We start from the raw sequence: 144,179 nt of genomic DNA, 5'->3' as shown, positions 1-144,179 counted from the left end.
GTTTATATATTATGAGATATATTAATCAATGTTTACATGCATGAGATGTGTGTAGGGTATGAGTTTGTGGGATGTCAATAAAAAATTATCCAACACTTGGAATTGGACAAAAGAGATCTATTGTTAATATTGATGTTCTTCATTCCAGGGGTCAAGTTTGGATAGAAATCTCAGAATAACCAAAAATCTTCATAAAGATTATGAAATTACTGCCTCAACAACTGTATGGAAAACAAATCCTTATATTGAAAAGAAAACCCTGAACCAAAAGTTACAAATCACTTTCAGTTCTTTCTCTTCTTAACTATCAGAGGAAAAGGAAAGCATTAAGAGGGAAGGGGTGCGGGGGTGGGGGACACTGATGTGTGTTTCGATAACAGACTAACTCTCTGTGGAATTCTGTAGTTGTCACTTTATGTTATTTTCTTTTATTAAAGCTTTCTTTATTAAGGCCTGCTGGGACCAATATTGGTTGGACTGGCTGGTAACCTTCTCCAGGAAATGAAGCTGATTCTAAAGGGATGATGGTATAGTGGCGAGAGAAGTGAGAACAATAAGTACAGATATTGAGTGTACCAGGCTCAGGGTCTTTGACTGGAAGATAAAGTGAGCTTCAATTCTAATGACTCACAAGTTGACAGAAATCTATACTCCTTATTGTATAAAGATTATCCCCATGTTAAGAAAATGAGATATAGTTCTACTCATCTTAAAAATCAGTCATTTGAAATTTTTATGCTTAATTATTTGAGTAAATGTATCATAAAAGGCAAAATTTGGGAAATTTCCTATGAGTATGTAGGTCAAAAATTTTAATGCCAATAAAAAAAAAACACCACAAAGAATGTTTTACTAATTTTAATCAGAAATTGTTATAATTTTCTAAAGTCTTAAAGTTCCCAATGAGAGCACACCAAGTTGCTGGCCAAGATGATCCACACCAAAGAACTTAAAACAGTTTAAAGTCTTAAAGAGGATGCATTTTATCTATAAATTTGAGCAGCAGAGCTCCCCCCAAAATAATCTCAATTTGATTTGCAATCTATCAATCAAGTAGTTTCTTTCTTTCTTTTTTTTTTTTAAAGATTTTATTTGACAGAGAGAGACACAGCAAGAGAGGGAACACAAGCAGGGGGAGTGGGAGAGGGAGAAGCAAGCTTCCTGCCAAGCAGGGAGCCCGATGTGGGGCTCAATCCCAGGATCCTGGAATCATAGCCTGTGCCAAAGGCACTTAACAACTGAGCCACCCAGGTGCCACAGTCAAGTAGTTTCTAAGAGTGGCTTTACTCTGCAATGAACCAAATGACTCACTTTCACTATCATTTACTCTCCCCAAGCTCCAGTTTCTTTGTATATAAAGTAAGAACAGTGACAAAACCCAATATCCAAGGCTGTTACAAATATCTGATATATTAACCTTGCCCACAAAAGTGCTCAGTAAATGGCATTTCCTATGTAAATAAATACATGCAATTAATGTGGACATGCAATGATGACTCAAGTAGTAGAGTACCATATTTAAATTTTTATTTCATTAAGGTGACTAAGGCATCAGTTTGCATGATCAGGGTTGATATGCATGATAGTAGCCACAGAAATGTGTTAAGAAGACTATTGTAATGGTCCAGATAAAAGATTATGAAGCACTAATTTAAGAAAGTAAAGATTGAGAAAAAGAAAAAAATATACCTATGAGAGATATTAAGTATCTAAAATTGCCAAAGCTTGATCAGAGATGGTAGAACAAATGAAAGGAATAAAGAAGTCAAGCATATCCAGATTTTTGAAATGGAAAATGTTAATAGGGAAAATCTAAATACCTTAAAGGTTCTTAATGATCTGCTTCTTCCCTACTTCTCTGACCTCCTTTTACAGCATAAATAATAGAACAGAGAATTTTTAAAAATATAAACCAAAGCACATCACTAATCTACTTAAATCACACCAGTGAATCCCATTGCTTTTAAGATAAAGTCCAAAATTTCCATACGGTCTAAAATTGTCATGACTGAGTTCCTGTGCTTATATCTCTGAGATTATTTTATGCCTCACCCCTCCCCCCCTCAATTTCTATGTCTAAATCACACAGCTCTCTTTCCATTTGGAAAACACAGCAAGCACTTTCCCGACTCAGATTTTCCCATTTGCTGTCCATCTGCCTTGAAGCTACTCTTCACATGCCTGGACAATTCTCCATCTGGCCTCACCTTAAATATTATCTCCTCAGAAAGAACTTTCTTGGCTACCCAGTTTGTTTGTTTGTTTGTTTTTCAATTGAAAGCTAATTTTTTAATTATAGCATTGTATTTATTTTTCTGAAAGGCATTGCTTACAATATGTTAAGTACATTTATTTATTTGTTTATTATATAGCACTTCCAAAAATTTTCAAATGCATGAATGCAGGGACTACATCACTTTACTTTAGCCACTGTGTGCCTGTCAGTTATCATGGCACCAGGCATGTAGTATGCAGGTAATACATGTATCTCCATGAAAAGATGAATCTCCAGTAGGAAATACAGATATTTGTGGCTTGAAAAAATATCTAAATGGAAATATGGATTTGTAATCATTGCCATACAGAAAGTAATTAAAACCTTTGGATAGAATGTGACGACTAAAGGAAAACAAATAGAAGGAGATGTGAACTAGGATTAATCCTGGGGCGTGTCAATACTTTTATTAAAAGCTTTTTTTTTTTTTTCAGTTTATAAAAGTGATACATGTTTGTTGGAAAAATAATAAAGTCTCTACTATGCACTATCCCAACTGGTCTTATAGATAGCTACTGTCAATCATTTTGTAAATATCTCTGAATATGTATTTTAAGAATATGCAAACCTATAGTTTAAATAAGTAAATAGAGAAATTGACATTCACCAGAGTTTCAGGTAGATCATGATTTTTGTTCTGGAAAATATCTTTCACTTGACAACTCACTATGGAAAGTAAGACCCCCTAAGAGACTGAAAGAACTGAAGTATGAGCAAAATAAAGAAGGACTTTCAGTAAAGGAGAGGAATAATTTGTGTTTACCTCTGAGGAAATAAGAAGTTAAAAACTGAGGTGGGAACAGGATGTTGGCCAAAATTTTGGGGGCCCTGGATTTGCGTTTCTCTTCTACCTCCTTTCAAACTTCCATAGTTAAAAAAAAAAAAAGATTCTGGGGTGTGTGTGTGTGAGTTTGTACTTCAAATCTATATTCATGCTGGGGCAGAGATAGGGAAAAAAAAAAGCCTGAGAAATAGAAAATGTGGAGAGGACATTTGTGTCCCAGATAATGGAATTAGATCATGGCTGAATTTTATAAAATTTCCTAGTAATAGCTGGATAATTTACATATATTTTCTTTGTTTACTTTCATAGAAGCATACTTACTATCTGTTCTGCAACTTTTTTTATATTCTGTCACAAAATTCATTCCATGTTAGTAAAGGTAGATTTTATTAATCTTTTCTTACATACCTGAATCAAGTATTTTCAATATAGATTTGCCTCTTTTCTCAAAAAACTTGTGCTAATTATGGATTTCACCACAGTATCCCACGCAACATTACATCCAACCAAAGGACATTGTGTGTGTGTGTGTGTGTGTGTGTGAAAAGCATGTGGAGTGGCTCAGTCCTATGGTATATACTGGCCTTATGATAAGGCCACATACAACTGACCTGGCAGAAAGTTTGATTGGGCTGCTGAAGGCTTAGTTGCCAGTATAGGACCCAACTCAGCAAGTTTGTGGTGAAGTCCTACAGAGTGGAGTATATGTCTCAACCTATTAGTCAATATTTTGTGCCTTCTCCCCCATAACCAAGATGTAAGAACTAGGAAGCAAGTGGTGAAAGGAAGCAAGAGGTGAGAATGGCCTACCACAAGAATTTGTTCCCCTTTCCTCATGAGTTTTGGCTCAATGAATTTGGCGGTTCTTATGCCCAAGGAAGTAATGTTTCTATGAGGGAACATGGTCATGCTTTCCATAAATTGGAATTTGAGACCATCTTCAGATGATACAGTCTTTCACAAAACTGAACCATTAGGAAGAGAAGTATTTTATTGGCCAAGAGGGTTGATCCCAATTATTAAAGGTCAATGAGTTGCTGCTATAAATTTTTGCAAGAGGACTATGTCTGAAACTTAAGGAATTTATTTGGAGTACATCTTAATAGTCCCTTGCTAAATAGTTCTGGTCTTTGGAAATCTGCAGCAATTCAGTAGAGATAATCATCAAGGATTCAGATCTTATAAAAGTAAATATCTGAGTCACACAATCAGGTAGAGAATCCATTTAGATAAACTAGGGGCAGAAGATAAGATGACCTGGAATGAGTTGAAGTCAGCTATGTTATTTAATATAAATCTTGTGATCAACTATAGAAGCAGTTTCTGTAGTAGTTGTGTTTTATGGAATTAAATTGTTTATATTCTCCCTGTTTTATCCTTTGCTTTATTTAGGTTTTAGAATATGATTAAACTGGCAACACTTTACAGTGATATTGCAGTTAATGGGACTTCATGCATTCCCCATGTTAGGGACACAAAGTTTACTTGGATGAAGGACAAGAATGGAAGCTGAAGTATAAGACAGGAGTGATGATTGAGAGGCAAAAGGACTGAAATTTACTGAAGATCTTTTATTTTATTCTCCAGATCCATGGTCCATCTTTTCTGCCTTGTAATCTGTCCAGAGATGATAACAAATATGGATTACATCATAGGGATTGCCAGAGAGAGAGAGAGCGCTGCTAAGTGTTGAGGTGGTCAATTAGGATAATAAACTAAACTGAAAGTAACAGCTAAGTTTTTATTCATTTACTGAGACAGTTTAAGAAAAAGACCAGAAGGAAGTTGCTGGCTCCTCCAGAGTTCCATTTCTCCCCTACAGAATGGCACTGGGGTGAGGGTTAAGTGAATCAATGCAGACAGAGGGATCATTTCATTGCCAAGAGAACCTCCAACCCAAAAGGCTCCTGTCATTCTACAGACCTGGGGGAAGGGTAATTGTTAGGAGTGGAGAAGTACTGGGTACTGAGTAAGCACAGGTAGAAGTGTCTTAAGGCCTTTGCCTGCTTCAGAGGCCTCTAAATGCAGGCACCTGAGCTAGGAATGCAGATATACGTGAGAGCATGGCTAGCTGACCAGTGGGAGTTGGCAGGGAGGAATAAAATCTTTACTGTAATTCCTTCCAGAGATTGCAATGTAACTGGCTGTGTACAAAGTCTGATATGAGGTGGGTGGCTTCTCCCCATGAGAACCAGGAAAGACTTTATAAGTGCCCATAGTTGGGCCTGAAAGATCATACAAAAGATTTTGGCTTTCATCTGGACCTCTGAGATCTCACATTCTCTAGCTTCTCATTGGATTCACCTAATAGGGATCCCAAAAGAAGAGAAAGAAGAAGGAAGGAGGGTAAAGTTCAGGTATTTATTCCCTGGTAATCTCTTTCCCCACCATGAGGCACCTTAAGCCAACTGTGCCCCTGAACTGAAGGTCGCAGCTCCTTTGAGGGCAATGGAGCTCTCACAGCTAATTCTCTGTCCATCCAGGTTCTGGCAACTTAGAGCTTAGGTTTGGGACTAAATGAAATTTTACTAAACCTGGGGGTCTGTACCTGTGTCATGTGTTTTCCCTACACCTACACCTCATAAAGAAACCCTCTTTGTGGGGCTCCTGGGTGGCTCAGTTGGTTAGGCGTCTGCCTTCAGCTCAGGTCATGATCCCAGGGTCCTGGGATCGAGCCCCCATTGGGCTCTCCACTAAGCGGAAAGCCTGCTTCTCCCTCTCCCTCTGCTTGCCACTCTTCCTGTTTGTGCTCTCTCTGTGTCAAATAAATAAATAGAATCTTAAGAAAAAAAAAAAAAAGAAAGAAACCTTCTTTGTATTGTTACATTTTGAATGTTTTCATTACCTTGCCTGAGACACTTGCTCATGTATATTTCTTCAATTTTCAAAAATTCGACTGTCTTTTTTTCCCCATTTTTAAAAATAACTCTGTATTCATTGATTTATTACATAAATATTTATTCTGCACTTACTTTGGTCAGGCTTTGTTCTGGGCTCTGTAAGACTGTGTATGAACAATCCAGCAAACTTGAACTTACATTTAATGGGGGGAAGGAGACAGAAAGTAAATAAATAAATATATCATATGGAAGAAGAACATAAAGAAGACCAGAGGTAATGGTGATGGAGTTGCTGTTCTATATAGGTTAGGGAGCTATGCCTTAATCTATTATGCAGTATTTGAGCAGAGACTTGAAGGAAGTGAGGTAGTAAGAGCCTGGGAGGTAACTGGGAGAAAGTCCTTATAGGAAGAGCATCACAGCAAGTGAAATGGCTCTAAGGGGGAAAATGTGCTTGGCATGTCAGAGGAATAGCCAAGAAGCCAAAACACTGTAGTGAAACAAGCAAAGAAGAGTGGCTGAAAAGGCACCTAGAGTGGTGGCTATGGGCTGGACCATGGGACAGTTGTTCTCAACTTAGGTTGCACAAACTTAAACAACAAAACAAAACAAAACAAAACAATGAAAAAACCAAAATCAAACGAGCAAACAAACAAACAAAAAACCAATACCTAAGCCTCATCCCATACAAATTAAATCAGAATCTCTGGAATAAGGCTCCAAAATTCATATATATTTTGAAAGCTTGCCAAGAAATTTTAGTGTGTAGCCAGAATTGAGATCCACAGGTAACAAAATAAAAAGTATTGTATACCTTCAAAAAACTTTGGTTTTGGGGGCACCTGGGTGGCACAGTCTGTTAGGGGTCCGACTTTTGGTTTCCGCTTGGGTCATGGTCTCAGGGTCCTGAGATAGAGCCCCGAGTCAGGTTCTGTGCTTAGCACAGGGTCTGCTTAGAGTTTCCCTCTCCCTCTCCCTCTGCCACCGCCCCTGCTCTCTCTCTCTCTCTCAAGTAAATAAATAAATCTTTAAAAAAGAAAACTTTGGCTTTTACTCTCAGAAAGATAGGAAGTCACTGAAGGGTTTTGAGGAAAGGAGAGATGTGATCTGACTTCTGTTTCAGAGGACCTCCCTGTCTGCTGTGTTCAGGATAGATTGTGCTGGAAGGTTGATAGGAAGAAGCAAAACAAGAAAACCTACTAGGAGACAATTGCCACCCACATGCCCACAATGATGGTGAAAGTGAAAAGTGAAAGAGAGAAGTAGTGAGCTTCTGAGTGTATTTTAAAGGCAAATTGCCCTAATTTGCTGCTGAGTTTGTCTGTGAAACATCAGATAAAGAGAGGACACAAGAGTATCTGCAAGGCTTTTGATCAAGGCAAATAGGATAACAAAATTCCTAAAATTACTGAAATGAGGAACATGATCAGTGCAAATTTGGGGATTGAGTGGGATTTTATTTTCAATTTAATACATATTTTTTAGGCTTTTTAATTTACTTCTTTATTGAAACATCCATTTAAGTTGAGATGCCACTGAGCCTTCAAGTGAAGATTTCCAAGAGGTGATTTTATGTGTAAAAATGACATTGAGAACGGTTGACCACAGATGTAAGTCATGAAGTCTTCGGCATATAAGTAGTATGCTATTCCCTGAGCCATGACGGAATGATCTAGGAAGTGGGGGTCCACAAGAAAGCAGAGACACCTGAGGACTGAGCTCTAAGACACCCAAATGTGAGAAATCCTAGAGTTGAAGACAAGCCAGGAAAGAGAATGCAGGGTTTGGGGAGGTGGGTCAGGTCCCATGGGAAGAAGAGATCCTGCAGAAAGTGCTATCCTAGGCGTGAAGTGAGGAAAGTCTTTAAAGAAAGAAGAGTAAGTAACTATGTCAAAGGCTGTCTATAAGTTACAAACAATGAGGACTTCAAAGTCTCATTAGATTTAGCAAGATAGATGGCATTGGCCACCTTGGTGAGAGCTCAGTGGTGGTGTGCTATAGGCAAAAGAAATGACAGAAAAGAACTGGAGACTGCAAAATAGGCAACTGCACATTTATTCTAACGGCAGGAAGAGAAATGCCCTGACAATAGCACAAGAGCTGTGAGGTCATGGAAGAGATTTTTTTTTTTTTTTTTGACGTGACAGATGTTACAGCATGGTTGATGGAAAAGATATATTTAAAGACTTACTCCTTTGTCATCAATTCTGCAAATATTATTCTTAGTGTTTGTCTTTTGATATTGTTGCTGAGAGCACTGATATCTAAAGGGTAGGATAAGAAGAAGAATTCAACAAAATCTAAGAATTCATCAGCCACTACATAGAGTAAGGCAGGAGACAGCTCAAATCAAGCATCAGGAATGTATCATAGTTTAAAAAAAAGAAGAATGTAGAAGAGTTTAGGAAGTCAAGTCAAGGCCAAGGTATAGAAGCTACAAGAGATTTATATTAATTGCAGAGGGATTTCATGAGACTAAGTATTTGGTAGAATTCTTACATAAATCTCTTCTCCCAGGCCACTTGGACCTTCAGGGTAGGGTGTGTGTGTGTGTGTGTGTGTGTATGCGTGTGTGCATGTATACAAACTGAAGAGGAAACAGAAAAAGAACCTTAGTGCTTCAAACTGGAGATGTTTAATCTTTCTCTCTATAAGTGAGCCTTAATGCTCTTGGATCACTTGAAGAAGACACCAACATGTACATCTCTTTTAAGACAGACATGGTATATATTTTGAAGATCTGATATATAAAAGTAGTATATCTTTAAAACCATTCTGCATTTTGTCATCAGACAGACAACATGTAGATTTCTAAAAATAAAACAAAACCTAGGTTGGGCGCCTGGGTGGCTCAGTTGGTTAAGCGACTGCCTTCGGCTCAGGTCATGATCCTGGAGTCCCGGGATCGAGTCCCGCATCGGGCTCCCTGCTCAGTAGGGAGTCTGCTTCTCCCTCTGACCCTCCCCCCTCTCATGTGCTCTCTCTCTTTCTCTCATTCTCTCTGTCTCAAATAAATAAATAAATAAATAAATAAATCTTAAAAAAAAAAAAACAACCTAGGTTATGGAAGTCCTTAGCCAGAAGTTTGAAGGCATTTACATATGCATTTTAATATAGAAATGTAGTCACTTAAATGCATACTATATCCATCACAACTCAAAGCCCTCTTAAACTACATAATTGCAACAACTCTTCTATTGCCATCTGCCACGAAGACGGTATTCACTGAAAAAGAACCAGATGTGGGAAACAAATTAACACATGCACCATTGTCAAACGTTGCTGTTCTACAGTGTACAAGTGACATGGCAATTAATGCCTGTGAACAGCTGGTTTTAAAGAGTATGAAAAGTGATTACTTTGCCCCATAAATGGACAAATCCACAGATGTTTCAGGTTGTGCTCAGTTGTTGGCATTTGTAAGATACATTTTGGAAAACACTGTGAATGAAAGCATGCTGTTTTGTAAAACTTTGCTGGATGGCATAACAGAAGAAGAAAACTTTCCGAAATATTTCAAGTGATAGCACAGACTTTAGGGTAATTGAGATGCAGTGTGCAGTTCTTCATAGGGACTCCAGCAAATCAAAGATCAGGGGTAAAAAATAGCCTTTCTTTGCTAATGTCTTCTGGATATATTATGCTATCCACCACAATCATCTAAATGATCATGTCTTTGGAGAGATGAGAATAAATGCCATCACTTGTCGAATCTCTTCTACTTGCAGATCTTCAATGGCAATGATGGAAAAATTTTAAATCGGCTAATTAAAATGTGCTCAAGTGTTACCTTTCTTTCTTGATCAAAAATTAAACTTGGCAGACTAATTAATAATCCATTTAGCTTTACAAGGTCAGCTTCTCAGAATATCCTTTCTTTCTCACCTTTTGAATGATATAAACATTTTTGAGACAAAGAGAAATGCATCCTTAATCATTGCTGACAAAATTGGAAGCTGTCATAGAAGTTAGTCAGTAAAATTAGAAGGCAATATTAGGTTTATCTTCTGTAAAAAAGAAATATATATATATATATATATATATATATATATATATATAACCACCCACCAGATTTATCATTCAATAATCACTTATGAACCAAATTGGAAAATATTGTATGATAAGAAAATAGAGTTGAGTTTCTCAAAATAATTATTTTCTTTCCAGAATCACTTTATAAATATGAGGTTATTTTCCATATTTATCTTTAAATGTGAGTTCTTTATTGTTTATCAAAATAGAATCTCAGCCTTACTATTAACCCAGCATCACACAACCATTTGGTTATTGACTGTATTTCAAATGCATCAGAAAATATATTCAGATTATATATATAGTGCTAGTTTGGGAAAAAACAATTTGAGTCAACTGCTTCATATGTCAAAGAATTATTATAATTGTGGTAGTTTAGTGGCATAAGTTCCCACCCATGATTGTAAATTAAAGAAAGAAGAGTCTAGCATTAAAATCCAAGAGGAATGTGGGCTGTTTGCTAATTCACCAAAAACCACCAGAGTTCATAGATATAAAATCAGTCACTTTCAATCACATTCTTAGGTAATACAGATAGAGATAGTGATGCATTAAGAAGCCGATTTAAAAGTACCCAAAACAAACCAGAGTCCTATCTTTCTATTTTTCTCCCCCTTTGACAACACCTGCAAATTCCTAGCCACCCTGCAACTTCAGCTGCTTTCTCTTAGGATTCCAGTTTTTAAAAAAATCACAATGGGTCCCTTTGTATTTTATGTGTCCGAAGCAAAGAATAGACATCAATTGATTGAAAAAAAAAATGTGAAAGAAATGGATTAGTGGTCAAACACATCTAAATTTTTTCTTTGTATTAGTATGAAAAGAAGAACTAAAATATCTACATATCTAATACCTTTCCTTATGGACACAATAGAACAATAGAAAGAAGATTTACTCTTCTACTTTAAAGAACTAAAAAACAAAATTCATAAAATGATGGACACCAGACCACAGGCATAGCAGGATGATAATCTTGGAGAGAAGGAAAACAAAAAGAAGGGAGCTCTTTGATGACTCCAGGATACTATGTAGACAGCATAGTTAGAAATGTGAGTTGAGAGACACAGTTTAGATTTCAAGGAGGCCAAGGCAAGTAGAATTGCAAGATAGAGTGTCATAGAGGACAGAGCCGAAGATGGAGGGAAAGGGAGAGGGAGAGAGATGTAGAGAAATGCAGAAGTTTTCCCTTAAGGCTTCACCTGAGTATAATCCACACATGCTAGGAAAAGAACCCCTGGAAAAGAACTTACAGTACATTCTCAGAGTTTACACAGGGATAGAAACAGTTTATTCTCATTAGACAATAATTTATCTCACTAGAAAGATCTTCAAATGATGTGATATTTAGTAGAATCTTAGAAAGATGTTGTTTCAGTAATAAGGTCATATTAAAACAATAAGGTCATATTAAAACAATACTGTTCTAGATCCACCTAGCATAGCAAACTTCAAAAGGATCAAATTGCTTCCAACTAACTTAACTGCATGCAGAATAAGATTTTAAAATCCATAAAGGCATACAAAAATTATAGCACCCCATTCATGAAATTCATAACTGGCATAAGAAAGAAAGAAAGAAAGAAAGAAAGAAAGAAAGAAAGAAAGAAAGAAAGAAAGAAAGAAAGAAAGAAAGAAAGAAAGGAAGGAAGGAAGGAAGAAAGAAAGGAAGAAATAGAAAAAGAAAGAAAGAAAGAAATAGAAAAAGAAAGAAATAGAAAAAGAAAGAGAAAGGAAGAAAGAGTGGGAGGGAAGGAGGGAGGGAGGGAGGGATGAAGGAAGGAAGGAAGGAAGGAAGGAAGGAAGGAAGGAAGGAAGGAAGGAAGGAAGGAAGGAATTACCAGGCATACGAAGAGCTCAAGCAAATACAATTCATAATGAGAAGAAAAATTAACCAACAGAAACAGAACAGAAAAAGGAGAGAGACACAAATAGAATAGTAGACAAAGTAAGACCACTATTATAAATATGCTCCATATACGCAAAAAAATATAGTAGGAAGCATGAATATAAAAAGGAGAGGCATGTAAGATATAAAAATGGCCAAAATGAACTTCCAGTCATAAAAAATAATGTCTGAAATGAAAAGTGCTTTGGATAGGATTATAGTAGGTTATATTCAGCAAAGAAAAGATAAAGGAAGTTACATACACATGAATAGAAACTACACAAGATGAAAAACATACAGAAAACATAATTTACAAATGTACCATACTAATAATGTAAGATGTTAATAATAGGGAAAACTGGTTGTGGGGTATAGGAAAATTCTCTGTACTATCCTAACAACTTTTCTATAAATTGAAAATTATCCTAAACTGTATATTGCATTTAAAAAGTTGAATGGAGACTAGTGAGCTGAGGACAGAATCAAGCAGCCTATATTTATGGAATTAGAGTCCCAGCAGAGGAGAAAAGAGCTGGCAGAGGCAGGAAAAAATATTTGAAGAAATAATGGTCAAAATCTTTCTAAATTTGATGAAGCTACCAACCTACATATTCAAAAAGCTCACTGAAGCTCAAGTGAAGAAACAGGAAGGAAACCATTCCAAGATGCATCATAATCAATTGCTTAAATAGTCCATGATCCATGTGACAACAAGAATGTTGTTAAATCCTTTTCGTTTTCTGCACATCCATTCATACACTGACCTCTGACTTCCTCTCCAGAGTCATATTTTGCCACAACAACACACGCTATTGTCTAGATTTCTTGTACGACTAAAATTTTCAGGAAAACTTGACAGTTTCATGTGTCCACTTCTTCCTCATTAAATGCATTAAATGATTTTCCTGTTCTTACACAGTCCATGACCACATATTTGTTTCCAAACATTCTGTTCAAATGTCACCTCTTAAATATCTTCCCCTAGCTTCTTCTATGAGCTCTGTAGGTGCTCAGAAAATGCTTACTGAATGAATGAGAAGATGGATGGATAAATGGAGTTCTTTAAGCCTTAAAGCAAGGGGAAAAAACATGTTAAATGAGAGCAAGTTGGATTATAAATCTAAGCCAGTACATGGGTACAAGCTTCCCTGGAATTCCTTTGAGAAATGGGCACCATTGGACTAGTGGGTGATTATTGCAGCCTAACAGGAAAAGATGAATTCTTATGGGGAAAGCTTTCTCAGGCTTCTCCCATTCAGTTTCATTGCTCTTATAATGGGGTGAGAATGGAGACATTTTCTTACAGTTCCTTCAGTTTCTGCAGAAGAATCTATACACAAGCGTATGCTGATGTGTGCATTGTTTCAGCAGCCATGGAGACAATGATGTCAGGGTGCAGTCAGGTCTCATGATATGGTTTTGAAAATCTAGAGTTCATGGAATAACAGTAGTAACAAACCCTATTTGTTTTGTAGCCAAGCTTATTCTAGAGCCCAAGGCTAAGACTAGGTGACACAATGAGGTTACTTGTCTCAGCACAAAATTTAAGGAGGCACCCAAAATCTCAGTAATCATACTAATTTTTTTTCTTTTTTCTCAGTCCTTAATATATCTTAGAAAGATGCTTTCACTGGTTCTGGTTAAAAGTCATGATTTGACCAACCAAAAAAATAAAAAAAAGAAAAAAGAAGAAAAGTAAGAAAAGAAAACAAAGAAAAAACTATGCCAACAGCCTTTAGTTGAAGGCCCATTTATTTTTTTTAAAGATTTTATTTATTTATTTGAGACAGAGAGAGCACATGAGAGGGGGGAGGGTCAGAGGGAGAAGCAGGCTCTCTGCCGAGCAGGGAGCCCGATGCGGAACTCGATCCAGGGACTCCAAGATCATGACCTGAGCCGAAAGCAGTCGCTTAACCAACTGAGCCACCCAGGTGCCCCTTTGAAGGCCCATTTAAAATGTATACTTGTTACTTAGCAGGGAGAGTTACCACTTTCTTTAATGCGTCCCCCCCTGTGCAGCATCAAGTTGGAAACAAATGCCACATCAGACATCAGAGTCAAAGTTCATGGTAAGATTATAGTTGGATAGTCCCAGCAAAAACCTGAGAGGATACAGACTCTTGCCTGACTCTGAGTTTTCTTAAGGAAACCAATTGTCTCTCTGGATCTTAATCTTTTAAATGGTTAGAAGTAGTACTATGCAAACAAACAAGAAATACAAACAAAAACTCCCACCATATTAATCTTAGAGTGTTACCACACTGTGAAATAAAAATTAAAAAAACGATTTTGCCTGACCTTTATTTACTTCAAATGTAAGTGTTCTTAATTTCAAAGTTAAGATGGATTTTCCAGGAAAAAGTTTTGGCCTTAGCCAGCTCACTGATCTGAAAGCAAATACTTGGCAGAAATACATCTCTGCTTGGCTGAGTGTGCGCACCAGCGTCCGACAGTAAGAGTGAGGTGGCTTTAGTCCACTGTGCTGAACAGAACTGGAAGGAATACCGTAGTCGCAAACTTACAGCCCCCTTGACCAGATGGCACAGCTGTGGAGTGTGATCTATGTCAGACCAACAGAAGGGGCAACGGAATCAGAATTGAACTGATGGACTTCGAACAAAAACACCAGGAACTTTGCAATACACTCTAAGGCTACAGGCTGAGCACAGCTCAATCATGGCACTTCCTAAGAGCTGACTCTTCTATGCTGCTTTACCGTCTACAGAATATTTTCACAAACAACCCCTTTGAGCCTCCTAGCTCAAATAAAAGAACTGATGTAAATAATGTAAGCATTGATATCACATGCAACATGAAGAAACATGAGACTTGAAGTAGACTTGTTCAAGTTCAAAATAGTGAGTAAGATTTGGAGTAGCTCCTGACGCTATCTGGTCCAAAATTCAGGATTTTTAAAAAATATTACATCCTTTTTGGCATTACGCTGTCATATGCAGAGTGGAAAGAACATCAAATTCCTTTTTCCTTTTCTCACATCAGTATATGTTGAAAATGCCATGCCTTTATTTTCATAAACTTTAATTCTTTATTATTTTGAAACAAACTCAAAAGTACAAAAAATTGCAAGAAGAGCACAAATATTTGCCCTTCATTATTTGAAGGAGTTATTTACACGATGCCCTCCCAAATGTGTAGTTTTAAAACAAGAACACTGGGGCGCCTGGGTGGCTCAGTCGGTTAAGCATCTGCCTTCGGCTCAGGTCATGATCCCAGGGTCCTGGGATCAAGTCTCACATGGGGCTCCCTGCTCCTCAGGGAGTCTGCTTCTCCCTCTCCCTCTGCCTGCTTCCCCTGCTTGTGCTCTCTCTTCTCTGTCAAATAAATACATAAATAAGGGGCACCTGGGTGGCTCAGTCGTTACGTGTCTGCCTTTGGCTCAGGTCATGATCCTGGGGTCCTGGGATCGAGCCCCGCATCGAGCTCCCTGCTCAGCAGGAAGCCTGCTTCTCCCTCTCCCACTCCCCCTGCTTGTGTTCCCTCTCTCGCGGTCTCTGTCAAATAAATAAATAAATAAAATCTTTTTAAAAATTTAAAAAAATAAATAAATAAAACAAGAACATTTTTTCTACAGAGCACAACAGAATCATCGAAATAGAGAAATTAACATTGACACGTCACTACCATTTACTCAACAAAGTTGAATTCAAGCTGCCATCTAAGTTTTACCAAATGTTCCAGGAATGTTCTTAATGGCAAAATAATACAATTCAGAATTCTGTGGGGGTGTTTGTATTTAATCTTCCCCTTCAATATGAAACCTTTCCTCAATCTTTCATTGGCTTTTATCTTCATAGATACAGGCCAGAAATTTCATAGACCATACCACAATTTGAGTTTATCTGATGTTTACTTACAACTAGATTCAGGTTGTGCATTTTAGGAATACCACAGAAGTAGTATTGTGTTCCCATTGCACCTTATTAGATTGCCCAAGGTTTCAATTTGCCTTATTACTGGTAATGTTAATTTTGATCACATGGTGAAGGTGGTATCTATCGTGCTTCTCCACTACACAAACTTTCAATTTATTCATTCATTTTTTGTGTATCACTCTGAACCATGGTTACCTGTTTTATTCAGTGGGCTGCAATCCATTAACATCATTATTTATTTTGATATTCAGTTGTCCCAGAATTGGCCAATTGAAGTCCTTCAAGCTGCCTTCTACGTTCTTTTGGCATGTCCCTTCATTGTTTGAGACTTTTATTATTCCTCGTACATGATGTTCTAGGCTCATGTTGTCCTTTTCTGGCCTACCTCTGGAATGAGACTTTTCTGCAAGGATTCCTAGTTATTTTGGGGGAGAACAGAATTTAGAAACCAACACCTGGGTTCAAGATGTGCTTATTACTATTGGGATGTCCTTGCTTCCAGACTTTCCACATGGAAAAAAAACTAGAAAAAAAACCATACATAAAGACATACACATTTACACCTCTATTCCTATATTTATTTCTATATTGAAAATCACAGGTTCACACTAATGTCTTTAATTTCAATGTAATACTGCTGAGTTCATGTTAGGTTCCCCCCTTTCCATATTTGTAATTTCCGTCTGTGATGATGAGACATCCAGTTCTCATTATCCCTACCTGACATATTTATTTATGTGATCAATCCCCCTCTATGTAATTGATCTCCTCCCTCTATGCAATTGATACTGTCAGCCTCTTCATGCACAGATTCCTCTCTCATCCCACTTTGGCTCCAACACTTTGAACTAGGATGCACTGCTCCCCACCACATATGAATGCCCTTCTCACCACACTTTGCTCCAACTTCCTAGGTGGGATTTCCCTATCATATGGAAAATGTTCTCACTCCATCCTCATTACCCCACCTAGGGTCCAATACCTCCTGATGATATGGTCTCCCAGGTGGAAATACTCTCTCCCAGCTACAGTTATGATAGCCCTGTTGGACAGTCATACCACACAGATGCCCTTCTCAACCCCCTTGGGCTCGCACACCTATGAAGAGATAACCCTTCTGGAGACATCTTCTTCATACCATTCACAATCTGATCCTTCATGCCAAGCCTGGCATGGACTTCTATTGTTCTTAGCCCCATGGTTCAGGGGCTCATGAGAGCCCTCTGTGGCTAGTAGACTAAATTTTTCAAGATGAAGCAGAAAATGGAATGGGAAGAAGAAGAGTAAAGCATTGTATTAAAACACAGACAGGGGGCACCTGGATGGCTCAGCCGGTTAAGTGTCTGCCTTCGGCTCAGGTCATGATCCCAGCGTCCTGGGATCGAGCCCCGCATCGGGCTCCCTGCTCCATGGGAAGCCTGCTTCTCCCTCTCCCTCTCCCACTCTCCTTGCTTGTGTTCCCTCTCTCGCTGTCTCTCTCTCTGTGTCAAATCAATAAATAAAATCTTTAAAAAAAAAAAAAACAGACAGGATGACTTTCTCTTACCATTGCCCTCCTTGTTTTTCAATAGGCATTTTTATTCACAAAACTGATTTCCAAGTTCTTTCATCCTGATCAGAGGCCATAATCTCAGGTTGCTTACTGAGTCACATCAGGAAATGATGTAAATAAACGAAGTGCAGGAACCACACCTATAATAAATCAACAAAATAAGCACATGTAGAGGAATATTCTTTTAGAGGAATATATTTTAAAAGATGCCTTGGAAAGAATCCTTTTTTATGACACCAAATGATTAGAAACCATTTTCCATGATCTTAATTCACTTAAAGAATAATTGCCAATTGACAGTAATTAATTAGAAAACTTTTGTGTTAATTGGACAAAATTGTCTTTATAAATGAACAAAGCTGATTGGTTTTTTGCTCTATCCAAAAAAATTATGAAAAACAATAGGAAAAAAGCTTTCAAGTTGTAACACCAGCGGGGAATTATTTTGACAGCACATTTTATAAGGAAAAGTATGTTTGAAATATGCTGGCCTAGTTGTTCTTTTTCAGAACCTTATTTCTTTTTTATTTTTAGACTCTTTCCTTACTGCGTATGCTCTTGGCCTTTGAAATACACTATATTGCTTTCTAAAGTGTGTGTATATGTACCTTACTTTAAAGAAACTGAATATATGTGAGAAACAGATCTCAGAGTGAAGACCTAAAACTTTTTGGGTTGCAAAGTCTGAGGTACTGGTATGGTTTGTAGGGCCAGATTAACGAAGACCATTTGTGGGATGATGCATGGCAACTAAGTAGATCCCTATTACCAAGTCACCAAGACTAAGATGCCTAACCTGCTTCATTATCAGGTCACTCTTCATACTCCAGACAGCATACTAGAAAGGACAAGAAGGCCTAAAGTGTGACGTGTATGAAGACAACCTCAGCATCACCTGTCCGTACACAATTTTTTTCTCCCACATCAGCACCTTTTGATCAGGGCAAAGAAATCTGGAAGGAAGGAGGCTGAGATATTTAAAGTACTGTATAGCCAAGTCTTCTGAATAAAATAAAGGGCACAAACCACTATTGCTTTTATGATCAAACATAGAAAAGTGCATTTGTAGCAATGGTTACAAAGGAAATGCAAAATATTCATATGCACAACGCTAGAAAATGTTCCTAGTAATCAGGACAGACGAGTGCTGCATTCATGCCACTGCATATGATGCATGAGGTTTGCAGCAGAGGTGGCTGTAGCAAAACATGGCACCTAAAAATGATTGCAAGTGGTACAAACCCAATCCTGCAGTTCGGATCTCATACGGGAATCTTCACAGCACTCCATCTACATACAACTGTGAAAGATTTAGAAAGGCCTAGGGGTAGAGATTCCAAGTTAGGGACGTATCAGAAAGTTTCCACTTTATTCATGCTCTTGAGTTTGTTTACTGGTCACTTTTACTCCAATTATATCAGACTTAATTTGCTGTGGCCCAAGAAATACTTTTTTATATATGACCATCCAGATTTATTCAAAACATAAATTTATGAGTTTATAAAATTGCTATATATATTATATATATAATATATATGTGGTTCCCCTAAGTAACATATATGGTTATATAAATTGCTATAATATATTATATTTTATTTGGTTCTCCTAAGTGATGAGCTTCCTTTTGACATCTCATAGAAATCAGCATACTCTGATCCAAATTTTGACAGCAGTTATCTCCCACTATCTTCTTGATTTGAGTGCTATCTGGCCAGACTTCTCTAGACTTCAGCCAATCCTCTTGGCTTGCTTGACTTGAAAATCTGTCAGCTTCATCACAACTCAAAGCCTCCTGACCCATGCCTGGTCTTCCTCTCCATGCTTCCCTTGAGGGACGAAGGAGTAGAAACTTATAGTGCTGGCTATTCTTCTTATTAATGTCAAATGAGGCTAAGTAGGATTTTCCTTGTTTTCCAAAACTGAGACCCAATCAGAGGAGACTGTATAATAAAGAACCGAAATGAGACAAGCCCTTAGGGAATGCTGTAAATGTTATTAGAGAAAAGTATTCTCTTTTCCAAAGCCAAGGGATCGCTTCTCAAGAATGGGTGCCCAAAATAAAGGGAGAGAGTTTTGTTCCCCAATGGCTGTCTGCTTAGGCAGTGAACTTGCCACTGTACTACAGAGGCAGAAAGAGAATTAGGAAGAAATGGTGGAGCTAAGAAAGAGGAAGCTGAATGGAGCTCCTTGTCCTTCACCATTTGTCAGTGTCTGCTGTGAACAGACAGAAGGAACTTCATCAGTAAGAGGCTCTGGGGTAGATTGATGCTAGTGGGAAATGAGTGGCGTTGGAATAGGTCTAGCCAGAGCCTTATCTCTGATATCAAGAAATTGTGCTATTTAACACCTCTTTGGAAGGGAATCTTAACATCCAATAGGTGTCCTTCCAAAAAAGCCAGTATTTAAGTAACTGCTATATAAAAAGCAAGAGTAACCAGTTTCAGTTATCTAGAGAAACAACTATAATCAACCTAGCCAACTTGCCATCAATCCCAGTTAAGTCAAGGAACACTCCCATTTCCCCCTCTCTATTCCTCCTTTTAACTAGCCCTAGAAAATGAAAAGAAGGGAATGTGTAAATAGTGATCCTGTCAGATTTTCCCTCTTCCTGCTCCTCTTTCAAAACACTGAAGCCGTAAGAGACTTTGCCTGGGATGGTGAGAGGAAGAAGAAAAGTTTGAATCTAATTTAATATGAATGTTTATTAAATAATGGGACAGCACAATAAATACTGAAATGAAACTCTTCTAATTACTTAGAAATGACTAAGTTTATTGAAAATCCCAAGATATTAAAGGACTCACTGCATAGCAATATTTGGATAAATAAAATTGTTACTTGTTTATATCAAAAGTTGACATTTCCTAATAAACTGTTTTACTAGTTAAATAACCTTGACTATTCATTTATACTTTTTGAATTTTGGAGTTGAAAGCATGACTTTAAATTTAGACAGCTAAAGTTATAAACAATGGAAATCCATGAAGGATAGCAAAGAGCTGACAGTGTGTAAATGTTTTTCCTTCTGCTTTTAGTCAGTAAGAAGAAAAAGGGCTCTACTGCATGGATTTGAAGGTCAACGTTGTATGGTAAAAAGCTTTAACTGAATTTAGGATAGAAGGAGAATACTGAAAGAAGACCTATCTCAGGCATTAGGAGGTAGGAAATGACATTAAATGGCCAAAGCTGGATAAGACAGGTCACAAACAGGGAGTGGGATATGACAAACCTAAAGCCAAATGTCAAAAGAGAACAATTTTTAGAATTAAAAACAAACAAAAAACTAAAAAACAGAGGCACAAGGCCTGAGAGGTCCATAGACAATTATACTGAAATATTGTTGAGGCATGTTTTCATTTCACTAAATAAGTATCAATGAGTATCAAACCTGCTAATTAATGGGACTGTAAGAGTGAACATGAGTTCAGTCATTTCTTGTCCCCAAATTGCTTATAATCTAGAGAAACCAAAAGATCCTAATGTTTTCTCCCTCCTATTTCTTATCAATTAAAATGTTTTATAAGCTTTATATTACTAAAGTATTTCTGATTCTCTCAATGTGGTTTATTTTTAAAAATTTCATTTCAAATTGAGTTTTTAATCTTGTTAACAGTTAAATTCTCTCAAAATCTTGTCACTGGGGCAATGGTTTTTACAGGCAATCAATCTAAAGAGAATTAAGTCTAAAACTGACTTGGAAAGCTATAACTATATGTAGAGTCTACTGATTTTGTCTATCTGGACAACAGAATACTGGTTGCCACAACCAGGCAGAGTTGGCTTAGCAGGGTTGCTAAATATAAGTATTTGATAGTCATTCATTAACTTGGGGATTGTTCAATATGGATATATGTTGATAATTCTATCTGTCCAAACTCTATGGGTGGAAGAGGACTGTAACCATAACCCTTCAGTGAGGTTCTATTTCTGATTTCTCTTCTACAAAGTATATGGTGAGAGCTCTAATTGGGCAGGATGTCTAAGGGTTGCATTTCTTTAAAGCTTTGGTTGGGCTACGTTTTCTCTTAGAATTGCTCAAGTCTATTATGTCTTTTTTGGTTTCCATACTGTTTTATGTTGTCATGTATGGGACATATTACTACTTAAAGACAACTTTTGGTTTTTATATTTGCATTTGTTCACAATAACATCCTTGAAGTACAGAAGTTTTGCTTCGTATCATAAACTTCAAAATGTTAGTTGTTTTTTCTTTACTTATTATTGGAAATGACTACAGTTACTGTCCTCTAACACTAGTTTAGTTAAACATGCTATCTGTACTCTAATTGCTACAGATTTTCACCCTGCCACCATCACCATAAGATATCTCCTAGTGAAAAGATCTTTCACACAGTCATTTGCAACTTAGAGTTCCTTGCTGAAAACAGATTCTCCAGTGAATATGTGTATTACCATTGAATGACCTTCTTTACATACTTTGCAATTACAGTGTATACCTCTCAAATTCTCCTTCAGGATGGAGATATTCATTCCTCCAATAGACACGTGTATTGGCTGCAGATGGCTTATAATTGGTTCATTTTGGAAACTGCTCTCAGTCTGAGGAAGCTGCCTCTCCCAAGGTCATGGCCATTGCTGGTGTCAGTGACTGGTACATGCATGTCTCTGAAGTCTTGGCCTTGTAACTTTAACTTGGGACAGTTCTGAGGGAACAACTCATTCCATAGATGCCCACGGGGCTGGTTGAGTCTTCTGTTGCAACTGCATTACAGTTCAACTTCTTCCTCTGTCCTGTCCTGTTCCCTTCACTTTACTACAGTTGTTGTTCCAGTATGTCTTCCCCAGTACAACTTCTGCATACAAATTCCTATCTTAGATACTGCTTTTGAAGACCGTGACCTAAGCAATTGGTGTCAAGAGTGATTCTAAAGAGTGAACTATAAAATGGGATATTAGAGCTAGGTGACCCACTGGCCGGCCACCATGGTGAATCCTATTATTGATAGTAAAGGGGGTACTGATAAGCCCTGGTACGCTATAGCAATGCCATTATTAAACTTTAAACAGTACCGAACAAATGAAAATAAATACACTGAGTAATACAATATCTCAAGCAATTAAGAAATAAAAAAGAAGTAGTCATTATAATGTAGGAATTAGGTGTCTCTCGCGGGGTACCATCAATGCACTGGAAAAAGACAAAGACTCTGATTGATCACTGTTTTAAGGCAGTATATTAAAGTCACAATGCCTCCTTGGAAATACATAAAAAAATATTCATATTTTCTGGTGCTAGAGAGCAGAAGAAGTCTGGCTTCGATAGGGAAGAGTGGAATCCTGAGATTAAGGATGTTGATATCTGGGTCAATGGTCCCTAGAACCTTGACACTTCAGATAACCTTAAACTCTCAGGGCTTTCAGAAATGTCTCACTCCTCCCTGCTCAAAGACTACCATTGTATCTGTACTTAATGATGATGCAGACACCTCTGCTTGCAAGACAACACATTCCTTTCTCAGGCTATGCCTCCACTTCTGCTCCTTGCCAGATTAAGTTGGCTTGGGAAGTGCTGGGTCTGCTAAAGGAGAAAAAAATCACTAAGTGCCAAAGAAACTGCAGGACCTAGCCAAGATTACAGATAGGACCCTGGACAGTATAGATGGGATTAGATCTGAGGGTGCTAGATCAAGGATAACAGACTATATAGTTACATAAGTAAGAGTTTCCTCACATAGAAACACTCCCCTGTCACATAGAATTTAACCCTTTGACAAAAGACACTGGAAAATGGTGCCAATTACTATTGGGTGGCTTGTGAAAGGCTGGAAAAAGTGATTGCCCTCACTAAATAAAGAGAAATTGCAGAGATACCCTGGTAAACAGTGAAGAAAAGATCAAATGCTCACAAACATGGGCAATTAGAGTGCATATAATACATAAATCTGTGAAACCTTATGGGAACCCTGAGTGCAATTCATTTAGCAAAGTGGGAAGAAAAGTGTTAGTGAAGAGTACACCGGTATCGTAAATATCCATGATGGCTATCCCCTGTAGGCTAGGAATGATTTTAAAAGATGATATTATCTGATTGAAAGAAAGGTGATGGAATGCCACATTAATAGAGGCCAGGTGGCAAGGCTTAATTGTCAGGAGAAAGATGAGTGAAATTTTTGAAATATGTGTCAAAGTCAGAGAGGAAGCCAGGAATTGAACCAACCATCACTATGGTAACTGTTAATAGAACACAGGGCTTCTGGAAAAAAGCTATATGGTAGCCAGCAGTGACACTGCTGGATTTATAAAATAAAACAAAGTAAAACAAACATTATCCATACTGGTTGAAAAGGAAATCAAGAAAAACAGCCTCAATAAAAGTCATAATGTTTTGCCCAGTTTGTACACTCATCAGTTTATAGACCAAGAACTCACAGAGTGAATGGGAGGCTGGGTCTCCAGTACCCTGTAACATCATAGGAAATATGTAATGATTCTCTCAGTTCTTCCCCAAAGGAATCGGCGAATATTAACTCAATAATCATTTCCTGGGAGTATATGGCAGAGAGATAATAAATGGATAATTAACGAACCTGGCCCAGGTTCATTTCACTCTGGTTTCACTTGTTCCACAGACACACCAGTTAGTAATTTTCCAAGTCCTCAAACATATAATCAAAATGCACATCTTATTTGCTAGTTGGTATAATCCTTTGTTCTGGTTACTACTGCTATAATAAATTATCCCAAAGCTTAGTGGCTTAAAATAATCATTTTATTTCTCTCCTATTTTGTGGATCAGGAATTCAGGAAGAACTCAGTTGGGCAGTTTTTAACTCAGGACTTCTCGTGCTGGTGTGGTCAGATGCTGGCTGAGGTTGTAGTCATCTGAAGACTCAACTCGATTAGATATCTAAGATAACTCACTCACCTGGATACCATATGATACAGGCTATTGGTTAAGAGCTCAGGTGAGGGGCGCCTGGGTGGCTCAGTTGGTTAAGCGACTGCCTTCGGCTCAGGTCATGATCCCGGAGTCCCGGGATCGAGTCCCGCATCGGGCTCCCTGCTCAGCAGGGAGCCTGCTTCTCCCTCTGACCCTCCCCCCCTCATGTGCTCTCTCTCTCTCATTCTCTCTCTCAAATAAATAAATAAAATCTTTAAAAAAAAAAAAAGAGCTCAGGTGAGGATGTCATCTATAGTAGTACATGCTGACACTCTAGAGTATTTGGAATTCTTACATGATAGCTGTTTTTTCCCAAGGCAAGCATTTCATGGGAAATAGGTAGACAGTGCATGGCCTTTTCTGACATAGCCCTGAAAAGGATAAAGCATTACTTCCACTACATCATCTAGTGATCAGGGTTAAGTACAGGCAGCCTTTGCTTTGCATGGTTCTGATGTGCACAAATTTCAGTTACCAGAGTTTATTTAGATAAAATCAATCTCCCAAGAACATGGCTCAAGTTTCAGTTACCATGTTATATTAACTGTAATTCCGTAAAGCACAAACTTTGCTGCTAGCTCTTCAGTCCCCAAATCACTGTGTAAATAACAGATGCATATTATAACCAATGACCAATCAGCAAATGATCTTTGAGCATCAATTATTCAGTTCACATGCAGACATAAAAGCATGTCGTTGTGTTACCTCCTACTTTCCTAGTGATAAACTCATGGTATTTTTTTTTTTAAATGGATCATCGAGAGAGAGAGACTTAGGCAAAAAAGATGAAAGTGTTTGAAGTAATAGAAAGTAATAATGCTTGATGTGACATTTGAGTATACGTAAATAAAGTTAGAGAAGCGATACCTGACCATGAGAATGTTAACATTACTGTCATTAGAGAGACTCTAGATATACACCCAGAGAGGAATTTGATGAAGGAGAATTTATCAACAGAGTAAGGAAAGTGGGTGTGATGAAAAGATGAAGATGTCTCAGAGGAAGTGATGCTGGCAAAATCCTCACAATAAAGGAAAATTTCAAAATATTTTATTGAAATTGAAAGACCAAAGGATAAAATATTGGAAGCTGATGCAAACTTAGAAAGAAGCATGGCAATTCACCAAGGCACAGAGAAGATGCCCATTCCATATATTTAGTTATACACTAAGAAGAGAGCAAGTATTGTTCAAACTACTTCTAAGTTTTTTTAATCAATCTTTTCAGAGAATTGTAGATTCAGATGCAGTGCTATGAAATAATCAAGACGGGGCCCCTGGGTGGCTCAGTCGGTTAAGCTTCTGCCTTCTGCTCAGGTCACGATCCCAGAGTCCTGGGGTTGAGCGCCGCATCTGGCTCTCTGCTCAGTGGGGAGTCTGTTTCTCCATCTCCCCCTGTTCATGCTCTCACTCTCACTCTCACTCTCTCTCTCTCTCTCAAATAAATAAAATCTTAAAAAAAAGAAATAATCAGACAGATCCCATGTGCCCTTTATCCAATGGTAAACATCTTCCGAAACTATATAATACACTATCACAACCAGAATAATAAATTTAAAAAAATTTAATTCTCTGAAATATTTCCATTCAGCGGAGTATGTCATCTGATAGAATCCTACATTTTTTATGAAAAATCATTAGGAACTGCCAAGAAATTCACATCTAGAATATAAATAAGCAAGAACTTAAAGGTATTTGAAGCTATAAGATGTCTAGCATTAGAGAACATTATAGCCTTCATTAAAGGGTGGATTCTAATGAGGGGTTGAATGAATTGTGTCTCTCCCATCCCACACACCTCAACCATAATATGTCTGGAATTATTTTGTTTTTATCCTTCCTGTCATGTTTTACGAAAAAGAAAACATGGTAAGATAAAAATTGCATGGTACTGAGATTTCAGGACAGTTCTTTTAAACTTACTTTTTTGTTTATCTGTCCAGTTTAATAAAAGTGATTATATTTTACTTGTACAAGTGTTCTAAGATGGAAAGGTTTATGTTTCCCCTACTTTGCCTATATAATGTCTTTAACAAAGAAGCTCATTTTATTCACTTATATTAAGATACTGTGAGTAATTTTAAAAGTAGAAAAAGATTCACTTCACAGAGCAGATTTTATTAGCTCTTATTTTTCAGTATTTAGGAATAATTAATTGTATATGAATTTACATTATTATTTTGGAATTTTGAAGAGCACCACAAGTGATGATATTAGTTTTACAAATTTAAAAAAATGGAAATTGGAGCTGTAGAAGGACAGGAGAGATCTGAGTTCTGTGTTACCATCTGTGTGCTCCTCTCTATCCATGATGACTTACTGTCACCATTAGAATGTCAGTGCTCAGGAAAGCATAGGATACAAATTAATCACCATAAGAAGGTATTACTCAGGCAACTCGTCTTGAACAATATCAATATTGAGTTGAGTCTGCAAAAAAATGATGAAGACAAAGGGAAGAGACTCTACCAATATGCTTTTTACACCCTTAAAAGACCTACTGAAACTTTTACTTTCATTTATTTTCACCTTGCTGTGTGACTTTGGCCAATGTACTTAACACCTTTAGTCAGTAGTTTTCTCATCTGTAAAATAGAGGTAATAATAGTATTTACCTCAAATGTTATCTTGAGAATTAAAAGAAATATTGCTTGTGAAATGTTTAATACAAGGCTTGGCAAAAAGTGTTCTGGTAGTTATTGCAGCCTATGAATGAGCTCTGAGTTCAGCCAGCAGTCACTTAAAAAAAAAAAAAAAAGCAAACTATAATGTGATATGATAAGTATTACAAAAACCATTTGATGTAGTACACAGCCAGAAGCCACTTTACCTATTGACCATGATCTGCTTTCTGAGGCAGCCAAGTGAATAACCTCTCATCTTGGCTTTTAAAAAAATCAAATTGGTGCCCACATTATCATAACGATGCAAAAAATATCAGGGTCAAAATAATAGAGGAAAATTATAGGTTGGGAAGTCATTAAGAAAAACTGCAAACACAGATAAAAGCCAAGGGAGTAGTATACTCTGTGTGTCAGCTTTTCAAGCACAGTGCCTAGTAAAGAAAGACCTAAAAGAATATATTCTTTTCCATGGTCATCAGTCCTTGGAAATAGGAGCCCTTTCCTCATTCTAACAGAATCATCATTAGAGCAGAAAAATTTGGTCTGCAGTTGCCTCCCTCAATGTGTCCTTTTGCTTAAACTTTGAAATGTAGGAAACTGAAAAGATTCAATAAAAATTCAGCATACAGGCTTTAAGAAGCATTATCAACCTAAAATGTGGGAGAAAGTACATGGTATTGAAAAAGATTCTGCTAAATAATTTTGGCACAAGGCAAAAAAGACAAGCATCATTTGGAACAATATTTTAAATTGCCATTTTTTTCCTTTTCAGTATATTGAATTAATTATCTTATTAAATTAAATAAGAGATGGAAGGTGAGATGACATAATTTAATGTAGAAGGAAATGTGACTGAGGGAGTGAGCTGGATGAAACATACTTATTTAAGGAAAATAAAAGAATTAATACCTGCATTATAGTTAGGGAGGTAGAGATAAACTAAATAATCAGACAAGTAATGTGGAAAACAAATCTGACACACTCTCCCATAAAGATAAGTAATTGGCTAAAGATACTTCAATGATCAGAGAGAGAGGACTTCTATAAATCAGTAATAAAAATACAGACATCCCAAAATAAAAATGGGAAAAATAAATGAACAAGCACTTTCCAAAAAGATACATAATGATCAATACATATTTGAAAAGATGCTCAATATTATCATTCATCAAGGAAATGCAGATTAAAACTACAAAGAGGTACTACTGCACACCTTTTGAAATGACTAAAATTTATAAAGCTGGCCATACTAAATATTGGCAAGGATGTGAAGCAAATGTAATTCTTATACACGGCTAGTGAGAATATAAAATGGTACCATTTTGTAAGACTATTTGACATTTTCTAATAAACACAAACACAACACATATGATGTATGCAATGTCCATGACATAGCAATTCCATTACTAGGTATTATGAAAAAATATTTTTATATACACAAAAAGCTGTGTACAAGAATGTCATAGTGACTTTATTCATAATGGTTAAAGACTGAAAGCATCCCAAATGTCTGCCAAGAGAAAAATGGATACCTAAATTGTATTCATACAATGGAATACCACTTAGTAGTAAAAAAATTATAAACTACACAACATGAATGAGTCTTCTAAATATCGTGTCAAATAAAATAATACAGACACGAAAGAATGAATGATATATGATTTCATATATATATATATATATATAAAGGTCAAGAACAGGCAGAACTAACCTATGGTGTTAGAAGTTGAAATAGTGCTAACTTCGTGGATATGGTTGGGATTGACAGGAAAGGTCATGAGGGAACTTTCAAGTATGATGGAAATATTCTGTACTGTGATTTGGGTGGTGTCTTATGCTGAGTATAATGCAGTATAATAAAACTTATCATTTTAAGCACATCATTTGGTAAGTTTTGACAAATGTGCTAGATCATAAAACCATCACCACAATCATGACTTATATCTATTCTGTTCTATATGGTGGTCAACAGCCACATATGCTAGTGAGGACTTGATACTAAGAAATGCTTTAAGTGTAGAATATACTCTGGGTTTTAAAGATTTTGTAAAAAAATGTGAAATACTCATTAATAATTTTTACATTGGTTATATGTTGAAGTGATAATATTTTGTGTATACTGAGTTGCACAAAATATATTATTAAAATTAGTTACACTGGTTTCTTTTTTCTTTTTTAATATGGCTACTACAAAATTTACAATTCCATATATGGCTTGCATTACAGTTCTAATGAGAAGTGTTACAAGAACATTTAATGATTTCATTGATATGGTTTGTTTTAGCCATTATTTCCCACCACCTATCCCCTGCATTACAGAGATCATGTATTTTACTTCTACATATGTTTACTTCTACATAGTTATTGTTTTTTGCTATAAGGAGGCAGTTATATTTTACAGTACATTTAAAAAATAAACAATGTCTTTTGCAATTAATTGCATAATTACTGTATAGGGTGCCCCCAATTTTTCTTCTGCCAGAAAAACTTTTTAAACATATTCTGTGATGCAGGTCTGCTGCTCCACACATTTTTTTTTTCTTTGTCTGAAATGTCTTTATTTTGCTTTTATGTTTTAAAAAATTATTTTTGCTCACTATCAAATCTGAGTTTGGCAGTTATTTCTTTTAGCACTTTAAATATATCACTTCATAACTTTAATCCTTTTCTGTTCTTACCTTTTGTTCTCTGACTACTTTTAGACTTTCTCTTTATCATTGGTTTTTAAAAGTTTCATTTCAGGGTGGCTTGGTGTGGTTTTCTTTATGTTTATACTGCTTTGATTTCTTAGAGTTTCTAGGATATTTGGTTTTATAGTTTCCATCAATTTCTTTTCATTTATTTTTTTATTTTTTGCTTTTTCCTCTCTGCTTTCTTTTCTTTCCTCTCTGAGAATTAAATTATGAATATTACAATACATTTAATATCATTCCTCAGGTCACTGATCTGCTAGTTGCTTTGTTTATATTTCTTTTCTATGTACTTCATTTTGGATAGTTTCTAATGCTAAATCTTTAAGTCTATTGATTTCTTCTTCAGTATCTAATAATTGCTAATTTCATTATTTTTTTCCACTTCCAGTATTGAATTTTATCTCTCTGGAATTTCCCTTTGTGTTTTTTGTTCATTTTTATTCACTGTACTCTCTTAGCAGGTTTGTGTTTTCCCTTTACTTTTCTGAATATATGGAACACATTTTATTTTTTTGGATCTGTTTTAAATAAAATTATAATTAGAACTTACAATTTAAAAATTACTTCATCTATGTAATTTTTGAGTTTGTCTTTATTGATTGAATTTTATCATTATGGGTCATAATTTCCTGTTTCCTAGCAAGTTTGGAAATTTGGATGCTGAACGGTATAAATTTTATGTTTTTGAGTTCTTGCTGTTACTGTGTTCATGTAAATAGTGTTGGACTTTTTTGGCACATTAAGTTATTTGGAATTTGTTTAATACATCCCGAGGTTTACTTTTACGCTTTGCTGGCCAGTGCTTGCATTCTTTAATCCAGGGCTAATTGAGCTCTACTACTAAGGTGATATTTTCTGAGAATTCTGTCTGATGCCTTATTTATTGAGATTTTTCCGTTTTTGGCTGGTAGTAATATGAACTATTACTAGACATGTGTGAGATTTGGAAATTGTTCAGTTATCTCTTTTCTGGAAGGTCTTTCCCCGACCTGTGTAACTTCCTTTATCACATGCATTGAGTTGTACTCAGCTGAAGAGTTGAGGATCTTCTTCAAATCTCTTTACCCTTCCCTCTGTGCAACAACCCCTCTCCGTTATTGAGTCACAAATTATAGGCACCATGGCCTCCATAAACTTTGATCTATGTCCCCTCATATAAATGACCACCACATTCTTTGTAGGTTTTCTCTCTCTCCCTGCACTCCCTGCACTACAACCCCAAAACTTCTTCTAGGCAGGAAGCTGAGGTGATCAGAGGGTTTACTTCATCTGTTTTCTATCACTCAGGCATCACCATCATATGCTACCTGTTGCCCAGTATTTGAAAAATATGGTTTCTCATATTTTATTCAATTCTCCTGTTGTTTGAGGCAGGGACATAAGTCTTTTTATTTCATACAGACCTAAGTTAAAATCATAATTATCCTTTGATTTATTTCCATAGTTAGCAGATTATACATTCAGGTACTATTTTTAAGAGGTTCAGAAATTCTTATTAATTGATGTACAGAATGCAGAAAAACTGTGCCCCAAAAACTGTAAACATTGAATAGAGAACCATGAAAATAAATAAAAAGTTGAAAAATAAGCTGGTAAATATTTAAATATTTGCATGGATAATTTATCAGCTTGTCACTTGGCAAAATTTTGGATTCAATATTAGGAAGTGCCTTTTGAGAGTAGAGATTGTTAAGAGATAATGTAGGTTACTGAGAAAAGTTGTTCTAATATTATTTTCCCTAGAAATAAATGTTTTAAATAAAGTTTTGTGGAAGAATAAGACTGAACAGGATAAATGAATTTTTTCCAATTTCTCTATTTTTGTAACATGCTTTCTCTCAGTCATCTAAGAATGCTTAATAAGCTAATTTCCATTTTTACTGATTAGCCTTCACTGTGCCTGGCTCACTAAATAATCCAGTCACCATCTACACTTTGAGAATGATGAATTGTGACACATATTCTTCCTAACCTTCTTCTCCAGGATTTCATTTTCATCAAAGTCTTCTTAATGAAAAAAATAACTTCTTTATCAAGGTATGACATTATATAAAACTTCAGTGAAAATGAATATTCTGTATGATTGAAACTTCTCTTTGTTTATCCACACTCTAAAATGTTAAGCAGTTGTATTTTGCATCTTTTTTTCTGTTTAATTGTTAAACACAAAGCTATTTGATATCCGTGGTATCAGAGTTACTCATTTGTGAACACCAAAAGCTGTACAATATTCTCAGGTACAGTGTGTGGGGCTCTTGACTCCTTTCCAGAGGGCTAAGATTATGGAAATTAGATTTCTGGATGAATGTCTAATTACTGCTGAGGTGAATGCCTATGAAACTGTGTGCAATGCTTTAATCAGAAAACTAAAGATGATATTAAAAGTTTTATTCATTAATTCATGTGTTCAATAAATATTTATTGCATACTTACTATGCTTCAGAGACTGTACATCTGAGTCTTTAATGATAAATATAAATGTCAATTATAAATATTGAGGCTTGGTTAACATTAACACCCTTATTCTCTGCATTTAATTTTCCATAATGGGTCAGCTATATTATATTTAATATGTAGTAGTAAAACTGAATTTTTTGTCAAGAACTCTTTACTACTCTAATTTACCCTATTTACTCTTCTAATCCTAGGTATAAATTATCGAAGTGCTTGAAGTGCAGTTCTGGGTAGTTTTGAAATAATAAATTTAAATAGTGATAGAATGTAGCTTACCTAGTATGGTTTAAAAAAAATAAGCATGATTGATTTGACTGCAGCACAAATGAAGCCTCACTTTTCATTTTCCTAAAGCCCTAACTTTACACTGGCTCTTTGGATAGTATGAGTCCTAAACATCACTACTAGAGTAATACTAATGAGTGAAGGTGTTTTTTACAACTACAGTAAAAGGGGAGACTCAGAAAGAAGCTTCTTCCAGCAAACCTCCTCCTACAGATGTGATCTGGTTTATGGTGGCTATTTGGCATTGCACATTTTTTACTACAAGTCTCAAAAAAACATCTTGATAGAGTATTTCTGTAAGTAGTTTCAGAGGATTATTTATGGCTCTGCAAAGATGCCAGATTGCCTCATTTTGAGACAATTAAAACAGGCCTTTAGGCAGCCATTATTTGCATCTTTAGGAGAAAAACCCATTAGCACAAGGCCAGGGGTTCATTGGGGCTTGGAGAAGCTACCTTGAATAATAATCCTGGACCCCAGTCAACTCCAGCAAGCAAAGCCAGTGATGTCTGTTAGAGCAGTCTGCATGTAGACAGACGGGCACAGAAACAGAAGCTGGGAGTCTTTTAGGATGATAACTAATATATTTTTTATGAGGCAGACTGAAATGAGACTCCAGAGAGAGCAACGGAAAAGACTGATCAGAAAGAGTAAAATTGGTGACAAGAAGATTGGAAAGTAGAATTCATTGTAAAACATATAAATCATGGGGAAGTCTGTGCACAGAAACAGACTAAACTCCAGAAACCCACATTTTGCTAGAGGTCAGCTTAATGAATTATCAATGTGAGCACTTAAAATCTTTAATATTTTACCACATATGGGGGAAGACCAGTTGTTGACTAGAAAGAAAATATCATCTCTGTCAGTAGATTCAACGTCGTATTAGGAAATATCCACTCGCAGATTTGGAATAAAGAAGACAGGAAGAATTCTTTCAAAAGCACAATTAAAAAAAAAATTAACAGTTCTTGGTCTCTGTGTTAGCAGCTAACATACAAACTGACCCACTCACATAGCCAATATTGACATCGATATTCCCACTTCCTGAAATAGACTTAACTAATGTTAGATGAAATGCAACCAATGTATTTTAAGAGTCAAGAGCTAGCTGTTCTAGTAGGGATAGACATGGTGAGGGGGACAGATGAAGTGAAGAGACCATTTTTCTTCTTTTTAAAAAATGTTCCCTGTTCTTGGCCTAGCCACCTCTTCTCATATAAAGTTCTACAAATAAACTATTCCAAAATCTGCTATGTTCAGGTACTATGCCAGGCACTGGAAAAACAAAAATATTAAAAATTTGGTCTTTTTCCTCAAAGAGCTCATAAATGAGGAAAGAGACAAACAGTGGGAATTGTGTTTGATAAGTATAATGCATGTCTTAGGTTCTTATGCCAGCAATATAGAGGTGAAATATGAGATAATATATTTCATTCCTTCTTCATGAGTTGGAATACTTGCCTGAAGAAACAGAATGCTAGAAAATTTCATCCGTTCAATCTCCCTAGCCCAAATACAAATGTAAAATAAAGTCTAAAAACTAGTGTTGTTTATTTCTAAAAAAATCAGAGAAAATGTGACAACTTACAAAGCTATTTATTCTAAAGACTATATATACTTTTTAATTAGGAATACTCACCTAAATCTCATCTACTGTAACAGGTTCATTTTGTGCTGTTCAAACTTCATTTTAAAAAAAAAGGCAAAATGAACCAACCAACAATAAAACACTTGATTACAGATGCAACCTAGATGGAATAGGATTTTGTAAATAGTTTTATGGTGTTTTCATGGACATGTAAGACTCTAAGAACAAGTATCTCACTAGCAAAAGAATATATATATAATATTAGTTTTTGTATTTTGAAACAATGTAATATAAGCTATGTATACGGTATACAGTATATGCACAATATATACTCATATGTAAATATGTATATCTTTATGCATATACATACACACATATACACAGACATATTTATGAAATAGAAGGCTGACATAGAAAACTAATGAAGTTATTGCTCATACCTATCAAAATTTAAGGGGCATACTTCACAGAACTAGAACAAATAATTCTAAAATTTGTATGGAACCACAAAAGATCCTGAATAGCAGAAGCAATCTTGAGAAAGAAGAACAAAGATGGAGATATCATGCTCCCTGATTTCAAACTATACAACAAAGCTATAGTAATCAAAACAGTATGGTATTAGTACAAAAACAGACACACAGACAAAAGAACAGAATTGAGAGGCCAGAGATAAACTCACACACATATGAAAAATTAATCTATGACAAGGGAGCCAAGAACATACAATGGAGAAAGAGCAGTCTTTTTAATAAATGTTGGGAAAAGTGGACAGTCACATGCAAAAGGATAAAATTTGACCATAATCTTACACCATACACAAAAATGAACTCAACATGGATAAAAGATTTGAATGTATGTCCTGAAACCATGAAAGTCTTAGGGAAAAACATGGGTGGTAAACTCCTTGACATCAGTCTTAGCAACATATTTGTGGATCTGTCTCCAAAGTCAAGGGAAACAGAAGCAAAAGAAAATAAATGGGTCTACATCAAACTAAAAAGCTTCTATATAGCAAAAGAAACCATCATCAAAACAAAAAGGTAATCTGCTAAATGGGTGAAAACATTTGAAAGCCATAGATTCAATAAAGGGTTAATATCTAAACTATATAAGAAATTCATACAACTCAACACCAAAGGGGGAAAAAAAACCTGATTAAAAAATGGGCAAAGGGGGACGCCTGGGTGGCTCAGTTGGTTAAGCATCTGCCTTCGGCTCAGGTCATGATCCCAGGGTCCCGGGATCGAGCCCCCAGTTGGGCTCCCTGCTCAGCGGGGAGCCTGCTTCTCCCTCTCCCTCTGTCTCTCCCCCGGTTTGTGCTCTCTTGCTCTCTCTCTCTCACGAGAAGATGTTCAATAGCACTAATCTTCAGAGAAATGCAAATCAAAACCACAACATGATATCACCTTATGCCTGTCAGAATGGCTATTACAAAAAAGAAATAACAAGTGTTGGTGAGGATGTGGAGAAAAAGAAACCCTTGGGGCACCTGGGTGGCTCAGTTGGTTAAGCGTGACCTTTGGCTCAGGTCATGATCTCAGGGTCCTAGGATCTAGCCCTGCACTGGACTTCCTGCTCAGTGGGGAGTCTGCTTCTCCCTCCCCCTGATCTTGTGCTCTCACTTGCTCGTGCTCTCTCTCTCTCTCTCTCCCCCCTCAAATAAATAAAATCTTTTACAAAAGAAAAAGAAAAAGGAACGCTTGTGCACTATTGGTGGGAGTATAAATTGGTACAGCCACAGTGAAAAAACATGGAGGTTACTCAAAAATTAAAAATAAAACTACCATATGATCCAGTAATTCCACTTCTAGGTATTTATCTGAAGAATACAAAAATACTATTTTGAAAAGATATATGCACCCCTATGTTTATTGCATCATTATTTTCAATAGCCAAGATATGAAGACAACATCGTGTCCATTGATGGATGCATGGGTAAAGAAGATGTGGTATCCATATATACAATAGAATACTGTGCAGCCATAAAAGAGGATGAGTCCTTGCCATCTGAGATGACATGGAAGATCTAGAGGGTATTATGCTAAGTGAAATAAGTCAGGCTGAGAAAGAGAAATACCATATGATGTCACTTATATGTGGAATCTAAAGACAAAGCAAAAGGATAAACAAAAAATGAATAAAAAACAAAACAAATGAATAAACAAACAAAAGGCAGAATCAGATTACAAATAAAAAGAACAAACTGGTGTTTGCCAGAGGGGTGGATGGTGGGGGAGATGAGCAAAACATGTACAGGTAAGTACTCGATACAGGCTTCTAGTTATAGAATGAATAAGTAACAGGAATAAAAGACCCAGCATTGGGAATATAGTCAACGACATTGTAATAGAGTTGCATGGTGACAGATGGTAGCTACACTTGCAGTGAGCATAACATAAAGTATAGAGAGGGTGAATCATTATGTTATATATCTGAAACTAATGTAACATTACTTGTCAACTATACCAAGTTTAAAAAAAAATGAGTACAGGGAATATATAAAATGCAATGGTATAAGAAGCTGATTTTTTAAAAGATTTTATTTTTATTTGAGAGTGAGCAAGAGAACACAGAGGGAGAGAGCACACAGAGGGAGAGGGAGAAGCAGACTCCCTGCTGAGCAGGGAGCCTGATGTGGGGCTCAATCCCAGGACCCTCGGACCATGACCTGAGCCGAAGAAGACCTGAGCAGACACTTAGCCGACTGAACCACCCAGGTGCCACAGAAGCTGATTTTTTTTTTTGATTGAACCCATATTCCACAATTCTCCATGTCTTCCTACTCACTTTTCAATTTCCAACCTCAAGTCCTTTAAAAAAATATTCTTCTGCCTTTTTAATGTCAACTACCAAACCAAAGCTGTTGAACTCTGTATGGCTTCTAGATAAAGTACATCTTACTATTTGGGAGTAGTAATATAAATCCAAATGTTTTGCCTCCAACACCAAGGCTGAGAAGATTTTGTCAAGATGACTGCTGATATCCTGATCTCTGTTCTATACTAAACAGGACATACTGAATATGAATAGCACTAGGGAAGGGAACAACAAGAGCACTATGAACCAGAGACCCAGATCCTAGTGGGAACTGCTGGCACAGACAAGCAAGATCCAGAATCAAAGGCAAAAATAATGGAACAAATATTAATCAGCTTTTATCATAAAGGAAAGGAATTTTTCTTTCCAACTTGTTTTATAGTCAGACTGTGTCTTGAGTGGCAGGACCTGTGTGGCTGTGGCTTAAGATAATTCTAACAGATGTCCTGCAGGTGCTGTTGATGTAACATAAAATAGAACAGGTATTAGAACATAGAACAGTATATTAGAATCAGGGTTCTAATACCAATTTTACCACTTATTCGCCATAAATTTAGAAAACCATTCTTCGAAATCAGCTTATTTTTTTCAATAGGCAAAATCTCATGAGATTGTGATGACAATCAAGGGGGATATTAAAAGTAAAACAAGTTATCAGCATTTAATACATTCTTTGTCTTCTTCTTTTCTAATAAATAGTATACAGAAGAAGGACTGGGATTTTCAGGTGCCTCCTCTAGCTACTAGCTGCTGATTTATTGATGTGCTTAGCAACATTCAAAATGTTGTGTTAGAGAAGTAGAAGATGCAATAGGTACACAGAATCTGGTTACAAAGAAATGGCATCTGGGATGGATTGCTACATCACCCAGTAAGATAATTCCTTTTTATTTGATCCCCAATGTTTGTGGGTTTCACACTTGTGATTAAGGGGATAAGAAAGTGCTTTAGAAACAAGGAGAGAGCTGCTCAGCACAAGTAAAGAACACCTGCCTCATCTTGCCACCAACTTGCTTGCACCACTCATGCCATCTCGGTGGTTCTTGGCCCTCCTTATTTAATATACCTCAGCACCTCACCCTCTCCTGCTGCTGGTAAGAAAAACGAATTTTTGTTTAAATACCATCTTAAGTAAATTAGTGTGTATAAGCATGACTTGTATGATTATAGCAGTTAGTAATTAGTGTAAATAGAGATGTCACAATTAGCAAACATCATTAAAGCATACAAGTATAGAAAAACCTGTATTTTTTTTTTAAAGATTTTATTTATTTATTTGACAGAGAGAGACACAGCGAGAGAGGGAACACAAGCAGGGGGAGTGGGAGAGGGAGAAGCAGGCTCCCTGTAGAGCAGGGAGCCCGATGCGGACTCGATCCCAGGACCCTGGGATCATGACCTGAGCCAAAGGCAGTCGCTTAACCAACTGAGCCACCGAGGCGCCCTGTATTTTTTTTTTTTTTGCAAGAAAAAAAAGTGCATTACATGACTTCCCCAATCACCTTTTGGAACAAACTTGACATCAAACATATTGTACTTCTATCTAGAGAAAAATTATTACACAGGAATTTGTTTAGGAGTATTTTTCTTAACAAATTTTAAATAATTTTTAAAATCCAGAAAAATAAAATGCCAAAAACAAAATTTTTCTCCTCCTTTCTTCCTGTTTCCATGTGAAAGAACTGTCTATCACTTATACTGTCTCTCGGAGGGAAGTTTTATTTATGGTTTCACCCTTCTTAGTGCCCTAATGGAAACTGACTTTTTGTGTTTATCATATACTACCTTATATTGCTATTAAAATGTATGAATGCCAAATTTTTCCACCTACACTACAAGCTCTTTTGAGTATAGGAACCTTATACTTTTATATTCTTTATGCTCACAGCCCCAAAGATGATGCCTTCCAAATATCCAGTAGTAGCTGAGTCAATTTAAAAAAAAAACAAAAAACTGAGTAAAATGTTTATGCTAGTAGTAATTATTTAAATAAGTTTAATTTGTCTCAATAGATCAAATCTATATAATCAAAGAATAACTGTATATTTATATATATAATTTATATATATATAGATAACTGTATATCTATATATAGATAACTGTATATATATAGATAACTGTATATATATAGATAACTGTATATATATATAACTGTATATCTATATATAAAATCTATATAATCAAAGAATAATCTGTTCAGCATTTTTAAAGTACAAAAAAATATTTTGTTGTACACTAGCCCTTTGTGTCTTTATAACTGCCTCATGAAGAAATTATTTATACAAATGTTGAGGGCAAAAACTCAAAGAAGTTAGAGACAATGTGAAGTTATAGCATGTCATTCGGAATGCAACTGGTGGAGGTACAAATTAAATTCAAGAACTTCAGTTATTGAATACCTAAAAATCTGATTCTATTTAATTACACATTAACTATATTTTTAAAAATATATGAATGAGAGTTTATGTAAAAAAAGGAAGTCTAACTAGCTTTGTGAAAAATAAATACATCTTTGAAAGAACACTTTTTCAAGAAAATATATACGTTTGGTTCTCGTCATGTTCTGTAAAGTTGCTGCAAACGGTGAATTAGGAAATCCTGAATCACTGCTCCTTGAAAAAATGCAGTGTTAGATGCCTACAAGCCATGGCCACAACATTTTTGCACACATAACCTTGTTTTACATGTCTTTTGTTTAAAAACACCTTATTTAATACATATTGTTGATTCATTGACATTGAACCCACAGTCAACAGCACAATAACCCATGCCTGAACAAAGCTTGCCCAACACACATAGTCTCAGTAAGCACATCACAGCCTTTTGTAATTAGGAACAGTAGACAGCACTCAACACTCTGCTAGGTGGCCATTTTAAGCAGTGACATTAATAATAAAATATGAAAAATAACATGGCAATAAATAACCCACAAAAAGTACACTTGTTTATAATTTAAGAACCAAAACAAGAAGGCAAACTATCTCCTGATTTGATCTTAGATGGGAAAGCACATGTTGGGTGCTTTTTTTTTCTTTAATTTTCTCAGAGAATTGTTTTTCCTTTCAACTCATCCTTTATATTCTCTACCCCATCTACAACAAAACAACACCAACAACTTTCATAACTATTTAAAACTCTATTGTTCATGTAAATAAGACTTGATGTTAATTATCTTTGGCAGAACTCTATCTTTTGTTGGGAACCTCTCATTCATTTAACCTTGCCCTTAACACCAGTGCCTTAGATGCCAAAACATGGTTTAAACTCATCGCTTCCAGTTAATAACGTTTAAATTTCATAGTGAACCATGGACCCCTTTTAACCTGTCCCAATTTTAAATTGCCTCTCATATTATAAGTGTGTAGATTTCCTTTTCTTACATTTTTTTTTAAGAAAGAAAGTTGTTTTTAAGATTTCATTTATTTATTTGACAGAGAGAGCAAGAGAGCACAAGCTGGGGGAACAGTAGAGGGTGAGGGAGAAGCAGGCTCCCCGCCAAGCAGGGAGCCTGATGTGGGGCTCAATCCCAGGACCCTGAGATCATGACCTGGGCTGAAGGCAGATGCTTAACCATCTGAGCCACCCAGACGCCCCTCCTTTTCTTACATTTTTGTATGTCTATTAAATTAGCTCTTTTTTTCCACTGCTCTACCATGAAACCTCTCTGAGTTTGCATTCTCTGAATTTGAAATTAACCTTCAGCTATTATTTGAAAAGTATTTATTTAGGTGAATTTGAAATACATATTTACTTTCTGTACTAGGACACTGAAACTCCAAAAGAAACTATTTTACCCCCAAGTCTGTATGTTACCTAAAGCACTTTGAACATTACTCTCCTCTGCAACTCAACAGTGCTGTCACTTGACCTCATTCCCTTGTTGAAATGGGATTCATTTTGGTCAGAATTAAAGTTCTTTTAATTGATATTTATATAAATTTTCAATTCGATTTGATCTCCTATGATCACCCTTGTGGCATAGATAGAGATTATACACTTTGGTGAAGTTTGTTCTGTAAAACCTCACAGATTATTATCACTACTCTCTCATTTAGAAAATTGGGAAAATTGTTCTGGGATGTGTCGGCAGCAAAAATATATTAATATTTTATAGTTTTGTATCATTAGAGGAAATAGAAGCTTTTGAAATATCATTTTGTTAATCAGTTGATCTTTCCCCTCAATAATTGGGTCTTTCAGTTTACTTCTAAATTTACTGGTTATGGTTTTTCAGGTAATATAAAGTAAAATTCATTTAATAAAAAATGACATTTGAAAATAATAGATTTTTTTCTTGTATTGAATTCAATTCTCTCAATACTCTTAGTGGCTAATTCATTGCTACTATCATTTAAAACTTTGATCTTCTAATTTTTAATGTTTAAAATTGAGATAATTAGATATTACATGATAATGACTAATTAGAATATGAACAGCACTATGCCTGAAGCACAAATAATGAGTGGGAATGTGCTGAATTTCTTTAATGTTTGGAATTATATTGGTATTTGAGAAATGCAATTATCATTTTTAATAGCAATTTAAAAACAGAATTGTAGCTTGAAACCTCCAAATTTGTACAAATATGTTAAAATCTCACTTATGTCCTTTTAATTTTGATATATATAAACTGTGAATTTGAAGCTGAGATTTTTGTCTATTTATAAAAAGAACATTTGGGGTTACATTAAAATATGTATCTCATCTCACTTATGAAGTTATTAGACAGCAGGCTAATTCATTATGGGCCAGTTGGTTGGCACTGGTGCGGCTACTCGATGAATATTCTAAATACAACCTCAGCCCAAAGTCATTTGGTAAGAGAGTAAATAGTCAGAACTTTAATTTAGTTACCCTCTCACCAAATAACTCTGAGCTGAGGTTGTATTTATAGAAGCTATATCACATATTGTTTATGTAATATATTATGTAGAGAGATATTTTACCAAAAAGTTAACCAAAAAGTTACCCTCTCACCAAATAACTCTGAGCTGAGGTTGTATTTATAGAAGCTATATTACATATTGTTTATGTAATATATTATGTAGAGAGATATTTTGGTAAAACTGTAATAGTAAGGAATATGGAAAGATTTTTGGATGAATTATTAGTTATTAATAAGGATGGCTAAAATAACTGCAGTTGGGTTGTGATGATTGCTTTGCCTCTATTTCCATCTTAAAATTTTTTAATTAGTCAGATTTTTATTAGTTCAGGGTCAAGAGCAGACTCATTGGAAGAACTAACTTTACACATTGTTCAAACACCTCAGTTATTTCTAATTTAGAATACCTCAACTTTCTAACTTTTTCAGATGATATCTGTTTTATCTTTGCAACTTCACTTAAGATCATAAAATACAACTGGAATTATCTTAGAAAAAAATGTGAGGCTCCAAATTCCAGATAATTTTATGTACATGGAAAAACTAGATCATTTATAAAATATCTATAATACATTGCAGTAATCCATAAAAATATTTACTAAAACCTGTGTAAAATATGTGTATAAAAATTTGCAAATAAATTTTAATTATACAGAATGAAGTAGCTTTAGTTTGTCCAAATATGAATCTCAAAATTAAGAAGAATATTTTCTGAATTGGCCAGATAACATTAAATTTCATACCCCATTTCAATTTGCAAACTGGCCACATTGCCTAAGTTGTGTGAACATGAAGAATTTTCATGAACCTAGAAACAATGAAACACAGAATGTGTACTATAGTGCAAACTGAGGAAGAAATGATAACATCACCACCTTTGATTTCTTACTAAGTTCTAGCTAAAAGAAAGGAGAAAAAGATGCCGAATCAAAGAGACTTCCTATGCTATAATCATGGTCAAGAGCTATTACAAGGCTCATTGGAAGTGACTACATTTTCTTGGAAACCTAAATTTGATTTATAAAATGTATGCATACTTAGTGTGAAATTTTGAAGACATGGCATGTCAAATATAACACATTTAACACGTTGTCTATCCAGTCTCACTGCTAGAATGAACAGAGGAAATCAGTTTGATAATCTAGATAGACAGGCTTATCTCACATCCCCAAACCAAACCATGGAATCTATAGATCTGAAAAGTAGCAATATCTTAGAGCAGTGCTGGAAAACAAGGAGGGATCTACAGAGAAAATATAGATTTCAATGGGGTCCCTGAATAAAATTAATAATATCTAATTATTAATTATCTAATTAATAATATCTAAAAATACAAATTATCTAAATTTATTCATGAATCAAGAAAAAAATCTGTATAACATAATAACCATAGGGGGGAAAATGTAGTTCATGTTTTATGCAAAATATACATTAGTCCCCAAAGGTTATGTGGCTGAGTTTTATAAAACTTTGAAGGAACAGAAAATTCCTGTGTTATATAATCTCTTCCAGAAAAACAAGGGAATCTGCTTTATTGTAGGGCTTGTGAAACATCAGCTTAATGAGTCAAAACCAAATCACTATCTCTCTATATATACTTTCATAATCAATAAATAAAAATTGTAATTTCATAGTTACCCACCAACACTTGATGTTGTTTTATTTTTTATTTATTTGACAGAGAGACAACCAGAGAGGGAACACAAGCAGGCAGAGTGGGAGCGGGAAAAGTGGGCTTCCCACCAAGCAGGAAGCCCAATGCAGGGCTCCATCCCAGGACCCTGGGATCACGACCTGAGCCGAAGGCAGATGCTTAACCAACTGAGTCACCCATGTGCCCCCACTTGCTGTCATCATACTCATTCACTTGCATAAAAAGAAAAAAATTATATCCTGTTATTTAAATTTATATTTCCCTAATTACCTGTCAGATTGAGAATCTGTTCATGTTTATTAGTGATTACTTTTGTAAACATGGATAAATCTTGAAAAGAACATGTTATATAATATAGTTCATAAACACATGTATTATATTTGTTGAGTAGTTACAAAAACATATATAGCAATGATATTTACCAAATTCTGCATCATGACCACCTTCTGGGAGGGCTTAAGCTAGAGTGAGCTAAGACTAAAATTGAGTAGATCGGATTTTTGTTCACAAATATTTACTCCTTTCTTCCCATGACATCCATGAAAAGAGTAAGTTCAGCACCCTATTGATTTGGAGCTGGTCCATGTGATTGGTTTTGAGCAGTAAACTATGGATTGAAGTGAAGGTATATTAACCCTGAGGAGAAATCCCGTATTTCCACTCACCTCTCTGGGAACTTCCATTTCCTCCATGAAAAGGAAATGTTCCCAGTTTCTGCTGTCACTCAACCAAAGCCCAAAATTGGTACAGGTCGAATGGACCCAAACTCAGTGGCAGTCTTTATGAGAGCTGACCAAACCATCCTTTAGACACATGAGCCAGAAATCCATATTATATAAAATAGTCCTGCAAATCAATGGAAAAAAATGACAAAGGATATAAACAAATACATTACAGAAGACTAAATGTAAATGAGCACCATAAGAAAGATGCTCAAATTTGTTAGGAAAATACAGGAAAAAAATCAGGGAAGTTATAATTAAAATGTCAAATAAAGAAGCACTTATCTCTTACCACATTGGTGAAATTACTAGCTTGATCATATATAGTGTTCGTGAGGGTATGGGGAATTGAGCATCATATACCTTTGCTGGAAATGTTAATTATTATAGCATTTTTGGAACACAATTTGACAGTACCTCTTAACTTAAAAAATATACAAACATAGAGCCTCAGAATTTCCACTTCTATACATCATAGAAAATATTGTGCACATACATGGAGAGTCATGCAAAACTCTATTTATTGCAGCAGTATTAGTGAGAAGTTAAATATACCTTCCTGTCCCATTGTTAAATAATTATCAAGAACAGACAAAATAACTTAGATACTTGCTCCAGGAAGATAAGACTAAGAATCAATTATAATAAGCTTACTCATCAAGAATAACATTTCTTGTAGGGGAGGAGCAAGATGGTAGAGGAGTAGGAGACCTAAATTTAGTCTGGTCCCAGGAATTCAGCTAGATAGGGATCAAACCATTCTGAACACCTATGAACTCAATAGGAGATTGAAGAAAAGAATAGCAGCAACTCTCTGAACAGAAAAATAACCACTTTCTGGAAGGTAGGACGTGCGGAGAAGTGAATCCGAGGTGATATTTGGGAAGATAGATGGCGAGGGAGGGGGCCTCCGGCGGCCGCTTCTGGCAAGTGATAGAGCTGCGGAGCAGAAAATCGAAACTTTTAGAAGTTGGCTCCGCTTAGGGACATCGCTACAGTGGCTAAGTGGGGGGTGGAATCCTCACTGGGACTGTGTGGTCTCAGGACCCTTGGGGTCATAGAAAGACTGGGGGTGCCTGAGAGCAGCAGAGCTCCAGGGTATTGGAGTGGGGAAGCTGGCTCCAGAGACGGAGCTGACTGGGCTCTCAGCTTGGGGTTGCTATAAACTGTGATCTGTGGCACAGTCGGGCAACTGCTCCTCCAGCAGGGACCCAACAAGCGGCAGATCTGGGGAGACTCCCCTTCCTCCCCCAGGAGGAGTGGCGCAGGAGCGCACCGCAGGGATCTGCTGGGTTTAGAGACTCCACACCAGGTCGGGTGTCAGAGATAGAAACGCTTGGTCACAGGCCGGGGGAGCATGGAGTGCAGCCAGAGACTGGGGAGACGGGAGTGACTGACGGCTTTTCTCTGGGGGCTCACTGAGGAGTGGGACCCCTAGTTCTCGACTCCTCTGGGGCGGAGATTGGGAGGCCGCAATTTTCACTCTCATCCTCCAAAGCTGTACGGAAAGCTTGCAGGGAACAAAAGCTCCGGAGAGCAAACCCGATCAGATTATTTAGCCCGGACCAGCAAGGGCGGGGCAATTCTGCCTCTGGCAAAGACTTTTGGGAACCACAGCAACAGGCCCCTCCCCCAGAAGATCAGCAAGAACAGCCAGCCAAGACCAAGTTTACCAATCAATGAGAATGGCAGAACTCCAGCGCTAGGGGAATAATGCACATAGAATCCATGGCTTTTTTTTACCATGATTCTTTAGTCTTTCAAAGTTAATTTTTTTTTAACTTTCTTCTTTTTTTTTTTTTGAATTTTTCTTTTTCCCTTTTTCAACCAACATCTTATCAATCCCTTTTTAAAAAAATCTTTTTTACTTTTCATTTTTAGAGTCATATTCTATCCCTTCATAGTAGTTACCCTTATTTTTGGTATATATATGTTGTTTTCTCTTTAAAATTTTGGGATACAGTTTCTTCTAACAGAACAAAATATACCCTAAATCTCTAGTGTATGGCTTTGTTTTAGTCTCCTGCCTGATCACATTTTCTCCTTTTTTTTTTTAAACCTTTTCTTTGTTTTTTCAACCAACTTCTTATCTTATCAATTCCTTTTATAGAATCTTTTATAATTTTCATCTTTACAGTCATATTCCATCCCTTCATTTTATTAACGCTTATTTTTATACATATATAAGTTTTTCTTTCTTTAAAATTTTGGGAGGCACTTTCTTCTAACAGACCAAAATACGCCCAAAATCTAGTGTGGGGCACTGATCTATGCACAAGCCTGATCATATCCCGTTTTGTTGTTGTTGTTGTTTTTGTTTTTGTTTGTTTTTATCTTTATCTTTTTCTTTTTCTTTTTTTTTTCTTTTTCTTTTTTCTCTTTCCCTTTCTTTTCCCACCGTTTCAGGTCTCTTCTGATTTGTTTAGTGTATATTTTCCGGGGACATTTTTACCCTGTTAGCATTTTGTTCTCTCATTCATCTATTCTCCTCTGGACAAAATGACAAGACAGAAAAAATCACCTCAAAAAAAAAAAGAACAAGAGGCAGTACTGACTGCCAGGGACCTAATCAATACAGACATTAGTAAGATTTTGGAACTAGAGTTCAGAATGAAGATTTTAAAGATACTAGCTGGGCTTGAAAAAAGCATGGAAGATATTAGAGAAACCCTTTCTGGAGAAATAAAAGAACTAATATCTAACCAAGCCAAAATAAAAAGGCTATTAATGAGGTGCAATCAAAAATGGAGGCTCTAACTGCTAGGATAAATGAGGCAGGAGAGATAACTAGTGATATAGAAGACCAAATGATGGAAAATAAAGAAGCTGAGAAAAAGAGAGATAAACAACTACTGGATCACGAGGGCAGAAATTGAGAGATAAGTGATACCATAAGATGAAACAATACTAGAATAATTGGGATCCCAGAAGAAAAAGAAAGAGAGAGGGGGGCAGAAGGTATATTGGAGCAAATTATAGCAGAGAGCTTCCCTAATTTGGGGAAGGAAACAGACATCAAAATTCAGGAGGCACACAGAACCCCTCTCAAAATCAATAAAAATAGGTCAACACCCCGATATCTAATAGTAAAACTTACAAGTCTCAGAGACAAAGAGAAAATCCTGAAAGCAGCTCAGGACAAGAGATCTGTAACCTACAATGGTAGAAACATTAGATTGTCCACAGACCTATCCACAGAGACCTGGCAGGTCAGAAAGGACTGGCATGATATATTCAGAGCGCTAAATGAGAAAAATATGCAGCCAAGAATACTATATTCAGCTAGGCTGTCACTGAAAATAGAAGGAGAGATAAAAAGCTTCCAGGACAAACAAAAACTAAAGGAATTTGCAAACACGAAACCAGCCCTACAAGAAATCTTGAAAGGGGTCCTCTAAGCAAAGAGAGAGCCTAAAAGCAACATAGACCAGAAAGGAACACAGACAATATACAGTAACAGTCACCTTACAGGCAATACAATGGCACTAAATTCTTATCTTTCAATAGTTACCTGAATATATATGGGCTAAATGCCCCAATCAAAAGATAATGGGTATCAGATTGGATAAAAAAACAAGACTCATTGATATGCTGTCTGCAAGAGACTCATTTTAGAACCAAAGACACCCCCAGATTGAAAGTGAGGGGGTGGAAAACCATTTACCATGCTAATGGACACCAAAAGAAAGCTGGGGTGGCAATCCTTATATCAGACAAATTAGATTTTAAACCAAAGACTGTAATAAGAGATGAGGAAGGACATTATATCCTACTTAAAGGGTCTATCCAACAGGAAGACCTAACAATTGTAAATATCTATGCCCCTAACATGGGAGCAGCCAATTATATAAACCAATTAATAACAAAAGCAAAGAAACACATCAACAACAATACAATAGTAGTGGAGGACTTTAACACCTCCCTCACTGAAATGGACAGATCATCTAAGCAAAAGATCAACAAGGAAATAAAGACTTTAAATGACACACTGGACCAAATGGACTTCACAGATATATTCAGAACATTCTGTCCCAAAGCAACAGAATACATATTCTTCTCTAGTGCCCATTGAACATTCTCCGGAATAGATCACACCCTAGGTCACCAATCAGGTCTTAACCTGTACCAAAAGATTGGGATCATTCCCTGCCTATTTTCAGACCACAATGCTTTGAAACTAGAACTCAATCACAAGAGAAAAGTCGGAAAGAACTCAAGTACGTGGAGGCTAAAGAGCATCCTACTAAAGAAAGAATGGGTCAACCATTAAAGAAGAATTTAAAAAATTCATGGAAACCAATGAAAATGAAAACACAACTATTCAAAATCTTTGGGATGCAGCAAAGGCAGTCCTAAGAGGAAAGTATATAGCAATACAAGCCTTTCTCAAGAAACAAGAAAGGTATCAAATACACAACCTAACCCTACACCTAAAGGAGCTGGAGAAAGAACAGCAAATAAAGCCTAAGCCTAGCAGGAGAAGAGAAATAAGAAAGATCAGAGCAGAAATCAATGAACTAGAAACCAAAACAACAGTAGAACAGATCAACGAAACTAGGGGCTGGTTCTTTGAAAGAATTAACAAGATTGATAAACCCCTGGCCAGACTTATCAAAAAGAAAAGAGAAAGGACCCAAATAAATAAAATCATGAATGAAAGAGGAGGGATCACAACCAACACCAAAGAAATACAAACAGTTATAAGAACATACTGTGAGCAACTCTATGCTAGCAAATTATATGATCTGGAAGAAATGGATGCATTCCTACAGATGTATCAACTATCAAAACTGAACCAGGAAGAAATAGAAAACCTGAACAGACCTACAACCACTAAGGAAACTGAAGCAGTAATCAAAAATCTCCCAACAAACAAAAGCCCAGGGCCAGATGGCTTCCCAGGGGAATTGTACCAAACATTAAAAGAAGAATTAATACCTATTCTTCTGAAACTGTTGCAAAAAATAAAATGGACGGAAAACTTTGAAACTCATTTTATGAGGCCACCATTACCTTGATTCCAAAACCAGACAAAGACCCCATCAAAAGGAGAATTACAGACCAATATTCTTGATGAACATGGATGCAAAAATTCTCATCAAAATACTAACCAATAGGATCCAACAGTATATTAAAAGGATTATTCACCACGACCAAGTGGGATTTATCCCTGGGCTGCAAGGTTGGTTCAACATCTGCAAATCAATCAATGTGATACAATACATTAACAAAAGAAAGAACAAGAACCATATGATCCTCTCAATAGATGCAGAAAAAGCATTTGACAAAGTACAGCATCCTTTCTTGATCAAAAGTCTTCAGAGTATAGGGATAGAGGGTACATACCTCAATATCATGAAAGCCATCTATGAAAAACCTACAGCGAATATCATTCTCAATGGGGAAAAACTGAGAACTTTCCCCCTAAGGTCAGGAACGCGGCAGGGATGTCCACTATCACCACTGCTATTCAACATAGTATTAGAAGTCCTAGCCATAGCATTCAGACAACAAAAAGAAATCAAAGGCATCCGAATTGGCAAAGAAGTCAAACTCTCCCTCTTTGCAGATGATATGATACTTTATGTGGAAAACCCCAAAGACTCCACCCCAAAACTGCTAGAACTCATACAGGAATTCAGTAAAGTGGCAGGATATAAAATCAATGCACAGAAATCAGCGGCATTCCTATACACCAACAACAAGACAGAAGAAAGAGAAATTAAGGAGTCGATCCCATTTACAATTGCACCCAAAACCATAAGATACTTAGGAATAAATCTAGCCAAAGAGGCAAAGAATCTGTACTCAGAAAACTATAAAATACTCATGAAAGAAATTGAGGAAGACACAAAAAAATGGAAAACGTTCCACGCTCATGGATTGGAAGAACAGATATTGTGATGATGTCAATGCTACCTAGAGCAATCTACACATTCAATGCAATCCCCATCAAAATACCATCCACTTTTTTCGAAGAAATGGAGCAAATAATCTTAAAATGTGTATGGAACCAGAAAAGACCCTGAATAGCTAGAGGAATGTTGAAAAAGAAAAGCAAAGCTGGTGGCATCACAATTCCGGACTTCAAACTCTATTACAAAGCTATAATCATCAAAACAGTATGGTACTGGCACAAAAACAGACACATAGATCAATGGAACAGAATAGAGAGCCCAGAAATGGACCCTCAACTCTGTGGTCAACCAATCTTTGACAAAGCAGGAAAGAATGTCCAATGGAAAAAAGACAGTCTCTTCAACAAATGGTGTTGGGAAAATTGGACAGCCACATGCAGAAGAATGAAACTGGAACATTTCCTTACACCACACACAAAAATAGACTCCAAATGGTTGAAAGACCTCAATGTGAGACAGGAGTCCATCAAAATCCTAAAGGAGAACACAGGCAGCAATCTCTTCGACCTCAGCCGCAGCAACTTCTTCCTAGAAACATCACCAAAGGCAAGGGAAGCAAGGGCAAAAATGAACTATTGGGACTTCATCAAGATAAAAACTTTTGCATAGCAAAAGAAACAGTCAACAAAACCAAAAGACAACCGACAAAATGGGAGAAGATATTTGCAAATGACATATCAGACAAAGGGCTAGTATCCAAAATCTATAAAAAACTTACCAAACTCAACACCCAAAGAACAAATGATCCAATCAAGAAATGGGCAGAAGACATGAACAGACATTTTTCCAAAGAAGACATCCAAATGGCCAACAGACACATGAAAAAGTGCTCAACATAGCTTGGCATCAGGGAAATCCAAATCAAAACCTCAATGAGATATCACCTCACACCAGTCAGAATGGCTAAAATTTAGAAGTCAGGAAATGACAGATATTGGCGGGGACAAGGAGAAAGGGGAACCCTCCTCCACTGTTGGTGGGAATGCAAGTTGGGGCAGCCACTCTGGAAAACAGTATGGAGGTTCCTCAAAAAGTTGAAAATAGAGCTACCATACGATCCAGCAATTGCACTCCTGGGTATTTACCCCAAAGATACAAATGTAGGGATCCGAAGGGGTACATGCACCCCAATGTTTATAGCAGCAATGTCCACAATAGCCAAACTATGGAAAGAGCCAGATGTCCATCAACAGATGAATGGATAAAGAAGATGTGGTATATATATATACAATGGAATATCATGCAGCCATCAAAAGGAATGAAATCTTGCCATTTGCAAAAACGTGGATGGAACTGGAGGGTATTATGCTGAGTGAAATAAGTCAATCAGAGGAAGACATGTATCATATGACTTCACTGATATGAGGAATTCTTAATCTAAGGAAACTGAGGGTTGCTGGAGTGGTGAGGGGTGGGAGGGATGGGGTGGCTGGGTGATAGACATTGGGGACGGTATGTGCCATGGTGAGCACTGTGAATTGTGTAAGACTGTTGAATCACAGACCTGTACCTCTGAAACAAATAATACATTATATGTTAAAAAAAAGAAGGGAGGAGGAGGAGGAGGAGAAGAAGAAGATAGCAGAAAGGGAAGAATGACGGCGGGGAAATCGGAGGGGGAGATGAACCATGAGAGACTATGGACTCTCAGAAACAAACTGAGGGTTCTAGAGGGGAGGGGGATGAGGGGATGGGTTAGCCTGGTGATTGGTATTAAAGAGGGCATATACTGCATGGTGCACTGGGTGTTATACGCAAACAATGAATCATGGAACACTACATCAAAAACTAATGATGTGGGCGCCTGGGTGGCTCAGTTGGTTAAGCGACTGCCTTCGGCTCAGGTCATGATCCTGGAGTCCCTGGATCGAGTCCCGCATCGGGCTCCCTGCTCAGTGGGGAGTCTGCTTTGCCCTCTGACCCTATCCCCTCTCATGTGTTCTCTCTCATTCTCTCTCTCTCAAATTAATAAATAAAATCTTTAAAAAAAAAAACAACAAAAAAAACTAATGATGTAATGCATGGTGATTAACATAAAAAAAAAAAAAGAGTAACATTTCTTGTCAAAACTTGCTTCCAGTACCTCACTTCTCTGTTCCCACCAATCCAAAAGGGTTACATTATAAATTCTGCTCAATCTTACTCAGTTCTTTACCATGTAAAACTTTCTTAAAAAGTTACCCTGCCCAAACCTTAAAATCCTGATTCCCTTTTGCAGGACATCCCTAAGACCATGTCAACTTGATATTCTCTCTTATTGAAGTCAATCTAGTCAACCTACCATTGCCTGGTTACAGATTTTCCTGGTGGTCTTTTGAGGAACTGAAGAGGAACACTTGAAATTGCAGTACCAAAATATACAAAATAGCAGTAAAGAGCACAGTTCTGGGCCAGATTTCCTGAAGTTGAACCCTGAAACCACATCTTACTAGCAATATGACCTTGAGGAAATTATGTTCTCTCTCTATTCCTTGTCTGTAAAGTAGGGACAATAACAGAAATTATTTTTTCAATTTTTGTGAAAAATAAATTAATTTATTTAGATCATATAGGGTGAGGGCACAGAGTAAGGTCTCAAAACGTATTATCTATATATATTAATATATATACAAATATTAATATATATATATTAAAATTTTGATGGACTCCTTTCTCACATTTAAATATATATAAATATATATATTAAACAACAATTAGTAAATAAATGACCTAAATCTCTATCAACAGAAGAATGACTAAAAAATCTACAATACATTCTTATTTACAGTTTAAAAAAAAGATTAATAATTGAAAAAAATCAAATTATGACACAAAACATGTGAATTATTAAGTAAAATTATAATATAGGTATATATTTTACATTTAATCAATATACAAAATTGTTTTTGGAGGATGTCATCAAACCAAAAACTGTGTTCATTTCTGGGGGAAAAGAACTGGATTGCAGATTATTGAAAGGGATTATAGCCTTTTTCCCCCCCAAAAAACATATTCATGTATTAGTGATTTTTCTTAAAAAGGACATATTTGCATTGATCATTTTTTAACATTGTGGTGATGAGAAATTGTATGTATAGCATATGGAATTGTAAAAATGTATATATAATGCCTACCTTTTGCAACCAAAATTTCCAAATAATTTATAAATGAATATACAAAATACTTTCAAATACTGCTCTATTTACAATTTTTGAATAGTTCATAAGCAACTTTAAGTCGTGAAGTGAGGAGTAATTCCTTAACCAATGAAAATGTCAAGAAGAGTTTGGGTAGGCAAATATCATCCTGCCCAGATGGTTAGATTGAATATTGCTTCATTTAATTTTTGGCAAATTGATCCATTTTGTTTTAGTGAATACATTTCTAGAAATCATAGGATATTTTACATTAGCTCAGAAGGAAATATTTTCCTCAGTAAAACCAAGCAGCATATTTTATCTGGTTTTTACTCAGAACAAAAAGAAAGAAATTTCAGTCATTGAGATTTAAGGATTAAAACAGAACACCTTCCTATACAACTTTTGTAAGTATCAACCCCATATAGTCTAACACCATGTTGTGGATAACAGCTACCCTCAAAGTCAGTTAATAGATTTCTTTACAATGCTGTTTTAAAAAGTGATAATTTATTGCTTTAGACTGTACAAATCTCATTCAGAAATTTGTCTGATTGGGGTGCCTGGGTGGCTCAGTTGGTTAAGCACCCCACTCTTGATTCAGCTCAGGTCATGATCTCCAGGTGGTGGGATTGAGCCCCACATCAGGCTCCGAGTTCAGTAGGCAGTCTGCTTGGGATTCTCTGTCTCTCCTTCTCCCTCTGCCCCTCCCTCCCGAGCTTTCTCTCTCTCTAAAATAAATGGATAAATCTTTAAAAAAAAAAAGAAAAAGAAATTTGTCTGCTTTTTAAATATAGGTAGTGCCACTGAAACACATTTACAAAGACAAATGAATTTAAGAAAAAGAATACTGACCAGGGAACATTAAGTACTATATTTTATTCTGCTAATTACTAGCTCTAATATGTGATTAATACTCTTTTCAGTTTTATTGATATATAATTGACACATAGGATTATATTAGTTTATGGAGTATAGCATAATGATTTGCTATATGTGTATATTGTGACATGATTAACACAGTAACTATAGCCACCATGCTGTACATTGCATTTCCAAGACTTATTTATCTTCTTACTGGAAGTTTGTACCTTTTGACAACTTCACCCACTTCCTCCACAGACTACCCTCCCAACTCTGACAACCATCGATCTGTTTTCTGTTTTTATGAATTCAGGTTCTACAAATAAGTGTGATCATACAGAATTGGTGTTTCTCTGTCTGACATACTTCACTCAGCATAATGCTCTCGAAGTTCATCCATGTTGTCAAAAATGGCAGTATTCCCTTCTTTTTATGTCTGAATAATAATAGTAATCACATTTCTTTATCCATTCATTTGCTGATGAACACTTAGGCTGTCTCTATGTCTTGCTAGTTGCAAATAATGCTTTGATGAACATAGTGATATAAATATCTCTTCAAGATAGTGACTTTGTTTCCTTCAAATATATGCATAAATGGAATTGCTGGATCATATGGTAGTTCTATATTTAATTTTTTGAGGGACTTCCATGGTGTCGTCCACAGTGGCTGCACCAATTAACATTCCTACAAACAGTGCACAAAGGTTTCCTTTTCTCCATATACTTACCAACACTTATCTCTTCTTTTTGATAACAGGTATTAAGTGATATCTCATTATAGTTTTGATTTGCATTTCCTCGATGACTAGTGATGTTGAACACCTTTTTATGTCCTTATTGCCCACTCATATGTCCTCTTTGGGAAAATGGCTATTCAGATCCTCTATTCATTTTCTAATCATGTTAGTTTTTTGTTTTTTTTGTTTTTGTTTTTGTTTTTTTGCTATTGAATTATATGAGCTTTTTATATACTTTGGATGTTAACTCCTTATCAGATACATGATTTGCAAATATTCTCTCCCATTCTGTAGGCTGCCTTTTCATTTTGTTGATGGTTTACTTTGTTGTACAAATACTTTATTGATGTTTAACTTTGATGTGGTCCACTAGTTCATTTTTGTTTTTGATGCTCTTGCTTATGGTATCAAATCCAGAAAAAATTCATTGACAAGACCAACGTCAAGGAGCTTACCACTGTTTTCTTCTAGGTGTTTTATGGTTTGGGTCTTTTGTTCAAGTCTTTAATCCATTTTGAGTTAATTTTGTGTATGGTGTAAGATAGTGGGCCAGTTTCATTCTTTGGCATGTGGCTGTCCAGTTTTGCCACCCTCGTTTATTGAACAGACCATCCTTTCTCCATTGTATACCCTTGTTTATTTGTCATAAATTAATTGACCATATATTAATTGGTTTATTTCTGAGCTCTCTGTTATGTTCTATTAATCTACATGTCTTCTGTGCTCTCTATCCTATACTACTAATCCATTGTCTACTTTTATGCCAATACCATACTGTTTTGATTACTAGAGCATTGTAATATAGTTTGAAATCAGAAAGTTTAACACCAGGCGCCTGGGTGGCTCAGTTGGTTGAGCGACTGCCTTCGGCTCAGGTCATGATCCTGGAGTCCCTGGATCGAGTCCCGCATCGGGCTCCCTGCTCGGCAAGGAGCCTGCTTCTCCCTCTAACCCTCCCTCCTCTCATGTACTCTCTCTCTCTCTCTCTCTCATTCTCGCTCTCTAAAATAAATAAATAAATCTTTAAAAAAAAAAAGAAAGTTTAATGCCTCTGGTTTGTTCTTTCTTAAGATTGCTTTGGCTATTTGAGGTCTTCTGTGGCTCCATACAAATTTTAGAGTGGTTTGCCCATTTCTGTGAAAAATGTTATTGGAATTTTGATAGAGATTGACTTTAGTATAGAAATTTTAACTCTTCCAATCCATGAACATGAAATGTCTTCCCTTCATTTTGTCTTCTTCAATTTCTGTCTTGATGTCTTAGAGTTTTTAGTGTACAGATCTTTCACCTCCTCAGTTAAATTTATTCCTAGGTATTTTATTCTTTTTGATGAAATTATAAATGGGATTACTTTAATTTTGCTTTCTGATAGTTTGCCATTAATGTATAGAAACACAAGAGATTTTTTTATGTACTGAATTTGTATCCTACAACTTTACTGAATTCATTTATTAGTTTTACACTGTTTGGTGGAGTTCTTGGGGTTTTTTATATATGATAATATTGTCATTCTCCAGAGACAGTTTTACTTCTTTCTAATTTGGAGGTCTTTTATTCCTTTTTATTGTCTAATTGTTCTGGTTAGGACTTCTTTTTTTAAGACTTATTTGTTTATTATTTGAGAGTAAGAGAGAGGGAGAGAAAGAGAGAGGGAGAATCTCAGGCAGACTCCCAGCTGAGCTTGGAACCTGATGCAAGGCGTGATCTCACAATCCTGAGATCATGGCCTGACCTGAAATCAAGAGTTGGACATTTAACCAACTGAGCCACCCAGGCACCCACTGGTTAGGACTTCTAATACTATGTTGAATAAAAGTGGCAAGAGGGGCATTGTTGTCTTATTCTTGATCTTAGAGAAAAAGCTTTCAACTTTTCACCATTGAGTACGGTATTAGTTGTGGGCTTGTCATATATAGCCATTATCATGTTAACGTAAGTTCACTCTATACCCAGTTTGCTGAGGGTTAATATCATGAGTGGATGTTTAATTTTTGTCAAAAAATCTATTGAGATAATCATGTAATTTTCAACCTTCATTTAGTTAACGTGGTACATCACACTGATTTGTGTTTCTTGAACCTTGCTTATATCCCTACAATAGTTCCCACTTCCCACTTGATCCTTTTAATGTGTTATTGAATTCAGTCCGCTACTATTTGGTTTAGGACTTTTGCATCCACATTCAACAGGTATGTTGACCTGTATTTTTTTTCTTATAGTGTCCTTGTCTGGTTTTGATAAGAGGATGATGCTGATCATAAGATCAGCTTGAGAGTGTTCCCTCCTCTTCTATTTTTTGGAAGAGTTTGAGAAGAATTGGTGTGAATTCTTCTTTAAATGTTTGAATTCACCAGTGAAGCCATCTAGTCCTGGCCTTTTCTTTGTTGGAGGTTTTTGATTATGGGATCAATCTTTTTAGTAGTAATTTTTCTGTTCAAACTTTCTATGTCATGATCCAGACTTAGTGGGTTTATGTTTCTAGGAATTTATCTATTCTTGGTTGTCCCATTGTTGGCATATAATTGTTAATAGTAGAATCTTATGATCATTGTATTTGTATGGTAACAGTTGTACTGTCTCCTCTTTCATTTCTAATTTTATTTGAGTCCTCTCTATTTTTTTTTTTCTTGGTGAGTCTGTCAATTTTGTTTATGTTTTCAAAAATCCAGATGTTAGCTTCATTTATCTCTTCTGTTGTCTTTTTAGTCTCTATTTAATTTATTTCTGCTCTAACCTTTGTTATTTCCTTTCTTCTACTAACTTTGGGCTTCATTTGTTCTTCCTTTTGTCTTTCCCTGAGGTGTAATGTTAAGTTGTTTATTTGCATTCTTTCTTTTTCCTTTTTTTTTTTTTTTTTTGAGAGAGAGAGAGCATGCATATGTGAGATGGGGTGGAGGAACAGAGGGAAAGGGAGAGAGAAAATCTTAAGCAGACTCCACATCCTGCATACAGCCTGGTGCAGGGCTCAATCTCACAACCCTGAGATCATAACATGAGTCAAAATCAAGAGTTGGCTGTTTAACCGACTGAGTCACCCAGGTGCTCCTCTTTTTCCCTAATGTAGGCATTTATCAATATAAACTTCCCTCTTGAAACTGCTTTTGCTGCATTCCATAAATTTTGGTATGTTGTGTTTCCATTTTCATTTTTCTGCAGATTTTTAAAAAAAATTTAAAAGATTTTTATTTATTTATTTGAGAGAGAGAGCACATGAGGTGCAGAGAGGCAGAGGGAAAGGGAGAAGCAGGCTCCCCACTAAGTGGGTAGCCTGATGTGGGGCTCAATCCCAGGACCCTGAGATCATGACCTGAGCCAAAGGCAGACACTTAACCGGTTGAACCACCCAGGCGCCCCTCTGCAGATATTTTTTATTTCTCTTTTGATTTTTTTTCCTTAACTCATTTATTGTTTAATAGCATGCTGTTTAATTTAACATTTTTGTAAATTTTCCAGTTTTCTTCTTATCACTGACATCTGGTTTCATAACATTGTGGTTGGAAAAGATGCTTGATAAGATTTCAATCTTCTTAAATTTATTAACATTTGTTTTGTACCCTGATATATGATTGATCCTGGAGAATGTTCTATGGGCACTTGGAGATGTTCAGTAAATGTCTGTAAAATTCATCTGGTCTAATGTGTAGTTTAAGTACCATGTTTCCTCATTGATTTTCTATCTGAATAATCTAGCCATTGTTGAAAATGGGGTATTGAAGTTCTCTATTATTGTATTTCTGTACATTTCTTCCTTTGGATCTGTTAATATTTGCTTTATATATTTAGGTGTTCCTATGTTGGGTGAATAAATATTTATAATTGTTATATCTTCTCCTTGGATTGATGCCTTTATCATTACATAACAACCTTCTTGTCTCTTATTACTCTTTTTGGCTTAAATCTATTTTGTCTGATATAAGTACAGCATTAGGTTGAGAAAGGTGATGTTGGGGAATTTTCTGAGACCAAAATAAAGACTAACTGAAGATTGAGACAATGACTGAAGATGAGGCTGAAGAGGTAGACTACAGCTAGAGTATTACGGGTCTTATGTACTTATGAACTTGGGAACAAACCTATGGGAAAATCACATGATTTTTTTTTCCTCTTAAGGGAATATCCCAGACAACAGGATGGATGAATGCAAATGGACCAAATGCAGACAGACTGCAAAGAAACTGAGAGGTATGAAATGGGCCCATGGGATAGAGTTAATCATATGCCTAAAATCTGAATATAAAAGTATCACTACATGTGGATTTTAGACATTTTGAAAAATACAGAAAAACATAAGAAATAAATATATCTTTAATCTCACAACATAGAAATTGGTGGTTAACATTTCAGTATATTCATTTCTAGATTGTTTTCTCTCATACATGTGCATTTTAAAACAAAAATTTGTGAGATCAATGTGAAATACTCTGTAGATAAACAGTTTCTGAGCCATCAAATAACAGAGGCATAATTTATGTGATACACCATCAGTTACTCCCATTATCAGAAATGCAGAGATTTTAAGATTTAAAAAAACATTTGTAAATGTGCTTGTGCCTACACATTTGTGCCCTTCCCTGATTATTTAGAAAAAGCTATTAGATGTAGAATTTCTAGGCAAAATATAATATACATTTAAAGGTTTTTAAAAATGTCTATTCAAAATTCACTTTAAGAAAGCAATTGATATTCCTACCAGCAGTGTCTTTTCCCTGAAGCTTTTAAAACAATGAATATTTTTATTTTTTCCTGACAATAGGCAAATATGATATCTCTCACTGTTTAATTTGCATTCCTTTGATTACTTATGAAGTTAAATCCTTTCATGTTTATTGTAACTTGCCTGTTCTGTCAATTTTTCTATTGGGGTGTTTGTAGCTTTATGTTTGATTTACAAAGGTTCAAGGACCTATCTGTTTAGGCAAAATACAGCATAACAATTGGAATTCGTTATTCAGTCATAGAGAAGCTGTAAAAGCATCTCAAAAATTCAAAATGTATGAAAAATAAGAACACAACAAAGCTTCAGGTAAACAGAAATATGTGCAAATATTTGGTAGAAAAGTCATAGTTATGCAAACTTACCAACTGCGTGCCATTATGAAGTTAAGACAGAAGAATTGGCTGTTTTCAAGGTTCCAGAAGAATGAAGCAATGGAATTGAGAGCCTTTGTCCATGTGAATGCAAAGAAATCCCCTTGGGTTTTAGAGACGAGGGCTACACTGAGGTGTGGATGACTGCTAGTTAGCAATGTCAGTTTTTTTTTTTTTTTTAAGTGTAAATGAGAGTAAAAAATGCCAAATTACAATAACCTTGAAAACTAGTCATAGGTATCAACAACCTATTAAACTTCAAAGGAGACAGAGGAAAACTAGTCAAGGAAATATTGTACAATACTAACTCACATCCAATCTGAGTATCAGTCCCTTAAATGCAGGCATCCTGCTCCACAGAAAGTGAACAGCCTCTCCTAAAATTTGTAGGAACAATTTTCCTGACATGACTAAGACAATACAATAAAACCCACTCATATAACCACCATCATGATCAAGATGTAAAATATTTTCATCACACCAAAAGCTCTTTCATTTCTCTGTTTTCTCTCATTATGGGTAAATTACCTTCTTCTAAAATTTCATATAAATGGAATTACAAAGGATTATTTTTAGTATCTACTTTTACTCAATGCAATGTTCTTTGAGATTCATTCATGTTGCCACATACATCAGTAGTACGCAGCAGAATTCTTTTTCATTGCCATATGGTATTCCATGTGAAATGTTATTTCATATCCATTAATTTGTTGATAAGCATATAGGTTGTTTGCCGCTTGGGGCTATTATGAATGAATTTGCTATGTACAAGTTGTTATTTACAAATCTTAATGTGGATATATGTTTTTATTTTTCTCAGGTATTTACTTATAAATGTAATGGCTAAGTCCTGTGTTAGATATAGGTTTCACTGTTCAAAACATATGCTAGCTTTTACAACAACAACAAAAAAGGGTAGTCTTTTAATTATAGCCATTCTATTGGCTGTATAGTAGTATTTCATTTTGGCTTCAATTTACATTTCCCTGTGATTAATGGTGTTGAAAATCTTTGTTGTGTGAATTGGTCATCTCTTCATCCCTTTGCTTAATATTTTCTAAACCATTTCCCACTTCTTTATTTTTTGTTTGTTTTTATTATTCAGATATGAGTTCTTTATAAAATCTGGAAAGAAGTCTTTCATCAGATATACATATTGCAAATATTTTCTCTCAGTTTGTGGCTTGCTTTCATGTGTTGTTTTTTCATTTTTGTAATGGTGTCTCTCACAGAGGAAAATTTAGTTTTGATAATATCAATTTTATCAGTCTTCTCCTTTTATACCTTTTTTAAAAAGATTTTATTTATTTATTTGACAGAGAGAGACACAGCAAGAGAGGGAACACAAGCAGGGGGAGTGGGAGAGGGAGAAGCAGGCTTCCTGTGGAGCAGGGAGCCCGATGCGGGGCTTGATCCCAGGACCCTGGGATCATGACCTGAGCCGAAGGCAGATGCTTAATGACTGAGCCACCCAGGCGCCCCTCCTTTTATGCTTTTTGCTTTAGTGTTCAATTTAAGGAAACTTTCACCTATGTAGGAGTTTGATAGTTTTCGATCTTGTAGATCTATAATCAATTGTGAGTTATTTTCGACATATGGTGTTAGTTAAAAGTTCAATATTTGTTCTTATTTTAGTTTTGGAATATCCAGGGCTTTGAGCACAATTAAAAAAAAACAACAACACTATCACTCTTCCCATTGCATAGCTTGGTGCCTTTTTCAAAATTAAATTGATCAATTATGTGTAAGTCTATTTCTGAAACCTCTATTCTATTTCATTGATATATATCCTTATGCCAATACAACACTGTCTTATTATCGCTTTATAATGATCAAAAAGTTAGGTAGCATAAGTCTTTCAATTTTGTTCTTTCATTTTAAATTTGTTGAACTATTTCATGTCTTTCATATTCCTTTATGAATTTTAGGATCTTGTCAATTTCTAAGGGGTAAAAAAGTGACAGCTGAGTATTAAATCAGATTTCACTGAATTTATACATAACTTGGATGAAAAATCTTAACAGTTTAAGTTTTTAACTCAGAAACCTAGCATATTGCCCCATTTAGCTGTTGTTTTTAATTGCCCTAAGCAATATTTTATACACAAATTTTGTTAAGTTCATTCCTTAATACTTAATAACTTTTCAAATTGTACTTTCTGTCATTTAGAAATAAAATTGGACACTTCTTCCTAAACTTCTCTACAGTCTAGAAGGTGCCTATAGAAGATAGTCCAGGTTATCATTGTGCTCACCTATTTTGTATCCCTTTTCTCAGGGATAACAATGGGCTGACTACTGACCAATGTAAAGACAGTTGTTTTCATCATTTCTTTTAGTGTTCTGATTGTTCGTTGTGGGATAGCAAGTTTAGCCCCAGCTACTGCATCACAACCAAGAGTAGAATTCTTTAATATATTTATTTTTAATGTGATGCATTTTCAGAAAATTAAAAAGGCACTCATGCTCTTTGCATTTGAGTGTGAAGATAGTGGGAGGAATAAGGACATACTGGCAGATTCAGAAGAGTGGTGTAGTCTGAAAGGGATGTACTTTTTCATGACAAGATAAAAACTACAAAATTCTACAAATTATAAATGATAAATTATCTCCCACATAGTCAGGTAAGTACAGAATTGCTACAGGAGTTCCATCTTTTGGCAACTATCAAACCTTGAGACTTTACTAAAGGCTTTTCTCTTCAACCTCTATGTCAGCATAAGAGCTAAAAGGATGTGAGTAAATGAGGGGAAGGGGGCAAAAGAAATATACCAAAGTATCTGGCTTTGCTAGAATTTTCTGCACTTAGTAATTAAAAAAAACAAAACAAAACCCAATCACTTAGGGAACAAAGAATAAATATTGCAATGTAGGGAACCTTAGTATTGCATCATGGATACAGAGGAAAAGAATACTGTTGAGCATATTTTTATTTGAGAAAACACAAAATAATTTTAAAATTTTAACTTTTAAAATAAAATTCAAGAAATCTTGGACTATAAAACAAAGTGAGATATGACAAAATTCAAGAGATTTTTTTAAAATTTTAAAAAATGGATTTTAAAAAATGGATGAGATAGAATAAAATGTAAATTTATTTTTTAATTTTTTAAAAAGATTTTATTTATTTATTTGACAGAGAGACAGCGAGAGAGGGAACACAAGCAGTGGGAGTGGGAGACGGAGAAGCAGGCTTCCTGATGAACAGGGAGCTCTACACAGGGCTCGATCCCAGGACCCTGGGATCATGACCTGAGCCAAAAGCAGACGCTTAATGACTGAGCCACCCAGGCACTCCTAAAATATAAACTTAGAGAAATAAGGATCCCTGAAAGAAATAAAAGCAAGTCTAGAAGAGAATTTTGGGTAGTCTGCACAACATTTAGAAGATATTAGGACAAAGAAGAGATAAACATTATGGAAAATAAACATGTACTTTATTTACAAGTAGAGTACCTAAGCAGACAAACAAAAAGAGTTATATTATATATATGACAACAGGATAGAATTGGTATACTTATGACAACCGAATAAAAGTAATAATTAGAATCTGGAAAGGATAGCTTACCTAGGTTGAAGAATAATTAGAATTTCTGGGTTTATTAGCTTAAGTATACCAATACCTAGAGAGCCTGACGAACTTTTTGAAGTGCATGGATTAAGAGAATTCCAAAGGATGTTCAGGCAGAAATAAAGTTTACATACAAAGGAATAATATCAGTTTGACCTTAAACTTTTTCTACATCACTAACTCTAGAAGACACTGAAATATTAAGAGAGTTTTGAGGGGAAGTATTACCACCAAGAACTCTATAACTGTGTTATGCTTAAAGGAAAAAGAAGAAAATTCTCAGATACACACACCTTAACAGTGTAATTTCCACACTCTTATAAGGTGGAAAAAACCTTCACAGACATATTCCTGTTTGAAATACGCAGCGATCTGAAAGCCCAATCAAAATAAAGAAGTTAAGAGCATTTATAAGAAAATTCTCATGGTCAGCACAATGTCAAGTGAGCATTGGGTTAACATAAATGAATGGTTAAACAAACTGAACATAAATGCCATGTTAATTTTTGGACAAAGAAACACATAATTTAAAAAATAAAGTAAATCTATAGTGAAAATATTAAATTATATTAAAATTGGAAAACAACTATGGGTAGAAAAGGAAAATAAACTTGCTAAACTTTTCTTCTTTGAGAAGAATCAATATATAACATATGAATGTAACTGATAGTAAAAGAAATACAGGTTCAAGTTTGTTATTTAAAAAGTTTAAAGTAATCTCTAGTAGGACAAAGATTTTTTTATAGCTATCAAATAAGTGAAGAAAGAAAACAGAAAGAGTTATACCTTACATATCAAAAGAGAAAAAATAATAATAAAAACACTTAACATACTGAAACAAGATTATAAGATTAAGTAGATAAATTTGATAATGCAAATACACTAAATTCCCATAACAAAAAAGCCCAAAGATTCTCATTTTTGTGTACAAAATTCAAACACATTCTGATGCAGTTTCCTGAGATTTGGGATTATTTACATTTACTTAAAATTTAAGAATTTTTTTGCTACAGACACAGGCTAAAGGATTTAACAAGAAGCCTACAATACAGTGTCCAAATGTCTTTTGTCACCAGCTAGCTATATACAATAAGCGAGTTAGAATACTTTTCTGCGTTATGGTTTCTTTATCTGTAAAATGAAAATAATAATAGTATCTACCCCACAAGATGTTCTAAGGATCACCTGAGTTAAAGGATACAAAGTGCTCAGAATATTGCCTATTTTTAGGAAATGTTACATTAATATTTTTATGTACAGAAATTCAGCAGGATAAAAACTGGAGAGAGGAGAGTACTCTCAAGTGTGAAAATATCAAAGCTTTGCTTGAGTTGGGGCTGCCTGGGGATACAGTTTTTGCCAGCACGTGCAGACACTTGCTACTAGGTAGGCATCCAAGGCTTTGATAAGATTTTCCCAAGCTTATTGGATATCCACCTGAAATAGCGCCGAAAGTCAAGGGCTCAGAAGGGGAAGACATGAAGTTAGAAGGCATCATTTAGCATCATTCAGTCCTGATTATACTCAGTACTGTTAGTCTGTTCCACTGAGGGACTTTTTAGAGTAGAAGCAGTCAACTTTCAAGGACAAAAATAGAGCTGTTCAATTGACTGATGAGAAATCTAAATTTTTTTCTAAAAGGGAACAGAGAATGGCTATTTATTATGTTTGAATGAGCAAATAATTATGTTCTTCTTAAGAAAACACAAAGCTTTGCTGAATGATGTCGTGGATGCAAAAATGCTCTGTGTGCCAGTGTAAAAGGCGGTCCCCATCTGAGTGGGTGGGTGGGGAGAGAGATAAAAGCCAGTAGGGCAGTGAGGTTAAGCAGCCCACTTAACTTCTCTGATTATGGATGGAATGCTCCCTCTGGGGGAAATGCATTCCACACTGGAAAGCAGTACAGTGCAAGATGAAAAAGAGAAAGTCGTAAGCCAGGTATGTTCACGATACAGGCTTTTGGGCTGACAATTCCCTAATTAAGAAAAAGAAAGGAGAAAATATATACATATATATGAAAAACCATGCCAGAGAATTTTGAATGAGAGTCAACAGAAGAAAATCAGAGTCAGAAATCTGATATGGTAATTTGATAAAGTCGGAAGGTTTATTAAAGTTGAAGACAGAGCCGTAAAAATACTTGTCATGCATGTTGACAGGGAAGGTTTACCAGATAAATTTGAAAAAGAAAAGCATGCTGAGCTTTTTAAAATTGGTGTATCACCTGTGGTTCATACACACAAGCATTAATTGTCTTGAATATTAGTTATGGATGATGAGTATCAACCCCATGCAGAGTCCTTCAGACTCTCCCTTCTGGAACAGCAGGAGAAATTCAAGCAAGCTTCAGCTTCCGTGCCTGACATCCTAGGTCCCGTCTGCGTGCCTGACGACATCCTAGGTCCCGTCTGCGTGCCTGACGACATCCTAGGTCCCGTCTGCGTGCCTGACATCCTAGGTCCCGTCTGCGTGCCTGACGACATCCTAGGTCCCGTCTGCGTGCCTGACGACATCCTAGGTCCCGTCTGCGTGCCTGACATCCTAGGTCCCGTCTGCGTGCCTGACGACATCCTAGGTCCCGTCTGCGTGCCTGACGACATCCTAGGTCCCGTCTGCGTGCCTGACGACATCCTAGGTCCCGTCTGCGTGCCTGACATCCTAGGTCCCGTCTGCGTGCCTGACGACATCCTAGGTCCCGTCTGCGTGCCTGACATCCTAGGTCCCGTCTGCGTGCCTGACGACATCCTAGGTCCCGTCTGCGTGCCTGACGACATCCTAGGTCCCGTCTGCGTGCCTGACATCCTAGGTCCCGTCTGCGTGCCTGACGACATCCTAGGTCCCGTCTGCGTGCCTGACGACATCCTAGGTCCCGTCTGCGTGCCTGACATCCTAGGTCCCGTCTGCGTGCCTGACGACATCCTAGGTCCCGTCTGCGTGCCTGACGACATCCTAGGTCCCGTCTGCGTGCCTGACATCCTAGGTCCCGTCTGCGTGCCTGACGACATCCTAGGTCCCGTCTGCGTGCCTGACGACATCCTAGGTCCCGTCTGCGTGCCTGACGACATCCTAGGTCCCGTCTGCGTGCCTGACATCCTAGGTCCCGTCTGCGTGCCTGACGACATCCTAGGTCCCGTCTGCGTGCCTGACATCCTAGGTCCCGTCTGAGTGCCTGACATCCTAGGTCCCGTCTGCGTGCCTGACGACATCCTAGGTCCCGTCTGCGTGCCTGACATCCTAGGTCCCGTCTGTGTGCCCGGCTCTGCTGGGACAGGCTTGCGTGCCTGACGCGGAAGGTGTGAGGTCCGGCAGTACCAAAAGACTTCTGTTACAGTTGATCACCCTTCCTATTTCAACATTTAAAAGGAGGATAACATTGGCTAAAGGGTAAGTATCTCATTCTCGCTCCTCCTGTTGAGCCTCTGGTGAAGGGAGTACACTCTGCTGAAGGCAAAGTTCACAATGCAAGGAAGCACGTATCTTCGAAAAGGGTTTTGTAAAGACGAGAAAGTAGAAGTTAAAGGAAGAAAGAAGTGGGCACAATTTCTATATTGGTAGCGGTTAGGAAAGAATCATGTGAGGAAGTGGAACTTTGTAACTAATCTAAGAGGAAGAAGGAAATCAAAACTAAAACCAGGCTTCTTAAAATCTTGCTAAAGTTGGATTTAAAGAAAATGTGTGAGCTTGAGAGAAAGACTGCAGGGAGCGGTCGGTGGGAGAGGGGATAAGGCAATTCTGCCTCTGAATGTGAGAGCGCATTAAGACTTTAGCCCTAGTTACTTTAATGGAAAAGAATAAATAAACTATACCTACAAAGAAAAGTATTTAAGGGCGGAAGTAAGAATATGCTAATTACAATTCGAGAATAAATACTCTTGAGTAGCATATACATGCAATAAAATGCCTAGAGACAAACGTTCCAGAAATAAAGTAATTAATTAACTAATAGAACAGAACAGGAGAATAAAAAAGGTAAAGGGAAACAAACTTTTGGCATACAGTTATTCAGGTTTAAGTAATTGATATTCAATTTCTATAGAAACTTTGTTGGACTGGCTTTTGGGAGTTGGACTGTAAATATGTATAATATGTAAATAACTTTTAATATACTTGAAGGATTTAAAAAGAGGGATAATAGATATGAAAGTGCTCTACAATGAATATCATTAGACACTTGGAATGTTGAAAGGAATACCCAAAGAACATTTCCAATTCTTGTCTCATATCTGCTTACATGTATTTAATTTCCTGCATAGGGTCACTTACAAAATATAAGCCCTTCCTTATTGAATTTATTTTCTTTCAACTTATCTTCTTTCAAGGCATTGCCTCTCAGAATTTCTATATAGTGGAGATTCATTTGTCTGCTTTTCTATGTTTATTGTTTTTGTCATCCATTTTAGGCCCAAAGATTCTCAAAGGCAGGAAACATAGCCATTTACATGGTCTGATCTGGAAAGAGTAAATATTATATGATAATGCTTTTCAGAGATTAATTCACTAGGCGATATTTTTAAAAATTCCATTTTGGAAAATAAATTCCATTTTAACTTTCGCACAAACAGCTTGTATCTTCTACTAAAATTCATGGTAAAACTGGGTAAGTCTTTTTAATACATAGCCAACTTTCAATTACTAGGCAAACCTTGTTTGCAAATACTGAATGTTCTTCCAGTAATATCACTTTCATCATATTTCAAGAATCTTAGTTCCCGGTCACATAGTAACTATGAATCCAGCATTGATAGCTTTAAAAAATGCCACCTAGGGCGCCTGGGTGGCTCAGATGGTTAAGCGTCTGCCTTCGGCTCAGGTCATGATCCCAGGGTCCTGGGATCGAGTCCCACATCAGGCTCCCTGCTCCTTGGGAGCCTGCTTCTCCCTCTGCCTCTCTCTCTCTCTCTCTGTCTCTCATGAATAAATAAATAAAATCTTTAAAAAAAATAAAAATAAAAAAAAAATAAAAAATGCCACCCAATATCACCATAGTATAACCATCAAATTCCTTTTTTGGTTCTGCTTTGGTTAAATTTTGCCAAAACTACTTATCACAAATTTTCTTCAATCAGTCTGAAGTATTATTAACTAGTGTACAATATTATTAACTATAGGCAAGTATTGTTGAGCAGATTTCTAGAATTTATTCATCTTGCATAACTGAAATTTTATACCCATTGAATAGCATCTTCCCATTTCTTTTTACTCCTAGGCCCTGGCAATGATCATTTTACTCTTTGGTTTTTTGTTTTTAAGATTTTATTTATTTATTTGACAGACAGAGCACAAGCAGGGGGAGCAGCAGAGGGAGAGGGAGAAGCAGACTCCCCGCTGAGCAGGGAACCTGATGGGGGGCTCGATTCCAGGACCCTGGGATCACAACCTGAGCCGAAGGCAGCCACTTAACTACTGAGCCACCCAGGCGCCCCTACTCTGTTTTTTGTTTGTTTGTTTGTTTTTTAGTTTGATTATTTTAAGTACCTCATATAAAGTAGAATGATACAGTATTTGTTCTTTTGTGACTGGCTTACTTCCTTTAGCATAATGTTCTCAAGGTTCATCCATGGTGTCACGTCTGGCTGGATTTCCTTCTTTTTTAAGACTCAGTAATATCTGATCATACGTATATACCACATTTTTATCTTTCTCTATCTATTCATCTCTTGATGGGACATTTAGGTTGTCTTTACATCTTTGCTATTGTGAATAATAATGCAATATTTCTTTGAGATCTTATTTCAACTCTTTTGAATAAATACCTAAAAGTGAGATTACAGTAGCTCTATTTTTAATCTTTTGAGAAAACTCCACATTGTTTTCTCTAACACCTGCACCATTTTACATTTCCACTAACAGTGTATAAGGGTTCCAATTTCTACACGTGAACACCAATAATTTTTTTTTTTTATCATAGCTATCCTAGATGTGAGGTGATATCTCATTGTGATTTTGATTTTCATTCCCCTGTTGATTAATGATGTGGAGCATCTTTTCATATGTCTGTTAGCTACTTGTATGTCTTTTTGGAGAGAGGTCTATTCAAGTCCTTTTCTCATTTTTTCATAGTTATTTGTTGTCTTGTTTTGGTTTGTTTGCCATTGAGTTTAGGAGTTCCTTATATATTTTGGACAATAAAACCGTATCAAATATATGGATTACAAATATTTTTCCCATTTTATGGGTCATTTTTTTCACTCAAAAGAGTGTTTATTTTACTGTGCAGAAGCTTTTTTAGTTTGCTATTGTCCACTTGTTTATTTTTACTTTTGTTTCCTGTCCTTTGGTGTCATATCCAAGAAATCATTACTAAAATCCAAGCCCTGAAGCTTTCCCCTTAGGTTTCCTTCTAGGAGTTTTATAATTTCAGTTCTTATGTTTAAGTTTTTAATCTATTTTGAGTTGACTTTTTCATATGGTGTAAAATATAGGTCCAATTTTATTCTTCTGCATGTGGATATCCAGTGTTCCCAAGACACAGTCTACCCCACTGCATCCTTTGTCAAAACCAGTTGACAATATATGTGTGGGTTTATTTCTAGGCTCTTTATTCTGACCCAGTCTATATGTCTGCCATTGTGCCAGTTCCAAACTTAGACAGATTTTTAAAAAAGATTTATTAATTTATATGAGCAGGGGAAGGAGAGAGGGAGAGAGAGAATCCTGAAGCAGACTCCCCACTGAGCATGGAAACTGATACAGGGCTCAATCCCAGGACCCTGAGATCATGACCTGAGCCTAAATCAAGAGTCAGCCACTCAACCCACTGAGCCACCCAGGCGTCCCAAGACAGATTTTTAGAATCTGTTTTTGTAGCAATAGACCTGTATGGAAGTAATTTGTTAAGATTTAATATTAATATTTTGCTTTACCAATAACCTGCAACAACCTAGGCCTTTCAAGTAACAGAATCATAGAAAAGGAGAGCTCCACAATACTTGACCAGGGCTATTCAGCTAGTTGGTAATAAAGCAGGAATAAGAACCCTGATCATGTGAGATTTTGCCCAGTGTTCTTATAACACATGACTGACCACTCTTTCATATGATTATGAAAAACTTATTGTAGTTGTAGGATATTGCAAAATTTTCCACTTTTCTGGACCTAATTTCATAATTAAAGTGTAAAAATAAAAACAGCAGATGGGAGAGAGAATGGAGGCAGCCTACTTCAGCAGCATTCCTTGGACAGCTGGACGAGCAGATTGTGGGAACTGGAAAACAGTGATAAAATTGCTAACGATGAAGTCACCAATCAGTCATAATCAATTGACTGTCAAACCACAATCTTGTTCAGAATTCTTATAGACCTCAGTCCCTTTCTTATTTTTGTGAATGAAATACACAAAAGTCAAAAATTTTTTAAAGATTTTATTTATTTGTGAGAGAGAGAGAAAACATGAGTGGGAGGGGCAGAGGGAGAGGGAGAAGCAGACTCCCTGCTGAGCAGGGAGGCTACCGCCCGGCTCGATCCCAGGACCCTGAGATCATGACCTGAGCCAAAGGCAGATGCTTAACCAAGTGAGCCACCCAGGCGCCCCTCACAAAAGTCAAAATTTTTGAGTAAAATAGACTGCAAGTCAAAGATTTAGAAATTCCCTTTTACCTCAATATTTCTCGGTGTCTTCAATCTCTTGTCTTTACATTTTATAACATTCTTGCTTAATTAAAAATGCAAATATTTATAGTTTGGAGAAACAGTCTTATTTGAGTGTAATTTAAGATTCACACATTACTGTGGTAAAGAAGAAAATTAAATTCTTTTACCTAAAGAAGGCTACAAAAATTTGCATAATATATAAAAGAATAAAAGGTAACAAGGCACAGCCAACTGCCTGATCCTAAGATTTACAGAAACAAGTTCTTCTAATTACATATTTTTAAATATGTTCAATCATTTATTTAACAAAATTTGTAAAATTCTTAATTATACTCATTAGGCAAGGTATGCTTCTAGACTCATATAACCAAACTAAAACAATCAAAAAGCTGAAAGATCCAAAACAATTTACAACAGCTTTGGATGAATTGCTAAACTCAAATAAGATTCCTATTGTTAAACTAAGTGTGACCAGATGGCCACAGGCATATAAGAATATGGCAAATTCTCAAGAAAAGTTGTTGATAAAAATGGCAGGAATGGTAGATCTGAGAAGAGGGATGCTAGCCTGAGAAGTATGGGAGCAGGGTAGACACAAACCAATAGATGTACACATTATATGTTAAAGAAAGTTCATCGATGAGGTAGGCATTGTCAAAGGATTAGGGGACAATGGGATAAATGCACTTCTTATACTGGATACCAAGAATGATAATAATAGTGATAATTAAAACATCAACCACTATATAGTATTTACTTAGTTTACTTAAACTTCGTAGTAACTTGATGAGTTAGCATTATTCCCCAATTTTACCAATAAAGAAATGTATATTTTTTGAGGTCAAGCCATGTGCAATTGTAAACTAAACAAATCACAGAACTCAGACCCATCTCAAAGTCTTTTCATTTAACATATATTTCCTGCTTGCAGATATATGGTCATACTTTTGAGATTGCTGAAGAACCAGGTTATGTTTACAGTGTATGAATAGAGATGGAATAGATATTAGAGCAGATTAATAAATATCAGAATGGGAGAAAGGTGGACAGTAGAACCAGAAAGCTAGACTCAGGCAGTCTTGTTTGTGAATTTCTATTTTTTATAGTTGAACAGAAGATTGGATGTGTTCTCAAAAAAAATTTTTTTTTGCTTCCTTGTATGGGAAGTTTATCTTTAATATGTAAGCAACACGAATGTGTTTCTTTTCCAATAATCTACAATCCCTGACCTATCCTTTTGCCTCCCATCTTGGCAACAAGTTCTTCATTAGTGTTCTCTATAATGCAAAGGTCATGAGAAATAATTGATGTGAAGTATACCATATTAAACACAAGCAACTCTATTTTTATTCAGAATACTAAAAATTCTATTTGTTTATAGTGATCTAGATAACATACAACAAAATAAAAGCTTTCCCTTGGATAATTAAATACTTTTATTCAATTACCTGATTTAGCTGTCTAACCACTTAAGAAAAAAGTCTTTCTGCAATGCACACAGAATAGATGTCTCAAAAATGGCTAATGAATAAATCAATAGTTGAACAAATGTATTTTAAAAAGGAAGCACTTACTTGGTTAACCTCTCAGAGCACACTCGAGATAATGCATGCTTTCCTTGATTAATCAAAGTCTTTATATTGCAAAAATAATTATTATTCATTTAAAAAGTGTGTCTTATTTTACTGCCAATGTGTATGTATGGACCAATAAGAAATTATGGTTGCCAAAAAAAAAAAAAAAAGGCTATTGCAATCATAAGATGAATTAATACAAGCATCATGAAATCTAGCAGAGGAGGAGATAATTCCATTTTTCATTCTGCACCAATCAGACAATATATAGAGGGATACACAATATGTGGGTTAAAATTTGATTATCATAAGAATTTTTTAGCTAGTATAAAAAAAAGGCACAGAGAAAAAGGAAAAAGAGGGAAAAATTCCTATTGAAATTACATTACAAGAAATAGAAGGTGGTATTTGCAACAGATACCTTAATACAAAATGTACTCATTCTGAGTTACACTCTAGGGAAGGGGCAAGAGTTAAGAATAACATAAATCATAGGGATATCTGAAGCACATTTTACAAATAATAAAAAAAAACCACTATATATTTTCAAATGGAGAAATGCATAGATGCTTTGCATTTAGAAGAGCATATTGGTTTATAGCTGCTTCATTTTAAGAAGGGGATTTTTATAAAGTGGAGTATGTGAAAGCTGAAACAATCATGACAATATGGGTCTTCAATAGCTTTTCATGCAAGGGTACATTTAAAGAATTGCAGGCCTTATGGTGAGGAGAGGGAGATGAAAAGGGGAGCCACTCTAGTTTCTGCTCATTTTAATTATGAAATGGGAAAGATACTAACTGAACTATCAATTCCTTGAAAGCATAAATTATTATGAGTTTTACATTGATATCCTTCACTAAATTAATTTTAAATATCAGTAGCTCAGTAATCACCAGATGGATGGATGGCAGTAGGCATTTAGAGTAGATGAATTCTAAATAAAAAAATGAGCATAAGAACTATTCTCTACCTCTAAAGGTAGAAACTTTAGTTTGTGAACAAATTTCAACTGAGCTAAAGAAGTTTTTTAGGGCCGGTTCTCAAGTATATTTTGATAGGTAGACAATTGTGGTCATTTAATTGTAGGTAGAATTATATAACTAAAGTTAAATTGCAGGGTAGCAGAAATGTTTAGTTTTGTTTAAAAAAAATTCTGTTGCTGAAATTTACTCAGAGGATTAAAGTTAGAAAACTTTATGAAGTTCAAAGTAGTTTCATAATATGTAAAAAATATAAATGTTTCATAAATGTTGAGTATTATTTATTTACTCAGTCAACAAATTTATATGAACTTAGCATATGCTAGGGTCTATTCATATAATATAACAATTAAAAAACTGTTCTGTCTTCTAGGTACATTTCATTTTAAAGTGGTTATATAGCTACTTTCATGGGAATTATGGGAAACTGATACCTGCTGGAATAAAATTGGAGTGAAGGATACATCAAAGTTTGCTAGGACAGGTCAGCAAAGGTTCCCCAGAGGAGACGACATTTAAATGAAGTCCTTGACCACAAGGAGTTGGTGTTCACCAGATGGACATTTGAGAATAACAAGTCAAGACAAGAGTGAGGGTAAGGAGTAGCTGCTTTCTCATTGTGGTGGAAATAGCATGACTCCTGGCAACAGATAAGAAATCTGGGTTTTCAGGAACACAAGGCAAATGGAGAAGAGGAGAACAACAGTGTACAAATGCAGTAAAGAGCTAAACGAACAGACTGTGGAAGACTTCGCTCAGGAGTTTTATGTATGCTAGTAAAAGGCAATGAATGATTTTATTTATGAGAGTAACATGGTCAGATCTCTGCTTCGGAAAGATAAAACAGTGCAAGGGTAGTGGTTAGATCACATGAGCAAAGAATCTTGTTAGAAAGCTCTTAAAACAGTCCAGATGAAGAACGCTGAGGGCTGAATCAAGGCAGGGTAAACATGTCAATTTCAACTGGTCTTGTACTCAATAGGAAAGAAAAGTTAGGGGAGATATGAAAACTTTTGCACTGTGTCTCTCTTAAATAGGGAAACCGTGGCATTCACACCAGAACATAATTAAAGTACAGTCTTTTAATTATGCCCGAGTGGAAGCCAGATTCCTCTGCCATAGCTGGTAGCTAAGCATGTGATATTGGGCTCCAGATATATCTCTATTTTACAAAAGAATGAACAACATCAGCAGTTCAACTTTTCTAAAGGTGATGTGCTCAATGTTCTTATTATAGGGGAGGGGGGCACCTAATTACATTAATCAAGATACAGTTTCTCCCCTTAGAGATCAGTCAGTACACCTTGACAAGGTAATAACATCTTTTTGTTCCTATCACCTTTTTCCTCCCCAGGCTGAGTTCCTTTGTTTCTGCCAATTCCAGGTGCTCTTTCCACGTAGCTCAGCATTGGTCTTCTTAAAGTGTTTCCAAAGTTTCTGAACATCCTTCTTTAAAGTTTTTGTAACTCTTAATCTTCCCTATCCACCTACCAAATATTCTAATTTTCATAATTATCAGGAATTCAGGCTATTTCTTCCTTAGCACAGATCTGATATTACAAAGCATAAAAGAGTTCTTACCTAAGAAATGTGTTTCCTTGGCTCAGTCAACTAGTATTGTGCTGCCCCTAATTCCCAGTAAAATATCATTTTTGATGTTTAGCATTTATAGCCTGCCCACAAAACTTATCAGGAAGAGAAGAGTCTGAATTTATTGCCTGTTCTTACTTAAAAATTGCTATCAATGAAATTAAGTCTTAACTACTGGATTCAGTGCTACCTAATTACCCATTTCTTCATTTTATAACTTTACTACAAGTAATTTTACTAATGGGGATTCAAGAAATCCTAATTATAATAGAACATGTAGAAATGCCTATTTTTATGTGAAGTAGGCTGAGAATTATAAAAGTATATCAATATATATTAGTTAACACCCTGCTTATTGGGATGCCTGGGTGGCTCAGTTGTTAAGCGTCTGCCTTCAGCTCAGGTCATGATCCCAGGGTCCTGGGATCGAGCCCCGCATCGGCTTCCCTGCTTGGCGGGAAGCCTGTTTCTCCCTCTCCCACTCCCCCTGCTTGTGTTCCCTCTCTCGCTGTGCCTCTCTCTGTCAAATAAATAATAAAATAAAATAAAATAAAATAAACAAAACAAAAAACCCCCCTGCTTATTGTGAAATAGCTAGTACCTTCTAACGAATGCCATGGTGGGCGATGGGCATTTATAGATTTTCTTTTTAGAGACTATGGAGATAATCCACAAATTCCTCCATAATTAACATTTTCTAAGAATTCTTTCTTTGCTCAGTATTTACTTCTATAATCACACTGAGTCTATAGTCCCTCAACATGGAAATATGGTTTCAAATATATGATGTCATCTCATTACTTTCTCATTATTATTATTTTTTAATTAAAGGATAGTTGACACAATGTTACATTAGTTTCAGGTGTACAACATAAAATTTGACAAGTCTAAAAAATATTAAATGCTTCACAGATTTGCATGTCATCCTTGCGCAGGGGCCAGGGTAATCTCTGTATCATTCCAATTTTAGAATATGTACTGCCAAACTGAGCACTACTTTCTTATTATTTACTATAAATATGGTGATGAATTATTTACATGGAAAGTACTCCAAGAAAAGAGAACAGGTTATTTGTGTTGAAAGACCCTGAAATAATAAAGACATAAAATGATATACCACAATGAATTGCACAATCAAAATGGGAAATAATAGTAGAAGAGGAAACAGGAGAAGAGAAGACAGGGCTAGGAGAATTATTAGGTAATATGTATTTTCTGAGGCTCTGGTACCAGCATTTTACTATAACTTTATAAGGTAGTTTCGTCATTATAGCAAAGATTTTCTGAAAAACCTCATTGTTTTTTTAGAAAAGCACTTAAAATATTTAAATAATAGGTATTTCATTGGTTAATGTCAGATATTACCATTTAATACAAAAAAAATTTTAAACTTAATTGCTTCATCTATATTTTGTTTCTAACAGATGTAGTTAACCCAAATACCTATATTTGAATATTAATAGATAAAATAAGAATTAACATTTTATTTTCCTGAGTATTTAAATATAGTCTAAGTAATTTAAGTTAAAAGGCATATACTTTCCTTTATTGTGTAAATGTTTCCTTTATTAAAATTTTTAATTTTCATATAAATAGATCTTTTCTGAAATATATATTTTTCTTCCACTGTTTTATTTTTCAATCTTTGTCCCATTTCCATATTGCTTAAATTATTGTATGAGCTGAATATCTAGAAAGACAAGCCACTTCTTCTTACGTACTTTTTTGAAATATTTATTTATTTATTTTTTATAGTAATCACCTTTTTCATTTAATAATGTTTTAGGGCATTTCTTCATGTCATTACTTTTTTTCTTTTCTTTTGTAGAAGTGAATATTGAAGAGATCTAGGATCTCTATTATGGGAATGTGACATTATTGGTTTAGTCAGTTTGTCATTATTTTTAAAAATTTTTTATTGTTATGTTGATCACCATACATCACATCATTAGTTTTTGACGTAGTGTTCCATGATTCATTGTGAAATATTTATTCTTTATTGTCAACATTTAACAAAATTCCTTTCACAAACCCCTCATCCCCGCAAACGCTGTTGGGGTTTGAGTTGGTCTACAATTTTTATATGACATATATATAATTTTGCAATTTTAAAAACTATGAATATCTGTGAAAAGCATGGTAACACATGAATTTAAACATGTTTTCCTATACAAAGTGATTGTAATTGCTCTTCAACTCCTTTCAATCTCTGATTGTACCAGTGTTGCAATGAGCTTACTTCAAGAGTATATGTAACAGGAACTATTAGTATATTTTCTTAAACCTAATTTCCTACATTATATTAGTGATTTAAAAACATACAAGCATATTTCTTCAATTTTTCAATCAATTATCTATTATAATTATCAATTATAAGTGTAGTGTCTATATATTTTTTGAGATAAACTTTTTCTATTCTGAATCAATGAATATGCTGGAATGTTTCTTAAGTGGCAACTCCTCAAACCTGGCATCTTTATTAGTTTGCATACTTCTAAGCTAAGCTAGGAACTACTTTTTTTTTGCATTGCTTTGGTAAGTTCCAATATGTGGCCTAGAGCATATTTTTACAGCATTTTAAAAAAGATTTTCTTTATTTGAGAGAGAGAGTGTGGGAGGAAAGGGAGGGTAGCGGGGGGAGAAGGGAGACCAGGAGGAAGAGGGGAGGGAGAGGGGGAGAGATAGGAAGAGGGAAAGAATCCCAAGCAGATTCTGTGCTGAGCATGGAGTCCAAGGCGGGGCTCAATCTCAAGACCCTAAGGTCATGACCTGAGCCAAAACCAAGAGTCGGAGGCTAACCTATTGAGCCACCCAGGCACCCCTATTTTTATAGCATTTTTGTTTTGCAAATCAGTCTTAGACATACTTTCTATAAACAGACTCAGTTCTTCTCTGAAAGAACATTTTTGTGGGTGGGAGGGGAGTTGTTATGGATGGCAGTCAAATCCAGAGTGGGCTTTTTGCTGCAATGTTTTTCATATGTGAATATCTACTTATTTAAAAAAAAGCCTCAGACTGAGGTCTGTTTACTTGCTCATTTGTTTATTTTTGAAGAAAGGTTTGGGAGATAATCACTTCTTCACAGTGAAGTCATGATTCACCACAAAACAATACCAATGCATTGTTATTTCCCATTTAAAAGAAGTAATCAGTAAATTAGTCTTTGTATTTGGAAATTTGATAGAAACATATGTCATATCATACACCAGAAATTTAAACATGAGCCCTCAAATGCTAGTTAGTTAATAACAATTCAATAAACTCAAACAATTAAGATAAGCTTAGCATAGGTAAGTATAAATTCTGGAGTCACATAGACCTGCCTTTTAGTTATAATCCTGCCATTTACATGCCTTTAACTGTGAACCACCTACCTCAAATCTGTTATTCTTAATTCTATTATCTTTAAAATGTGGGTAACAACAATATCTACTGAATTCAATTATTGGAGTAATAAATGAAATAGTTTTAGTTTATGTGAAGCAGTTTGAACAATGCCTGATGCAGAGTAAAAGCTCACAAAATGGTAGTTAAAAACAAGATGAGATAAAATTGTATATTTTCCCATAGTTACAATTTCAACACAAAAACCCATAAATTTCAGTGTTAAGTATTCTATATTAAAACTAAATACAAAAACAAAATAGTTTAAGTAGAAATGCCCACAGGGGCACCCAGATGGCTTAGTCGGTTAAGCGTCTGCCTTTGGCTCAGGTCATGATCTCAGGGTTCTGGGATGGAGCCCTGCATCATATCCGGCTCTTTGCTCAGTGGGGAGTCTGCTCTCCCCCTCATTCTCCGTGTTCTCTCTCTCAAATAAATAAATAAAATCTTTTAAAAAAAATGTCCACACAATGCTATCACATTCACCAAAAGTATTTTTTTTATAACAAAAACAGCAACAAACCAAAAGCCAAAACAAACAAAAACAACAAAAATGCACACCAATAAGTAAAATATGCATTTGCAACTTAAATTTCAATAAGCGTTTTAAAATCATAGAGTCCTGTTCATCTGATTGAAGGAAAAGGTCGTTAATTTCTCTCTGTTTTAACTCAATTTCTAAGAGTAGTTGTTCTTGAGCTTTGGTGAGTTGAAGGAGCTTTGAAAGTTAAGGATAAAGCACAAATATTTAAGACAAAGAAAAAATTTGCAGGTAATTGCAGACTCTATTAAAGTCTTAATTAAAGGGCACTAGGAAAGCGAATTAGCACATCTGAGATTTTAATCAAACTGCTATTTCAACCAATTTATTAATTGACTCCAGGATTAGGCTGTAATGTGCACTGTTAAGATTATGTTCGTGATCTGAAAACCATACAACTATATCTCACTATTCTTATCTCAGGAATAACCAAGTTGAAATGTGCATTTAAAAGGGACCTCCTAGTTTTATAGAGATACTAGTAGATCTTGTAATGAACACTGATCATTCTATGCCTACCATAAACCTAAAAAAAATAAATAAATAAGGTAATGCGGAATTCAGCAGACACTTGTTGAGTGGCTGAATGCTTATATTTTGATTCATCTAAAGACAAAAACCACGTTCTTGATTTAAAATACAGTTCAAACAAGAGTTACAGCAAATGGTCTATTGTGTAACAGAGCACTTATAGTTAACTTTACAGTATGGTACACTTCAAAATTTGTTAAGAGAAAAGAGTTCACGTTAAATTTTCTTACCAGAAAAAAAAAAAAAAAGCAAAGTGACACAAGGAAACTTCTGGAAAGGATAGATACGTTTATTACCTTAATTATGGTTATGGTATCATGGGTGTATTCATATGTTCAAACTCATCAAATTGTATACATTAAATATGTGCAGTTTTTTAAATGTGTGTATCAATCACACCTCAACAACACTATTAAAAAATTAAAAAAGAATGTCTATCTGCATTCTCGGCAGGAATAGAAAAAATTTATTAGATAGATAAAAATAAAATTCATTTTTTTTTTTTAAAGATTTTATTTATTTATTTGACAGAGAGAGAGACGGCGAGAGCAGGAACACAAGCAGGGGGGAGTGGGAGAGGGAGAAGCAGGCTTCCTGCCGAGCAGGGAGCCCGATGTGGGACTCGATCCCAGGACCCTGGGATCATGACCTGAGCCGAAGGCAGACGCTTAACGACTGAGCCACCCAGGCGCCCATAAAATTCATTTTTTTAAAATATTTTATTTGGGGCGCCTGGGTGGCTCAGTCATTAAGCGTCTGCCTTTGGCTAGGTCATGATCTCAGGGTCCTGGAATCCAGCCCCGCATTAGGCTCCCTGCTCAGCGGGGAGTCTGCTTCTCCCTGTTTGTGTTCCCTCTCTCGCTGTGTCTCTCTCTGTCAAATAAATAAATAAAATCTTTAGAAAAAAATATATATTTTATTTATTTATTTGAGAGAGAGAGAGCATGAGCGGGGGTGAGGGGAGGAAAGGGGCAGAGGGAAAGGGAGAAGCAGATGTGAGGCTTGATCCCAGGATCCTGAGATCATGACCTGAGCTGAAGGCAGATGCTTAACTGACTGAGCCACCCAGGCACCCCCTTAAAAATAAAATTCACATTTAAAAATCTTAAAGATAATTGTAGTAAAACTAAAAGGCATTTTCAAACTATATAGAACAGTCGTATAAATTCCAAACTCAATGTCGTGTCATGGCCTTGTCTTAGTCTGTTTGGGCTACGATGACAAAATACAATGGGTTGAATGGTTCATAAACAGTAAACATTTATTTTTTCACAGTTCTGTAGCTTGCAAAGTCCAAGATCAAGGCACTGGCAGATTCAGGGTCTGGTGAGGGCTCCTTTCTATCTGTCCCTCTTTTAGTGATAACCTCACATGGCAGAAAGGATGAAGGATCTTGCTGGGGCCTCTTTTATAAAGGAACTAATCCCATTCATCCTCATGATGACTCTGCCCTCATGACCTAATCACCTTTCAAAAGTGCCACCTCAGGGTACCATCACTTTGATGATCAGGTCTCAACATAGAAATTTTGAGAGGACACAAACATCCAGTCTATACTGGGCCTATCTTATCCTGAAGTCTTTAATCAATAGATTGCCCTTCTGTATTTTTGGTCATAAAGTAGAGAAATACAACCTCACATAGTCTTCTGCATATATATGTGTGTATTATAATAAAGTTATTATCTGCTTCAGTGTGAAATGCATTCCTTCTGTAAATAGGTTATGTGTTATTCTGCTTGAAGGCAAAGGTAGCAAACGGAATACGCTTATAATTTTTTTTTCTCCCAGGTGATTTTTAATACCAGCTTATATTCTTATCTCACTAAATAAGTAAAGAAATACTTCTTTACCTTAAATACAGTTTTTTTGAATTCCTGACATGTTTTAAAGTCTTTGGAAAACACAAGCAAAAGGCCATTATGAATTTTCTAGTGGCCAGGCTTTTTTAGCTTTAACAATAAGAGTAGTACCAGCTCAGAAGTCTAGTTGTTAGTGAGATTAACCAGTGGGGCCTATTGTAAGAACAGATTTAGGTTTTTGTTTTTGGTTTTTTTTCCATTTTGGGCTGAGTAAACATAAAGGCTTTGACATTGACAACTGTATTAATCATGCCTCTTTATTTTATTTTATTTTTTTTGTATACTTCTGAAGCTTTGACATCTGGGGCCTTGCTGACCCCAGAGACACTACTCCCAGGGCTAGCCAATTCCTAGAGATAGTAAAGGACTCAGCCTGTAAGGGTGTCTTTCATATGCAAATCAACTAATCCAAGCCCACACTCCAATACCTCTTTTATCACTCTCTAGGGCTCTTAAGCTCCAGGCTACGATCCCCAGCTCCTAATCACTCAGGGCCAGGCACCAGACATCTAGAGAGAGCTGCTATACCCCAGAGCCCACTGAAGGTATTCGAACTTGCCAATCCTAAATCTGCTTACTTGCCTTGTCCTTTCTTTCCCATGGAAACCACAGTAAAGGTTTTTGTCCATGCTTTCCTCCTGTTCCCTTTGCCTCCTTACTGACTCTGGGGCTTCCCTATGTGACACCTCCATGTGTGGTGTGCCTCCTCCCCTTAGAACCTCGGAGTAAAAAACTCTTTTCAGTGGCACTTGTCTCCTGATCTGTTGGCCTCACCACACCTGATTGATAATAACATCTAAATTTTAAAACAATAAGCATAAAATGTTTGTACTATTAAGAACACATATATATCTTGCCATTTCTAGGCATGGTGTGACTTTCTAGTCATGCCTAAGAGTGAAGTAAACAAAAAAAAAAAGTTGCTTTAAGTAAATATCTTTAATAGTTTCATACTTTCCATCAACCCATCAAATGGCTAGAAGGCCTGCTACCAATAGAGTTAGTTTATGTATATAGCAACAGTTCAAGTTACACCTGGCTAGAAGTAGCCTGATAAAAATATTACCTTATGTCCCCCAATAACCAATCTTTTTCAGGTTCTTACCTTAAGAATTAAAGGTTTTTTCACTTTTACCCATAAGGAAAAATGGTTGAGGTACACAGGACCAGTGAGTACTTGTTTATATATAAGGATTCTTTAATTGAACATTGTAAAAATAACTTATAGACTTCCAATCTGTCACAATTTTTTTAAAATTTTTAAATATTTATTTGAGACAGTGAGTGAGAGAGAGTGAGAGACAGAGATAGAAGGAGCAGGGGGAGGGGCAGAGGGTAAGGGAGAAGCAGACTCCCCACTAAGCAGGGAACCAGATGTGGGGCTGGATCCTGGGACTCCAGGATCATGACCTGAGCCAAAGGCAGACGCTTAACCAACTAAGCCACCTAGGCACCCCTCTGTCACAATTCTTTAACATGAAAGTAAACATGCAGTGTTTCATTTTCACTTCACTATTATAAAATCTCCCCCTTTCCTCCTTTCTCCAATGCAAGTCCACAACCTTTCTGTTTTTTAAAGCTAAACTTGGTCCAACCATATTTAGGTGCAGATTTCTAATAGAATGCATGAGCAAAAATGATTTTCTCACCTCTCAATGTGCCATCACACACCAGCATGACAAAATAGATAATTAAACTTAATATAGGAGACATCATGGAGTAGACTATTTTATTTATTATCTTTTCAATAGGTTTAAGTTCAAGACCTGACTGACAGTGGACAGTGGCTGACATTGATGGATATAAAAACTACCTATGGATTATTTTAAGTACTTTTATAGCCACCATTTCTCTTCATCATTAACTACTCTCTTCATGGCCATCCATTTCTATATAGTCAGTTAAATAAAGAAAACTGCATGTGGTTGAGTAGATCAATATTATTGACTTATCAGATAAGATTGATATGTCCATAATGAGTTTAAAAATGTTTTAAGACTAATATATTATGAAAATAATTGCCTATCATCATTACTTTGGGTAAATAGCACAATAATCATCAACCAACCACCTATTGATAGTGATGTGATAATTGCTCCTTCACTTTGACCGTTTTTATCTTAATGATTAATCATTTTTTGAACTGTCTTAATTCAACTTCCTCAATTTCTCTTGTTCTAATCCTTCCGTTTCTATTAGGAGGTCAGGCTGTCTTCGAGCTCCTCTGAACTGCCACAATAACTTTCTAGCTAGTCACTTTACCTGTATTCTCATCCCTTAATAAATCATTCTTCAGAGTGCTGCCACAGAAATAGGGCTAACGTGTAGTGAGGAACAACTTTGTCCCATGCTCAGTACTCTTCAGTGATTGCTATTACCTAAAGGGTACTGTAGTAACTTTCTATAATGGCATAAATGGCCCTTCAGAATCTACTGTTTTCACACATTTTATACAATACGGGCTAACCATACTAGACTTGCAATTTGCAAACATGGCATGCTCACTTACATCTCTTCATATCTGAACAACACAGGTTTGAACTGCAAGGGTCCATATATACATGGATTTTTAAAAATAAATAAAAGACAGTACTCTAAATGTATTTTTTCTCTTCCTTATGATTTTCTTAACATTTTCTTTTCTCAAATTTACTTAATCGTAAGAAAACAGTATATAATACATATTAGATACAAAACATGGGTAGGCGCCTGGGTGGCTCAGTTGGTTGAGCGGCTGCCTTCGGCTTGGGTCATGGTCCTGGAGTCCCGGGATCGAGTCCCACATCAGGCTCCCTGCTCGGCGGGGAGTCTGCTTCTCCCTCTGACCCTCCTCCCTCTCATGATCTCTGTCTCTCATTCTCTCTCTCGCAAATAAATAAAAAATTAAAAAAAATATATGGGTAAATCAACTCTTTATGTTATCTGTAAGACTTCCAGTCAACAGGAGGCTCTTAGTAGTAAGGTTTTGGGGGAGTCAAATATTATATGGGAATTTTCATTTGTGTTGGGGGTGTTAGTGCCCCTAATCCCTGCATTATTCAAGGATCAACTGTATTATAGTTTTCCTTTGCAAACGTCTTGTTACTAACTTATCATTGACTCAAGAAGCCCTTCCATGACATTTTGCATGACTTGTCTATGCACACATAGGCATGCTCTATACTTCCCTTGCTACCTGTGCATACTGAATTGTAAGTATTAGTGTCATTTTTTCTTATAAATGTGTGCATGTTTGCTTCTCTAGCAGGCTACAATCTCTTTGAGTACAGAAAATATAAATTATCATATATATGACTTATATAGAGCCCATACATACATGTATTATTAATTTACATAGTCATCTATTTCAAGGAGTTGAATGAATGAGTGGATATGGAGCCCCTGAGAGTCATAGTAGAAGGACAATTTTGGATAAAATTTTCCATCACTTTAAGTCTGATAGACTGCTATCTAGATAAATGTTAAGATACCACATGTTCTTAACTTCTAAGTTCCTTAAAGGCGGAAACAATGTGTGAACAGTTTACTCCCCTGAAACACCACCAACAAACCAATTGTTTCAGGAAAGCTATGTTTATGTTTATGATACTTAATGCAGTAAGGGAGAACACCACCTTGACTGAGTCTTATACTATCTTAGAACAGAAGGTCATGGAAGGATATTTATCGTATTTTAGGTCCTGGGCTGGCTGGTTGACTTTAGGTGTGTCTTGCAAGACGTGGAACTCATTGGAATTGGGCAGAGATTATGGCAAAATAGCTTTATATTGATAGGCACACAGAAATGAGGGTCCTGAAGTACTTTTTGATGAGGAAGCTGTTTGCTTATAAGTAATTTGTTTAGTTGTTTTATAGTGTTATCTTCCAGAAGCAATTGTTTATGGAGAAGGAACCAGGTTGTTTTTTGCTTAGTCACAATGTTAACTTCAAACACATATAGGAGTATATGTTCAGCCTCAACACTGTTTAAAGACTGAAATGACGTTGGTTTTTATTTTTAATTACTTCTTATAATTTGTATCCCCAGTGTCTATCACAGGACCTGGGTCATGAATAGATTTAAATATTTTACATGCTTAAACTTCAACTAACTTGAAGAGTGTAAGGCATAGGAATTTTCCCTGAATCACAAAGTTCCTTTTATGAAAGCAGGATTGGCATAATGCAAAGGTTTAAAATAAAAGGACATCGTCCATAAAACCCATCAATTTCCCTGTTTAGTGTGCTCTTACGCCTCTTACATCCCCCTCTAGCACCTTTCCTATTTATCTTTCTCTCAACTATGTGCCACTCCCCAACCTCACCTATCACTTGTGTTTGCACTCTACTCACCTTATAATGAGATCAGTCTCCACTCTAGTTGAACATTTTCATTGTAAAAATTCCAGAAATTCAAAAAAGTATAATATGAAATTGCTAGAACCTTCTTTTCACTGTTCACCTATTAATGTGCACCCTCCTAGAATTTGTTTTATGCACATACAAAAACGGGTCTTTGACTGCCTGGACCTATCTGAAATATCCATATGCCAGCTTTCACAGGAAATCTTAGAGATTTTGCAATGTTCATTTTGATTACTTAACCATCATATTGTGCATTGCATTTTCAAACATGAAAACAGAATCCAACTAAATTGAACAAGAATAATTGTGCATCATCCACGTGAAAGACATTTCTTATATTCCAGGGAGTTAACATAAATAAAATACTCATTTCTTTCAAAGGTTAATAAAACATGCAGGGCCTTACCATCTAGCAGAGAAGGCATCTATTTATATATAATTAAAAGAATTGTTAAATAGAATAAAATGGATACTAAATTGTTATATAAGGTATGTGTTCTAAGAGTTTAAAGGAGGAAGAATGTACTTCTGGGTGGAGTCCACTTCAGTTGAACACCATTCCTAACTTCAATCACTTTCCTTCACCTTTTCATTTCTTATCAATTGATATGCATATATACATATGCATAGAAGAGCTCTTTCTTTCTGAATGTATCTTAAAACTTTTTTATTCTATCTCTTTCCTTTGACAGGGGACCAAACTAGAGAAATGTTCCAGAGTTTTAGTCTTAAAAAGATACTTGGGGAGTTGATCTCAGAAAATAAAGAATTGTCATTCTTACCCAAAGCTGGCATGTAATTTTTCCTTATGGTCCCTCCTTAGCCAGCTGATAACTTATAAGTCTAACCAGTGAGGACTTGTAATTACAAGTCATTCCAACTGAGTTTGGCCAGTCATTCTTTTTGCTGCCATGGCACCCAGATCAAGCTCTCTTTCCACTAAATAAAAATCAACCAAATATCTAACTCACTACCTGCTCCCCCAAAGGCTTACTGGCAACTGCAACAGTATGTCATATTTATCAAATAGACAACTGCCTATGGGGCTGAGTTTGTGTTTATTTTGGGGTAGAGGTTTGAAGTTATGCACAGTTTGAATGGCAACCACTTAGTTTTACAAGACTTGGAAAATGACACCAAGGATATTGATGACTTTCCCAGGTTAAAAAGAGTCAGGCAAGATCCATTTGCACTGAGGTTAGTAGAACACAAAACTCTGATTGCTTTTTTCCTAAGTGTATCCAGAAGTGAAATTAAGTAACTTTGATGACTGCATAACATTAACTTAAAGTATATATATATGTCTATACACTAACAACAAAGTTTGCAAGAGAAATTAAAAAAAAATTTTACAAATGCTCCAAAAATAATAAAATACCTAGGAATAAACTTAGCCAAAGAGGCGAAAGACCTATATTCCAAAAACTATAATAGTGATGAAAGAAATGGAATGAAGATGACACAGGCAAATGGAAACATATCTCATGCTCATGGATTGGAAGAATTAATGTTGTTAAAATATCCATATTACCCAAAACAATCTAGAGATCCAGTGCAATCCCTATGAAAACACCAATGGCATTTTTCATAAAACTAGAACAGATAATACTAAAGTTTGTATGGAACCACAGAAGGCCCTGAATACCCAAAGCAATCCTGAGAACCAAGAACAAAGCTGGAGGTATCACAATACCAGATCTGAAGATATACCATAAAGCTGCAATAACCAAAACAGTATGGTACTGGCACAAAAATAGACACAGAGATCAATGGAACAGAATAGAGACCCCAGAAATAAACCCACGATTATATGGTCAATTAACCTATGATATAGGAGGAAAGAATATATAATAGGAAAAAAACGAATGAAATCTTGCCATTTGTAACAATATATATAGATCTAGAGAGTAAAATGCTCAGTGAAATAAGTCAGTCAGAGAAAAACAAATACCATATGATTTCACTCATATATAGAATTTAAGAAACAAAAGAAAGAAAAAAAGAGACAAGAAACAGACACTTAACTACAGAAAACAAACTGATGGTTACCAGAGGGGAGGTGGATAAGGGGATGGGTGAAGTAGGTAAAGGGGGATTAAAAGTACATTTATCATGATGGGCACTGAATAATGCATAGAATTGTTGAATCACTATATTGTACACCTGGAACTAATATAGCACTGTATGGCAAGTATACTGAATTAAAATAAATAAAAAGAATATATAATGGGGAAAAGACATCCTTTTCAATAAATGGTACTGGGAAAACTGGACAGCTACATGTAAAAGAATGAAACTGGATTACTTTCTAACACCATACACAAAAATAAACTCAAAATGAATTAAAGACTCAGACATGAAACCATAAAAAATCCTAGAAGAGAACACAGGCAGTAATTTCTCTGGCATCAGCCATAACAACATTTTTCTAGATATGTCTCCTAAGGCAAGAGAAATAACAGCAAAAATAATCTATTGGGACTACATCAAAATAAAAAGCCTTTGCATAGCAAAAGAAACCATCAACAAAATAAAAAGACAACCTACTGACTGGGAGAAGATATTTGCAAACGATGTATCTGATAAGAGGTTAATATCAAAAATATATAAAGAATTTAGATAACTCAACACCAAAAAAATAAAGAATTCTATTTAAAAAATGGGCAGAGGACCTGAATAGACATTTTTTTTCCCAAAGAAGACACACAGATGGCCAACAGACACACAGAAAGATGCTCAACATCACTAATCATCAGGGAAATGCAAATCAAAACCATGATGAGATATCACCTTACACCTGTTAAAATCATTGAACTTTTCATGTCTTGTTTTTATGGCCTAAGAAAAGGGAGTGTTACCTGCCTCATGATGTTATTATAAGAACTGAAGAAAGAGTATACTGCATATAGTAAAAGCTTACTGAGTATGATCCAGTATCACGGTGCATATTGAAGAGATGGTGATATGGTAACTGGAAAACTGCCTGTGACTTTTGGAAAGGAGTTCAGTGGGATGATATTGACAAGAGGCAAGTTGCTAAGGGTTATGGAAGAGTCGTAGTGAGAACATGGGGATAGCGACTGTAAGCTAATTTTTCAGGAAATTTGTTATTTAAAGGAAATATATCTTTGAATTAATGGAAAGTCAGACAAAAATTGGTTTAAAATATGGTTACAATGGTTATAATTTTTTAAACAGTTAAAAAAATGATTATAATTTTTGATACATCTTCCCATTAGGAGATGCAATCTATGTCCCCAGCCTTGAATCTGGGTGGCGACTGCTACAACCAACAGAAGATGATAAAAGTGACAGCACGTGACTCATAAGACTAGAGAGCTGCCTTACCAAAGGAACTCTTCCTTTTCAGGAGCAGCTAAATCTAATGACTGTTTGATATGGAACTCAACCTCCTCTATGCAACATGGTAAAACTCTGAAGGACTATTCAGACTTCAAGTTTCCCTGTGGCTTTAGCTAAGACCGATTTTGAAATTGCATTGTCACCAACTCCTTTCTCAGGGCACCTGGGTGGCTCAGTTGGTTAAGTGGCCAACTCTTGATTTTGGCTCAGGTCATGATCTCGGGGTTCTGGGATTGAGCCCTGTGTGGGGCTCCCCTCTCAGTGGGAGCCTGCTTGAGGATTCTCTCTCTTCCTCTGCCCTTCCCCATGCTCTCTCTCTCTTTCTATCTCAAATCAATCAATCAATCAATCAATCAATCAATCATGTAGCCTCTGCCTGCGTCTCTTGGGGACTGTCATTTTCTAGACACTCATTCTCAGAACCCAGCTGCTATATTATGAGAAGCCTAAGTCCATAAGAAGATGACAGATATAGGTGTTCCAATTGAAAGTTTCAGCTAAGCCCAGGCTTTGAGCCAAGACAGGCACCAGTCATGGGAGGGGAAAAAAAGCCTTCCAAATAATTCCAGCCCTCAAGTTTCCAGCTACCCTCAGGTATTAGGACTTCCTTGCTGAGGCCCCTGACATCCTTGAGCAGCAAGTCATGCCTGCTGTGCCTGCCTAATTCCTGACTCATGAAATCCAAGAGGAGAATAAAATGGTTGTTGTTTAGGTCACTAATTTTGGAGTGGTACTGTTTAACAAATAGCGGTAGATAGCTAGAAGAAAAAAGCTTATTAAATCATGAAGGAAATTTGAGCTTGTTTGTAAGTCAAGGAGACAAAAAGCAAACAAACAAACAACAAAACAGTTATAAGGAAATAATAATAGACCAGGAAAGGAAAATAGTAAGGTTCTAGGGTCTATCAGAATAGTGGGGAAGAATGGGAAGAGAAAAAGTTGGCAGTCAGGTCTCTCAGGCTCTATAGATGGCTGCCGGAAGAAATTCAGGACAAATCTGTGATCAGCAAGAGTAGAAAAATTATGCACAGCAAGTACTTATTGAATACCTAGTATGTTCCACATACAAATTACACCCCCCCCACACACATGCACACACAATTTCAATTTTTGTCACCCACCTTAATATTCTTTATTGTAATGTTCTAACACTTTCTTGACAATCCTTTGCACATTTGAAAAATCTTTTCAAAAGAGAGCTTTTATAATATCCTATAATTGCTACTCAAGACGTTGCATTTGATTTTTTTTTTTTAATTGTAGTTAATGATGTCTGATTTCATCATGCACTCATTGCTCCTTTCTCATAGACAGAATTAAATCTGGCTGCTGGTAGTTTACAAAGAATATTTGAGAAATGTGGCAAAATCTTGCCATCAACCATCTGTTTAGGGAACTGTGTCTTTTCATAGAAAACACAGAGCTTATTTACAGTTGAGCCTTGTGATTTCTTACCAGAGGAGACTTAGAAGTGTCCAGCAAGATACAACCACTTGCTCTTCTAATGCATTCTCAAAGTCAATGAATAAAGCATGGTTGAGGGAACACTTTAAAAATATCGTCTAGGGCGCCTGGGTGGCTCAGTTGGTTGAGCGACTGCCTTCGGCTCAGGTCATGATCCTGGAGTCCCGGATCCAGTCCGGCATCGGGCTCCCTGCTCAGCGGGGAGTCTGCTTCTCCCTCTGACCCTCCCCCCTCTCATGTGCTCTCTCTCTCTCATTCTCTCTGTCTCAAATAAATAAATAAAATCTTTAAAAAAAAAATGACAAAAGGTTTGAATGAATGTCTTTAACATTCTTTCTAAATATGAAATTATAATAGGATGAAAAAGTCAACACTAAAAACTACAGAGTGCCGGAGCGCCTGGGTGGTTCAGTCGTTAAGCGTCTGCCTTCGGCTCAGGTCATGATCCTGGAGTCCCGGGATCGAGTCCTGGGATCGAGTCCCGGGATCAAGTCCTGGATCAGGCTCCCTGCTCAGCGGGGAGTCTGCTTCTCCCTCTGACCCTACCCCCTATTTTGCTCTCTCTCTCTCACTCTCTCTCTCAAATAAATAAAATTTAAAAAATAAAATAAAAAATAAATAAAAATATCTTCTAAACAGTAAATCGAATTCATTTTCTACTTTTTCTTATATGTGCTTCAAAAAAGCCAGGACCGTAGACCTGTCTGTCTACCTAATAACACAAACGAACAGTTAAATCTTCTAAGTCTTTGTTTCCATGTTGTCTTCTTGTAATGGACAGTAACACCAGAAGTGCACTAAACATGTTCAGGTGTTGAGATGAAAAATTATACAGAGAGAGCAGAGTCTACAATTGCAAGGGCACTGATCACTTGTAATTGAGTGGTTGCTACTCCCTTTGGAAGGGCATATTTTTCCGGTGTGCTCTATTCCCCGCCATCTTTATTGTTTTGAACATAGCCTGTCACTTCAGTAGTCCCTGTAAGCATCTGAGTTTGCAAGCCCTCTTCTAATCCATATCTTAGAAGCAAAAGATCTAAGCCTGCATTTCCAGCTGGCACTTGCAAAACTTCATTCCAAACAGTTTGCATTGATCCTTATACATAAAACTTTCCTAACTTGGTCTGGTAAACATCCTCTCAGATACCAAGGCTGGAAACTATGTCCTTTTTTTCCCCGTTTCTTTGTTCTCTCCCATTCGCTTTGATTAATTGTGAGGACAGGTCTTACAGATTCAGCTTTTATAATATATTCCCTCTGCCAGTCCCTCATTACCTCTTACCTAGGAACACTACAGACTCTACATAATCTTCTCACAAAAATTAATCCTATGTATCCCCACTAGGCTAATCCTCCAAATGTATAACTTCAATCATACTACTATGCTGCTCAGAAAACTTTCAGAAATTTTCAGTTGCTGACAAATTAAAAAAAAAATCTCAACTTAGCATTCTACGCCATTCAGAACAGGAACCGATGTGTTCTTCTTAGATCAGAGCATTTTAGAACTGGCATGACCTTAATGATTTCTAGTTCAATTCCCTGTATGTGTAGCTGAGAAAACTAGGTCTCGAAGGGCTAAGTGACTCATCCATAATTCAATAGATAGTTAGCTGAGCAAAAATCAAAACTTAACTCTCCAGAATAAGTTCTCAGGGCTACTTCCACACTCATCAACCAAACTCCTTGTTTTAGCCAAAGACTGGTGCCTGGTCTCTACCCCATTCATCACTACCAACATCTGACCCAGTGCTGTTGAGGCTATCTCAAAGGTAATTCTGTCCTTGAAGGTTTTGCTCATCTCTTCCCCTTGTTCACAGAGCGAGACCTGTCCATATTTTTAAAGTACATTACAAACTGTAAGTTTGCTACAACATTTACCATGTTCTTCTCTACATTTCAGCAGGCTGCCCATCGATGCTTTTGCAAGTACACTGAAAGAAGAGACTACATTCTTGTAGTAGCTGCCACATTGTCTTAAACCAAACAATTTGAATTAGCATGGAATCCCCAACCCAACCTTTCTCCCTTTCCACTTTATCTTTCTGTAAGAATGTCTGTTACGATCTACTAATTGGGAATTTCTCCCCCTGACTCAGGATGCTTCTCTTCCAAATGATTCCCATGGATTTGTTTCTTTCACATTTGCAAATGCTAGGGGTTTTTTTGTTTATCTTTAGCACAGAACTGATTTTTTTTTTTTAATTTTAGAGAGAGAGAGAGAGAATGAGACAGAGCATGAAGGGAGGGGCAGAGGGAGAGGGAGAGAAGCAGGCTCCCCACTGAGTGCGGAACCCAACAAGTGAAGTTAAAAGCTCCATTTCAGGAACCTGAGATCTTGACCTGAGCTGAAATCAAGAGCCAGGCTTAATCTGACTGAGCCACCCAGGTACCCCACATAACTGATTTCAATACAACTTTTCCTCCCTTTGGCCTATACAAATGGAGATCAGGAATGTTAACTGTTGGTGTTTTCAGTATCATCAGTGATTTACAGAGCTTTATAAAGCATCATCACACATCTGAAAGGCTATAGCCAAAATAAATTGAGACCAAGAATTGTTCATCCACACTGCCCCAAATCTCTGAAAGTCTACCAGGATTGTGTTTGTGGAAAATCAATACCATGCCTCTGGCATCTGTTATTACACCCTAAGAAATAAGCAGTTTAATAGTTACTTAGCTTAATATCTACTACTAAGTAATTTTAATTTCATCAAACTGTTCATTCCAGTTATAGCTCCATGCTGTGTTGTGAAATTTAATCAAATATTAATTTGAATTCAGGTCATAACACTTCTAGTTATCTCTTCATAATTAAAAAAATTTAATTAATTGAAGAAAGAAAGAATGTACTTATGCCTAGAATTGCCTGTCTGCTACTTCTTTATTTTGCTGAAAAATAAAATAATTAATGCTAAATAATGATCAATAATGATCTGTCCTATTTTTAGATATACAAATATGGTTGAGGGTGTTTTATTTGAGGTGACTGAGGCTGATACAAATCAATCTTCTTTTAACTTTAACCTATGCTATCTTCTTGCTCTATGTATATGTGAAGCCTTATGTAATCATTATATTTAAAATTAAAATTGTCACAACTACCCATTCACTTAACCTTTAGAAATACTTAACTGTGAACTCATTTCATAAGCCAAGGTAAATATGTAAAATATTTAAATGATTGCTTATTTTCTTCTTGGTTTCTGTATCATTTTTGTATTGCCTGCCAATGTCAGGCCTTTTTAAATATACTTTCTTATATTTGAGAAGCCAAATTTCACTCCCTATCAGCTTTCTTAAAGTACATTGAAGGCAAGGACTAAGTTCTATTAGCAATGAGCACATTGCTTTGGAGCTAATAGGTGCTTAAGGAATATTTTTTTGAATTGTTCTTGAACCCTAAGCCCTATCTTTCCTTTATTTCAATTTCATCTTCCTCTGCCTTTCTCTATCACCTTAGAAATATACTCTTTTCCAAGCACATATGAAATTGAATTTTTAAATTAATAATAATAATAAATGTATAATTTTAGATTTTAGGAATATCACAATTGCTATGACTAAATTAATCAAAATGTATTGGATCACATTAGTATCTACGTGATTCAACCGACACCTATAATGTGCTTACATGGTAGCAGTACCTATAGGCCTAAGGGATCCAAAGATGGGTAAGACATGGTCCTAATCCTGAGGAGCTCATGATATATAAGACAGATTTTAAAAGAATACTACACTAATCCATGTTGAAGGTGAGAACTTAAATTGGGAAGATTTGTAGTGTTTATTTGCTTTAGATTAGGAACAACAACAAAAATAGACATGTATGAAAACATTCAAAAACAACTCACATTATTTTTTTTTATATCCAGAGGTTTCTCTGTTTATCTATGTATAAAAACTTTCTCCATATAATCACTAATATTTTCAATAGGTAATACACATCCAATAACCATATGCTGGTAAGTTAATGGACTCTGAGTGATAAGTAAATGAGTTAAGTGTTACTATAGGGAATATATTTACACCTACTTCCATATGGAGACATTTGCTTTGATACTTCCCAATTATGCTAATAAGCACACTGAAGTATAGTCCATTTAACCTTGCTGTCTGCCAAATAGTCAGGATGTAATGCCCAGCATCCCCCTTTCTCTTTGTGATTATATTAAGAATTAATACTGTGGTTTCTTTTTTTTTTAAGATTTTATTTATTTATTTGAGAGAGAGAGAGAGAGAGAGCGAGCATGAGTGGGGGGGGGAGGGGCAAAGGGAGAGAGAGAAACAGACTCTCCCGCTCAGCAGGGAGCCTGATGTGGGACTTGATCCCAGGACTCTGGGATCATGACCTGAGCCGAAGGCTCAGCCACCCGGGAACCCCAATAATGTGGTTTCTTAATTCTATAATTCTTATTCCTTAAAATGACTAATGGTTCATGTTCTTCTGTTTAATGTGATTAAGCTAGAGAAATTGAAGTCCACTTTTGGTACGAAGCCATTGTATTGTCCACTTAATGCAGACACCCAAAAAAGCTTATTTTCTCAGTATCTACATGGCACTTCCTGTTTAACACCATTATCCATCTCTAGCCAATAGTAACTCCAGATGGCAAATAAAACAATCACTGATTTGACAGATTATGACATAAAATAATAAGAATGTTTCACATTTTAACTATGTGCATGTGGACTTTAATAACTTTAAAAATCACTGTTAGTTTCTTAATGTTCATTGCATGTTTGAGAAGAAATATATCAAGCTTTTAATTTTCAATATTTAGGTAGTCAATTAACAATAATGCTTCTTGCAAAGACAGTGGTAAGAGATAGAAGGCATGTTTTCTTTCTTGAAGTTACTTACCTGTATTCAGGAAGCAGTTTAAGATATATATCTGAACATTAATTACTAATTATATATTTTTAAATTTTATTATTAATTTGATATTAATTAAAATAATACATATATATTAATGTACATACACACACACACAGATGTACTTAGTCTCAGCTCTCTGGAAATTGCCCTTGGCTAGAGAGAGCTGTCTCACTAAAGGAAATCTTCCTTTTTAGGGCAGCTAATCTAATGACTGATACAGAACTCAAACTGCTCTATGCAACATGGTAAAACTCTGAAGGACTATTCGGACTTCAAGCCTCCCTGTGGCTTTAACTAAGACCTATTTTGAGATTGCATTGTCATCAACTCCTTTTTTTAATATTTCTTCCTTCCTTTCCCTCATGCAAGTGTTAATCTTAATAACTTATAATTGATAAATTATCTTGATGAAGATGCTGATTATTCACCTTCAATCCATGAAAAAGCATAAAGTAGGGCATGAACTGAGTCTACCATGATGAACAAACCATAGAAGAGTGGGAACCTTGGTTTTTCATCTAATATTGTAAAAAGAACTGAAATCAATTTTAGGGTTAACCACATATTTTTTAAATACGAGGATATGAAGACACAGAGTAGATACTTTATTCATTCATTAAAAACTTATTTAATATCTATCACATTCAGCATGTCTGCTGGGTGCTAAGATTAAAAATAACAAATGGCCCCTCTTTTTCTTTTTAAGATTTCATTTTTAAGTAATCTCTGCACCCAACGTGGGGCTCAAACTTACAACCCCGAGATCAAGAGTCTCATGCTCTACCAACTGAGCCAGCCAGGTGCCCCAGGAAGCGATCTTTTAAAAAATAACAACAAAAGAAGTTTTGAGAGTAGTAATTTAGTTGCAATTTTTCTCTATGAAGGCAAAACTTCCATCTTATATCACGCAGTATATAACTAAGTTCTTAAAGGAAATTGGATAAAATATAAAATTGAATCACTTAATAAAATACCCAACCTTTAAAGGTACTTTGCAAGATATTTAATAAATTATAAATACAGAAAGCAAAGAGCAAATCAAACCACAGTCCTCCTTCATTTGCTGATATCATCCTAACCCAGTTTTTATTATCATGAGGCTTTTCCCACTTCTGTAATACAAGTAGTTATAAAAATAACCCACATATTACTCTATGCCTGTTACTGTGAGATGGATCATTTTAAATACTATCACTATTGAGCTAACCAGTATATTTAAACTGAATTTACAAGGCATGGGTTCCTTGACTTCAGTTACAGAGTCTGGAATTCATCTTAGTCTAACTCGATCACTGTTAGGAAATAATTTTGTTGTATGGATGACCAAAGACATTTGCCTTCCAAATGTATTTTGTGACTTCTATTTCTTTGGTAAATCTTAATTCAAATGATTGAGGAAAAACTGAAAAAAAAAAAACCCTACTATATTAGTGATTTATTGGAGATGACCTATTTTATTAAATACTGTGGCATTTGTGGTTATAAGGAACCCAGTATGGCACAGATTATAGAGTGGTCCAAGTATTCTGTATGATTCCATATATATTGTACATTCCGTTATAGTTAATTTGTACTATGGATTAGTTCTAGATAATGGCCTGTGGGAGGAAGTGAAGTGTATCACTTCTGGTCTTAGGTACTTAAGAATGAATCTTCCACATTCTTTGTTCCTTTGCCCCAGCAAATCTTTAAAGCCCCATAATGATGGCATCAAAATATAGAAGGCATCTGAATTCTTGAGTAATCACATGGATATTTAACCTAGATTGTTACCTAATTCACAAAAGATTATGAGTGAGAACCACATCTTTGCTATGTTAAGAGTCTCTTTGTTTCTGTAACACAGCCAAATATCCTGTCTATTTATCCTGAGTATCTTTTCGTAGCCATTTTCTCAATAATAACTAGTAGGAAATAGAGCTTGCTCTTGCTTCCAACCCTTTTATAGAGGTTTTTGTTGGTGTTTTTTTTTTTTTTAACTTTTGGAATAGGTAACATATTCATGTGGTTCACAAACTAAAAACAGATTTTCCTTAAAAGTCTTGTCATTTGGGCTATGTTAAACATGAGTGTGTTCTCCTCTGTGCCTGTGCTGGGGTTTGTTATAAGATTACCCTATTGGGTCTCATATCAGGAAAACCCCTCATGTCAGAATCTTTAGGTTGCCCAAATATCACAGAAGAGACTACTGTAGTCTCCTGGACAAAGAATGGGAGCTCAGTTAGAGAAGTAGATAAACATTTATTTTAACTCTTGTTTTCACCAGTGAATATGTTATGGACTGAATTGCGTCCTCCCAAAATTCCTATGTCATATGTCGAAGCCCTAAACCTCAGTGTGATTGGATTTAGATATAAGGCCTATAAATAGATAATAAAGGTTGAGTCATAAAGGTAAAGCCCTAATCTGATAAGACTGATAGCCTCATAAGAAGAGAAAGAGACACCAGAGATCTCTTTTCTCTGACTGTGCACAGAGGAATTTGGATAGCCATTTTGTTACAGAGATCTGCTTTAGGTCATATGTAGCATCTGTACATATTTTTTTCAGTATGTTGGCTTGGAGGTGATAAAATATGGTAACAACTCACCTATAGTTCTCTTTTCACAGATTACTTCAATCCCTTTGAGGAAATTTGAAAAGCATTGTTTGAAATAGATACTAACTTAGAATCTTTGTATTCCCGGTACCTGAAGCAGGGCTCTGATTGTGCAGATTTCTGATGTACTTTGAGAATACATGGAACACTCTGAGACATTTTGAGGTCCCAACACAATCAGTATATTTTTTTCCTGAAATGATCCATCTTGAAAATACAATTTGGAGTTTTATCTGAGGCACCTACACATTTTTCATAGACAAGAAAGTTCTTAGGTATGGTTTTGTTTTCATCAAAATAACTCTTGGATGTGATACTTGTAGTATGATGATGATTTTATGATTACTATTCATTACCTCAAAAATATTTATTGACCACCAATAATGTGTCTGAGAAATACAGCAGGAAAAGAAATAAGCAAAACTTCTGATTCCTGGGCCTCACATTTTAGTTGAGAGAGATCAGCAGCAAAAAACCCACAAAATATGTATACACCAAGTGGTGGTCAGATCTATAAATAAGATGACATATCATCCCCTCCATAAAAATATAGTGCTACCTGCCATTATTTAAAGACAAAATACAAAAAAAAAAATAGATTCTTAATATTTAGCAGGATAAATAAAATGGCCAATTGTAATTTTATATCATCAACAGAATTTTAAAGGAGACTTTTTGAAGTGGGTTAGCTTGTAAGTACATTACCCAATGTACCCTCTCCTGCTGAGTTTATGAGATCTCATCTCCTGTATCTGAGGCTCATGATGTCTCCTCTTCCTTAGCTAAGGATCATGAGGGCCCTTCATCCTGGAAAATCACAAATCAATTCTTAGAAGCTTCCTTTAATTGCTTTCAATTGTGTTAGGAGAAAAAAAAAAAAAGTTCACCACCTCCCTTTGAGTGTTCTCTCTTTCCTACCTTCAATGCAGTTTTTATAAACAGTAAAGACTTGCTTGTAAGTTTGAAATCTGTGTTGTTTTGTTTTGTTTTTTCCCTAACACAAGTGAGATTGACATAGCAAAGTAATTCCTGCATGTAATGATCCTTTCTGGCCAGATAACTCAACTGATAGCTTTTGGGAATACTGTGAAATTATCAGGCGGTATCTTCATTGGCCATTTCTCCCTTAACCATTTAAAGGTCCACATAAATAAACTATTACCCCATACACTTAAATGCATGATTTAAACAGCATGAGGAGGTATGCCATGGAAGACTTTGACCATCAACACTTGCAGCAGAGGGCCAAAATATAAAGTGTAAAAGGATTAAACAAACATGATATAGCATCATCATTTTCCCTCTTGCCTTCTAGCCCCCCCATCTCATGTGCACTGCGCATGTGCGCGCATACATACACATACACTCACATACACACTTACTTTTCCTTTCCACTATCTCTCTTCCCCACCTCAGGAACCTTGACTATCTCATAAACCACAGGCTTGCAAAAGTAATACCATGCCAATACTGTTCTGATGGTTATTGTAACCCCAAACAAAAGGCATGACCCCCAAAAGTCAAAAATTGCTGCCTAAATCAAAACCATGAGTGCAGCTACTCAACTGTCCCTTAGCCTATCAAAATCCTGACTCTGTTTCAATTAGGAAGCTACTTCATCTTCAGATGCTCTGTTTCACACCAGCTGAATAAATCCTTTAACCTCTACTTGAATCACTTAAATTTCTTTTGAAAATTTAAGATCAGAGAGTTCAGGGCATAGGCACTAAAATTTTCATTTGGGCTTAAGGGAAAATGATAGGTAAAGCATAAGACTTTAGCACTAAATTATGTTATGCAATAATTTAATATGCATTTGTATTCTTAGAAAAATTCCCTAAATTGGCTTAGGATCAAAACAAATTGTAAAGGCATGGCTCTAACATGCTTATAGAAGTATTTGTGGAATTCTGATCCCTGGTTAGAGTAGGAATCCTCTATTGTTTTATGCATGGCTTTATAGTAGGTATTATGATAACTGATTCCTCAAAGATAGGACATACCTTGTTGATCAGCACAGACAGCTCCAACACTCCAGGAAAATGTCTCAATATTATGAAATAAAGGTCTATCTTTATTGTAGAAAAATGATGTAACCACTGAGATGATAAACCAGGAAGAGTTTTTCACCGCTTTTAAGTCCAACACTATTGGAAAAACCTTTTCTAGTAGGCAATGTAATTGGTCAGTTGTAGAACAAATTTATGACAGATAATGAATATTTCAGGAAGATTTAGAGATTGTAAATGTCTTTATTTCAGTTACAATTATCTTAGAAACAGAGTTGGAATGTCCATTTTACCATTTCTATGTGTGTATGGTTGTATGTGCTCAAACATTTGTCCTATGTACTGAACTGACTCTAATTTCTTCTCTGGCTTAAAATATGTAGTTTTGAATGTGTGAACAGGTCATCAGAACATAACAAATAGTGACATCTCTATGTACTTAAAAGAGCCAGTAACATGCCATTTAGAGCTACAAATGTGTTTTTCATAGTTTCTTTTCTATAGAGAAAGACATGGAAAAGAGGAAGGAAGGGAGGGAAAAGGAAAGAAAGAAGGACTGAAAGGAAGAAAAGAAGAAACAGGAAAAACTTCTAAAGATAGGGAGCATCTAAACAAATAAAGGTCTCTTGATCCAATTATATATTTCAGGTGGGCTGAATCTTTCATGACTTTTTTTTTCTTTTAAAAGATTTTATTTATTTATTTGACAGAGAGATACATAGCGAGAGGGGAACACAAGCAGGGGGAGTGGGAGAGGGAGAAAAAGGCTTCCCGCAGAGCAGGGAGCCCCATGTGGGGCTCGATCCCAGAACCCTGGGATCATGACCTGAGCTGAAGGCAGACGCTTAAAGACTGAGCCCCCCAGGTGCCCCTCTTTCATGACTTTTAAATCCTAATGGTAATGGGACCACTGTAAGAACTACAAACTGTAAACTCTAGTGTTTTACTGCCCTGTGATGTATTTTATTTGGCCATTTTGTGATGTCTACACAGTTTTAAAATCAATGAGATTAGATATGTACTCAGCTTACCATGACACAAGCATCTCAGGAAATGCATAGACATACAGCACATTTAAGATTCAGCACTTAAACAGAGTCCATAACCAGTGGCTATCAGACATACATTGATTTTAACATTAGGTCAGTTTGAAAATCCTAGAATCCTAAAAGCCAGTGTCTTCTTAAAGAATCACATAAAAAGTGAGAAAAATCTGTGCTGGGACTAAATTGGTCCAAATTGATGATATTAACGGAGCAGAAATAGTCTGTGCTTAGACTCAAGTTATGTTACTTTAGGGGAACAGGGTTAAGAAAAAAAAAGACAGAACATTTGTAAATGTTTTTTTGAAAACTATTACAAATCTTTTATTACAAGAGTGTAATGATTGTAAAAATATTTCCAAATTGCCTTAAGATTAATTAAAAAAAAATAGGAGCGACTCATGCAAAATGAATGAGATGAGACTGCTAGCTTGACTTAGAGTTATACTCTCAGTGTGAAGTACTGCAAAAGACAGCTAAATATATTCAGGCTAGAGAAAAAAAATCAGCAGCTAGTATTATTTCTTTGGGGGGAGTAGGTGATGGAGATAGAATGGCCATCTGGGAGCCAAATCTCTGTAAAGGGACATTTATCAGTGGAACAGAAGGACTTTAACTCTGCAATCTGCTTGCTATGTTTGTAGAAAAAGCACCATTTAAAAACTTAGACAGCTCTTCTATTTCATGGGTCTTTTTTACATAAGAAAAATAACTCTGGTTAATATGTTACTTTAAAAAATTCTTGCTTCCTATGTGTCTTATGTTCATCTACACTATGAACTTGCTAGGTTAGATGTCAATAGATTAACCTTGGAAGAGAGAAGATGTCAAGGGAGTAAAGTATTTTAGCACGGTACTATTTCTCTTCTTGTCCATATTGCACACACTAAATTACACCCACTTCCTTTTCTCACAACGCCCCACAATGACTACTTTCCTCCTCTTCCCTTCCCCCTACCATATGGTCCTAGCATTGCTTGCAAATGTTTTCAATATGTTCCTGCTCATCTTCTGAAGTAAAGCATGGTTCGTCTTGGTCCAGGTTTACTCAGTACATTTTGGGAACACAGGTTAACCTTAACAACTAATTTTCACATAAGGAAATCAGGCATAGGGAAACTAAATCAGCAAACATTATTTAGAAAAGCTTCAGTAAGTTAAACTTTTGGGGTTTTAATCCAAGGGAAAGTTAGGTTTAGAAGTGTACTTTTTTTTTTTTTTACTCTAAATCTACACTAAACAAGGCTGTGTTGTATTGATGAAAATATAGACACATAGATCAACAGAATAGAGACCAGAAACAGACCCACATAATATCAACTGACGTTCTTTTTTTTTTTACAAAGGTCAAAGGCAATTCAATAATGAAAGGAATAGTTTTCTCAATGAATGGTGCTGTAACAATAGAATGTGCATGTGCAAAATAAAAATCAAACAAATCTGGGTCTGTTAGTCACCTTTATTATTCCCTTCCCATATAAGCTTCTGCATAAGAGGTTCCTAATAACATATGAACCAAATGATCCAGACCTGGGACTATTTGATTGTTCTAGATCTATTCTACATTGATCTGTAAATTTCTTTCTATCTTATCTAACTTTAAATATATTTTTAAAAATATTTATTTATTTGAGAGAGAGAAAGAGAGCATGTGCAAGCAGCGGGGAGGGCAGAGGGAGAGGGAGAGAGAATCTCAAGCAGACTCCCCACTGAGCCTGGAGCCCCACACACGGCTCAATCTCATGACCCCGAGATCATGACCTGAGCCAAAATCAAGAGTTGGACACTTAACCGACTGAGTCACCCAGGTGCCTAAGGGTGACTTTTAACAATAGTTCTCAGCTCAGCCTGAGACCAGGCTTAAAGTCAATCATAATGGGTTTGTCTGTTCTGAATTGGCATTAACTTTAAAGATTTTTTAAAAAATATATTTTTATTTTTATTTATTTGAGAGAGAGAGAGCACGAGCAGGGGGGAGGAGCAGAGGGAGAGGGAGAAGCAGACTTCCTGCTGAGAAGGAAGCCCGACATGGGGCTTGATCCCAGGAGCTTCAGATCATGACCTGAGCTGAAGGCAGATGCTTAAACAGCTGAACCACCCAGGTGCCCTTTTTCTTAAGATTTTTTTTTTTTTTTTTTTTGGCATTAACTTTAAGAGACAATTTATCTTTGTGAGTTTGGGGCAAGCCAAACTAAAGGAAGTGGGTCCGAAAAAGGAGTGTAGACAGAATGCATAGAGGGGCATATAATGGGCGAGAGTGGTGTAAAGGGTGTTAGTTTCAAGTAATGATGTGGAAGAATCTGAAAGAGCAAGTTTTAAAATTTTCACCAATTTAACTCATTTTGTGGAAGGGAAATTTTAAGGATGCAATGTTGTTATCTGAAATTATTTTAGAAGCTTCCTCATACAAATTTATAAAAATGGGCATCACTAGATGTTTGGAATTTTACTCCCTTTTTGTTTTAAAACACCTCTCAAATGAACAATTTGTGTTGAAAGTTTCCCAAAGTGGCTACAGATAATTTTAAATTATCTTTGGTAAAATTCTGTCACTTAGAGAAGTAGATTTTGAAGTTAAAATATGAATAAATTTTTTAAAAAGCTGGAATCTGACCTGGAGGAGACACAGACTTTAAGAGGAAATGTCATGAAAGGGTGGCAATGGTTGATTAAATATGTTGTTGCTGTACCTCATGGCTCAGGCTCTCCCTCTAATGGTGGGCTGTCTGCAACTGCAAAGCCAACAAATCCAGTGGGTGGAAGTTTTGGAAATAGGATCCATCCCTGAATCACCACTCTCATAGACCAGCAACCGCCCCCCCACCAAAAAAAATCCAGAGGAAAATTATCATACATTTTAAATGGAAGACCTAAGTCAAAGTTTGTCCCACAAGGACTGCCTACTGCAGCAAGGCAGAACATTACACTGAAAAAGTCTTAGTAGTTAGTAGAAGAGGGCAGTCAGTGGGTAGTATTTACAAGGTTTGGGGGTCTGTCCTAGAATAGTTTAAGATGGATCTTTCCAGGCATGGAGTTAACCCAGTTGAGGAAAATCTGTGATATAACTGTTTAGTATTGGAGTACACAGCATCCAGAGTCTTGACGTGAGACTAATAAATAAATTGGTGTGTGAAAAGTGAGTTGTTTGACGAGGTGAGCAATATACTGTTCTGATAGGAGAGATTTTTGCCCAGAAGCAAACAATTTGCCCAGATAATTTGGTTTACAGTAATTTCCTGAAGTAAACAGTTAAGCCATGTCAATAAAGATACCTCAATTCTCAGTCCTAATAGTTAAACTTTGTAAACAAGGGGGTCTCAATTCTCATATTTAAGGGGAATAAAGCCAAAACAAAGAAAAACCACATACTTTGAAGCCTCCATTCACATTCTAGTTTTTCTTCTTCAGTGTCTAACCATCAACAGATTCATTAATATTCTGAGGCCATACATATAATGCATATTATATCTTGCATGTTCTTTTTTATCCATATCAATTTAATAAGGCATGTAAAGCATCTAAACCAGTACTAATCATACAGAAGATGCACACTAAAAGTAAGTTTCTTCCACCTTGAGAGAATTAAAACAATGAGGTCAATAGTGAAAATAATATTTTAAGTAACTTGAATGTAGGGGATAACATGATACATTTTATTTTATATTTGCAAGGCAAACTTCTTTACACATACATTTGTGGTATGCATTAAATTGTGTTGATTGATTGATTTTTGCCATGTAAGAAAATTTATTAGTTATAAAAACTTAGAATGTTTGAGGAACACATTAATGGACAGTTTTATTGAGCTAAATCTTATTTTTAGTTACATATCATAAAATTTACATGCTATAAATTTATAGTTAGATGAGCTTCAGAAAACATATACAATTGTTCAGTCAATACCATAAGTGAGTTTTAGAATACTTTAATGATACCAAAATATCTTTCTTGTCATTTTGCAATCCATCCCCACTTCCATTTTGGAAACAGGCAATGATTCATTTGTTTTCCTAATTTATGAATTTTGCCTTTTCTAGAAATTTCCTATAAATGAAATCATACATATTATAGTAGTTAATGTCTGCCTTGTTCTACTTAACACGATAGTTTTGTAAATCATCCGTGCTCTTGCATGTTGAGTCAGAATTTGCTTCTTTTTATTGTTTGGTAGTATTCCCTTGTATGTATATACCACATTGCATTTATCTATCACATGATGATTGACATTTGGGTTGTTTTTAAGTTTTGACTATTAGAAATAATGCTGTTGTAAATATTCACATAAAAGTCTCTCCGTGGATGTACAGTTCCTATTTCTTGAGTATATACCCAGAGATTAAATTGTAGCATCATATGATAAGGGTTAAGTTCATTATTTAAAGAAGCTACCAATCTTTTTTTGAAAGTGATTGTATAATTTTATATTCCCACCAGCAATGTATGAAGACTCCAGTTTCTCCACATTCTTAACAATACCTGGTATTGTCATTATTTCTGCTTTTAGATAATGAGTTTGTGGGGGTAATTTAGTGCAGTTTTATTTTGTATTTTCTGAACGACCAGTAGTATTGCTACTTTCATAACCTATTTTGTGAAGTGTCTGTTTAACTCCTTTGCCCATCTTTTAATTGGATTGTCTTCTTATTCAGTTGAGTGCTTAATATATTGTGAATCCAAATCTGTTCAACTTTGTTACACAGTTAATTTTACTCAATCTGTGATTTGTCTATTTGTATTCTGAAATGTTTCTTTCAGAGAACAAAAGTTGTAAATTTGACATTGTTCAATTTGTTTTTTACATAGTTTAAGCGTTTTGTGTTCTAAGAAATCTTTGTGTAACACAAAGTTATATCTGTTTTCTCCAGTTTCCTCTACAAGTTTTAAAGTCAAACTTTTACTCTTAGGTCTGTGATACATTTTGAGGTAAGTTTTGTGCGTAGTAGGAGGAAATGGTGAAGATTCATTATTTTCCATGCCAATAGCCAGTTATTGTACCAGCATTTACAGGCACACTTTATTTTATTGCACTTTATTTTATTGTGCTTCACAGATACTGCATCTTTACACACTGAGAGTTTGTGGAAGCCCCACACTAAGTCTAGTGGTGCCACTTTTCCAACAGCATTTGCTCTGTTCGTGTCTCTGTGTCACATGTTGGAATTCTTGCAATATTTAAAATTTTTAATCATTAGTAAATTTGTTATGGTGGTCTGTCTTCAGCAATCTTTGATGTTACTATTGTAATTGTTTTGGGGTGCCAAGAACCTTATAAGGTGGCAAACTTAATGGGTAAATATTGTGTGTTCTGACTGTTCCACCAACTGGCTATTACCTTGTTTTCCTCCTCTCCTTAGTACTCCCTATTCCCTATGATATAACAATATTGAAATTAGGCCAGTTAATACTCTTATAATGGCCTCTAAGTGTTCAAGTGAAAATAACAGTTGCACATCGCTCACTTTAAGTCAAAAGTTAAAAATGATTAAGCTTAGTGAGGAAGGCATGTTGAAAGCTGAGAGAGGCCAAAAGCTAGGCCTCTTGAGCAACTGAATAGTTGCTCAAGTTGTGGATGCAAGGGAGAATTCTTTAAGGAAATTAAAAGTACTACTCCAGTGAACACCCAAATGATAAGAAAGCAAAACAGCCTAATTGCTGATATGGGGAAATTCTGGGTGGTCTGGATAGAAGATCAAACCAGCCACAATATTTCCTTAAGCCAAAATATAATCCAGAGCAAGGCCTTAGCTCTCTTTAATTCTATGATGGCTGAGTAAGGTGAGGAAGCTGCAGAAGGAAAGCTAGCAGAAGTTGGTTCATGAGGTTTTAAGGAAAACAGCCTTCTCCATAACATAAAAGTATAAGGTAAAGCAGCAAGTGCTGATGTAGAAGCTGCAGCAAGTTATCCAAAGGTCTAGCTAAGATAATGAATGAAGGTGGCAACCATAAACAATAAATTTTCAGTGTAGATGAACTAGCCTTCTATTAGAAGAAGATGCCATCTAGGACTTTCATAGCTAAAGAGGAAATGTCAATGCCTGGCTTCAAAGCTTCAAAGAACAGGGTGACTCTCTTGTTAAGGCTAAGGCAGTTGGTGACTTAATGACTAAGTTGAAGCCAAAGCTCATTTACCATTCCAAAAATCCCAGGGCCCTGACGAATTATGTTAAATCTCTATAGAGAGACGGTGCTCTATAAATGGAACCACAAAGCCTGGATGACAGCACATCTGTTTACAACATGGTTTATAGAATATATTAAGCTCACAGGTGTGACCTAATGTTCAGAAAAATAGATTCCTTTCAAAATATTACTGCTCACTGATAATGCACCTGATCACACAAGGGCTCTGATGTGGATATACAACAAAATTAATGTCATTTTCATGACTGCTAACACAGCATTAATTTCTGCAGCCCATGGATCAAGGAGTAATTTTAACTTTCAAGTCTTTTTATTAAAGAAATACATTTCATCAGGTTATAGCTACCATAGATAGTGATTCCTCTGATTTAAACCTGGGCAAAGTAAACTGAAAACCTTCTGGAAAGAATTCACCATTCTAGATGCCATTAAGAACATTTGTGATTCAAAATATTAACATTAACTAGAGTTTGGAAGAAGTTGATTCCAACTCTCCTAAATGACTTTGAGGGGGTTACGACTTCACTGGAGGAAGTAACTGCAGATGTGGTGGAAACAGCAAGAGAACTAGAAGTAGAGCCTGAAGATGTGACTGAATTGTTGCAATCTCATGATAAAACTTGAACAGATAAGGAGTTGATTCTTATAGATGAGCAAAGAAAGTGGTTTCTTGAGATGAAATCTACTCCTGATAAAGATGCTATAAAGATTGTTGAAATGACAAGGGATCTAGAATATTACAAAAACTTAGTTGACAAAGCAGTGGCAGCAGAGAGCATTGACTGCAATTTTGAAAAAAAAAAAAATTCTGTGGGTAAAATGCTGTCACAAACAGCATCACATACTACAGAGAAATGGTTCATGAAAGGAAGCTTCAATCATGTGGCAAACTTCATTGTTATCTTATTTTAAGAAATTGCCACAACCACCCCAGATTTCAGTCTGATCAGTCAGCAACCATCAACACTGAGGCACAACTCTCCATCAGCAAAAAGATTACAACTCACTGAAAACTCAGATGATGATTAGGGGATTTTTTAGCAATATTTTTAAATTAAGGTATTTACAGTATATTTCGTTACACATAATGCTATTGTACACTTAATGGGCTATAGTATAAACAAAACTTTTATATGCACTGGGAAACCAAAATATTCATTTGACTCAGTTTATTGTGATATTCGCTTTAGTGCACATCTTCATTTCAAAAGTAGTTTTTACCATTTGTAATAAATAATACATGAATTGATATTTTGAAATCTTGTGAATAACAGAACTATCTGTATCCAATGATTTAGCATCCATTATTAATCTTTGCCTGAATGAGATATCTTAATGTCTCAATGATTTTCTAGGTATGTTAGTCTTTCTTCCTCCTTTCCTTTCCTCTTCCTTTTTTTCCAAATTTCCTTCCTTCCTTTTCCCTCTCTTCCATTCTTCCTTCATTCATTCCTTTCTCCTTGCCTTCTTCTTCCGCCTTTCATTCTCTCTCCCTCCTCAATTTTTTCTTTTGAAATACCATTATGCATTCATGGATTTTCATTTTTCTTTATGAATTTATCTAGTGGGAAGCCCTTCAGTCTAAATCTAAATGTGCCTCATTTTTCTTGGTGTTTTTTTTGTTTCCAGTCCCTTTCAGTGAACAAAACTAGAAAATTATATATATGTATATATGTGTGTGTGTGTGTGTGTAGATACACGATATTACATACAATATAACTATATTTTTATATGTAAAAACATTATATATGTATATGAATACATAGCTTTGTTGAGTATAGCCTAATGACTTCTATAAAAGGTGTCCCATTATGAATTCCATCAGCAAAGAATAAAATATAAGATTTCCTTAATGACTTTTCAAGAGTGTTCTGATTTTTTTTCACATCTGATAGACAAGAAATAATATTTAGCACAGTTTTAATTTTATTTATCTTATTATACATGAAGTTGAGTATTTTTGAGTATAAAAAGTACCATTTTTATGCACATTTAAAAAAATATATCTGTTCAAGGTTTTTCTTTCCCCATTTTTCTATCAGATGTTTGGTCATCTGCAATTTTAAAGTTCTTTAGAACTTTAAGGAGATTAGCCTTTTCTCTTTTATATATATTACAAATATTTTCTTCTAACTTGTGATTTATCTCGTTTTTGCCCATGTGGTCACTGTATATATAATGAAATAGGTTTTTTAAAATTATTTATTTATTTATCATTTTGCTGTTTTTTGAGTAAATAGGTCTTTTCTTTTAGTATAACTGGATATTAAGTCACAATTAGAGGTTTTCCTCTGCTTTCTTAAGGTTCTTGTATGGCTTTCTTTTTGTACATTTAGATCTCTGATCCCTTTGGAGCTTTTGTGGGTGAGTGATTTGAAGTATGGGTCCCAGTTTATGTTTTTCCAAACTGCTGTCCAGTGGTCCCAACATTTGTCCTTAGTGCTTCTCCCCTCTCCCCCAGTGATGTGAGATGTGACCTTCTTCACATTACTAAAATTTTATTATCTACTGGGATCTATTTTTGAATTTTCTTATAATTTTCACTTGTCTGATTATTCATGTGTCAGTTTCATACTATGATTTTTGATGCTCTAAACTATGTTGTATTTTCAGCAGCCCTAGTTACCCCTCACTGATAACCTTTTTAGGCTTTCCTAACTTTTCCTGAATGTTCATCCCATATATATTTTAAATATCATTTATGTATCTCCAAAAATCAATATTTTTATTGAAATTTTATATTAACTTGGTGATAACTGCCATTTTATAATGTTCTGTTGTCATATGTAAAAACACAAGATATTATTTAAATTTGCTTTTATGTCTTTTTCTGGTGTTTTCAAATACTTCCTCTTGTAAGTTGCTATGCTATCTTATTAAGTTTATTCACAAATATTTAATCTTTATTTTGTCCTATGATGGAGTTTTCTTCTCCATTACACTGTATGTTCTATTAAATTTTATTGCAGGGGTAGATTTAAGTAACCATCATCACATTCAATGTACAAAATCGGTCCATGACTACACAGACACTTCATTGTGTTACCCCTTGATAGGTTATACCCTTCCCTTTAATCCTAACCTGGCAACAATTTATCTGCTCTCATTACTGTAATCTTGTTCTAGAAATGGGATCATATAACATGTAACCCTTTGTTTTGTATGCTTCCCTCAACAGAGTTTGTTCAGTCCTTCCTCACGATTGGATTCCTGCATTTTTAGCAGAGATACTCAGATGTGATATTTTTCCCTGTCAATTATTGTAAGGAGCCACATGATGTTGGGTTTGGCTGATTATTGGTAGTGTTAACTTATTCATTTGTTTAATGTAGCATTTTCCAGGTTTCCCTACTCTACAGATAGCATTTTTCCCTGCTATTAATTAAAAAAAAATTCTTGAGGAGACGTATCTTATACCTCATCAAATTTTCACTCATTAATTTAGCATTCACAAATTTTTAATATGTGAGTTAAGCACATTTATGTTTATTATTTAATTGGAAATTTTATCCTTAATTCTGTCTTATTATCTTTCATATTTTTCTGTTTATTATGTTATTTATTTCTCTGTGTTGCTTTTTTTAATTAAAAAAATTATTTTAATATTTTCAAAGATTTGTACCTATGTTTGGGTAGTTATCAATATAATACTGTCTTTTATAATGCAATTAATACCTTTAGGTATCTATCATTTGACTGAATAGCTTTAAATAACAGCCTTTGATGTCAACCTATTCTGTTGGATATACTTTTAAAATTAGCTTATTATATGTAATTTTCCCTGGTATTTGAAGCCCTTTATTAGGTTGTATTATTTCTTCTTGTCCAAAACATGTAAGATTTACATCCTATTCTGCCATTTCTACCCCACCTCTGATACCATCTTATGTATGTTCCCTTAACTCATCACAGTGAATTTTCTTATCATCCTTTGTTGGATGATGTGCTTCTTCTAGAAGACAGAAGTACAGTGTGTGAGTACAGTGCTCTCTGAATTCTTCCATATTTAAACTGCTTTACTATAAGCTGTATCCTTAAATTGGAGTTACAGTGGATATATTTTGGCTTTTCTTAAGACAAATTTTTGTTGCATTTGAAAATGGGGGTCAAAATTTGAGTGTTAAAAATTTGAGTTTTTATTAGATTGGGGTATTAACTTCAAAGACCTGGACCTCTATACATATACCTCTGATAATTGGAGCTTCCTAGATTACAGAATTAGGGAGAAATTTTATTTAAAAAGGGGAAAAGATACACATTTTAAAAAGAGACTTTGATATAGGATATAGAGGTACTCAGGGACCTGATGCTATTATCATATATTAATGAAAGAGAGAGTGATTTTTAAATCAATTTTCAGTGCTTTTAGTTTCATATAAAGGATAACAGTAGAAAAGGTGCAGATAAACATTTCATCTCTTGGACGGGATTTAAGCTCAGCTGATCCCGAGAATATAGAAGATGATAAGTGTAAGAAAGTCTGGCTTACACAACAGGACGCATCACAGCCTCGAATCATTCGGTAACCTACCTTAGACTTTGCTTTAGCAGGGGCCTGAATTCCAAGAGGTAGAAGTGGAAGCTGCCAATCCTCTTAAAGCTTGGCCTCCATAGCCCCAGAATATCATACCTGTTGCTTCTCTATCAAAAACAGGCAAGGATCAAAGGGAAGAGAAATGAAGTCCACCTTTCAAGGCGAGGAATGGCATGGGCTTACAGGAGTGAAGTGGCAGCTGTTTTTCGAAATAATTACACAATTTCGGGCGCCTGGGTGGCTCAGTTGGTTAAGCGACTGCCTTGGGCTCAGGTCATGATCCTGGAGTCCCGGGATCGAGTCCCGCATCGGGCTCCCTGCTCGGCAGGGAGTCTGCTTCTCCCTCTGACCCTCCTCCCTCTCATGCTCTCTGTTTCTCATTCTCTCTCTCTCAAATAAATAAATAATCTTAAAAAATAATAATAATAATTACACAGTTTCATTGTCCCTGGAAAAATGACTCTAAGTTTCTTTTTTTTTTTTTTTAAAGATTTTATTTATTTATTTGAGACAGAGAGAATGAGAGAGAGAGAGCATGAGAGGGGGGAGGGTCAGAGGGAGAAGCAGGCTCCTCGCTGAGCAGGGAGCCCGATGCGGGACTCGATCCAGGGACTCCAGGATCATGACCTGAGCCGAAGGCAGTCGCTCAACCAACTGAGCCACCCAGGCGCCCTGACTCTAAGTTTCTTGAAGGATAAGATTTGGCCTTATAGTTCTTTATAGTCTCCACAGTGCCTCACATAATATTAATAAATAATATTTGTTTGTTGCTTGGTTTCTAAAGGTGTTTACTTAAACTTTTTGTCTTAATATCATGATGAATTCTGGCAGTAACTACAGTACTCCAATAGATGGCACATAATTTACTGAGATATCTAACCACTGTGACTTAATATGGATTCTACAGTTTCCACATGGAGAGATATATGTCATGAGAAAGACAGTGTCAACAGTACTGGATTTATTCACTTCCATTACAATAAGAGTTTTTAGTTAAGGTGAAGGTACTGGAATTTCTTCTTCACCCTATGCCCAGATTACATTTTATATGAAAAGTTTAAAAGAAAAGAAGAGGTCGGGCTCCTGGGTGGCTCAGTCGGTTAAGCGTCTGCCTTCGGCTCAGGTCATGATCCCGGGGTCCTGGGATTGAGCCCCACATCAGACTTCTTGCTCTACGGGGAGCCTGCTTCTCCCTCTCCTCCCCACTTGTGCTCTCTCTCATTATCTCTGTCTCTCTCTCAAATAAATAAATAAAATCTAAAAAGAAAAAAAGCAGAGAATCCACACTGGAGAGAGGACCTATGAATGTAATGAATGTGGGAAAGGCTTTGGGGGGAGCTCCGATCTTATTAGACACCAGAGAATTCATACTGGGGAAAGACCCTTTCAATGCAAAGAATGTGGGAGAGCATTCAGCCTGAACTCACATCTTATCCTGCATCAGAGAATTCACACCAGAGAGAAACCCTATGAATGTAGTGAATGTGGGAAAACCTTCAGAGTGAGCTCACACCGCATTCGACACCTGAGAATCCACACTGGAGAGAAACCCTATGAATGCAGTGAGTGTGGGAGAGCCTTCAGTCAGAGTTCACACCTTCATCAACACCAAAGAATTCACAAGAGGGAAAACCTGTTAATGTAAAGAACTTAAATTTTTATGGAAATGCGAAAGAAATAGCAACATGAAAGATACTGAATAAAAAATATGGAGTGAGATGAAAAAAAATAAGTTTAATATGTACTGCTCTCTAATAGTAATAATTTTTGCATACCAAAGTGGCCTCCTAAGAAATTTACTTTTACTGATGAAATTCATACAATGCCATAAAAATACAACTAACAATAGTCAAGATTTGTTGAATTGTGCAAAATATTCAATGGAGCACAACTGCTTCTTTAAGTTAATATAAGTTTTTATTGTATTTCTTTATCCCTTTGCACCCCACCCAACAAATGTCACAGTTCTTAGACATAATAGATACTCAACAAAATTCATTATTTATTGACTATTAATATTATTTATTATATTTGATTCCTTAAATAAAATCTTGATAAACTCAAGCCAAATTTAATTAAATAGATATTTTAAATCCTTAGTTCATTCTGGATGAACTAATTCTCTTTTTTTTAATTTAAAAGATTAGAGAAAGCAGGAGCAGGGGGAGCGACAGAGGGAGAGGGAGAAGGAGAAGGGAATCCGATGCAGGACTCGATCCCAGGACCCCGGGATCATGACCTGAGCCGAAGGCAGTTGCTTAACCAACTGAGCCACCCAGGTGCCCCTAATTGTTTTCAATCTTTTATAAAATTAATTCTTAATCTTGGTTCCTCTTTTTTATGGGGGGAGGGGCTAAAATGGTATTTCGTTTGTTGCATTTTCTTAAAAAGAAGTTTATATATAAAACCAATATATTTTATAAATATCTGTAATGTCAACAATCTAAGGGAAGTGAATTACATAGTAGAAAGTATATTCACCCATAAAAAGGACAGACATTCAAATTATGATTCTTGATTCTGGATTTAACAGTTAAAAGACAGTAGAGAATTTAATTATCTTCCCTGAATCTTAGTTTTCTCATTTTTTCAATGAGGACAATGTGTTTTTGGTAGGATAAAACCAAACAGCATATGTAGAAATAATGTAAATTGAGATTTCAGTTTTAGCTTCTTGGCAGACTGATGATATTTTGTTCATCTTTATAACCACAGGACGCTACAATATGACCTTATAAAGAGCAAGTGACCCTTAAGGGTTTGACAATTGAGTAAAATGATGCAAAATGAAGAAAACATTGTTTTTTAGTTTTAGAATTATGGAGCACAAGTGCAAACAGATTTCAGCATGACAACATCTGTAGAACTTTTAGACTTTTTCATGAGTATTTGTAATATACTCATATTCCTCCTCTTCCAACATGAAACAACTCAGTGATAGCTCTAACAAGTTGTGTTTTGACATGTCCCATATACTCTTAGATTCAATTTCTTCATTTTTAAAGTAGGTGCATTAATACATCACCTACGTAACTATTGTGAAGGTGAAAATAAATACAACAGGGACGCCTGGGTGGCTCAGTCAGTTAAGCGGCTGCCTTCGGCTCAGGTCATGATCCCAGGGTCCTGGGATCAAGTCCCACATCGGGCTCCTTGCTCAGCGGGGAGCCTGCTTCTCTCTCTGCCTGCCTCTCCGCCTGCTTGTGTTCTGTCTCTCTCTCTGACAAATAAATAAAATCTTTAAAAAAAATAAAAATAAAAATAAATAAATACAACAAAGAGAAACACATTGTGTAACATGAATTTAAAATATCAACCAAGAAATTGATTTGAAGAGAGTAAAAGGTTTAGTCTGGGGCGCCTGGGTGGCTCAGTTGGTTAAGCGACTGCCTTCGGCTCAGGTCATGATCCCGGAGTCCCTGGATCGAGTCCCGCATCGGGCTCCCTGCTCGGCGGGGAGTCTGCTTCTCCCTCTGACGCTCCCCCCTCTCATGTGCTCTCTCTCATTCTCTCTCTCACAAATAAATAAATAAAATCTTTAAAAAAAAAAAAAGGTTTAGTCTGACTTCCTTTAATAGAGGAAAAAATTTTCATGCAACAATTGAGAAAACAGTGGTTACCTAAGATTCAATTTCTTCCCTTTTTTGTAACAATTAACCTTTTAGAAAACTATCATCTATTCAGATACAAAATAGATTTCAAGTATGCCATGCCCTCTTCATGAGATAAAAAGACTCATAACCACAGTAATATGACAGAATAGGCTTGGAAGCTGCTTAGAAAGGCTCACTTCTTGCTTTGCTGTGGTAGCATATATATCTTAAAAGACTACAGAGATTGTGTTTGCCTTTGTCATATTTAGTTTGTCAACTTCATCTTATCTTCTGTTAGCTAAATGTAATATTATACACTTCCTGTAAAAGCCAGGAGACAAAGCATCTAGGTCATCCTTTCTTATGGTAAGTTTTTTTTTTTTTTTTTAAAGATTTTATTTATTTATTTGAGAGAGAGAGAGAGAAACAGCATGAGAGGGGATAGGGTCAGAGGGAGAAGCAGGCTCTCCGACGAGCTGGGAGCCTGATGCGGGACTTGATCCCAGGACTCCGGGATCATGACCTGAGCCGAAGGCAGTTGCCCAACCAACTGAACCACCCAGGTGCCCCACTTATGGTAAGTTTTTAAAAATATCTTATTTACCCATTTAAAAGTTCCTCTGATAATATGGCCATGCAATGAAATGTTATTTTGCCAAGTTGCCTCAATGGATAGAAGGAATGTGCAGCCATGTGTCTCCCTAAGCATAAGTGAGAGATGACTTAATTTAGTTTTAATAGCATACTTAGGTAATTATTTGATTGATGCACTTTATATATATATATATACACATACACACACACACACACACATATATATATTTATTACCTTCAGAGAGAGTCACTGACAATAGAAGACATGTGGCTGGAATGTGCAAGCAGGTGTGAGTGGCACTTTTATCAATTTGGTCAAAAATATGGTGCACCCTCACACAATGTATAAGGCAAAAAAACTACATAAAGTATTGTTTTTCAAACACAGGCACTTTGTTACTGTATGCACGATATACTTTATGCAAAATTACATTTCCAAAAACATTATTGTATAGTAGATGGCCATAAAATTAATTGTATTTCCATGGAGCACCTGGGTGGCTCAGTTGGTTAAACGTCCAACTCTTGGTTTTGCCTCAGGTCATGACCTCAGCGTCATTAGATAGAGCCCCGTATGGAGCCCCACATCAAGCCTGGCATCTGGCTCTGTACTCAGCATGGAGCCTGCTTGAGATTCTTTCACCCTCCGTCTCCCTCACCCTCTGCTCCTCTCCCAACGGGCACGCTCTCTCTCTAAAATAAATAAATAAAATCTAAAAAAAATTTTTTATTTCCTCAGAAAGTGTTGTATGTAGATGTTATGCTCTTTATCAAAAATCTGTTCTCATAGTAGCTGTAAACTAACAATATGCCATAAAATCAAAACACTACAATCTTGGAAGTATATAATTATTTGAATAGAAGGCACATGCTCTCATAATCATAATGTTTCAAAGCTACAGATATTCTAAAGATCAGAGCCCAGTCTCCTAATTTTAACATGAGGGAATTTGAATAGTTTAATTATTTCACCAATATTAACTATTTAGTTGGTGATAAATATATAACAAGATTTTAAATCTCTCTACTCCAAGACTAATTATATTCCAATTATTTTAGACCAACCTCTGTTACAAAAATCAAAAATTTGAAGTTATTTATAAGTGATTTAGTTTATCTGAAGAGAGATCATGTCTGACAGCTGTTCTATTGGGTCTTGCACATCCACAGCCCTGACACTTTAGAGGAATTTTATCTACAACTAGATTATGAGACTCATTTCGTAGGAAATATGTACCAATTGCCAGATATAAGTAAGATTCCACTCCACTTTTACACCAGATTCTGCTAGAAAAGGATGGGAGGACTAAGGGTTACATGTTCAATTTCTCACTAGGGTGCATGTGATTAGGAATTTGCAAAACTGTGTTTCTATTGTCTTTTAACTCATTTATTTGACCAACATTTATAAAACACACATATATGGCAGGATTTGTATTTATCCTAGGGATCCTATAACATTCAAAGAGAGATACGCAAAGAAAGGATGTGCATTTCACGATAGTGGGAAATAGTTCTTCAAATACCCTGGTCTTCATAAATTGGATCATTCTACCAAAGACCCTGAAGAGATATGGAATTGTATATATTATTTGGTTATTAGTCTCTATGGAGGTACTTCAGTTACTTCTTTCCATCCAGTCCCTGGAGTGGAAAATTCCAAGGGTTGGTTGGTTGGTTAAAATGGGATTTAGTTATCACCCCATAAGGTTAAAATGTTAAGGTTAATACTCTGAATACTGTGATGGTTGGCTTCTCATGGCTAGGGATGTCATGGACCCAAAGTTTGACCATTAACAGTACTAGAGGAGACAGGATAGTATACTACAATTTTAAAGTCTCAAGACTCTAGACCTACCATTTAGAGAGTATTAAAAAAAAATTGATCCAGGTCATTGAATAGCTTATTATAACACTATGCAAATGTACAGAGAATTATTATTTTTATTTTTGATAAAAGACATTGTAAGTAACCAACTAGTTATTCCCAGATTTATGCTACTGAATTAAATTCAGAGACTCCCCTAATTTGGTAACATTTGAATTTGTCGTGGTAGTAGGTTTTGGCTGTAAGGTCAGATTATACAGTGGAAGATATACTAGGTAAGAACCTCCTAAAGCAAAAGAGAGTATGTGAGTTGACTTCTAGATACAGATGTTTTAAGAGTGATATATTTTAAGAATGAAAGTATAGCAAGTGTAACTTATGGTACAATATTTTCAGACATAACTGCAAACTCAATTTCTTCATGTAAAAAATGGGGATAATGAATATTTTCATGGAGTTTTGAGGACACAAATATAAGACATGTTTCTAAATGCACTTATTAAGATTCCCATAACAGATGAGCACTTAATATATGGCAGTTATTTTCTTTCCTTTCCCTCTAAAAAGACTGCATGTGATTATCTGGTTATATGTACACACTGAGATCCATTGTTTGCCATCTTTTTTCACAAGTGATCTGTGGAGTACATGATATTCTTTTTTAATCAAGTAGGCTTACATAAAAGGTCTTATTCTTAAGCCTTAAAGTGGTTATATATTCACATAAGGTAATATTAATCATCAAAATAGTCAAATACAGAAAATTTTATGTGGATCAATCTATGAAGGATTTCCAGGTGGCCAGAAGCTATCTGATTGTTTTGCAACTTGACAGAGCTGGAGGTGAAGGGAAATTTACATTTCTAATCTGAACTCTAGTAAAGTCTTTCCAAAATAGAAGTCATAAAACTAATCCAGGTTGTGCAAAATAAATCTCTGACAATGATTAGCTTGGCTCTTTAAAAAGGCTCTCCTGAGTATTGGTCAAAGGAAAACAAATGGGTCATTTTAATATCCAGAAAATAAAAAAAGATAATTTGGGAAAGCTCTACCCTCAACTTTTTAATTAGTTAACAGTGTATACAGCAAACTGGTGTCTAAGGGCATGGTGGGTAGAGCCAGAATTCTGGAAACCATTTCCCACCACTAACACTTTCTTACAGTATTACATTCCTGTTCCTGTGTGCCCTATCTAAGAGACGAAGGTAATAAGAGTATCTATTTTTTGGAGCAGTTGTAAGGATTGAATGTGCTAATACACATAAAATTCCTAGAACGACACCTCAATATATATTAGTCATTTTAATTTTTGTTATTATTTTATTTTATTATTGTAATGCAACCCTTTCTGGCATCTGATATTTTGTAAATAACTGAAGTCTAGACATGGAGGTGATTGCATTGCTCTTGAAAGTAGTGCAGTTGGGAATGCTTGAGGATATAGTAACATAAAACTACATTTTAGCAAATTAAGCTTAGGAGGATATCTTTTTTTCTTTAATAAGTAATACAACTTTTTAAAAATAAAAATCTATAGTAATAGAGAATTACCAAAATAATTTTATTAATGAAAAGCAGAAATGTCTGTCCATCACCACTGTAATGCTATACTACAGATAACAGCCAAAACTAAAAAAATACATATGAGAGAAATAAGCATTTAGAAAGAAAACAAATGAGATTAGCAAACGTTTTTAAAAATATGACAATGGAATTATTATTTAAAGATTATAGAATTTTCTTTAAGAAAATTCAAAAGAATCAGGTAAAATATAACTAAAACAATTACAGTCAATTAAAAAGCTAGGTAAAGACTAAATAAAATATCCAAACATTTATGTATATATATATATCAGCCAGAACTAGTAAAAGAATATAATAGGGAAAAAGATGCCACTTCAAAGGGTAGGAAAACTTGTTAGAGATTTAACAAAATACTAAACAGAAAATGTGCAAGGCTTTAGAGGAAAAAAATACTGTAAAGTTTATCAAAGACATGAGGGAAGACTTACATAAACCAAGTGCCAGAATAAATATAAAAGTGCCAACTGTATTTTAAATAACTAATAAATTTAATACAAACTGTATTTAAAAAATTTAATAGTATTATTATAGGACTTGAAAATTTATCTTCATGTCTACTTAAGAGTGCAATTTCATAACAATATCCAAGAAAATTATGAAAAATTGATGACAAAATTTAGATAATTCTTTTTTTTAAAGATTTGTTTATTTTTTAGACAAGAGAGAGCACGTGCACAAGCATGGGGAGGGGCATAGAGAGAGGAAGAGAGAGAATGTTAAGCAGATTCCCCTTTGCACGGAGAGCCTGACCTGGGGCTGGATCTCAGGACCCGGAGCTGGTTCTCAGGACCCGGAGCTGGTTCTCAGGACCCTGCGATCATGACCTGAGCCAAAGTCAAGAATTGGGCACTTAGCCAACTGAGCCACTGAGGCACCCCTAGATAATTCTTTCATATAACATGATTACATTCTATAAAGATGTAGCAATCAAACTTTTAACATGGGCATAGAAGTAGACAAATAGAACAGTGACAAATAATAAATGGCCAGAAACAGATTCATTAAAAAGTAGCTTTTCAAATATGTGTGGAAATTATAAATTATATTGATGTACATTAATTGATTATCCTTTAGGGGAAACCATTAGTTGTCCATTTTACATTATACATAAAAAACAAATATTAACTCATAAGAATTAGAGAGCTAACGGTTAAAATTATTTGTAAACTGCCAAATATGAAAGAATAGTTTTATAAAATTTTTTGGAGGAGAAGAAATTTCCTAAGCAACAAAACAAATCAACTAGAAAGTGACAGACTGACAGACTTGACTACATGAAAATTAATATTTCTGTTGCATACATGAAGCTAATACAATACTATGTGTCAATTATGCCTCAATAAAAAAATTAAAATTTCTGAAAAAAGTTTCATAAAGAGATAAGAATAAACAGAAAAAAAAACATGAAATAAGATATTGGGGATAAATATATATAATGTAAAGATAATGTATGTGACATAGAAAAACAAATCCTGTAAAATCTGGTCAAAAGATATAAGCAGGTAATACATTAAGTAAAAAGATCAGAAGTAGCCAAATGAAAAAATGATGAACCTCTATATAATATGAAAAAAAAATCAACCTGGATTATAATGTAAATAAAAGCTAACAATGTACATAATGTTTTACTCATCCATTTAGGAATAATATTTAACCTCATCTTGACAAGATTTAAAAATGGAGGGAATATAAAAATAAATAAATAAATAAATACATGGAGGGAATATGAATTGGTTTAGCATTTTTAAATGACAATTCGGCAATATTTGAAATTTGCCTACTCTTTGTTTCAGCAAATCCACTGTTGAAGAAATACTCACATATATAAAAAATGTAATTGCTACAATTTTATAATAGTTAACAGTTGAACATATTTTTTAATAAATTGTACATAAATACTATAGCAGACACTGTATATGACACGCACTAACTTATATGTGAGCATTTACTTTACTTATAATAATAATTATCAGGACTGATATCTGTGTTGAATATTTTCCAATTCTCTTCTAGATTTCCTCTCCACCCATCTCCAGGCGGCTCTGGACCTGGGAAGATAAATGCTATTGGACTACAACCACAGATCTTCTGGACTTCTGCTTTTGTTTGGGTCTCATCAGTAAATAATCAGAAGATGAACTAAAATAAGGCTGGGATATTTGACTTCCTCCATGGCAAGCTGCTGTGGGTTAGATGCTTCTGTCTAATAAAAGCCTCAGTTAGATACCACCCTGGTTTCTAGTAAACATTCCTTCTGCTCACTTCCTCAGGCCTAGAGATAGCACAGCTCCATGCTACTGCGAGCCATGAGATTCCGCAGTATGCCTTGTTTGTTTTCTTAAGCCCCATCACACTTTTGTAGGTAGTGCTGGTAGTTAACTCTCTTCAAATCATCCAGTCTGAGTGAACCATACATTACTGCCAGTACCTTTCTCACAGTATTCTTTTTTTTTTTCTTTTTTAAAGATTTTATTTATTTATTCATGAGAGGCAGAGGGAGAAGCAGGCTCCCAAGGAGCAGGGAGCCCGACGCGGGACTCGATCCAGGGACTCCAGGATCATGACCTGAGCTGAAGGCAGTCGCTTAACCAACTGAGCCACCCAGGCGCCCCTGAGTTGGTTTTCTCTTACTTGCAGTTGAAGGCATGCCCTCTGACCTGAATACTATTGAATACTGGAAAGCACTGAAGAATGAGGTAAACTGGATTTTATTGAGTTGCAACTATTTCCAAAAATAATTATAATCGTTCACAAAAGAAAATAAAGTGTGTGCGTATATATATATACATATATATATATAACCTTACATATGTATTTAATCTTATACATATTAGATTTAATAATATACATTAGATAAATATTAGATTGATATATATCATTATATAACACCATTAGATATTACTATATAAAAATATTATTAGATTATACTGTATATATTATTTAATGTATCTTATTTATATATAATGATATCTATGATATAATATGTATATATATATAATGATATAATATCTAATGATCTTCTGCCCCAAATACCCAAACTAAATGGATAGTCATCTTATTTATGGAAGTGGTTTACTGAATGTTCTGGAATCAACAGAATATAAAACAAATTTAATTATACTTGACCCTACCTCTCTAAACCCACTCATCATCTTATAATCCCTTCTCTTGGATATAATACTTGGCAACCCAATAGTCCTTCTGAACAACTCTAGGGAGTCATAAATAACCCATATCTCTTTATTAAAATACCTAGTCTTACCTAATGGCAAAGCTCCTATCTTTCATTAAATTTACATATTTTTTCAACCCAATTTGAGCGTGCCTCAATTTTATAAGCCTACAATAGGAAAGTTAAACCTTTAGGTCTTCAACTTTCACCACCTTGTTCTTCTACTGCCCTCACTCATGCTGCCCCTGACTCGTGTAGAAACTGAAAAGGGAGAAGAGGTAAGGGAGAGATATCGTCTGAATTTACTATAAGAGTACAGTCTGGCGTGGGGGCCATATATGCATTATATTGACAAATGCTCATTTATTTTCTTAAGGGGTTTATTTATATAAACCGTTGGGACAGCAACATGTCCTCTATCTAACCATTTCTCCATTTCCTCAGCCACTGAATTCCTGCGTTCCATCCTTCTGTAGGGGATATATGCAGAGGGAATCTATTTAAGATATCCATATCTTCCTTCTTGCAGCAAACCGCACATCTGGCAAATACATATCTTTGTCATGTCTTTGTGTGTAGTAAACCTATATCTCTTTGGAGTCTCTCCCTCTCAAGGAATTCTAACCAGGATTTATATTTTGAAATTTCAAACTTCTCATCAGTCCATATTCTTAAACTCTAAGACAAAGTCCAAGTTTTGCAAGTGCTTATCTCAGTTCTGCCAGAATTAGCCTATCCTTTACCCTTCAAACATAAAAGAACACTAAGAATCCATTAGGTTGCTAAAGAAATTGGAAAATAAGAATTTCTTTACAGGAGGATTTGGTGTGTTGTGAAATGTTTCCTGTTTTCTTCTCTTGGGGAAAGGAGAAGGAATATAACCTACCACCTAACTGAAAACAAGTCAATCATTTAGCTTGATATAGCTTTGACGATTCCACACTGGTACACGGCAGGAGCTGGGTCCTAAGGAGGGCATTAGAATCTTGTAATGTCCTGTATAACTGACTTTACTGCTTTTTTAAAATAATAAACCAAAAAACTTGGTTCATTTCTACATGCCTTTTGATACATGCTTGTACATATCTAAAGATGATCCCCTTGGGAGGGCCTAATAGTTTACTATTAAAACTTGCAATGTTTTCTTAATTGGCGTTGTCTCAGCTTTGAAACAACTGACACTGAGTCCTCAGTTAAAATTTTAAGACCTAGAAAAGTCCGTTTTAAATCCAATCCCTAATGCTAGATATGTAAACATGTAGGACAAAACTGGTGGAATATACCAAAATGTTAATAGAGGTTGACTTTGGAGAAAGGAAGGATATGGGATTGGGAGTAGCTCAAATTAGGAGGGAATATTTAGTGTTTACAACATACACTTCTTTTTGGTTTAGATTTTAAAAATCAGTATTCATTTATCATTTATGTACCTGTAAATAACAACAAACTTTTAAAAAGTGAGAGGAACTAGACCCTAGAAACCAAAACTATTAGAAAATTCATTAGATCATAAAATGCTCAACAATGAGAATTACGCATTTTTTTTTTTAAATCACGGACTCCTTGGATTTGAGACACTGATCTTGCTGCCTGGGAAATTTAATAAATATGTGCTGAATGCAGAAACAGAAGCGAAAATGACATACTTTGGCGCTCCTAATCAGGGAGTTAGGGTAAATCATGTTTTTGAGACTTTGAGAGCTATTATAACACCCCATACCTCTGAGGTAGTAGTACAGAGGAGTGGAAATTTTTCTCCCTAACTTTATGAGATTTATGTGGAATTAAGGTTTGCTCTCTTGAAAAATGAAGATGAACATCTGGTTTGTGTCCTTTGGTCACATTGAATATAGTATTGTGGAAGCCTACATATGTAATGAAACCGTTTCTCTGACTAGGCACTCCTATAGTAAAAGGAAAAATCTGCTAAATCTCAGGGGCTGTGCAGGTGGATTGGACTATAGCGGTATTAACACAGACTTTTCCAGCTCTGTTTGAAATAAACACAAAGTATACTAAAAAAAACTTTAATTATACCAGCAGCCTCCATTTCCAAAACCATTCATATATTAAAAAATATAACCCTGCAATTAATTTAAATCATATAAAACTAACCTACTAATCACCAAAAAATTGTTAAGCACAATATTGACTATATTTTTGTTTGTTCTCTTAGCATTTAGAAGGACTTTCAGGAATATTCCAAAATCTGTTATTAAAAAAAAGACTGGAGGGGTGCCTGGGTGGCTCAGTCGGTTAAGCGTCTGACTCTTGATTTCGGCTCAGGTCATGATCTCAAGGTTGTGAGATGGAGCCCCAAGTCGGGCTCCGTGCTGTGCATGGAGCCTGCTTAAGATTCTCTCGCTCTCTTTGCACAGCCTCCCTCGCCCCCCAATCTCAAACTTTCTCTTTCTCTCTCAAAAAAAAAAAAAAAAAAAAGAATGGAAAAGACTGTGTTATTCTACAGCAAGCTGAGATATTCAAAATCGTTCTTTTGAATAATAATCATTGTAGCAATCTAATGTTTAAAGGCAATGCTAAAGATTATAAATGCTATGGATTTGAGACAGCAGTTCTCTCTTATCTTGTGTATCTTTTGATCATAGCCTTTCCCTTCCCTTTCTCAAATATCCCCTTTCCAAGTAGAATGGAAAGGGAATAGTGGTTTCTGTTTCCTAAAAGACCACAAGCATGACCAGGACTGTCAAATAAAGGCTGGACGGGGGTCTTCATCCTGTGCTGTGGTGGAGGGTGGGGGAAAGACAGACAGTAAGCTAACTGGCATCAGGATCCAACCAGCTGTTGGAACCTTTCTCTTGATCATTGCTACTGGGTTGCTGACTGTGTGGGGCTGTGCTATAGAAACCAACATACATATGAAAAGGCCTGAAAAGTGAAGAATGGCTGTTAATTAGATGGTGGTGAATGAGCTGAGCAGAGATAACATGGGACTGCCGTATCTCGAGGAGAAATTTAGCCCACGTAATAGGCAGCACATTAGTGACAGCAAAAGATATCAACAAAGGATGGCCTTCTAAAGGTTGAGAGTTTATTCTAGCCTCAAAATTTCTTACATAGCAGAGGTTTATCATTCACATATCACTGTCAAAAAATAACAAGAGCTTCCAGATTTACAGATGTTCGCAAAGCCTTTATGTGCTCTTAAAGGTAAATGTGTTCCACCAGGCTTACATAAATGCTATTAGAATGAATACACCTCCTAAGCCATTTTTCTCTTTTCACTGTCTTTGAGTTTGTAAATATTACCTTTGAAATGTAAATGGAACTTCCTTGTTCCCTTACTATGGCATTCACTCTCAACTCTAATATTGAAACAAAAATAGAATTATCATGCAATGACGCTGCGGCCCCTCATTTGAGATCAGATAATAAAGAATCCTTTACGTGTTAAAAATTTGACATAGAAGTCTGAGAGGTATAAGGAACAGTGCAAACTCATTTAATGTACACAATCCCCAGGCATATTTAATAGGATTTTTAAGCATAACATCTTCTATAATTGCACAGAAACAGTAGTGTTTCAATTCTAGTCTTTTATCATTAGCAGGAAACTAGAAAATAGTGCTTCCTATGCTAAAGAAAAATTTGCTGGTGATTACACTTTTTATAGTTGAGTTCCTTATAAATGATTTTCTCCACTTATAAAGAAAGTGGTTGTAACCATCTCATATTTTAACAGAAGAGGTAGAAAGAAATAGATCCATTTGCATCACATTGCACTGCATTGGGCTTCAGAGAGAGACTCCTCAATCTCCAGAGATTTTGTTTACAAAGACAGTTTCTATATACTTGGCAATAACTTCAGTAGCTCTGTAGTTTACAAGCCTTCAAAAAATATGAAATTGATAATGTTCCAGGCATTCAATAATGCAACTACTCTAAAGAAAACCTTTCTTTTCTCCCTGCTCTTAATTTAAATGGATGGCCAGTGAATATTTTTAAACGAATGAAGCTCTGATTATATATTAAAGTTTAATGCTAAGAGGAATAAGATTTTGCTAATGAAGTTTGGGTTGCCACAAAGCAATTCATTGCTTTTTTGGAAAATTCAGACATCCAAGAATTTCTAAACATCCAAGAATTTCTAAACATAGAGACCGAATCTATAAAAGCTAATTTAGTTCTGTGATTTCCAAATGTAGAAAAATTATATTATTTGAAAATCCTGTCTTCAAAACTAGAATGGGATCTAACCTAAACTGGGGAGATAAGATTATTAGAAATATTAAATTCCTTTGATTAATAAAGGGGAGTCTTAACAGAAATGCACATGTAAATTATTTTAATGAGGATGAATTCCAGGTTTTATAATAATGGCAGTAACAGCAATATGACACTATTGTAAAATATTGAGAGTTTGTTATTCTCCAGATACAGTAAGGGGTATTTTACATACACCTCATTTATACCCAGACCCATTTTATGAAGTACTTTTATTCTCAATTTACAGATAATTAAGTGATAATTCTGAGGTCACATATGGCTAATAAGTGAGAAAGTTGAAATTCAAATACTAGTCCCTCTGATTCCATAACGTCTGCTCTTGGCAGCTGTTGTAATTGTATAATGCTGCATAGTACTCCCCACAAACATAACGGTGTAAAACAACAAGCATTTACTGATATTATTGTTCATGGTTCTGGAGGTTAACTGGGCAAAAGAGAGATGGGTCTCTCATCCGACTGCACTCACACAGTGGCGGAGCTGGTGTTACATCACAGAAGATTGCTCATAGGCCCAAATGCTGTACAGGGCATTTTACATATGATCACTACTTGCAGCTTGGGCTTTCTCAGAGCATGGCAGTAGAGTTCCGAGGGTGAGTGTCTCCAGATGTAGAGCTTGAGGAAAGCTTTATTCTTTTTTCTAAACCAGCCTTTAAACTCTTGCAGCATCACTTCTGCAGCATGCTGTATATTAGAAGACACTCAATAAGAACAGCATACCTGGGGTACCTTCGGGGTACCTGGGTGGCTCAGTAGGTTAAGTGTCTGCCTTCAGCTCAGGTCATGATCCCAGGGTCCTGGGATCGAGCCCCATGTTGGGCTTCCTGCTCAGCGGGGAGACGCTTCTCCCTCTCCTCCCTGCTCCCACTCTCTCTCCCTCCATCTCTGTCTCTCTCTCTAAAATAAAGAAAATCTTTGAAAAAAAAGAACAGCGTATTTTCAAATGGAAAAGAAACATGCTCCATTTCTTAATAGGATTAATGTCAAAGAATTTGTGAACATCTTTTCATTGCTACTGATTTTTAAAAATTGTGGTAAAACACATGTAACATAAAACTTGCCATCTTAGCCATTTTTAAGTGTAAAATTCAGTGGCATTAATGACTTCCCACATTTCTGTGCAACCATTGCCACTCTTTATCCACAGAACTCTCCTCTTCTTGCAAAATGGAAATTCTTGTTTTGTTTTTTTTTAAGATTTTATTTATTTATTTGAGAGGCAGAAGAGCACAAGCAGGGGGAGTGACAGAGGGAGAGGGAGAAGCAGGCTCTCCATTCTGGGATCATGACCTAGCTGAAGGCAGACGCTTAACCGACTGAGCCACCCAGATGCCCCTGGAAATTCTTACCCCTTTAAAAATAATTATTCATCCCTTGTTCCCCCAGCTCCTGGCAACTACCATTCTACTTTCTGTCTCTATGAGTTTGATGTAAGCAGAATCATACAGCATTTGTCCTTTTGTGACTAGCTCTTTTCACTTAGCATAATATCCTCAAGTTTCATCCATGTTGTATGTAGCATGTGTCAGAATTTCCTTCCTTTTTAAGACTAAATAATATCCCATTGTATGTATACACCACATTTTGTTTATGCATTCATCTGTCAATGGACACTTATGTTCTTCCACCTTTTGGCTATTGTGACTAATGGTACTATAAACATGTGTGCATAAATATCCCTTTGAGGAGTGGAATTGCTAGGTCATATGGTCATTCTTTTTTTTTTTTAACTACATGCTGTTTTCTAAAGCATATGTACCCCTTTACATTTGCATCAACAGGGCACAAGTCTTCCAGTTTCTCCTCATTCTCACCAACACTTGTTATTTTGTTTTTGTTTTGTTTTGTTTGCCTTCCTAATGGGTGTGAGGGTGTACCTCACTGTACTTTTGATTTGCATTGACCTAAGAACTAGTGATGTTGAGAATCTTTTCATGCCTTTTGGCCACTTGTATATCTTCTTTGGGTAAGTATCTATTCAAGTCCCTTGTCCATTTTTAAATCAGGCTGTCTTTTATTGTTGCATTTTAGGAATTCTTTATATATTCTGGATGTTTTCCATATCAGATATATGATTTACAAATATTTTCTCCCATTTTATGGGCTGCCCTTTCATTCTTTTGATTGTGGCTTTTGATTCAGAGCCATGTTAGATTTTGAAGTTATTTATCTATTTTTTCCTTTTGTTGCCTACGCTTTTAGTGTCATGTCCAAGAAATCATTGCAAATCCAATGTTATGAAGATCTACCCCTCTATTTTCTTGCAGGAGTTTCAGAGTTTTAGGTCTTATGTAAAGTTTTGATCCAATTTGAGTTAATTTTTGCATATGATGTAAGATCAGGGTCCAATTGCCTTTTTTTTGCTTGTGAGTAGCATGTTGTCCTAGCACCATTTGTTGAAGAGACTATCCTTCTCCATTGAGTGGTCTTGGCACTGTATCAAAGATCATTTGTCCATTTATGCAAAGGCTTATTTCTGGGCTTTGTGTTCTGTCCTATTGGTCTATATGTCTGTCTCTATACTAGTACAACAATATTTTTTTATTTCTTTAGCTTTGTAATAGGTTTTAAAAGCAGAAAGTGTGAGCCCTCCAGCTTTGTTCTTCTTCAAAACTGTTTGGCTCTTTGGGGTCCCTTGAAATTCTATAAGAATTTTAGGGTGTGTTTTTTAATTTCTGCAAGATGTGTCATTGGGGTTTTGACAGGGTTTGCATTCAATTAGAACTTCCTTTTTCTATTTTTACAATGTAAATGAGAATTTTTTAACTTCCTTTTCAGATTGCTCATTTATTAGTGTATAGAAACACAACCTTTTTTTGTGTGTGTGTTGATTTTGTGTCCTGCAACTTTGCTGAATTCATTTATTAGTTCTAACGTGTTTTTTTGTTTGTTTTCTGTGGAATCTTTAGGATTTTCTACATATAAGAAAGACCATACTTCTGTGAACAGAGATGATTTTGCATCTTCCTTTCAAATTTGGATACCTTTTATTTTATTATGTCTAATTATTCTGGCTAAGACATCTAATACTACACTGAACAGAAGTGGTGAAAGTTAGCATCCTGTTTTATTCTTGATCTTACAGGAAAGCTTTCAGTCTTTCACCATGAATTCTGATGTCAGCTGTTGTGAACATCTTTTAAATTACCATAATAATTTTTAATATTTTGTTTAATTAATGTCATATTCATACTCAAAACTTTATTGTATTTATATTTAAATGATAAGGCATCACTAACTATACCTCTTGGCCAGTTATGCAAGAATGAAAAGATAAAGAAAGAAATAGTCAAAGCAATCCAGGGCTAATGACAAAAGTGCTTGCCAGTTTATCCAAAATGGAAATATGAAGCTAAATGTAATATTATTAGATTCAAGACTTGTGGGCTTATTTGGAATTATTTCTGATACTGTAAAGATTAAAGCTACTACCTTTATAAATGAAGGCAATTAGTACTTTAAGGTTACTATTTAAAATATAATTTAAGTATGTCAGTGGTAACATCTCAAGTGAGGAAAGGACAGTGTTTAATAAACAGCATTGAGAAAATTAGATATTTATTTGAAAAAAATTGATTTCAATCTTTAGCTGCCACTGTTCCCAAACCCATCCCAGAAGGGCTAAGGAATTAAGCAGGAACAATGAAGCCATCAAAGTACAAAAAGAACATACCAAGACAGTTTTTATAATATTGGGGTGCAGAAGACCTTTCAAAGAATGACATAATAGCAAAGATTGACATACGTGACAAAATAAAAGTTAAAACTTCTGAATGGAAATAACACAAAGTTGAAAGGCAAAAAGGGGAAAATCATCACATATATGTGACAAAGGGTTATTAAAAAGTGGATAGAGGGGATAAAGAAATTCTACTAAAAAAATTTAAAAGATTCCACAAACAACACCCCCCCAAAATTCACAAATAGTATAAGCAGATAATTCAGAAAAAAATAAAAACAATACATGATCAATGAACATTTAAAATTGACCTAACCATTAATTAAAGGAAAACTATTTATTTTCCTGCTGGAGTGACAATATTAAAAGGCTTGGTGATACCTAGTATCTGAAGTGTACTGGCCATTTGCCTATTTTCTTTTTCTTTTTTTTTTTTTTCCTATTTTCTTTTAAATACATCCTTTGCTCTTTCTCTACTTTGTTCTTCATTATAGAAGGACTGACTCCTCTAGGCTGCATTCCCCAGATATTCATGTCAGCTGTCTTTCAGCTGAAGTTGCCAAAGGAAGGAACTGGTAGGAGAATCAAAATTGGATAGAAGATATAAGTCAAGTTTATTATTTTTTTCTTCCATCTCTTTTTTAGGGCAGTGCCTTTGGATGAATGATACTTCCTCCATGACTGAACTTTCAGCTGATAACTCCAGCTTCCTGATACTGGTAACACCTCCTACTCCCATTATCCTTCTGCCAATGACACACCCGGCAGGCAAAGCAGTGAGAACAGTTCCCTGGGTGCAGGCAATTAGGGGGTACACTGTGTGAAGAGAATTTCTAAACCATACTGAAACCACTAAAAGTCAATCTCTATAGATAGATAGATAGATAGATAGATAGATAGATAGATAGATAGATAGATTGATAGATATAGATAGATGGATAGATAGATAGATGATAGATAGATATGAACAATAAACCATGTGCTAGCAATTCTAAGCAATGTCAGTGACATTAAAGAAACACTCCTCCCATCAAGATCACCACTCCCAATATACTCCTCCTCCTGCCTCCCACTTGGTATTCTACCAATCCAGTCTGAGTGATAGCAACAGATTCCCACTGTTCCTAATCTCAGGGTTGCCTCACCATTCCATCTGGTTTCTCAGCTCTTCCATTATCTGTGTCAGAAATTTTCTGTTTGAACCCTAGAGGTTCCAGTTTTTCTCTTTGAGCCCTGACTGATACAGGATTTATGGAATCTGGCACTCATTTTTGGTGGGTGTTAAGATTGACTTTTAGATGGAAATTTAGTATTATTTCTCCAGTTTCCAATGTGCATTTACTTACTGTGGAAGTGAGAATGAGAGGTTAGAAGGGTTTGTATTTTCTAGCTTAAATTTGTTTGTATTAGTTACTTGAATTACTTTTATAAGTAAAAAATAATGCATTTCCAATTTGAAAAGAAAAAAATGTCCCATACTAGAAGCATATACTGCGTACTGTCCATGAGAAAGTAAATGTGCATCTCTGTCAGGGTGTGTCTAAACAAAAGAAATTTTAAAAACAAATACAAAAATCTTAGTTAAAGAGAGGCATGACTGAAACAAATCACAATGTAGAGGGAGGAAAGTAATCAGTGGTGAGGGATGGGCCTGCTGCTCGGATGCAATTAATTTCTAAGCAAAAGACGTAAGGAACTGGGGCATTACAATATATGTTGTGAAACCTGCTGTGATCAAACAGAAAACAGGAAGCACGCTAGCTCAGAGGGACATACTCTGATTTTCTCAAAAGTTTAAGAAGTAAACAGGCTCTCAAGGGATCACTTTTACCAGGCTACAAGAAGCCAGTGAAGTGAGAGCCATGTATATTATTGTAAAGCTGGAATGGATAATTTATAGTCAGATAAAGCATGCAGTGCTCAGTGGTGAAAAGCACACCTTCTCAAACTAGGTGATACAATTCCCTAGGGAATGCAGTTTTTGTAAGGTGCTGTACAGCCAATGTGTTTTAGTCATAGATTTACTAAGTAACATGTCACATTTCTATGAGACACAACATATCGATGCATGTGCAATCAGGCAGATCTGAGTTTGAATCCTTTTTCTCACTAGCAGTGAAGCCCTGGACACATTACTCATGCTCTGCTACTTTCTATTTTCTTATCCACAAAATGTAGACAAAAACCTTTGTATCATATACTTACTGTATAAGGTGAAGAAACACCTTACTTCTTAAAATTGCTGAATACTCTTCTGTTATCTAAAAACCCATATTTTGATGAATAAAATGAAGCTTTATTTGTGTTTCTGTACTCAACATTGGTTTGTTGCCATTATGAAATCTTCTCAATCAATTGCTGTGGAAAGTATGACTACATGATGTTGGGATCCACAAAATGTTACAGCTCAGACAGACTGTAACCAACTAAATGTAAATATTATGAGTATATGAAGTGGTGATGCTAAAGTTTTATTTAGGATATCCCCACAGTATAATAAATAAAAATCATCATTGTAAATGAAATCAGTATGAGCAGAGAAAAATCCCCACAAAATAACAACAGTTTGGAGACATTAAAATGTCAGCAAGCTAAGAGCTAATATGCAGGATTCTTATCCAAGTTCTGTGATATAAAAGTAATTAGAAGTTTCATATAATAATTATTCAAATATTTTTTGAAGATTTTATTTATTTTGAGAAAGAGCAAGCCACCACACATGGGGGGAGGGGCCTAGGGAGACAGAGAGAGAGAATCTTGAGCAGACTCTGAGCTCAGTGCAGAGCCCGACTTGGGGCTCCATCTCATGACCCTGACCTTGCTACCTGAGCCAAAATCAAGAGTCAGATGTTTAACCGACTGAGCCACCCAGCTGCCCTTAATTATTATATTTTCAATAATAAATAACACACAAAGCACTTTGCTATATGCCAGGTACTTTCTAAGCATCTCACATAAATTAACTCACTTTATCCTACAAAAATTCCATGAAATGACAATGATAATGATGATGATTCTCATTTTACAACTGAGGAAAAGGAAGTAGAGTATATGTATCTGAAGTCAAGAAAACTAGAGGTGTATTTGTTAGTTGAATTGTTAACTTAAGAGTAGATTAACATGGTACACAAAGCAAAGCTATGAGACACGGTGAATGTATTTCAAGTGTTCTAGCTCTATCATTATTATTTGAATTCAAAATGATGTTACTATAGCAACTACTCTGATGGCATTTCTGTTCCTGTGTTTTTTTAGATTCCTTTTATCAGAATGAGGAAGTTCTTATTAATTACTACTTTTCTGAGAATTATTTTAATGCATTTTTTTCAAAAGGTTTTACTGCATCTATTAAATTGACTTTTATCTTTTATTCTATTCTGAGACTTTTATCTTTTATTCTATTATTATGATAAATTAGATTGATTGATTTTCAAATTGGCCTAATATTTGCATTCCCTGGATGGATTTCACGTGGTCATTATGTATTAGTCTTTTTTAATAAATATATGCATCGCTGTATTTGATTTGTGACTACTTTATTGTGAATAGTTGTGTCTATGTTTAAAAGGGATATTATTGGCTTGTAGATTTATTTATTTGCAAGGTCTTTGGTTTTAGTAATGTTCTTATAAAATTAATTGAAAAATATTTCTTGGTCTTTCTATTTTCTTAAGAGTTTGTGTAGAATTGATATTATTTCTTCCTTAAATATTCGGTAGGATTTGCCAGTAAAATCATCTGAGTTTAGAGGGTTTGTTTGTTTGGGGGTGGTGGTGGAAGGTTTTCCACTTTGAATTAAATTTCTTCAGTAGACATAGAGCTATTCAGTGTAGCTGTGAAGGAATTTGTCATATAAGTTGTTAATTTGTTGACATAAAGTTGATAACATTCTCTTATGATACTTTAGGGTCTTTAGTGATCTATAGGATCTCTTAGTGACAACCTCTATTTCATTTCTGATATTGGTGATTTGTGTTGTCTGATTTTTATTGATTGGTCCAGCTAGTTGTTTACCAATTGTATTGATTGCTTTCAAAGAACGAGCTTTTAATCAGTTAATTTTATTTATTGTTTGTTTTTATTTTAGTTGGTTTGCTTCTACTCTTTTTTTTTTTTTAAAGATTTTATTTATTTATTTGAGACAGAGAGAATGAGAGAGAGAGAGCATATGAGAGGGGGGAGGGTCAGAGGGAGAAGCAGGCTCCCTGCCAAGCAGAGAGCCCGATGTGGGACTCGATCCTGGGACTCCAGGATCATGACCTGAGCCGAAAGCAGTCGCTTAACCAACTGAGCCACCCAGGCGCCCGGTTTGCTTCTACTCTTATTTTTATTATTTCCTTTCTTCTACTTGCCTCTACTTTGCTCTTCTTTTTCTCGCTGGTTGAGGTCCAACATTAGGTTGTTGTTTTTAGACTTTTCTTAAAGAAAAAAATAACTAAAATATTCCTTCTAAGTACTATTTTATCTGTATCCCACAAACTTTGAAGGACTATGTTTTTATTATCAATCTTATTTTGAAATATTTTCTACTTTCATGGGTGATATCTCCTTTGACCAATATATTACTTAGAATTGTATGGTTCAATTTCCAAAAATTCAGGGGTTTCTCAAAGATCATATTGTTATTCATTCCTAAGGTAATAACATTGTGATCTGAGAATATACTTTGTATGATTTCAATCATTTTAAATTAATTGAAACTTGTTATATGGGACAGCAATATGGTCTTAGTAAACTTTCAAGGAAATGTGTATTCTACAGTTTTTATATATGATATTTTATAAGTATCAATAAGGTCAAGTGTTTAAGAGTGTTATTCAAATGCTCTATGCCTTTATTTTGGGGGCTAATAGTACTATCAACTGTGGAGAGGGGCATTAAAATATTCTGTGATTTAGGAGTTATTTATTTCTCTTTTTAATTTTGTCAAATTTGATCCATGTATTTTGAGGCTACTTTGGGTATATAAACATTTATTATTGTTATGTCTTCCTGCTGAATAGACCTGACCCACCTTTGTGATTCTGAAATGTTCCTCTTTATCTCTGATAATACTCTTTATCCTGAATTCTATTTTTATCTCCCATTATTACAGTCATTCCAACCTTCTTCTGCTTACTATATGCATAGTATATATTTTTTCTATCCATTTACTTTGATCTGTTTATCTATATTTAAAGTGTGTTTCCCATAGACGACAGGACAGATAAGGTCTTGTACTTACTCTCTTCTGATAATTTCTGATTTTGATCGGAGTGTTTAGAAATATAATTATTGTTATGATTCAATTTAAGTCTAAAAGTTTGTTTTATGTGTGGGCTCTTTGATCTTTCTCTGTTCCTTTCTTCCTGTCTTCTTTGGAATTATCCCTTTTAAAATTTATTTGGGGGTGTGTGTGTTTTGGTTATTTCTCTTGATTTTTTCCTGTTAAAATGATTATTACATACATTTAAATTTTTTTTCACTTAAAATTAATATTTTCACTTTATTTAAATGTAGAATCATTCATTTCAATCTAAGCCCATTCAACATTCCCTTGCCATTCTTTATCTTGCTGTCTTACTGTTTTCATATGTATTATATATTCATACATTATCAAGTCCAAATGATAGTGTTAAAAATTTATTTAAGAAATCTTGGGAAGATGGTGGATTTAGACAACACTAAATTCACCCCAACCCACGTTTGCAACAAGACATCCCTAACATCCATGTAAATAAACCAGAGAGGGATCCAAAGACTGGCAGACAAATTCCACAACTAAATGTAGAGAAGCTGCATCTGAGAGGTTAGGAAGGGCAGGAGTTGCTTGCAGGAGGGAGGGAGCTGCTGGAGAGGAGAGCAGAAAGAAATAGTTCCTCACACCAGGGAACCCACACACAAGTCCCCATAATGTCTAGCTTTGAAAACCAGATGGCTGAATTCTGTGAGTTTGTATAACTAGCAGAACGAGGAGCCTGGAGCTTTAAAAGTCAGCTGACTCAGCACTAGGAAAGCCTGGAGGGCAGGGATAGCTGGATCCCAACCTTAGATACAGCAGCCCAAGGAGAAGCAACATAGAAATAGCAATTTGTACAACACCTGGAGCAAATGGAAGGAAGACCTGTTTATAATGATTTCAGAGCGTGTTAAAGGACTTCTCTGGTAACAAAGGAGCTGACAGTCACCATTTTCCTCCCCTGCCCCCCATTATAAACACAGGGCAACCTGTGGGAGGTGGTGGTGCACAGACACTTGCTACCTAACCTGCTAGCAGTGGTCCACACTCAGGTTTTTGTGAGGACTCCCCCACTCCAAGCCTGCTGGCCTGGGCTAAGTGTAAATTTGGCTAATGCCCTGCCCAGCCACCACACACAGTCACTGCACTCCAAGCCCCCATGCTCATGAATTGGAAGAATAAATATTGTTAAAAATGTCCATACTGTCCAGAGCAATCTACAGATTTAATGTAATCCCTAAGAAAATATCAACAACATTTTTCACAGAACTAAAACAAACAATCCTAAAATTTGTATGGAATCACAGAAGATTCTAAATAGCCAAAACAGTCCTGAGAAAGAAAAACAAAGCTGGAGTTTTTACAATTCCAGATTTTAAGTTATACTATAAAGCTGTATTAATAATAACAGTATGGCACTGGCACAAAAACAGACACATAGCTCAATAGAATAGAATAGAAAGCCTGGAAATAAACCCATGTTTATATGGTCAATTAATCTTTGACAAAAGAAGAAAGAATATGCAATGGGAAAAGAGCTCCTTCAACAAATGGTGTTGGGAGAACTGGACAGTCACATGCAAAAGAATGAAACTGACCACTGGCTTACACCATACACAAAGATAATTCAAAATGGATTAAGGACCTAAATGTGAGACCTGAAACTATAAAAATCCTAGAAGAGAGCACAAGTGGTAATTTCTCTGACATTGGAGGTAGCAACATTTTTCTAGATATGCTTCCTGAGGCAAGAGAAACAAAAGCAAAAATAATCTTTTAGGACTACGTCTACATCAAAATAAAAAGTTTCTGCACAGTAAAGGAAACGACCAACAAAACTAAAAGACAACCTAATGAATGGGAGACTATATCTGCAAATGACATCTCTGATAAAGAGTATACAAAATATATAAAGAATTTATAAAACTCAACACCAAAAAAACAAATAATCCAATTAAAAAATGGGCAGAAGACATGAACAAACATTTCTCCAAAGAAGACATACAAATGGCCAATAGACACATGAAAAGATGCTCAACATCACTCATCATCAGGGAAGTATAAATCAAAACCACAAGGAGATATCACTTCACACCTGTCAGAATGGCTAAAATAAAAAACACAAGAAATAACAAGTGTTGAAGAGGATGTGGAGAAAAAGGAACCCGTGTGCACTATTGGTGGGAGTGAAAACTGGTACAGCCACTTTGGAATACAGTATGGAGATTCCTCAAAAAGTTAAAAATGGAACTACCCTACAATCCAGTAATTGCAGTACTTGGTATTTACCCAAAAAATACAGGATATATGCACCCCTATGTTTACTGCAGCATTATTTACAATGGCCAAGTTATGGAAGCAGCCCAAGTGTCCATCGATAGATGAATGGATAAAGAATAAGTGGTACGTATATAAAATGGAATATTACTCAGCCACAAAAAAGAATGAAATCTTGCCGTTTGCAACAACATGGATGGTGCTAGAAAGTGTAACGCTAAGTGAAATAAGCCAGTCAGAGAAAGACAAATACCATATGATTGCCCTCATATGTGGAATTTAAGAAACAAAATTAACAAATAAATAAAAAAAAAAGGGAGAGAGAGACAAAGCAAGAAACAGACTCTTAACTATAGAGAAGAAACTGATGTTTATCAGAGGAGAGGTGGGAGGGGGGGTAGGTGAAATAGGTGATGGGGATTGAGGAGTGCACTTGTCATGATGAGCACTGAGTAATGTATAGAACTTTTGAATCACTACATTGTACACCTGAAACTAATAAAACATTGTATGTTAACTATACTGGAATTAAAATTAACAACTAAATAAAAAATTTAATTTTATACAAACATTAATTTATTATTTATTTAGTTAGTTAGTTAGTTTATTTACTTGACAGAGAGAGACAGAGCGAGAGAGGGAATACAAGCAGGGGGAGTGGGAGAGGGAGAAGCAGGCTTCCCACGGAGCAGGGAGCCCGATGTGGGGCTCGATCCCAGGACCCCGGGGTCATGACCTGAGCCGAAGGCAGACGCTTAACCTACTGAGCCACCCAGGCGCCCCGACAAACATTAATTTAAAGAAACTAGGAGCAAATATGATTTTTATTTACCCACATAGTCACTATTTCTAATACTCTTCATTCATTTTTGAATATCCAAGTGTCCTCTGCTATCACTTCCCTTCAATCTAAAGAACTTCTTTTAGCATTTATTCCAGGATGGTCTGGTGATGGCAAATTCCCTTAATTTTTCTTTTTATTAAAAATATCATTATTTTTGCCTTTATTCTTAGAGGATATTTTCACCAGATATAGAATTTTTTGTTGACCTTTGTTGTTTTGTTTTCTTTACCTTTCAGTCCTTTAAAGAGGTTTTCCAATGTCTTCTAGTCTTCATGCTTTTTGTTAGCACTCTCTGATGTTTTGGATTTTCTCCCCATATTTAATATGGAATTTTTCTCTAGGTACTTTAAAGACTTTGCAAAAATTTTGTCTTTACCTTAGTTTTTAGCATTTGGCTTTTTTGTGTATAGGTGTGAATTTCTTCAAATTTATCCCATTTGGGTTTCACTAAGCTTCTTAAGTCTGTAAATTTATACGTTGCAGCAAATTTGTATAGTTTTCTGTCAGTGTTTCTTCAAATATATCCTCTTCCCTATTGTCTCTCTCTTCTCCCTTTTAAAAGAGGAGGGTTTTTTTGGGTTTTGTTTGTTTGTTTGTTTGTTTATATTATCGTACAGGTCCTTGAAATTTTGTATTCTTTCAGTGTTTTATCTTCTGATTGGATGATTTCTATATGTCTGCCTTCAGTTTCAGTTTTTCTTCTATTATATTACTTCCACTATAAAGTGCAGCTAGTAAGTTTCTTATTTTAGATGTGTTTTTCAGTTCGAAAATTTACTTTAGATTTTGTACTTTGTCCTTTTTAAATATTTTTTATTTCTTTTCTAATATTTTTTTTGAAAATTATTTTACCTGAGCACTAAGCATAATTTGTCAGCTTCTCTGATAATTCCACACCAAGGTCATCTCAATTTGGCATCTGTTTACTCCCTATTCTTGAGACTGAGTCGTATGTTCTTGCTTCCCATATGTTAAAGATGACAATTTTATCCTGGATATTTTATGTATTGTGTTATATAGACTATGACTTCTACAATATAATCCCCCCCAAATATGTATGTTTTGTTGTACTGGGCAATTAACTCACTTAGATTCAAACTTTAAAATGTCATACAGTGATATAAAGCAGTTCAGATCTCGGTTCAGTGCTTTCAGCCTTAGTTCAGAGCTGCTCTCAGTTTTTGCCATCAGATTCAGGGATTAACTATAAATTTAGGCTAGATACCAAGTTTTTCCTCTTCCTTGGTTTTCTTCTTTCATCTCCAGTGGGCTTTTATTGCCATGACTTCCTTTTTTTGATTTCTCAAGCAAGATAGAGAAGAGGCTCTTTTTGCAGAGTTTTGCCATTCTTTTTTTTTTTTTTTTTTTAAGATTTTATTTATTTATTTGACAGAGAGACACACGGCGAGAGAGGGAACACAAGCACGGGGAGTGGGAGAGGGAGAAGCAGGCTCTCCGCTGAGCAGGGAGCCCGATGTGGGGCTCGATCCCAGGACCCTGGGATCATGACCTGAGCCAAAGGCAGACACTTAACGACTGAGCCACCCAGGCACCCGAGTTTTGCCATTCTTAAATTGCAATCACTGCCAAAACTATGGCCACCCTAGGGAAAAAAAAAAAATGAAACTGTGGAGGGGCGCCTGGGTGGCTCAGTCGTTAAGCATATGCCTTCAGCTCAGGTCATGATCCCAGGGTCCTGGGATCCAGCCCTGCTCAGAGAGAGCCTGCTTCTCCCTCTCCCCCTACCTGTTGCTCTGCCTACTTGTGTGCTCTCTCCCTCTTTCTTTCTGTCAAGTGAATAAGATGTTTTAAAAAAATAAAAAATAAAACTGTGGAATTCACTTCATGCCATTTTGCTTACTCCAAGTTTTGACTTGTTTTCAATATTTGACTACCTTTAAAAAAAAACTCCAGAGCCTTTAGATAGTTGTTTCATGCATTTTGTTTCAGAGTTTATAATTCTTATTAGTGTGAGGATTGGTCCAGAGTTTGTTACTGATATTTGTGGGAAGATCTGGTATTCACTCCATCATACTGGAAGCAGAACTCTCTATAATGCTCGGATAGGCAATCCATTCTATTGGTCTATCAAGGAAAGGATCAGCTGATACACATGTTAAAGTATCATTTCATTGCTCGCACTTTAATTTTCGTCATTTTATTTTTTCTAAGTATTACTCATCTTTATGATATAATAATATAGGAATTAAACCATTTAACTGGTTTTCTGATTTTTTTTCCTGATTTTAAAATGATTGCTTATTTCATATGCTTATGTTAGCAGTTCCAGAATTGTATTACAATATAAAAATAAGGTTTATAAATTTTATTTTCTTTCTTACCTGTACAGTTCACTTGTGCATAGTAAGGTGTACATCGTAAGGTACATAGCAAGGTCCATTTTAAAATTTCCAAACATGACCCAGAACATTGTAAAGTTGGCAATATTTCTTATATTAACATGGTTTAAGAAAAAAAAATCTATCATATTTCAATGCATCTAAGACACCATCAATTATAAGATGCACCAGCATTTTAAGTAACACCAAGAAAGAAGAACTATAGCTAATTTACCTATAACACAATGTTGTTTTTAAAAATCACTTGAGGGGCATCTCGGTGGCTCAGCTGGTTAAGCGGCTGCCTTCGGCTCAGGTCATGATCCCAGGGTCCTGGGATCGAGACCCCCGTCGGGCTCCCTGCTTGGCGGGTAGCCTGCTTCTCCCTCTCCCTCTGCCTGCCTCTCTGCCTATTTGTGCTCTCTCTCTATCTCTTTATCAAATAAATAAATAAAATCTTAAAAAAAATCACTTGAAACTTGTTTACCACGCCTATTGCAAAGGAACTCTTGTTCTATGTTGCCACGGATTTCTTTTTTAATCATACATTAATCTGCTGTGTTGCTATACTTTTCTGTTCACACACAGTTTTGTTTCCAAGCTGAATCACAGTGTCATCTTTTTAAAGACATTTAAACAGCAATTAAGCATTATACATGCAGTACAAATAACACACATAACTCAACTGATGTGAGGACAATATGAACAATTATGATTAACTTCAGGCTTGCTGAGTAATGACAATTACATCATAATTGTTGCCTGGTAGGCCATCATTGATTGTAGGAATCCTCCCTATTTTAGAGGTCTCAAAAAGTGAAAAGATGTGCTTCTTAGGCTAAATAAAATACTACTAATATTTATTTATTTTTATTTTTAACCAGGAAAGAACCACAATAATTGCTTGAAGGAAGAGCCACTCCACTAGGTAAGTATCTTTGTGTGAGGTATTTTTGTTTATTCATTATTTAACACAACATTTTGGTCTGTTAAAATAATTCAATCACTGGAAATTATTGTCACAGACTATTTTTAAGAAATAAAATTGAAGAGCAGGGTTTTGGCTAAATTTCTAGCTTAAGACTAAATTAAATTGAGCTTTATTTTATACTGCTGTGTGCTCCTCCTTGCACTCCTTCCTCCATATCATGGGTTTTAATCTGTAAAGTTTTTGATGTCTGCTGAAACAACTAATAGAAAGTCTGAACCTTACCTTTTGTGTGGGAAGGCTGTCTGTCTCATAAAATGAATAGAAAGAAATGGGGCAAAGGTCAACCTGGGATACCTCTCTTATAGTAGAAACAATATGATAGTATTTCCTAATGAGCCTCTTAGTTCCAAATAAGCAATCATGATTAGAGCACACACAGAGAGCAAATGCCCACAGACCTAAAAATTTGAAAGGAGGATTTTCATTAGATACATATGTTGCAAATTTTCAAATACTTTTTAGGCATCTGAACTGCACCCTAATGATTTCATCTCTCATCCCTCTTTGTTTCAAAACTTTTCCTCTACTAACTCTTCGCATGTCTGCACCATTATGCTGTTTTTCACCTCTTTGTCTTCTTCATGTGACCCTGATTCATGAAATGACTTTCCTTTTCTTCTTGCTTTACTAAACTCTTTTTCAGTCTTTGAAGCTCAGTGAGGGCATCACCTACTCTAAGAAAGTCCCCCTGATCTGAGTATATTTGGTTTCTGTCCAAATTCTAGTGAAGGGTTTGGGACTTCTTTCTTTTTCTTTCTTTCTTTCTTTCTTTCTTTCTTTCTTTCTTTCTTTCTTTCTTTCTTTCTTTCTTTCTTTCTTTCTTTCTTTCTTTCTTTCTTTCTTTCTTCTTCTTTCTTTCTTTCTTTCTTTCTTTCTTTCTTTCTTTCTTTCTTCTTTCTTTCTTTCTTCTTTCTTTCTTTCTTTCTTTTTTCTCTTTCTTTCTTCTTTTCAACTTTTCCTTTCTAGTAAGCTAGTCAAGAATAAAGGACAACATAGAAATGGAGTTTTCTGGTTCTGTATTAGTCAGCTCAGGCTGCCAAAATAAAATATCACAGACAGGGTAGCTTAAACTACAGAAACTTATTTTCTCACAGTTCTGGAGGCTGTTAAGTCCAAGAACAAGGTACTGGCCAATTGTTCCCTGGTGAGAGCTCTTTTCCTCCTCCCTTCTTACTGGGTGCTTACATGGTGGAGAGAGAAAGGGAGGGGAAAGGGAGAGAGACAGAGAAGGACAGCACGCAGGCTTCTTTTCTAAAAACGACACTAATGCTATTGAATGAGGGCCCTACCCTTATGATCTCACTTAACCTCCCTACTTCCATGAAGGCCTAGCTCCAAGTACAGTCACATTGGGAGTTAGGGTTTCAACATATGATTTGAATAGGACACAAATATTCAGTCCATAACAGGTTATTTAAGTAGTCCCTTTAGAATCAAAGAGCCAAAGAGGTAAACTACAAATTCTTTAACTAAAATCACTCCCTGTGCTCTCACTTAGCATTGTCCAAAGAAGTATTCCCCCCCTTGGGTGGCAAAAGAAGAGGTGTACACAGAGAAGCAAACAATAGGGGCTCTCTAAGATGGAAGCTTTGTGAGAAGCTGTTCTGGCTATACTTCTGGGTATGTTTATTCCAAAAGAAAAAGTAAATAACTACCCTATATATTCTAAAAAATGCAAATACCTTACTGTTCTATCATCGTTACATAAAACAACTCATGATCAGGAACGGTCTTACCACCTCCCTCCTGAACTAGAAGTGGGATCACTGCAAAGTGTTATGGAAAAGTAGAAGAGCCTATCACATAAAAAAGGAAAGAAATTGTTTGCATCCATTTCCATCCACTCTTCAGTCCCCACCCACCAATCCTCTGTGATTCCAAGATTCCCTGGGTATGCCCTTATTTTACTTACTATATAATGTTCTGATGTCCTGCGTATTTCACTTTGCCCCTCCAGATCCAGCCTCTAGCCTTCCTCGTCCTGGGTGTCAGATGCCTCCCGCTATTGGTGGCGCCTGCTGTTCTTTCTTTTGCTCATCCCTTTTCAATAATCCTTTCATTAAACTCTCATCATTTACCCCTTTGATTGCGGCACTTATTTCCAGCAGGACTCTAACAAATACATGTTTCTGTGTCTTTCATCTAGAGAACTGAGTTCCTTAAGGATGACCTAATTAAATTTGTATTTCATAGCTT

General features: G+C 35.7%; 1 non-coding gene across 1 annotated transcript; it reads right to left on the bottom strand.

The window, feature by feature from the left end:
- Positions 1-75,811: 75,811 nt before the first annotated feature.
- LOC123839999 (U6 spliceosomal RNA) lies at positions 75,812-75,915 on the bottom strand. Its single transcript, XR_006789833.1, has one exon. It is a non-coding gene; the product is annotated as a U6 spliceosomal RNA (small nuclear RNA).
- Between the last annotated feature and the right edge of the window lie 68,264 nt (positions 75,916-144,179).

The sequence above is a fragment of the Mirounga angustirostris genome, unplaced genomic scaffold, assembly GCF_029215605.1.
Source record: "Mirounga angustirostris isolate CCGP_5_RB_7025 unplaced genomic scaffold, mMirAng1.0.hap1 SCAF_3, whole genome shotgun sequence".
Classification (NCBI taxonomy): domain Eukaryota; kingdom Metazoa; phylum Chordata; class Mammalia; order Carnivora; family Phocidae; genus Mirounga; species Mirounga angustirostris.
The sequence above is the reverse complement of the archived record's forward strand: the minus strand, read 5'-3'. Positions and strand labels throughout refer to the sequence as shown.